Genomic DNA, 121,896 nt, shown 5'->3' with positions numbered 1-121,896 from the left:
AAGTTCCCTTCCTATTATGACATTTATGAATCCACATTAAGAGGAGAGCATAGTCACCCCAGGTCAAGCACTTCACATACAGTCCTATTTATACTAGTCCCACAAGATGTGCACCATTCCCCAATTTGCAGGTGAGGAATCTGAAGACACCTACTCAGTATGACTCAGATAACACATTATGGAACCAAAAAAATTCAGACTCAAACCCAGCTTTACTCGGTGGTTTCCAGGGAGCTATACTGCCTACTGTCTATGGGCAGATGGGGAGACTTTAACTCATCATTATTATACTGCTTCCCAATCTTTCAGTCCTGCATTCTACACTAAATCCCACTCTGTACCTCTATAGGGAACAGAAAGGAAGGACACCTGCACTTTTCCAGTCGTGGAGTGAATCTAGGGTTAGTCCTTAGTCCCAAAACAGCCCTGGGAGCCTCGGTGTCCATCGAAAGATGAATGGATAAAGAAGCTGTGGTCTATGTATACAATGGAATATTACTCAGCCATTAGAAACGACAAATACCCACTATTTGCTTCAACATGGAGGGACCTGGAGGGTATTATGCTGAGTGAAGTAAGTCAATCGGAAAAGGACAAACATTATATGGTCTCATTCATTTGGAGAATATAAAAATTAGTGAAAGGGAATAAAGGGAAAGGAGAGAAAATGAGTGAAAATATCAGTGAAGGTGACAAAACATGAGAGACACCTAACTCTGGGAAATGAACAAGGAGTAGGGGAAGGGGGGTTGGGGTGACTGGGTGATGGGCACTGGGGGGGGCACTTGGCGGGATGAGCACTGGGTGTTATGCTATATGTTGGCAAATTGAACTCCAATTAAAAAAAAAAAGAAAAAAGAAAAAAAATGGCCCTGGTAAAGATCTGGGGGAGGAAGTGTAGGCCAACTTCTGGAAAAAGGCTCTCTGTAGAAAGATCAATATACCTAGGGGAAACAGGCATCCTACTGCATTTGTTTCACTGTGGCCTTGAATCTTTGTAGTCATAGAGTTGGAGGGGCTGAACCCCAAACTACATTACCTCTCAGACATGAATCTCCTCTTCAACAATTTCTACTCACAGTAGAGCAGCTTCCACTTCAATATCCCCATCCCCAGCCTCTCATGCAGGGAGCTCTGGGATGCCCTGGCCTCCCTGCCCCACAGCTCACGCTCCTCCCCAGAAGCAGGGCCAGGAGAAGGATGAAGCCAGTAAAGTGCCTAGGGAGAAAAATTTAGAGACACTCTCTGGGTTCATCAAGGACAGCAAAAACTTGCCACGTCATATTTTGTGTCCTAGACACCCTGGGTACCAAGTCCCATGACTTCTCCCTCCTGTCCATCTTCACGTTGCTCAGACCCCAATCAGCATGTACCTAGGTCACACAAATAGCCTTCTCAAGATTCTCACTCTAGAGTCTCCAATCCATATACTACACAGACCTCAGAATGGTCTTTGCCAAACATTTGCTCAAAAATTTCGGATATCCGGGCAGCCCTGGTGGCTCAATGGTTTAGCTCCGCCTTCGGCCCGGGTGTGATCCTGGAGACCCGGAATCCAGTCCCAAGTCGGGTTCCCTGCATGGAGCCTGCTTCTCCTTCTGCCTGTGTCTCTGTCTCTGTCTCTCTCTCTCTCTCTCATGAATAAATAAATAAAACCTTAAAAAAAAAAAAGAAAAGAAAATTTCAGGTATCCATTATAGTTCAATTTTAAAAATACATTAAAAAAACAATTTCAGATAGTTCCTCAATCCAAGTCCTACCTTGATAAGGTGACAGTGACTATCCCAGTGTCTCATACCTTGACACTAGAGGGAAAAGGAAGCAGTAAGAAGAGTTCCAGCTTTAACATAAATAAAGATGCCTCTTCCTTTCAGAGAAAGCTCATGTCCTGAGCAAGCCCAGAGCTTCCACACAAATAATGCCTCATTGCAAAGAAGATAATGCCTTCATTTATCTCACAAACATTACTGAGTTTATACTCTGTAGCAGGCACTGTTTCAACACAGAGGAAACACTGGTGAACACTGGTAGGGATGGTCCCTACCTTTGTGGAGTTTACAGTCGAATGAGGACAGTTACAAAGAAGGAAAAGAGGGAAGGACAAATGGGGGGAAGATGTCAGGGAGGAAGGGAAGAAGGGAAAAGTTAGGAAGGAAGGAAGAAGAATGTGATACGTGTCCTGAAGAAAATAAAGGGGTGCACAAATACTGCAGATTGCAATGACAGCTCCACGGAATCAGGAATTAAGTGGTAGCTATCTAGAAAGAATAGTAGAGGTGCGCCTGGGTGGCTCAGTCGGTTAAGCTTCTGCCCTCAGCTCAGGTTATGATCCTAGGGGTCCTGGGATTGAGCCCCTGGGATTGGGCTCCCTGCTCAGTGGGGAGTCTGCTTCTCCCTCTGCCCCGCACCCCACTCATGCTCTTTCTCTTACTAGCTCTCTCTCACGCAAATAAATAGGTAAAATCTTAAAAGAAAGACAGAAAGAACAGTATTGAAAGCCTTTCTGAAAAGGGAATATTTGAGCTGCTATCTGAAAGTTGCCAGAGCCTGGGGAAATAAACTCCTGTTATCAGAACCCATTGCACCAAGACCTAAGCTATGAAAGGAATTTGGAACCTCCCCCTGAAGGGGGAGCAGGCCAGTGGGGCTGGCATTGGAGAGTAGTGGGACATGGAGCAATGCTGAGGAGATGGGCAGGAGACAATCACACAGGGCTGTTGGCCATGATGGGGGTTTGGATTTCACTCAAAAAAGAAAGGAAAGACATTAGAGAGTTTTAATCCACAGAATAAATTATAAGATCAGATGTACATTTTTAGAAATCACTATGACTCCTAGGAAAGCAAGTTTTGAACATCTTAAATGAACATGTTAAATACAATGTTTGTTCATCATCCAAGTGCCAATGTTGAGTAGGCATATAGGTCTTAGGTTCAAGAGAAGGGTCAGAGCTGGAGAGATATTTTTAGAGTCATGGGGTCTGTAAAGCTGGTTGCTAGGGCAGCTTTTTCTTCTCCATCCTTCTTGCCTCCTAAAAGTCCTTGGACACAGCATAGACTCTAGGCTCTGGTACAAAAGGGGTACCCATAGGCATGACTTGGAAAGGGGAGCAGAAGGACAAAATATGTCATCTATCATGATGGCAGGATTGTATATATTTTTTCTTTTGCATTTTCATATGATCTCTGCTGGGGCTGAGAATGTCCCCCTTCTCTTATCACCCTGGGCTAGCCTGGTGACTCTCGATAATCTCACTGGACATTGGGGAGAGGAATGCAAAGAAGTAACATATAAAAAAATATTCACAAGTGGGCAGTGAAACAGCTGAGAGATGCTGACACACATCCTGATCAAGCTGAGCTGGAAAAGCTCCTGATACACCTAGTCCAACCTTTCCTCCCGACCCCTGCTGACAAACAGGGAAGTTGTGTGTGTCTTGGAGAAATTAGGTAACATGATTAACCTAATGTAACTAAATTTTGACGCAACTCTCAAGCCACCATTCCAAGTGTGCAAAAAGTATTACATTGGGGGGTGCACCTGGGTGGCTCAGTCGGTTAACCATCTGACTTTGGCACAGGTCATGATCTCAGGGTCCCGGTACTGAGCCCCGCATCAGGCTCCACACTCAGCAAGGAATCTGCTTGTCCCTCTCCCACTCATGTTCTATCTCTTTCTCTCTCAAATAAATAAATAAAATCTTTTTTATTAAAGTATTACATTTTTTAACTTTTCCATGATTTAACATAATATTTATTTTAAGCACCCTTTCCAGGGACTTAATCTTGATATTCAGGTTATCCTCCATCAAATCAGGCTTCCCTCAATCTCTCCATCCCCAGTAGTATCTAAGTTGCCTCTGTGACTTCAGTCTTTGCCAGCATGTGCTAGCTCGTCCATCCCCCTGTGCTAACTTTAACTACAGACATACAAGGGGCCCTAGAATTAACTTTTTCCTGATCTCAGGGCTTCCCTACATCTGCTGGCTTTCAGCTTTGTCCACAATCCTCCTCAGCACATTAGAAAATCTGGCGACTCTGGGACCCCAGGAAACTCTGCAGGGAGGTTTCAAGTCCTCTCCACTCAGGCAAAGCACATATCCAGATCTGTTCTTCCACTGCCAGGCCAGACCGGGGCAGGAACTCCACAAGCCATGTCACCAAGAAGGAAGGCCTGAGTCCTGACTCTCCAATCCATCCAAATTGGAGCTGTGGTTTTCAGGAGGAGCAGGTCATAGGACCCTTCCCAGAACCCCACCAGCGTTCGTTACCTCCATCTCCCATCCTCTCCCCCACAGATGGGGCAATGTGGCAAAGTCTCAGAAATGTGTGTAAGGCGATGCGAGGAAATAGGGACAGACTGCCTCTACAGGAGACTGTGTTTTACCAAACTTTCACATCTTTCATCTGGAGCTCAGCTTTGGAAACTCAAAGATGAATTTATGCTCTATTTCTGCAATGACAATCTCCCTTGAGACCGATGCATTACATTTACCTGTGCCCAACTTGGCCACGATAAAATACAGAACATTGAGAGAAAGGCATCAGTAAAAAACTGGGCTGCAGAGCTCTGCAGTGACACCAACAGGCACATTTTATGACTACATTGTCAGAAGTTTATACATACAGAACATGAAAGACTCCTAACTCTGGGAAACGAACTAGGGGTGGTGGAAGGGGAGGTGGGCAGGGGGTGGGGGTGACTGAGTGACGGGCACTGAGGTGGGCATTTGACGGGATGAGCACTGGGTGTTATTCTATATGTTGGCAAGTTGAACACCAATAAAAGATAAATTTATAAAAAAAATCACAAAATAAAATAAAGTCCAATGCATCTCAACTCTGAATATATACCATTGAACTGTGCACTCTAAACGGTGAACTTTATGCTAGGTCAGTTATAGCTCAATACGTATATAAAAAGATGAAAAGGCTACAACAATGTGGGGATATTGTATAAAGTTATTTAGTTTCTTTTCTTTTTAAAAAATAAACATCAATTTGACTTTATAGGAAAATATCTAATGCATCCAAACACATAAAACATCAATTTTCTCAACCACACAAAACACCAAATCTCTATGTGCCTTGTTCCTACAAATTTCCAACACTCTTCCATTATTAAAATGTGGGAAGAGAGAAAATAATGTGTTCCATGAAAATCAGTTGGAGGGGCAGCCCAGGTGGCTCAGCAGTTTAGCGCCACCTTCAGCCCAGGGCCTGATCCTGGAGACCAGGGATGGAGTCCCATGTTGGGCTCCCTGCATGGAGCCTGCTTCTCCCTCTGCCTGTGTCTCTGCCTGTGTGTGTGTGTGTGTGTGTGTGTGTGTGTGATGAATAAATAAATAAATAAAAATCTTAAAAAAAAAAAAGAAAAGAAACAGCCTACGGAATGGAAGAAAAAATTTGCAAATCATGTATCTATAAGGGGTTAATATCTAGAACACATAAGAAACTTACACAAATCAGGGCAGCCCGGGTGGCTCAGCAGTTTAGTGTCGCCTTCAGTCCAGGGTGTGATCCTGGAGATCCGGGATCGAGTTCCACGTCAGGCTTCCTGCATGGAGCCTGCTTCTCCGTCTGCCTGTGTCTCTGCCTCTCTCTCTCTCTCCCTCTCTCTCTCTCTCATAAATAAATAAATAAATAAATAAATAAATAAATAAATAAATAAATAAAATCTTAAAAAAAAACTTACATAAATCAACAAGAATAACCTGATCAAAAATGGGCAAGGATAAGGATTTGAATAAACATTTCTCTGAAGAAGACATACAAATAGCCAACAAGCATATGAAAACAGATGGTCAACATCTCCAAGCAGAAATGTGAATCAAAACCGCCATGAGCTAGCTACCCTCTCCCCTCCATGAGGATGGCCACTATTTAAAGGGACAGAAGTGCAGGTGAGGATGTGAAGAAATTGGAACCCTGTACACCATGGGTGAGAATGAAAAATGGAAAACCAGTCAGGCAGTTGTGTTACAAAAAAGAAAAAAAAAAGCAGCAACTGTTCACAACTTTTTCGGGGAACTTCCCCAGGGTAATCTGAAACTGGCCTCCAAAAGCACAGAGGGCAGGGAAAGACCAAAGAAAAAAGGAGGCCACTCCAGACTGGTAGACAGCAGGTTTGTTTGTTTGTTTGTTTGTTTGTTTGTTTAGAGCACAAAAGGGGGTGTGGCACAGAGGGAGAGAGAGAGAAAATCTTAAGCAGGCTTCAAGCCCAGAGCTAAGCAAAAGGAAATTACATACAAGACTTGTCTCAGGTGGCAGCGAGATGAATGGATCCCCTCATCCCACTGTCCAATCTTCAAAGTTTCTATAGTGGCTTTAACTGGTTCAGTCACATATGCCTTACAAATGTTACCATCACATTACTATCTCAAGGCTATATCCTTGGAGCAGCTTCTGGAAGCAGGAAAGGCAAGTGGAGCCCATATTCCAAGGACAGGGGGAGGTATGGAGCTTCCCAGTGCCCAGGTCCAGCTCACAGGTCAATTGATGGCCACATCTGTCCAATGATCTTCCCCAACATCCTGGAAACACGCACCTGTGTCTGCTTGGGTAGCTCACACTCCCATTGAACTGCCATTTGCCATGGACAGAATATTTGTGTCCTCCTCAGATTCTTAAGTTGAAGTCTAACTCCCAGTGTGATGGTGTTAGGAGGTGGATCCTTTGAGAGGTAACTAGGTCATGAGGGTGTAGTCCTCAGGAAAGGGATTTGTGCCCTTGTAAGAAGAGGCAGGACACAGTTTGCTGCTCTTACACAACTGTCAGGGCTTTTACACAGAGATTGAATGGGAAGGAACAAGAAAGATCCTTCTATGTCTCATGGTGGTGATTACATAGGTGTATCCAGATATATAAAGTCTAAAAATTCAGTGAGCCATGCATAATACTTGTGCACATGCATATAGTACTATGTGTGTGATACCTCATAAACCTTCAAACAACACCAACGAGCATGTCATGGGATTTGACATAAAATAGGACAAGGAACAAGAAAGGCAAACCAAGCCAAGGACAGGACAAGTTGCAAATAGTAGAAAGTCAGATTCAAGGACCTCAGAGGCTTCAGTATTAATGAGACAGCAAATCATCCCAAATGATGAGAATGGCAAAAATCATACTGGTTGACTTTCAGGGTTAGGCCATAAAAAAACATGCATCCTTGTTTGTTCCCTGGAGAAATGTGGGATTTGGTGCTTACAGACCATTGGAAATCCTCATTGCCTTAGCTCCCAAGCTCACTGCTAGCACCTGGAGAATCAGGAATCTGCAAGATGCCTGGGAAGCACCACCAGTGATGACAGCTGCCTGTGGTTTACAAGTGGTTTACGGAGGGGAGCCTGGGGACCCCTGCAACCTTCATGCTCACCATCTGCTGATGCTCCGCATCTGCCTCTCTCCATTTCTAGAGGAGAAACCATGCCTCTCCTCATTCAGTTTCTAAATCTAATGCAAACACCTCCCCTGGGCAGAACCTAATCCAGAGCAATGCTGGCAAAGAGCTCTGGAAAATGGGATTCTGAGAAAGAGGAGAACAGAGAAAGGAATGGAGATAAAGCCTGATCACAAGAACACCAATATTGCTGCTTTTTAAATTGGTGTTTGTTTTTAAATTGGCATTTCTTCGATGGCTGAGGAGGTTGAATGTTTTCCCTAGACTTGCTTACTACATTTTTCGTTTTGCAGTAAACATTGAAGAAGCTGTAGTTTTAACAAAGTTTCATTTTTCTTTGGTGGGTGGGGAGAAAAACAAAAGCCAGGATAAGTAGAGATGTATTTTGGGACGCCTGGGTGGTTCAGTAGTTAAGCATCTGCCTTTGGCTCAGGGCCTGATCCTGAAGTCCCAGGATCAAGTCCCACATTGGGCTCCCTGCAAGGACCCTGCTTCTTCCTCTGCCTATATCTCTGCCTCGTGCTCTCTCTCTATGTCTCTCATGAATAAATAAATAAAACCTTTTTTAAAAAAAATTATAGATGTGTTTCATTCAAGCACCTGTTGAAAATACATTGGGCTAACTCCTCCAGCTAGTTACAATCACTGCCTGTGACCGCCCAGCACCCTGACCCTTGCTGAACCCTTATGGGGAGCCAATGCCCCTCCCCCTGCTGTGTGTGGGTCCATGTTACAGATAAGTGGGGACAGGACTAATTTTTTTAAGATTTACTTATTTATTTATTATAGACATAGAGAGGCAGAGACACAGGCAGAGGGAGAAGCAGGCTCCATGCCCAGAGCCCGATGCGGGATTTGATCCTGGGACTCCAGGATCGCACCCTGGGCGAAAGGCAGGCGCTAAACCGCTAAGCTACCCAGGGATCCCCCAGGACTAATATTTTTGAAGCACTTTCTTGTGCATTTCTCCCTCTCCCAGGAGTCAGGTTCCTTGCCGCATAGCTCTGTCCCTTACCAAAGCTAGAGCCTGAGATTTGTTGCCTGGGGAAGGGGGCCAGGAAGGCAACCAGCTAGAACAAAGATCATGTGTTCAGGAGAGGGCTGAGGTTAGGAAAGTCCCTGCAGAGGAAAAGAAGGGGAATGCCCCCCCCCTTAGGACTTTAGTGAAGGATGGTGAGAAAAAGAGGGAGAAGAACAGGCATTGAGACACCAGGGGCCCCAGCACCCCCATGCCCTGGGATCAGAACTCAGGGCAGGGGATGGAGTAATAGAAACCTCAGCTAAGTTTAGAGATTCCTAGAGCAGAAAGGACCATGGCCTGGCTTTCTAGGGTATCCAGGGGGCCACAGGGGCCATGTCCAACCTGGCTTCTGAGAAATAGATCAAAAAGAGTGCAGGACTTAAAATGTCCAAAAGTGGTAACCATAACCAAACCCCAAGGAAGGTGATATCTGGGAGCCCTATATAGGAGATTTTGAATCCCGTGAATTCTCCACCCTATGGATGCCCGTGGTAGGTAAATTACCAGAATGTTCACCATTCTTTTTTTTTTAAGATTTTTATTCATTTATTCATGAGAGACACACAGAGAGGCAGAGATATAGGCAGAGGGTAAAGCAGGCTCCCTGTGGGGAGCCCAATGAAGGACTCAATCCCAGGACCCTGGGATCACACTCTGAGCCAAAGGCAGACACTCAACCACTGAGCCACCCTGGTGCCCTGTCCACAATTCTCTACCCCTTCCCTACATCCACACCCTTGGCAATATGATTTTGCAGCTCCTTCTATCAAGAGGTGCGATCTGCCTTCCATCCCTTCTATCTGATCTGGTCTGTGATTTGCTTCAGCCAAAAGAATGTAGCAGGAGTGACACTTCTGTGATCTTGCAACTTCTGCTCTCTCCAAACACTGCCCCTCTCATGTGAACAAGTCAGACTAGCCTCCTGGAGAATGAGAGACCAGGTAAAAGAGAGCTGAGGGGGTCCAGGCAATAGTCAGCCAACCACAGCAGCAGTCACCTCGCCAGCCTGCTGCTAATTTCAAATGCAGCAGTGATCCTAGCCAAAACCAGCTGCAATGAGAACCATGGAGCTGAGCCCAGGCAAAATTGTCAACTCACAGAGTCACCAGTTAAATAAATGGTTATTGTTTTAGATCATTGCATTTTGGGGGTGGTCTGTTACACAGCGATAGCTAACCAATACACTACTTTATCTATTAAAATAAATAAAATTAATTTTAAGTAACTCTCTGGGGGTGAATGGGTGACGGGCACGGAGGGGGACACTTGACGGGATGAGCACTGGGTGTTATTCTGTATGTTGGTAAATTGAACACCAATAAAAATTAATTTATAAAAAAAAAAAAGAAAGAAAGAAAAATTTTAAGTAACTCTCGAGAAGAAAAGAAATAGTGGAAAAGCAAACCAGGCAGATGTGCAGGCGATTTAAAAGCTCCCCTGGGAGGATGACACGGAGGGGCTAAGGGGCTGATGGAATCTTCTAGGGCTGTGGTCAGTTCAAAGAGGCTCCAATATCTAGGTCTCCTAAAAAGCAGAACAAGCAGAAAGAGCAATGGGATTTAGAAGACAGGACCAGCCACACCTCAGGAGACCCTGTACAAAGTGCTCAGGGACCAGGCCAGACTGACCTCCCCATAGCAGACACCAGGCCCTGAGACAGAACTCAGACCCAAGGCCCACCACTCTGCCCGGAAAGAAACTTTAGCCTTCTCTACACCCAAGACCACCTGAAGTAGGAAGGAGGAAGGGAAGCATTGGAAGCGTGAGGGATTTTTTCTTTTCTTTTTTTTTTTTTTCAGAAAAAAAAATAACGGAGTTAAACTAACTCAGAGAATGATGGCAGCATATACAATGCTCACTCCACCTCATACGTGCAACCATATTTTTCTTCCTGTCTTACAGATCAGGAAACTGAGGCACAAAGTGCTCAAATGATAGTCATGATGGATAAAGCCACAATTTGAGCCCAGACACTGCTGCTGAAGAGACTAACAGAACTCTGAAGAGCCTGGGATTGCTTTAATTGGCAAATATAAGTAAGCTTTCCTTCCTGATAACCAGGATGATAGGGGCTCCCGAGGAAGTTACAGAAAGTTAAAATGCCACAAACACGATTTTTTATATGATCTGGGTGTGTTACATTTGGACCCCAGGAAATGAAGGTTTCAAGAGTTTCCTACAATTAAACATTTAGGAATGGGGTTGTGCCTTCCCCACACTGTCGAAAGGACACTTGCTTTATAATAATAAATCCTTCTTCTTCAGCAAATGCCACCTCTCCTCCTTCCTGCGTATCATGAATAACAATGGCTGGGATGTTCAGCATTTTCATTGCGCTGTACATGTGTGGGCCCTCACCCACACACATATCTTATAATCCTCACAACACCTTTCTGAGGAGGGGATTACTACTGTCCCCATTTTGCAGATGAAGAAACAAAGATTCAGAGGTGGGAAGTGAGTTTGAAAGGTCACACAGCCAGGGAGAGGCAGACGTCAATACTTGATCCCAAGTCTAGCTGACTTGGATGCAGGACAGGCACGCTCATCTTCTGTCCAGATGCCAGGGCCTATGGCAAGGGGTCATTGAGGTTTGGACAGAGTGATTACAGGAACCACTCACTGCCCAAACACAGAACCCGGAAACCCTGGGCAGCCCCGGTGGCCCAGAGGTTTAGTGCCGCCTTTAGCCCTGGGGTGTGATCCTGGAGACCCTGGATCAAGTCCCATGTCGAGGTCCCTGCTTGGAGCCTGCTTCTTCCTCTGCCTGTGTCTCTGCCTCTCTCTCTGTGTCTGTCATGTATAAATAAATAAAATCTTTTAAAAAATAAATCATTAAAAAAAAAAAGAACCCGGAAACCCTCTAAACTTCTCCTTCCTCTTGCACCAGCAGCCCTGTCTTAGTGTAGTAAAAACACTTCCCCAAGCAGCCTTGGCCACAAGAAGCAGAAACAACCTTGCCCACGGGTCCCATTTCAGGCTTTAACACCCACCAAATCGAAGAACGGTGGCCAACTTTGGGAATGCAGGAGAAACTTGTGCCCCTTGCCATGACCACCCCTACGCACCTGGCCCACTGTCTTCCCTGCTCTTGGCTGCTGATGCTGCTCCTGGTCTTCTTTGGTGAGTGGGATCTGGGACAGAACAGGAACCTGCCCTGGCTTGTCCCAGAGAGGGCCACCAGGGTCTCTGGCATGCCTAGAGGGGCTCGACCCCACCAAGAGGGAATGGGAATGGGGAGCTGAGAGATCTCCTGATCCCAGCAGAGTGCAGATCCAGTGTCCAAAAAAGGAGGACTTCTTGGGAGGCAGTACAGTGAAGTTAAGTTCCCAGGCTCTGGGCTCTCACTGAATGGGCTCTGGCTCCAACCCCCATGTGCCCATGTCACATGTCACGTCGCTGTCCTTTTCCACAAAGAGGGCTGCTAATGAGGTGCTGTGAATATTAAGTGTAAAAATGGGGAGGCTCAGGGCACCTGGGTGGCTCAGTCAGTTAAGCGTCTGCCTTTGGCTCAGATCATGATCTTTTTTTTTTATTTTTTTAATTTATTTATGATAGTCACAGAGAGAGAGAGAGAGAGAGAGAGAGAGAGAGAGAGGCAGAGACACAGGCAGAGGGAGAAACAGGCTCCATGCACCGGGAGCCCGACGCGGGATTCGATCCTGGATCTGTGGGATTCGATCCTGGGTCTCCAGGATCGCGCCCTGGGCTAAAGGCAGGCACTGAACCGCTGCGCCACCCAGGGATCCCTCAGATCATGATCTTAAGGTCCTGGGATGGAGCCTCAAATCGGGCTCCCTGCTCAGCAGGGAGTCTACTTCTCCCTCTCCCTCTGCCCCTCTCCTCAAGCTCATGCTCTCTCTATCTCTCCTGCTGTTTCTCAATAGATAAAATCTGTTTTTAAAAAAAAACACTTATTAAAAAAATAAATATAAATAAGAATGGTGATGCTCAGCCCAGGATCAGTGACATAATTTGCTGGGCCCAGTGCAAAATATAAACACAGGTTCAAAAAGTATTGAGAACTTTAAGACAGCAACAGCTGAGCATTAACACAAGCATGAGGCCCTGTGTGGCCACACAAACTGAACATCCATGAACCAGCATGGGCTCAGCCTGAGAAATCTGGGCTCAACCTCACCACGGATTGCTTCAAGAAACTTCTCTCTGAGTCTCAGTTTCCCTGCCTATAAAATGGGGCTAATCATGGGACCTACTTCATGACTTTATTTGAAGGATCCAATGAGATTATACCTCTAAGCACCTGGCACATATACAGATTTAGTAACTGTTGGCTGTTATTATCCTACCTGTGTCTTCTCTAAGTCAGGATCAGGCTGATTTAGCTCCTGAGTCCTGGGGCGCCTGGGTTCAGCTCAACCTCTGAACCCAAGTACCTCTGATCCAGCAGGCAGGATGCTGGGCTTTTAGCAGGCTCATTCCATCCCCCGTCCATCTGAGCCACTGTCCCAGCTCCTGTTGAGACCCAGATCCTGCTCATCTCACCTTGGGTCTTCCAGAATGGTCACCTCCCAGAGAGGCCCTGGTGGGCTCAGATCTGGGGCCAGACCTGGCTACTCCTTCATTCCCCGGCTGTGATTTGGGGCACCGCTTCACTTCTCTGAACTGGTTTCCCTGATTGTAAAATGTGAATTGTAATTCCTATTGCTTATTCCACGAATACTCTTGAGTATCCACTTAATTTTAGGCTAGAAAGTCACATGTATAAACTACCCAGGATCAAATATTTTTGAAAAATATGGGTTTTATACCAGGCTTCCAAAATGGAACCCCTCATCACAGACCAAGAAAGGCAGGGCAGAAAATAGGTGGGAAGGAACCCCAGGGCTGTGGGCAAGGGGCTGCTCCAGCCCTGAAGACAAGGTACCCAGGACATTTCCCAAAGTCCATGGGATGACATAGAGGGAGAACCAAGAAGGGGACAGCAGGAAGAGGTGAGTGGAGCAGGGCTTCCTTTCATTGGGGTATAGTTGACATACAACAAATGACACATTTAACATGTACACTTTCGTAAATTTTGTTGGGTATTAGATATACTTTACTCCTGTGTACTCATCACCAAAATCAGTATAATGAATATACCCAAGACCCACAAAACTTTCCTTGTGATTCATCCTTTCCACTTCTCCTCCTCTCCAGGCAACCAATTATCTGCTTTCTGTCATTATAGACTAGTTTGCATTTTCTAAAACTTTATACAAGATCATGCAGTATGTACTCCTTTTTTGTCAGATTTCTTTTCCTCAGCATAACTATTTTGACCTTCATTCATGTTGTTGCACATATTAATAGTTCATGCATGTCTTTTCATTTGTTTCCTCTGTATGGATAAGCCACAGCTTGTTTTTCCATTCAAACCAGACATTTGGCGAGCTTGCAATTTGGGACTGTCACAAATAAAGCATTTATAGATGCTCACATACAAGTTTTTATACGGACTTATGCTTTCATTTCTCTTGGGAAAATACTTAACAAAATGACTGGATCATATGATACCTATGTGTTGAACTTTTAAGACACCTCCAAACTGAAAGGGGAACCCTCCTGCACTGCTGGTGGGAATGTGAACTGGTGCAGCCACTCTGGAAAACTGTGTGGAGGTTCCTCAAAGAGTTAAAAATAGATCTGCCCTATGACCCAGCAATTGCACTGCTGGGGATTTATCCCAAAGATACAGATGCAGTGAAACGCCAGGACACCTGCACCACGATGTTTCTAGCAGCAATGTCCACAATAGCCAAGCTGTGGAAGGAGCCTCGGTGTCCTCGAAAGATGAATGGATAAAGAAGCTGTGGTCTATGTATACAATGGAATATTACTCAGCCATTAGAAACGACAAATACTTACCATTTGCTTCGACATGGATGGAACTGGAGGGTATTATGCTGAGTGAAATAAGTCAATTGGAGAAGAACAAACATTATATGGTCTCATTCATTTGGGGAATATAAAAAATAGTGAAAGGGATTAAAGGGGAAAGAAGAAAAAATGAGTGGGAAATAACAGAGAGGGAGACAGAACATGAGAGACTCCTAACTCTGGGAAACGAACTAGGGGTGGTAGAGGGGGAGGTGGGTGGGGGGTGGGGGTGACTGGGTGATGGGCACTGAGGTGGGCACTTGACGGGATGAGCACTGGGTGTTATTCTGTATGTTGGCAAATTGAACACCAATAAAAAATAAATTTATTAAAAAAAGACACTTCCAAACTGTTTTCCAAGAAGGTTGTATCATTTTGCATTCTCATCAGCAACGTATGAAGATATTTCTTCTATATGCTCGCCAACACCTGGTATGGTCAATCTTTTTAATTTTAGTCATTCCCACAGGTGTGTAGTAATAGCTCATTGTGGTTTTAATTTCACTTGCCTAATGTGTAATGATGCTGGACTTCTTTCAAGTGCATCCTTTTTGGTCAAGTGTCTCTTCAACTCTCATTTTTTTAAAGATTTATTTATTTCTCTTAGAAAGAGAGAGAGTGTGCACACACGTGGGCACATGAAGGTGGGGGGTGGGCAGAAAGAGAGGGAGGGCAAGAGAACCCCAAGCAGGCTCCACACCTAGTACAGAGTCCTTGTTTGGCCCCATCTCAAGACCTCAAGATCATGAGCCAAGCCAAAATCAGGAGTCAGACACCCAACCAACTGAGTCACCTGGGTGCCCCTTGACTCCCATTTATTTTTCAACTCCCATTTTTAAATTGTTTTTCTAATTATTGAGTTTTGAGAGTTTTTAATATATTCTGGTTACAAATCTTTTATCAGATATATACTTTGCAAAGATTTTCTCCAACAATGTAGATTGTCTTTTTTATTCTCTTACAAGTGTCTTTTGAACTGCAAAAATTCTTAGTTTTCATAAAATCCAATTTATTAATTTGTTCTTTTATGGATTGTGATTTTGGTGTTGTATCTAAATGTATGGCAGAATTCACTAGTGAGTCCCTCTGGGCTTGCAGTTTTCTTTGTGGGAAAGTTTTTAATACAGGTTAAATGTTTTAAATAGATAATAGGGCTACTTAGGTTATCTATTTTTTTCTTGATGGAGCTTTGATAACCATTTGTGTTTTTCAAGGAATTTGTCCCTTTGTCAGTATATATAGCCATGAACTTTCCATGGTATTCCCTTATTCCCATAGTTCTTTAATATCTGTAAAGTCTGTACTGCTGCCACCTCTCTCATTCCTGACTGGCCATCTCTCTCTCTCTCTCTCTCTCTCTCTCTCTCTCTCTCTCTCTTTCACCCTCTCTCTTTCACTATAGCTATAGGTTTATCAATTATAATGATCTTCTCAAAGATTTCATTCTTACTGATTTTTCTCTGTTGTTTTCCGTTTTTTTACTTTGTTGCTTTTCACTCAGATATTTGTGGTTTCCTTTCTTCTTCTTACTTTGGGTTTAATTTCCTCTTTTTTCCTTAATTCTTTTATTATTATTATTATTATTATTATTATTATTATTATATTTTTAGAAACAGAGAGCAGGAGCAGTGGGGAAGGGGCAGAGGGAAAGGAACAGAAAGAATCCCAAGCAGGCTCCACACTGAGCACAGAGACCAACACAGAGTTCATCCCCAGAACCTTGAGATCACAACCCAAGCCCAAATCGAGAGCTGGATGGATGCCCAACCAACTGAACCAACTAGGAGCCCCTCCTTGTTTCTTAAAGTAGTGACTAAGGCCATTCATTTAAGTCCTTTCTTCTTTCCTAATATAGTCATATAATGCTATAAATTTCCCTATACATCCCACAAATTTTATTATTGTTTTCTTTTTCATTTGGATCAAAATACTTTTTTTAAGATTTTATTTATTTATTCATGAGAGACACAGAGAGAAAGAGAGGCAGAGACACAGGCAGAGGGAGAAGCAGGCTCTATGCAGAGAGCCCAATGCGGGACTTGATCCTGGGACTCAATCCTAGGACTCCAGGATCATGCCTCAGGCTGAAGGCAGGCGCCAAACTGCTGAGCCACCCAGGGATCCCCAGATCAAAATACTTTCTAATTTCCCTTTTATTTTGTCTTTAACTCATGTGTTATTGGAAAGTGTGTTATTTAGCTTGTGAATTATCTCAGGGTTTCCTGGGCATCTGTCTGCTATTGATTCTAATTTAATTCCACTGTGGTCAAAGATTATGCTTGAATTATTTTAAACTTGTTGAGACTATTTTTATGACTCAGAATATGCTCTATCTTTGCAAATGTTCTTTGTGCATTTGAAAAGAACTGTATATCCTGCTATTTGGGGGCATAGTGTTCTATAAATATCAATTAGGCTAAGTTAGTTGATAGTGCTTTTCAAGTCTTCTGTATTCTTTCTGACTTTCTGCCTACATGTTCTATCAACTATGAAAAGAAGGATATTGAAATCTCAGAGCATAGCTGCGTATTTGTCTGTTTCCCCCTGACATTTTACTGGATTTTGCTTCATATACTTTGAAGTCCTATTATCTGTTGCACAAATGTTTGGGATTTGTGTATCTTCTTGATTAATTTGCTCCTTTATCATTATGAAGCAACATTCTTTACTCTTAGAGATATTCTTTGCTCTGAAATCTACTTTACCTGATACTAATATAGCCACTCCAGCTTTCCTTTGATTAGTGTTCATATGCTATAGCTTTTTCCATCATTTTCCTTTTAACATATGTGCACCTTTAATATTTAAAATGCATTTTTTATAGGCAACAGATAGTTAGGTCTTACTTTTTTATCCAATCCAACAATCTCTAACTTTTACATATGTATTTAGAACATTTACATTCAAAGTGACTTTTTATAGGATCAGATTTAGATATTATTACCTTCCTATTTGTCCAATTTGTTCTTTGTTCCCTTTTTACTCTTTTTCTGTCTTCTTTTGATTGTTGAATATTTTTATAATGCTATTTCATCTCTTTCATTGGCTTATAAGCTATAACTATTTTGTCATTTAGTGGTATAAAGTTTATAGTATACATCTGTAATTGATTGCCATCTACCTTTAAGTAACAGCATACCATTCAGCATACAGTATAGAAAACTTTTGAAAGTATCCTAGTGTTTCCCCCTTCCAGTCTTTATTTGGTTGCTGTCAGAGCTTCACTTAAACATGTGTTAAAGCCTCACAATGGAATATTGTTTGTTTTTATCATTTCAGGACCTTGCTTTTCAGATTTGCTAGATGAGACCAGAGCACTTCTTTCTGAGTAATCTCTTCTGTCCTTTCTACCCATTGCTCTGTCAATCATGAGGTTTTCCAGTTTGGCTGGTGAGGACAGGCACTATTCTCAGCCCTGTGCTGAGTGGAGGGCACCGCTCAGTGCACGTGTACGAGGTGCAAGGAAACTACTTGAGACCAGGGAACAGACCACCATAAAGGATTAGAGAGAATAGATCTAGATCTGACTTGCTCACATTATGGTATTTGAGGGTGGATGCTGCCAAACTGCTCAGAACTAAGGACACCAAGGACAAAAGCAATCCCTAGGACTGATCATGAGGTATCACTTAATCACAACTGTGAGGCAGTTCTTGTAGAGGCTAGCAGCACAAGCCTAGCAGGCAGAAGAGGAATTTAGAATTCCACATTCCCCCACCCCCACCCCAGAAAATGTCTGCCTCACATCCCTACTCCCCTACCTCACTTTCAACTGAGAAACATCATGATATCCTGCAAACCTGTATCTTGGAGTGAGACCAAGTCATTCACCAGGCCTGATGGTCACATACACCAGGGAACAGTCGGGGCACAAAGCTGACGACCTGTATTGATTAGAACCTTAAGTCACAGGCAGCCTGGGTGGCTCAGCGGTTTAGTGCTGCCTTCAGCCCAGGGCTTGTTCCTGGAGACCTGGGATGGAGTCCCATGTCAGGCTCCCTGCATGGAGCCTGCTTCTCCCTCTGCCTGTGTCTCTGCCTCTCTCTCTCTCATAAATACATTTTTAAAATCTTAAAAAAAAAAAAAAAGAAATTTAAGTCACCTGATCTGAGTCCAGATCCTCAGTCATACTGCTAATGGAATGCCTTGGTCCCTTCATGTTTCTTCCCCATTACGTTTCCTCATCTCAAAAATGGAGGTAATAACACCTGCCTCAGGGAGTTCTTGAGGGGAGCACCTGAGATGATGTTCATTACCCAGGTATGAAAGAACTTGCATGGGAGGCCTTGGTCCTCTTTCCCTGTGCCTGTTTTAAGGCCCAACTCAGCAGTTCAACCACCAAAATAGACTCACTTCCCTACACACCAACAAGCATTGCAGTTTTTTTTTAAAAAAATATTTTATTTATTTATTCATGAGAGACACAGAGAAAGAGAGAGGCAGAGACACAGGCAGAGGGAGAAGCAGGCTCCATGCAGGGATCCTGATGTGGGACTCGACCCCAGGACTCCAGGATCACGCCCTGGGCCTAAGGCAGGTGCTAAACCACTGAGCCACCCAGGGATCCCTCAAGCATTGCAGTTTGGCAAAGAATTCACACAAGACACCTGAAAATAATATAATGTTATATTCAACTCTACTTCAAATTAAAAAATGTTTTGAGGTGCCTGGGTGGCTCAGTCAGTTAAGCATCTGCCTTCAGCTCAGGTCATGATCCCAGAGTCCTGGGATCGAGCCCCATGTCTGGCTCCCTGTTCCACAGGGAGTCTATTTATCCCTTTCCTCTCTGCACATGGTCTCTCTAATGAGTACTTCTGTGTCTCTCTCTCAAATAGATAAATATTTTTTAAAAAAAATTTTAAAGTTATAGAACTGCATACAGGACATAAAATTTCTGGTATTTACTGTATGTAAATAATACCTCAATAAAGTAATTTTTTTTAAGAAAAGAATTCACGGGGGTGGGGCAAGGGGCATCTGGCCGACTCAGCTGGTAGAGCATGTGACTCTTGTTCTCAACGTTGTGAGTTCAAGTCCCATGTTAGGCACAGAAATTACTTTAAAATTTTTTAAGGGGATCCCTGGGTGGCACAGCGGTTTGGCGCCTGCCTTTGGCCCAGGGCGCGATCCTGGAGACCCGGGATCGAATCCCACATCAGGCTCCCAGTGCATGGAGCCTGCTTCTCCCTCTGCCTGTGTCTCTGCCTCTCTCTCTCTCTCTCTCTCTCTCTCTCTCTATCATAAATAAAAAAATAAATAAATAAAAATTTTTAAAATTCATTAATTTTAAAAAGAATCCACAGGAAACAAGGAGGATGTTTACACTAAACACCACCGTGCACACACTTTGTGTGATACATTTGTGAGCTGAGAGCTGAGAGCAGGGGCTCCAGAAACAGACTGTCACATTCTTATTGGATGAGGTATTAGTTTGGGTGGCCATAACAGACTGGTGGTTTAAATGTATTTTCTCATACTTCTGGAGACTGGAAGTCTAGGTGAAGGTATCAGCAGGGTTGGTTTCTTCTGAGGCTTCTCTTCTTATCTTACAGATGACCATCCTCTCCCTGTACCTCCATGTGGGCCTCCCTCTTTGTGTATCTGTGTCCTAATCTACTCTTCTTCTAAGGACACCAGTCATATTGGATTAGGGTCCACCCTCATCCTCTAATTTTAACTTAATTTCCTCTTTAACAACCCTATCTCCAAATGAAGCCACATTCAGAGGTACTGGGGGTTAGGACCCCAACATATGAATTTGGCCAGGGAGACACAATTCAGCCCATAAATAGTGATCCTGGGAAACTTACCTAATCATCTGGGTTGTCAGGGTCTTCTGTGAAGATAGGAATAATGCTGCCCACGTCACAGGAGCGTTGGCAAGAATAGATGTGGTAAGCCACACAGGACTTGGGACATGGTGAGCACTTAAGTGCCACTTATTATTTGTAAGTTCTCCATTCAATAGTTCTGTCCTGCCTCTTCAGCCAACCTCCCCATCTTTTGCACTTCCCTCTCCTAACATCCCTCCAGTGTTGTAATTGTTCTTGGCCAGCCAATGACTAGGTTGGGTTAAGCTCACCTTTTAAGGCTGCAGTTCCTTCCTGCTAAGCACAAATCCTTTCTTCCTCTGTTGTAGGAGCCTCTGAGCCAAGCTATGGGAGTAAATGGCAGGTGCTACAGCCTGAGGGCCGTATGCTGGTGGCAGAAGGTAACACACTCCTACTTCGGTGTACAGTGGATGGCTCCTGCACTGATGACATGATTAAATGGGTCAAGGTGAGCCATCAGGACCAGCAGGAGATTTATAACTTCAAACACGGCTTCTTTCCTGGAGTCATGCCATTGATCCAACGGACATCGGAGCCACTTAATTGTGACTATTCCATCTATATCTACAATGTCACCAGCAGGCATGCTGGAACCTACCACTGTGTGTGGTTTGGTAACAAGAATGAGAACTCAGAAAAGACACTGCAGGAGGGCACCTCAGTGTTTGTGAAGGGTGAGTATCAGGCTCTGCGGGTCTTAGCACCTGGCTCTGATCTGTGTCCCTGCATCAGCCGCCTTTAACCACAACCATGCCGTACACACAAATCCCAGTGGCACACAAAATAAGTGTGTCTCATCACACATGTACAGACAGCTGGAGTGGTTCTGCTCCACGTGCCTTGTTCCAGGGCCACGTCTCATTGCAGCTACGTAGGGTACATCTGTGTCGTGGAGATGGCAGGAGCAAAGAGAACAAGTCCCAAAGCCCCAGGCACATTTCTAGCTTCTAACCACGTAATGTCTACTAACAGCCCATTGGCTAAAGCATGTCACGTGGCTAAGCTCAAAGTGAGAGACCATGATGTGTGCCTTGCCACGGTGAGGCCACGGCAGGAGCAGGGATGTACCATACTACCAGAGGACTCAAGAGCTAGGGCTGATCCTTTCATTGACCTCACTCCCCATATAATAAGTCATGCTATCTGTAAGCCCGGCAGCGGTGACCTGGGCACTCAAATCCTGATCCTGCCATTCGAGAAAAGTGTGTTAAATTGATCACTTCAGCTCTACACAGTTCAAGTGCTTAACTTGTAGGATAGGTGACATAATTCCTACCTGGAGGGTCATTCAGGTGATGAAATAGAAGAACAGTCTACAGAACACCATGTAGATTGTTGACAGAATGTCTGTGTAAGGTGGCTGGGGGCAGAGGGAAGGGTTAATTTTTAACTTGATGCAAGCATGTCAAAAAGGTTTCTCAGACTCCTTCCAAGCTGTGACAGGTACCTTCTCTTGGTCCTACAGTCCTCTGGGTTTTCAAGCTCAGGAGGATTTTCTGGGCCAAATCTATATACCACAAGACTGAGAACTTTCCCAGCAGGACATCTGTATGTCTTGCTAACCTTCATTTTTCTCAATCTTAAACATCAGCACATAGTAGGTACTAGAAATTTCTTTACTGAATGAATCAACCTGAGAGTAATGGGGGAATGCAGAGGGAGTTACTGAGTAGAGAAATCAGGGAAAGGGGAGGGAGGGAAGATATGAGGGAGGTAATGAGCAGACAGTGGAGGAGGAAATGGAATACCACAAGGCCCCTCTCTTTGACTTCAGAAGCCGGGGACCCAGAGCCAGACCTCTGGATCATCCAGCCCCAGGAGTTGGTATTGGCAACCATCGGAGACAATGTATTCCTGAACTGCACAGTGCTTGGAGATGGTCCCCCAGGCGCCATCAGGTGGTTTCGGGGAACTGGTCTGAGCCGGGAGGCCATTTACAACTTTGAAGGCATCTCCCACCCTAACGTGACAGCAGTCCAGGCCTCCAGGACGGATTTTAGCATTCTGCTGCAAGGCGCCTCCACTGAACATGAGGGCACCTACTACTGTGTCAAGTTTCAGAGGAAATTCAACAGACAATACCTGTCTGGAATGGGCACCAGACTGAGAGTAAAAGGTGAGACAGGTGGTGAGGGGATGAGGGAAGGGGGAGGAGTTGGGGGTAAGAGGAACGTGGCCTACAACAAACTTTCCATCATGTCCCAAATAAGCCAGCTGTTCTCAGCCTCCAACCTTTACAAAAGTTGTTCCACTATCTGGAATTCTTTCTTTTTCTCTCTGAAGAACTCCTACTCATCATTCAAGGCCTACCACAAATAGCCCCTCCTCTGTGAAACCTTTTGTTTCTCCCAGGCAGAATTAATTTCTCCCCATTCTGGGCTCCACAAAACTTTGTATAGACCATTAATGATTTAACAGCATCTGTTAAGTGCCTGTCTATTGTCCTTGCACTGTATTAGGTGTGTGGATACTGCAATGAACCAGACATTGTCTCTACACCAGAGATGCTCCCACACGTCTAACTAGTCCCTCACAGTAGCAGGGTTTGACTTCTAGCCCCCATCCCAGATAGACTCATCTTGATGACTCCTGGTCCTAGCGCAGGGGCTCATGAGATGGCAGGACAGAAAGAAAAGGTAAATGTGTGACTATCTCTCTTCCTTGCAGCAAAGCCCCCTTCTCCCCAAGAGACAGAACTCACCAATGAACATGTCGCCAGGATATTTCCATCAGGTGAGTGTACCTACGTCCTGGGAAGGTAACCAGTCCCCAAGGCAAGGGTGGCCAAACATGACGTGGGCCATGGGAAGGGAGTAGTCCCTGACTCCAAGGGCCACCTGTCACCAAGAAAGTCCCCAAGACTTCATCTTGACTGCAGAACCAGGAACCCAGAGAACCATGTTGAAGCTCATTTAAAGAAGGGACTCTCTAACAGCCAGTGCTAACTATTCGGTAGGCAGTCTTGCCTGAGAAGTAGTGAGCTCCCTGAAGTCCAGTGCAAGGATACACCGTGAAACTGTACATCACGGTACTGGAGAACATGGCTTTGTAGCCAGGCATCCTGTACTGAGCCCCTTTCTAGCTGTGTGATTGTGGCAATTTGCCTTGCTCCTTGAGTTTGTATAGTCCTACTCTGCGAAACTAGTGGGGAGAAGCGATAAGAATCAGAGAGCCTACCACTCAAGGTGGCATGTAGATCTAATGAGATCACATGTGCCAAATGCCCAGAACTGTGCATATCACATCACATCACAAGGGCCCCTTGTGACTGAGGCGGGGCTGGGGGTGAGACTTAGGGTAGCGACCTCAGATGCTCCCTGTGGCTCAGCCCTGTTCCTGCCATTCTTGGGAGCTGTAACACCTGGTCCCATCACTTCTCTAACATATATGTCCCTGAGAAAATCATTTCCCCATTCTGAGTCTGCCTCCTCATCTGTACCAATTGCATTATTATCCTACCTTGCAAGATAAGTTTAAGGGTTATGTTAGGCAATTAGGAAGTGCTTAGCTCAAGGTCTGGGGCAGAGATGCTGAACAGCCAATAAATGAACACAGTTTTTTATTACTATCAGAGGTCAAGAATGCTGCCAAGATGACTAAACATACGGGTAGGATATTGGACAAAGCCTCTTTAGGCCCAGGATAGAGGGAGGGGTCTTTGGTCTCCTCTCTCAGTGTACAAAGAATGTGGCCCAGCAGCTGGGGCCAGACTTCCCTGTGGGGACACTGAGGTCTGGACTATTGGGGAATCACCCAGGGTCCTTCCTGAGTTCTCCCCTGCGTCCTCCAGACCTTCTGTCTGTGTTCACATCTCTGGTCCTGGGGCTGAAGGCAACAACCCTGGCTGCACTCCTGCTGGTCCTGGTTGCCTGCCAGAGGAGACCATGGCAAGAAGACGTCAAGACTCCAGGCCCAGCAAAATTGGGGCTACATTAGCTTGGGGCATGGGGCATGGAGCATGGGGAATGGGGCATGGGGCGTGGGTGAGGGGTCGGCCCCAGAGTGGGTCCTCTGAATCAGAGGGAGGCCAAGGCTCCCCAACCATTTCTCTGCCTCTGATCTCAACCTCCAGAGGCTCCCCAGGCCTCATACCAAACTCCGGGATCCACATACCTGGTTTCCACTCACCTGGTGAAGTCCCCCAGTGGGCACTGACTGAACTCCCTTCTGATGTGCTGTGCTCTCCCTTCACAGCCCCTGTAAGCCCTCCTCCTCCTCCAAGGCTTTGCCCAGCCCTCTTCTCAGGACCCTTGTTCCTGCCACAGCCCCTTCTGGAGTGTCTGCCCCCTTCTGCCCCCTCCACATTTTCTCATCCTTCAAGATTCAACTCAGAGTCCTTTCCAGAAGGTTTTCCTATGCATCTCTGAGCTTGCAGAGCCAGACTGGCCAGGCCCCTCCATTTACATCCTCCTCTCCCCATTTCCTGCCTTCTTTCCTTCCCTACTATGGGTGGCTTGGGTAGCTGTAATAGTTAAATTCAGGCTGGGCAACTTTAACAAAACTCTTAAATAACAGTGGCTTAACCCAGAAGAAAACTAATTTATCTTGTGATAACCAAGCATAAGCAGGCCAGGCAATAGAGGACTCCTTGATATTGAGACCCGAGATTCCTGGATCTTGCTACCAAGTCCATATGCCAGGCAGCAAGACTGGGGAAGAAGGCAGTGAAGAGAAGTAGGACCCTCTCCTTCAAGAGCATCGCTGGGAATTTGCCCACATCACCTCTGATTGGCTGGAATCTGGTCCCATAGTCACACCTAGTTGCAAGGAAGCCTGGGAAATGTAGTCTTTATTCTGGCAGCAGTGTGGCCAGCTGTAATTTTACACTAAAAGAATCAGAGGGCAAACATCAGCAGATAACCAGCAGTGTCTACTACTTCAGTGGCATAGAGGCAGCTGCCTCCTTGCTCTGTGTGACAGTTGAGTTCAATTCCCAGCTGAAACAGCACCTCTTTGTACCACCACCTCCACTAGGGCAGTATAATAGAGAGCATTAGTTCTGAAGAAGAGGAGGCTTCTCCCCCAGCATACATTTTGCAATGTCTAGAGACACTTTCAGTTGTCACAACTTGGGGGTTGTCCCAACTGGCTATCACCATCTAGTGAGTTGGGATCAGGGATGCTGCTAAACACCCTGTAATACACAGGGCAGCCCCCACAACAAAGAGTTGTCTGGTCCAAAGCATCGTAGTGCTGGGGCTGAGCAGCCCAATGTAGGGGAAAGTGTGACACACCTAGCTTGCAATTCCGAAGCCTCCATCCACTCCCTCTCAGTGTGCCTTTCCTGCCTCATCAGTCACTCCACCTCTTGGACCCTCACGGATAATAACGTGGACAACGATCATAATGTGGACTTTTCTGCATCGTATAAAAACTGATTCAATTCATATACTCAGGGCTTAATATGTGCTGTGTGCACCAAGTACCCTCGATACCTATGAACTCCCTTTTTGCTTTCCACGTGAACATTTACTAGCACCTACTCTGGGGGGGAAGTGCATTAGTCTGGCTGGTTTTCATTATAACAACAGAAAAACAGCTTGCAAAATATAAGCCAAAGGGGCCGTTAGTTTACTCTGAGAGTCGCATAAATCGTTGAATTACCAGACATCAGAATAATGGCCCCCTGCCAGAAGATATCCACATCCTAATCTCTGGAGCCTGTGACCATGACCTCACATGGCAAAGAAAAGGACTTTGCAGCTGGAATTAAGGATCTTGAGATGGGGAGTTTATCCTCGATTATCTGGGTGAGCCCTTAATGCAATTGAGAGCATCCTGATGAGGGAGAGACGGAGAGAGATTGAACACTGAGGAGGAGACAGCAATGTGACCACAGGGGCAAAGAGGGAAGTGATGTGGCCATAAGTTAAAGAATGCCAGGAGCACCCAGGAGGTGGAAGAAGCCAGGACAGCTCTCCCCAGAGCCTCCAGAGGGAGCAGAGGCCCACTGACACCTTGACTCTGCCCAGTGATACGGATTTCAGACTCCTGGCCTCAGAACGATGAGACAATAAATTTCTGTTGTTCTAAAGCACCAGGTTTGTGGTCATTTGTCACAGTAGCCATGGGAGATTAACAGCAGGGAAGTGTGGAACTGAGCCACTGGAAAAACTGCTCTGCCCCCGAAACCACCTGGACTTGCAGGGCCCTGCTTGATGCAGTCCCTGCAAACCAGCCCCCTCTCCAATCGCTTCTCCCACTACCACCCGCCCACCTGACACCAACCTGACACCCATCTGGGCCTCGGCCATGCCACCTTCTCTAACTCATCCAAGTCTCTCTCCTCCACGAGGGCTCCCAGGCTGCTCCGTCCACCATGACATCTCCATCCTTCTCATGCCTCATGTAGCTCACATGTTCTTCACCGCATTCATGACTGCCTGAAACAAAGGGGTGCGTATTTCCTTCATGATTGCCAGTTGTCTACCCTAGAACTTGAACTTACTGAGGGCAGGAGCCTAACTTCCCGTAGTCCTGCCATTCAGTCATAAAAGTGGCTGAAGGTGACAGGGAGCCAGGCACTAATTAGTGTACTGAGAAATAAAGAGAAAAGTCTGCTCTTTCAAGACATACCTACGACTGGGGGAAGACAGACAACGAGCAAGTAAATATAGATAAGTAACATGTCACATGATGGTGAATGCTAAAGGAATAATAGGGCTGAAGAAGGAGCCTGGGGGGGGGGGCATGCCAGAACAAGGTAGAGGAGATACATTTTATTTAAGGTGGTCAGAAGGGTCCTCACAGGTAAAGTGAGCAGAGACTTGAAGGGAGTGAGTAGAGAGTTGTCGATAACTGGAAGGGAGAGAGTAATAGGTGCAAGGAACAGCAAGGGCAAAGACTCTGAGGCAGGAGTGTGCTTGACACGGCACTGGAAGCGTAAGCACCAAGCAGATGCTTGGCACGTGTTAGACCCCTGTAACATCTGAGGGGGTGTAGAGGGTAGAGGTAAAGTCCACAGTCTTGGGAATCTACTCAGATTCAAATTCCAGTTCTCCTAATCATCTCTTGGGTGAGTTTGTTTCTCTCACAGTGTGTTGGTTTCCTTGGTTTCCATAAACTGGTAACAACATTAGCATCTCCCTTCTTCAGTATTTTTTTTCTAAAGATTGTATTTATTTATTCATAAGAGACACACAGAGAGGGAGAATCAGGCTCCATGCAGGGATCCTGATGTGGGACTCGATCCCGGGTCTCCAGGACCACACCCTGAGCCGAAGGCAGATGCCCAACCACTGAGCCACCCAAGCATCCCTCCATTCTTAGGTAGTTTTGAGGCTGAAATGCATTGGCGCATGTAAGGCATTAACTGTGCCAAGCCCAGTGGGTGTGCAAGCAGGAGCAGTCCCCAGAAGAGGTGGAGAGGGTGCTGGCAAATAAAACAAACCATGGGTAACTCAGGGCCCTTGGTGGGCACAGCAGGAAAACCTGCTATTGACAGCTTGAAAGAGTGGGGAAGGAACTGGTGTCAGAGCTGCCCAGTCCAGCCCCTCCCTTGCCTTGGGGTGTGGAGCCCTGTACCTGTAAGATGACCAGGAAACACAGAAGAGGGGGTGGGCCCCAGGCCACAGATCCTACTACAATTTCGTCCTGCTTGGGCCTCAGAATCCAGACCTTGGGAGGTCAGTGCCTGTAGTCCAGGCCTCCCTGAATCAGAGCATCTGTTTCTTCCCTCCTCTTCCGTTTTCTTCTTTCCTGCTCCTTTTCTTTCTCTCTTTCCATCCCCACCCATGGTTCTTGCCATCTCCTCCATCTTCCTGAGAAAACTCCTATCAAGCCTGCTGAGGCCTGGCCTCCATGGCAGCTCCTAATGAGAGAGATGGGCCTGTTCCCCATTGCTCTCCTCGGGCCTCCAGAGCCCCCGCACTTGCTCCTGCAGAGAAGGCAGAGACCCCAAGGACGAGGAGGGATAGGCAAGACCTTCCTGCATCCTGCCACCCTGAGGATGGCAGCCTTGAGCATTGTTCCCTGGAGCAGGGTGAGAGGGGGTGCCATGCCTGGCATGTTATTCCACACGTCATTCCCAACCTTGCTTTTTTGGCTCAACGTTCAAGATTGATCCATGTTGGCTACCTGGGGCTCTGATTCATGCATCTTCGCAGCTGTGTGATACTCCATTGTGTCAATACATCACATTTGTGATTCTGTTGATGGAGACCTGAGTTGTTCTGTTCTGTCATCATCGCACACAGAAACAATGCCATTGTGTCTCCTGATGTGTGCATGCCAGCACTGACCTGTGAACATCCACAAGTAGAGTTGGCAGGGGATCTAGGTTTCATGACTCTTCATCACCCCTAGGTTTGCCAAGTTGTGTTCCGTCTTTGAACACCACAAAGGAAGGTCCCTCCACCTCCATGTCCTCCCAGGACTTCACACAGCTGACAACCGTTTTTTATTAAAAAAAAAAAAAAACTTAGATCCTACCTGAACTTAGATCTTACCTCATTTGACATATAGAGTATTTTTTTGTACGGCTTTAAATATACACCAAATTTCCCAGGAGTGTAACTACTATGTCATCCGAGGAAAGACTGAACTTTGTGTTGTTTGCAACTTTATCAGGGCTTTCCTTTTTCTTATAATTTTGAAAAATTATGTCACCCACAGCAACACATTTACAATATTTTAATCATGCATAGCACAACCCTGTATGGGGTTGTTTGAGTGGCTCAGATCTTGATCTCAGGGTTTGTGAGTTTAAGTCCCATGTTGGGCTCCATGTTGGGCTTGGAGCCTACTTTAAAAAAAAAAAAAAAAAAACAAAAATGAACAAAAAAGCATCCATGTACATAGAGGTGAGCCCCTAACTGGCTCATTTTGTCTTGTATTATATTTACCCCTGAGAATTGAAATACAGATCATCTTATTCCTAATTATTTCTTTATTTCTCCAGTTAGGGCATGATGTTGATTTTTTTCAATGTGTGTAGGTCAATTTTATCATCTCTGAATTCCACGTAAGGTAGTAAAGGAGTGATAGAAAATGTTTTTTTTTTTTTTATGAAAAAGGGGTTGTGGGTCTGCGAAGGCTGTGAACACTGGACTGGCCCGACTCCCTTCCCACCTTGTTTAATTAAAAGCAGGCCCTCAAGCCCAGAGAGGGTAGAGACCTGCACTTGCCACCCAGCTTGTCTGGGAGAGCGCAGCCCACAACCATGATGGATACTGAGGGCAATGTTTTTGCAGCCACCTCACTTGGGGAAGGAACATTTATGGGTCTGAGGGCTCAGGCCATTTCTCCCCATTATAAAGGCATCTGTTTTATGGAAAAGGAATAGTTCTTTTTCTTGAAAGTGGATCATACCCCACAGTCAGCTCAACTCTCTCCAGGGGTCCAGGTACCCGCCCAGCATCCTTGTCCTCCTCAGATTCTGACCTTGAACTTCTCGTCTGGATGCTCAGATACTCCATTGATTCAGCAAAGGATCAGTAAGTGGCTGTTTAATACCAGTGACCGCAGGTCCCAGGAGGGAAAATGACAGCTAACATTTGTAGAGGGCTTGGTGAGTGTCAAGCATTACCCTGAGCAGTGGATCCTCACACATCCCCCCTGCAGTACTGTAAGGAGCGCCGTGCACGCATCAGCACACCGAGGCTTGGAAAGACCATACAAGCAGTACTACCTGGGCTTCAACCCCAGGCTGAGTCCAGAGTGAGTGCTGATAAGCCAAGTTGTGGCCCCTGGGGAAGCCTGACACTTCCTGTGGCGCCACAGGGCCTGCACAAGGATGCCTGATGGAGCCCAGGGATGGGGAAAGGGCTCCTTGGGGAGGGAATACCTACCTTCACTGGGGGGCGGGGGCGTGCCCTTAGAGCAGAAGCCTGAGGAAAGTGGGGGAACACCTTGCCACCAAGGAAAAAGGAGCCTCCCCTGCTGGCCGGGCTCTGACGCAGATGCACGCCTGCAAGGGAGCGAGCCTGGGGCTGGAGCAGAGGAATTCAGCGGGATGCCTAGGACACGAGACGGAGGAGCTGGCAGGTCTCGCACGGGTCCTGCGGGCCCTGAGATTCCGTCTGCTACGCGGTGTGAGACCGGAGGAAGGCGCGGGGCGGCACTTGGGAGCAGGGGAGGGAACCCGTCGTTCCAGGCCTGTTTTTTCCCCAGGACGTGGGCAAGGGCGCAGGAACTTTGCGTTGCTCCTCGCCTGGAAGAGCGCCAGGCCCTTTGACTGCCTTCAGTAGATATGTCAACAAGGACATGAACGAACGAATACGTAAATGAGTGAGATGAAGGAATGAGTCCACGCATAACCGCGAATCCGCTCGCCCCAGAGCCTCCGTCCCACAGGTGCGGGCAAGAGCCGCCCCGCCTCTCTTCCTCCGCGCGGCTTCCACCGCCGCCCTTGGGCTGCCTGTCCGCGTCGCGGCCGCCAGGGGGCGCGGAGCGGGGCGGGGGGGGGGGGCGGTTCCCGCACGGAGGGCTTTGCGTGAGGCACCGCATGGGGCGGGGCCTGCGGGCTGGCGCCGCTCGGCTGGGCCGGGTCGACCCGCGGGCGGAACGCGGCTGCGGGGCTGAGGCTGTGCGGCGGCGGCCGGAGCGGCTCGGGCGGCGCACAGGGCGAAGATGGCGGCGGAGCGGCAGGACGCGCTGAGGGAGTTCGTGGCGGTGACTGGGGCCGACGAGGACCGGGCCCGCTTCTTCCTGGAGTCGGCCGGCTGGGACCTGCAGGTAGCGGCGCGGGGCCGGCCGCGTTGGGCCGGGGGTGGGGGGTGGGGGCGGGGGGCGGGCGTCTGGCGCCTCCAGCCCGCGGCGGCCGAAGCGCACAGTCATCCCCCGGGCCGCGGCCCGCCCCAGGCCTCAGGGTCCTGAGGTGGCAGGCCACGCGTCGCCAGCTCGGCCGGGCGTGGGGAAACGCGGGGCGAGCCGCGGCCGGGCCCCGCTCTGCCGAGCGTCGCGCTCCCCTCCGCCCGGCCCGCCGGCGAGGTCGTGGAGCGGGAGCCTGGGGGCGTGGCGGCCGCGCCGAGGGGGCCGGGGGGCGGGAGCGACGGCCCGGGTGGCGCCGCGCCGGCCGCGGGGGTCGTCGGTCCGGTCTCCGCCGCTCTCGGGCCGCAGGGCGGGGGGGGGGGGGGACCCGGCCCGGGAGTTGGCCCACGCCCCCTCCGGCCTGGCTGCCGGGAGACGCTCCCCCGAGGGCGGGGGCGCCCGTTCGCCTCTCCTGGTTGAGTCCCCCGTAAGAGGGAGACGCGTGGGGGTTATCGTCGTCAAGTACTGGTTAGTGAGGACCTGGAGACGACCACACGGGGGAGGGCGTTTGTCAGGTCTGACTCCCCGCGTGCCTGGCTCAGAGCGGGCGCTCGCTAATTAATCGTAGAAAAAAAGAACTGCGTCAGGGGTCTCGGCCCGCCCTCCGTCTGAGGTAGATGACGGTGGTTAGTATTTCTTGAGCCAGGTGCCCTTCCGACTGCTTTACGTCTCTCTCTCTCTCTCTCTTTTTTTTTTTTTTTATTGGAGTTCAATTTGCCAACAAACAGAATAACACCCAGTGCTCATCCCGTCAAGGGCCTCCCTCAGCGCCCGTCACCCAGTCACCCCGTCCCCCGCCCACCTCCCCTTCCACCACCCCGTAATGTCCTAAAGCATTTCAGCGACTTCTAGGAAAAAGCAAAGACGTGTCTTAAACTATTTAATCTTTGCGTTTGGCAGCTGAGGCTTAGGGAGGTTAAGTGATTTGCTCAAGACGTCACTAGTTACACTTTGGAAGCGGAGAAGACAGAACTCAGTTCTGATTCCAGAGCCCAAGCTCTAAACCACCAAGTGCCAGGCACTCTACAGGTGACGATTTATTTAATCCCAGCAACACTGAGGCAAAGAGGACTAGGTCCTTCGTATAGGTGAGGAGTTGGAAGCCTAGAGGGCAAGTAGTGTGCCCCCGAGATCCTACAGCCAAGCCAGTAAGCAGTGAGGTTGAGATTTGCACTGGATCTGCAAACTCCACCATTTAAATCACTTCCCCAGAGCAAAAGAGTCAGGTGTAGCATCACGCTTTGTACACACGCACAGTGTAAAGCCCCCGTGTGGGGCAGAAATACAAAATACAGCTGCTGCCTGGGAAACCTAGAAGCTCACAATGTTGCCGTCGCCAGGTCATCAGTCCTAGTCTCCTGACACAACACGTAGGGCAACTGAGGCCCATGCATGTGAAGACTTGCCTGGCAGGGCCGGGAATTGAATGTAGGCCCGCCCTCAATCCCAGTTCAGTGCATGTTCTATGACAGCACGCTGCCTCCAGCCAACTGATTCTACCCCACAGGGGCACACTCTTCATGGGCTGATGACATCCCACAAGGGCTCACTGCCAGCCTGTAAGGCTGCTGATCTTGAGAACAGGATCCATATCTTTCTCATTTCTGTAGACCTCAGTGCTCTTTATTTCTCTGTTTAAAGTAAGGGATTAGGAAATACCTAACCATTGAGTCTGAAAGAAGCGATCAAACACAAAGGGCCAAAAGAATCCCATATACCTTGTGTGCGTAGAGAGCTAAGGCATGACTGTGCAGGAATATTAATACGTCCTCTCGTGCATCGTGCAGGGTTGGTGGGACAGGTGTCTCCATTGCATAGATGAGGAAACTGGGCATCAGTGAGAAAGTAAAAATAGCAACCTAGACCAGTCTCCCTGTTCCTGGCTCTACTCCTTATCAACTGCTTAACTTTGGGCAATATTCTTAACTTCTCAGTGTTTCTGTGTCACCTATAAAATGAGACAATAATAACACTAATCACATAGGGTTCTTTGAGGATTAAATGAATTAACATATGTAGAGTTATCCTCAGAACAACATGGCACATAAATAAATGCTCAATAAACTGCTTTTACTGGATCACATTTCCTGATAAAATGAGAGTGAGGAGTGTCTCTGTCCCAGCCTTCCTTTTTGCCTTCTATTCCCCTTAGTAGGTGAAATTTGTTTCAGATGATTATGAAGTGAAATAGTTGGACTGCTATGTTTTGATCTTACTTTCTCTGGTCCCCAGATACAGGCCACATTGTAAACATGGGCCATATCTTTGTGACTTTGCTTTTTTGCACTCAAAGGGATTATGTGTTAGATGAAGGCTTGTTTAAGAATCCCAAGTTACAGGGATCCCTGGGTGGTGCAGTGGTTTGGCGCCTGCCTTTGGCCCAGGGCACGATCCTGGAGACCCGGGATCGAATCCCACGTTGGGCTCCCGGTGCATGGAGCCTGCTTCTCCCTCTGCCTATGTCTCTGCCTCTCTCTCTCTCTCTGTGTGACTATCATAAATAAATAAAAATTAAAAAAAAAAAGAATCCCAAGTTACTACCTCTCTGTTTCAGATCGCCCTAGCGAGCTTTTATGAGGATGGAGGGGACGAAGACATTGTGACCATTTCGCAGGCAACCCCCAGTTCAGTGTCCAGAGGCACAGCCCCCAGGTAAGGGCCAACTTCTATTATTGCTACATGGGTGTGCTTCCAACAGTGATGAGGAGCAATTTCCTGACTTGAAGGAGGGTTCAGGCCTGGGGATACGGAACAGTGGGTTGGACTGAGAAAGTTAGATTAACTGATGGATACTAGTTCCTTACATGCCTTGCTCCTTTCCTGTAGAGGAGATGCACGACACCCTGGTGGAGACTTTTACCTGAGTGTGGTTTATGGTCCAGCCCTGGGGAGAAAGAGCCACAGAACCTACTTTTAAGATATTTGGGAGTCTTTTATTTATGAATGTGAGGAGTATTCTCCCTATCTCTGGACGTTTTTAAGTAGAAACCAAAGAACTTCCTTTCTGGGATGCTGTAGATGTAAAAGATTAGACTATATGATTTTAGAAAGGCTCTTTTGACATTTTAGGATGCCCATTACCCTATCAAGTCTTAGAGAAAAATAAACCTGTGTAACCCACTCTTTCCCAGGTTGATTAAGTGAAAAAGAGTTACCTTTATAATCCCATTTCTATTGCCTGTCCCAGCCACGTAACTCCTAAGTTCCCATGATGGATCAGTGCTAGGATCTGCTGAGTGAGACAGTTCTGGTCTTTTAGGAGACAGGCAGGGCGTCTTCCTACAAAGGTATCTGAACCACAACTCCCCTCTCTGCTCTTGCCTGATTTGTTTCTACTCTGTGGTATGTTTTTGCCATAAAAATTTGTTTGGTTTTTAAATCAACCCCAAAATACAGATAGAGTGTTTCTTTGCCAGTGGAGTGGTAAATTGTGTTTCTCTCTAAGGGCATCCAAGCTTTAAATTACATTTCCTCCCTCTAAAAACAAGGAACTCTAACCCCAGATTTTGTTCCTCCTTAGCTTCTTTCCCTATCTACCATGTCCAGAAAAAAAGTAGTAGGCAGATGATCTTTTAATTATTCACAGGGACTGACCTACGAGGTGTGGGTGATGGCTTACCTGGATGTTACTACCTGGAACATAGCCACTAGAGAGATGGCTGATTTCCTGGGTGCCTCTCTCCTCTGTAGCTTCAAAGTCTTATCAAGGCAGTGATTTATTGGAGCATAGGCCTATCGACCAGACTGCCTGCATTCAAATCCCAGATCTGCTACTTGGGAGCTTTGTGACCTTGGACGTTTTACTGAATGTCTCAGTCCCTTGGTTTTCCTCGCTTCTCACATGGGCATGATAGCAGTGCCTACTATATGGGAGATTAAATGAGTTTGTAATTTACAAAGCACGTTGAACATAGCACATGTTAGCCATTGTCCTTTTATTATTATTGTCAGCATCAGTTTTCATGATCTCTATTCTTTTCCTGTGTGTCCCCTGTCTCTTTCCACAACAAATACATAAACTAAAAAGTAGACCTACAAGTAAAAGAATCAAGGAAATAGAGTTTAATATTAAGACCAAGGAGAGAGAAAGACTGAACACATGTGCAGGCCTAAAGACCTTGCTTTGTTGCTTCAGTTAGGCCTCAGACATAGTACTCAGCTTGGGTGAAGCCAAGAAAAGGGGCGAGGGAATACACAGTCTGTAACGTCATTGTCCTTGTCCAGAAGGGAAGACACAGTCTGTAACATCGTTGTCCTGGTCCAGAAGGAAAACCCAGAGTGCCGTCTCAGGAGAAGCCACATTTGTACCAGCACCTCAGAAGAGTTGTGTGTGTGTGACCTGCCTCTGTCCTCACCCTGAGGGACCTGAGTGTTGTAGGACACTTAGCCAGCTTCCAGCTCACCCTGTCCTGCTGCTCTCGACTGTTGCTCTGGAGCAGCACGCCATTACTGAGGTCCTCCCTTGATTCTAGAATGGCAGTTCTTAATGTGGAGGATTCTGGAATGGATGTGAGAAGGCTTATAAATGTCCTGAAATTGCAGGCAGAATTTTGTATGTGTGTTGTATCTTTTCTGGTGAGAAAATCCATAGCTTTTATCAGATTTTCCAAGGTCTGTGAGACATAAAAAGGTTAACTATTGCTATAAGATAGTCTAAACTCCTCAGTAATAACAGTTGTCATTTATTGAGCACTTGCCGGGTGCCAGGCCCTGGTTAAGCCTTGACATGTATATCTCTTTAGTCCTCACTACAACCCTATGTATGGGTATAGTACCCATTTTACAGATGAAGATACTGAAGCTGGGCATCTTCCCAAGATGCATAGCTAATAAAACAGGGATTTAAAATGCAGATTTGTTTCTGCTTCTATCGTTCAGCTCTCAGCCATAATGATGTACTGCTCCCTTTGTGGACGTTCAGGGTCCTCCAGAGCTGGCCCTGAACCAGCGCATCCTAATCTTACCCCTTCTTCCTTGTTTCTTGAATCTTTATTCCAACCAAACTGTTTTCATTGGTATCTCAGTTTTGCCTCATATTTGGTTCTCTTGCTTTTGTTTGAGCCTCTCACCTAACTGGACACGCCTGCACTCTTGCCTGTCCACATCCCACGTGTCCTTCCAGGTTCAGCTACTCCCTACCTTCTCTGTTGAGTGCATCATCCCCAACCCATAGGCAGCATGCAATGGTATTGTTACTCAGAAATCTAGTCATCTGTAGTTCGTTCACTGCCTGACCCATATCCACGTACTGCTTGGTGACCTCTCCTGGGTTGTCTTGAACTCTTCTGATATTTAACTTCATTTTTTCTCCCTCAGTAGATTGTAAGTTCCTGGAAGTTGGAGGGCTGGGATTTCAGGAGCACCCACCATCTGTCTCTCCTTACCTATGTTGTTATGCCTCAGCAACTTTGGAAGTCGGTAGGGTGCTGGGTGTTAGATTGAGTAACTGATATCTGTTATTAGGGCAGATTCAAGCCCAAGTCTGTGTATATTCAGAGCTGCTTCTGCCACATACGGCCTCCCTGTCCAGCACCTCTGACCTCTCTACCTAGCACAGGGCAGAGCAAGAGGTAGTGGTGAATGTCTTCCTGTTTTTGTTTCTTCATCCAGCTAAACTCTTTTTTCCTAGAATGTCAGGGACTGCCATTTTCTGATTCTCTAAAACTGTACTATCCAGTGTAGGAGCCAATAGTTTCATGTGGGTGTTTAGTTAAAATTAAAACAAACATTCAGTTATTTATACAAAACACATTTCAAATGCTCAGTAGTCACATGTGACTATGACTTCCGTACCGGACAGCACAGGTATAATGTTTCTATCACTTATGAAAGAAACATGAATCTGACAAAGTACCTTATTGCACTTCAGGATGCCAGGGTACCTGGGAGATAGAGTTTTGATGCTGAAAAATGGAATTTCTGAGACATTTTACCACTTTGTGGAGGACAGAGTGTTCTAAAATCAGTGGTATCCCCTGGACATCCATGCCATAAGGTAACTCTGAGTGCTACTCTAGTGCAGCTCTCAGATCTAAGCATACATCAGAATTACTTAGCTCCTCAAATGCAGGGTGCTAGACACTCCTCTCAGAGTTTTTGACCCAGGAGCTCTAAGGCAGGCCTGGGGACTGGCATTTCTCACAGTCTCACAGATAGTGCTGATGCTTTCAGTCTAAGGACCAGCATTTTGAGAACCACTTCTTGTGACTAGCACTTGAAACGTGCTGGTACCATGCATCAGTGCCCTGACAGCTCACAGAAAGCCTGGGAGTTTGGTGCTGTGATGGACCCCATTGGCACGTGAGAATATGCAGACTCTGAGAACTTTATTAACATGCCCTAGATCCCTGTGTGGCTCATTTGGGATTAGAACCAGGTATATGGACGTCAGAGTCAGAGTCTGGATGTGAGAACTTTTGGAGAAAGAATTAAACCTGCAGCCAGAGCAAGTAGTATGCTCCAGCACGTGTACACATGTACACGTGGTATTTGAAGGTATTTAACAACAGAGAGAGGGTTTTTTTTTTCCCCCATGGATGCTAGGCTGGAGTATCTGTAGAAAACTCCTTTTGGGAAGATTAATGAGTGGAATTAGCTTTCAGGGCAGTAGTGCACATCTATCACTTGGATCCTTTTGAACCATGTCATATAGAGCATCCAGGAATGCCCAGGACGTTGCTCTCAGCTAACTCAAGCAAAGAATGCATTTGCTACATTAATTGGTCTTTGTTCTCTCCTTTCTAGTCTGTAGCACTTCAAAGCTTGTTCTGTCCTGTGATTGTCTCCTTGATACAGATCTTCAGCATTGAACTGAGGTCTCTCTCCCTAGAAAATAGTTCCTTGAAGTTTCTCGGTCTATCCTCACCAAACTTGTATTGCACATATTATGGACAACCTACTTTTTTCCCCCTAAGAAATACAGAAAATCTTTTTATAAAATGTGTCCCATGATTCCTATGTTCCTCGAGGACAGTCTAAACTAGAAAAATGACAGTGTAAAAGTGTCAGAGGAAGAAGGTGACCCTTCTCACACATTTTTAGTGTGCTCTGTCCGGCCCCCCCCACAGTTCTGCTTTTTTCCTGAACATCAATAAAAACTTTCTCTTGACTAACCTGCAGCATAAACAGAGGTGTACTTAGTCATGTGTTCATTTCCTTTTTACTTCTTGATAACTTGTCCTTCCTGGAATGTGTTACTCTGTATGTATGTATAGTACTTTCTGCAGTGCCCTGTGCTCCCTTACCCCCCTCCCACCTTTTATCCACCTGACTGATGGTCCACTTGTTCTTTGGCACACAGTCCAATGTTGCATTTTCCTGGAAAACCTTTCTTGATGTTCCCCCATCCCCACCCCATTAGGGAAAGACATTCTGTACCCACACGTCCCATGTACTTTCCTCTGCCACAGCCCCTACCAATAGTATTTAACAGATAGTTTCCTGGCCCAGGGGTCACAAGCCTATAAGCAACTGAAGAATAAGAACTGTGGGTGCCTGGGTGGCTCAGTCGGTTAAGCATCTGCCTTTGGCTCAGGTCTTTTTTTTTTTTTTTTTTAGTCTTTAGTTCATTTAGTATACTTTTTATGATAGGAAATTAGGATTTCATTCTTTTAAAAAAAAAAAAAAAAGACTTTATTTATTCATGAGAGAGACAGAGAGAGGCAGATACAGGCAGAGGGAGAAGCAGGCTCCATGCAGGGAGCCCGGTGTGGGACTCGATCCCAGGTCTCCAGGATCACACCCCAGGCTGCAGGCAGCACTAAACCACGGCGCCACCAGGGCTGCCCTGGCTCAGGTCTTGATCCTAGAGTCCTGGGATCGAGCCCACATTAGGATCCCTGCTCAGTAGGGAGTCTGCTTCTCCTCTGCCCTTCACCCTGCTCATGGCTTGCTCATTTGCTCACTCTCTCTCAAATAAATAAGTAAACTCTTAAAAAAAAGAAGAAGAAGAAGAACAATGTTTGATTATAGACCTAGTATCCAGTTCAGTGCCTAACACACAACCGTCCCTTGGTATTTAAAAATTAAATGATGAAGGTTGCCTGGCTGGCTCAGTGGGTGGAGCCTGGTACTCTTGATCTCAGGGTTGTGGGTTTGAGCCCCACGTTGGATGTGGAGATTATTTAAAAATAATAAAAATCTGTTAAAAATTAATAAAAATTAAATGGTGGAAAGAGCTATCCAATTTTTAGTTTTTAAAGTAGTACGTACCCCATACCATTCCCCTTTCTTCCCCCTAGAGGAGCTTAAATTGGACTCCATCTTATTTCACGGAAGCCCTTTCTAATTTACTTGCAGTCCTGAGTGGCCTCAAAGAAAAATGCCACATTATTTTGATAAATTTAAAAAAAGGCTAGCTTTCTTTCACATAGTTCCTCTTCTACTCCACCAAAAAAATCTAATCCCTGTATCCTCAACTCCTTAGCAACTGTTAATGGGGATTAATTTTGTTTAACTCTCCCTGAGATCATTTTGCTCCTTTCTGTGTCTCCAGTGATAATAGGGTGACATCCTTCAGAGACCTCATTCATGACCAAGACGAGGAGGAGGAGGAGGAAGAGGGCCAGAGGTGAGTCTTTGTTGAGGAGTGCACAATCCACAGGAAAGTTCATGATAATGTGTATAAATCATCTAGAAAAATAATTTGCCAGTTATCATTTGCCATTACTACCATGGGCTAGTCTGGGTGGTTTATATCCTAGAAACAGTCTTCTATTCCCTGTAGCTTAGAGGTTATCCCTTTCCCCTATTACTATTTTTTTTTTCTTTTGTGGTATTCTGGGTTTTTCTTTTTTTAATTAATAAAATAATAATAATATTTGTTGAGTATTAGGGGAAGGGAAACAAATTGAAAAGAAGGAGAAAACGTTATTTATAATACCGCAACCCAGTGGTCACCAGGTGTCAGTATTTTGGGTGTTTATCTTTCCAGTTTTTCTTTTTAATTAAAAAGGCAAAGTATCACATAATAAGCAGAATAAAAGGCATATCAGTGTGTATTCCCCCACATACATACATGCATACATACATACATGTACTGTTTTTAACTGTTAGAGAATGCTGTAATAAAAATAGTGTCCATTGTGGAAAATACAGAATATGTACTGAAAAAATACAACACTCCTGAACCTTTTGGTAACTAGAGTTAAAGTTTTGGCGTATTTCTATTCAGTCTTTGCTCTGTATAAAAATGTACTTTGGTATTATATTTTACATGGTGATGGTCAGATCATTTTGTTTCTTGTTTTTCTTGGAGTAATGCTATTTTTTCAGTACTTCTCTATGCCATTAAGATTCTTCATTAGTGTTTTCAGTAACTATAATAATAATTTATCATATGGGTTGTCCAATATTTAGGTTTTTGATGGTTTTTTACACTGTAAGTATCAGTGCTATGAACATCTCTGTATATTAATCTTTGGCTACATTTCAGATTATTTTCCTAGGGAAGTTTCTAGAAATCAAAGTGTAGGTTAGGGGAATGAATATTTTTAAGCACTTAATCATAGGCAAGGCTTTGAGATTGCATAATAAAGACCTTTCAGTCCACTGAACAGAACCTCATCTGCAGCCTCATTTCACAGGTTTTAGTTCCTCATGGGCCCTGCCTGGGTCGGTCAGATGTTCCTGAGGATCATCATAGTAGGCCTTATGGAAATATACTTATCTCATGGTCACTCTTTGGGAAGCGGGCTGAGAAATTACATGTGTTCTATTCTCTGTTTTCATCCATATAGTGACCTTTACACTGCCTCACAGCCTTCTTTTTAGATACATTCAAGGTTCAGAGTTTTACACTCCTTGAGTGAAAGGCAATGCCATCAAGTATGTGAATGCCCAACTCCTAAATGGCCGCTGCCTCCTTTTCCTGTCCTGTCACATACTCCAGGTGATGACCTTCCTTTATTTCACATCCTGATTACATCCTTGCCCCCTCAGCATTTCAGACGTGATGACATTGGTGCTGTCGTCCTTGTCAAGGCCTGTGACTTGCCTTGCAGTCAGTGGGAAATGTCAGGAAGTAGAAGGCTGAGACTAATTTTAGAGGTTCTCAACTCTTCTCCACTCGGAGACATGTTGTTGACCTGGCAGTGAATAGGAGTGACAAACAAGTGGCTAGCCAGGCTACACTCGTACTGGTTTTCAGAACCAAATTAAAAACTGCTAACTTAATCTCAAGCCACGGTTGGTCCATTGCAGAGCCACATGTAGGTATCTTGGGGCTTGGATTTGTCTTTCCCAACCTCCTTCAGTACCTTCTTTTCACTGCCCCAGTGGATACCACAAGAATAGCAAGGTGAGGTGAAGCTTGGGTGAGCTCTCGGTGCTGTTATCACACCACGTTACATGTGTGCATTACTCTGTGCTTGTTCTTTTGCATACATCCGCTGATTTGAACCTCATGGCCCTGACTTAAGGAGCAGGTAGGTAGGGCATGTGGTCCTTCCTTCTCATTTCACAGATAAGGAAAATGAGATTCAGGGCAATGTACTGGTTTTTCCAGGGTCACTCAGTGTCAGAGCCAGCACCGGAGCCTAGCTGCTTGTACTAACCATACCACTGCCGCTGTTAACCCAGAGCTGCTAGTGATAGCTGCTTCTGACTGTGACCGTAGTTGCTATCTCCTAGAAAGGTGCTGGCCACCGGATGGTTAATTCCCAGTTGGGACTCTTTCTGGAGCTGGCATGTTGTCATGCATGCCTGGAATGCCCTTCCCTGGTTTCTTTACCTGATAAACATATCCTCATCCTCAAGACTCAACCCAGAAGATATTCTAGGAAGCCTTGATTATCTTCCCACAACCCAGTGCTCCAGAGCACCCCTTACCTCCATTGCTGTTCATACTGCATTATGCCTGCCTGCCTACTTACTATTTCCCCAGCTAGACAATAAATTCCTTACAGATGGGCATTGCACCCTTTACCTCTGTGTGCCTAGCCCCAGCCCAGAGCCTGGCACATGTTCTATTCATGTTTTCCAAGTGCGTTTAGTGGTAGACATGTATTTTCTGCACAGGTTTTATGCCGGGGGCTCAGAGAGAAGTGGACAGCAGATTGTTGGCCCTCCCAGGAAGAAAAGTCCCAACGAGCTGGTGGATGATCTCTTTAAAGGTGCCAAAGAACATGGAGCTGTAGCTGTGGAGCGAGTGACCAAGAGCCCTGGAGAAACCAGTAAACCCAGAGTGAGCATGGGTAGTTATTGTCTGTGTCCACAGGACTCTGGTTCTGAGGGCAAGTGGGAGCCCTTTCTCACCCCAGTACTGAGTTTGTTTCGTTTTGTCTTTTATTGCTTAGTTACTCTTACCTACGGAAGAACAATGTAGATTCTCTCACTTTTTAACATGAAATAAAGATTTGAGGCAATTTTCAAACCTGTAGCCTGTGGGCTGGAACAGATCCTATACACACGTTTTTATTTGGCCTAAACCAACTTGATTTACTCAGTACTTTATTTTGTTTTAATTGAATTAGTAGCCACCTGTGTTACAGAAATTCTAGATTTCTGTTGTCTTTGGGAAAGTCAGAAAGTCTGTATCTTGCACCCAGATTTCTGCATGACCATGATTAGCTAGAGTTTAGTAGCAGCTTTTCCCTTTAGCCAAGCAGCACCTCCTCCCTCATTCCACTTTTCACCAATCCTGGCCACTTCATTCATCTACCATACTACCTGGCCCAATGGCTTGGAGTTCAGTACCAGAGAAAGTGCACCTAGTAGGTAACAAGCTTGAGGTATGTTATTGTGTCTGAGTAACTCACCACCATTGACCCTCTCAAGTGTTTTATGACCTTGTGTTTTATAGCCATTTGCAGGGGGTGGCTATCGCCTTGGGGCAGCACCAGAGGAAGAGTCTGCCTATGTGGCAGGAGAAAGGAGGCGGCATTCCGGCCAAGATGTGAGTGTGCATCTACGTTCCTTGGGAAATAGACTGTTCTGCCATTTTTCAGAAGAGATTGGTCACATGTTAGTGTGCACCAGCAGACCCTCAAAGGGAAGAGGCAGTGCCCTTACCGTGGTCTGGGAGTGGAGAGGATTACATGACTGGGCAGGGGCACTTGTGAGAAGGGGTGAGCAGAAGGGATGGACAAATGAAGGAATTTTCTGAGCATTCCACAAATTTTGGGCAGAGGGATCATGATTCTGGGGTTTTCTGGCAGTGTGGACATGGCTAAAGAACTTGGCCTTCAGTCTACCCAAGAGGCCTAAAACACAACTTTGAAAAAATTTTCCTTACTACTACTGCCCACTCCTTTTTTTTCTGTGCATAGGGTCCTCTACCCTAAGTGTCTCAGACTATATCAATAATTGTGAAGTTTGTGAACTTAGTATTATGCCATAAACAAATGTCTTGTCTTGTGACCATTGGTTTCTATAATGTGTTTGTTTTTAATCATTTGAGGTTTTATTCCAAAATATAGTCGACCAAGAAGAAAATAAAAACTGTACCCATCTGAGGCAGTAGCTACTAATATGTTGGTTTGTAGCCTAGACCCTTTTCTGTGAATATGTATGGAGAGTTAACGGATTGTAGATAGCATTTGTAATGACTGCAAAATAGTCCCATGAGTAATGTTGCCATGGCCGTTTAGTTGAGCATAAGCTACATGCCAAGCACACTGGAAACCCTTCAGATAAGCCACAGCTTTGACGTAGTCACTTGCTCAGAGCCACTTAGCTAGTGAGTGCAAAATCAAGATGTAGACCCAGGTCGGCTTAAATCAAAAGTCCGTGCTCTTAACCTGTTGCCATATCACCTTATTTTAGGTTAATATTTGGTGATTGATGGATTTCTTTGTGCATGCGTGTGTGGGGTGTGTATTATTTTGATAATGATACAGTAAAATAGTAAGAACTTGCTAATTTGCAGGTTCGCGTTGGAGTGCTTGCCAGTATCCTGACAATGTATGGACTGCTTACCTCCTATTGTCACAGGTTCATGTAGTGTTAAAGCTCTGGAAGAGTGGGTTCAGCCTGGACAATGGTGAACTCAGAAGCTACCAAGACCCATCCAATGCCCAGTTTCTGGAGTCTATCCGCAGAGGGTGAGCAGAGAAGCCCTCCTCTGGGTTCCATGTCAGTGAGTGGAATGGCAGGTGGAAAAGAAGCTGATCAGATTTTTATTATTTAAGAAGTGAGAAAAAAAAATTAAGATTATTTATTTTAGAGCAGGAGAGTGCGGGGTGGGGGGGGCAGAAGGACTCTCAAGCAGATTCTACACTGAGTGTGGAGCCTAATGTGGGGCTCGAGCCTGTGGCTCTTAGATCATAGCCCAAGCCAAAACCAAGATGCCTAACTGACTATGCCACCCAGGTGCCCCCCTTCCCATTTTTAAATTTTTTTTAAATTTTTTTGAGAGTGTGCACGAGCGTGTACATGTGAACATGGGAAGGGGGTGGGGGGAGAGAGAATCTCAAGCAATTTCCATGCTCCGCACAGATCCCAATCTGGGGCTCAGTCTCAGGACCCTAAGATCGTGACCTGAGTCGAAACTAAGAATTAGACACTTAACTGACAGACACCCAGGCAGGCAAAGAAGTAAAAAGCTTTAAGCAGTTTTAACACATTTGGAATACAGATTCACAGATCTAAAACCGTGTGTGTCTGTTTTTCCCTTCTGGGCCTTGGACAGAACCAAGTTACCAAATAAGATAAGAGGTCTCAACTGGGACTTTGAGCAAGTGAGAAACCAGTGGGAGGCAGACAGTAGCCACTAAAGTAGCTGCTCCCTGTGGAGGCCCAGCAATTTTCACATTTGGAACTGAGATATTTCTCCTCCCTTTACACCCTTTGTTGCCGGTTCCTGTGCTGCTCGTGTGGACCCCAGTATTGCCTTTTCTCCTGCAGGGAGGTGCCAGCGGAGCTGCGGAGGTTAGCTCACGGCGGGCAGGTGAATTTGGACATGGAAGACCATCGGGATGAGGATTTTGTGAAGCCCAAGGGAGCCTTCAAAGCCTTCACTGGCGAGGGTCAGAAATTGGGCAGGTAAGAATAGCACAGGCGGAAGCGGGACATGCTGGTTACTCTACCACACCCTGCAGACCCTATAGCTCACTCACTTTACATCCAGCTCTTCACCATTACAGGGTACTGCATGGTTCATTTTTATGGGAGGAAGAGAGTGGAGAACGTAGACCTTGGTGTTAAAAGAACTGAGCTTGAACTCTCTTCTTCACTTTCTAGCTGTACGACCTCAGACTTTATAGCCTCAGTTTGCTCAAATACAAAATAGGACTAATGAGAGTCCTTACCTCCCCAGTTATTGTGAGGAGCACAGAGCACTGCCCCACAGTGAGCAGTCAGTCAGTGTAAGCAGGAAGGGTAATATGTTGTTGCTTTGATTCAGTAATCTAGCATGTTCATGGCATGCTAGTAACCTCCTTCATGGCTTACAGCTGAAATAGACATGCATTTTCTCAGGTCACCTGGAATGAGGGTTTGCAGGGATGAAAAATTCTAGACTGGCCCACCCAGCCAGCCTTACAGCAGCATTGTTCAGGATCCAAGGAAGGTTAGGAACATTGTTGCCATGTGCAGGCTGCTGCTCCACCATCATAAAGGCTCTTATCTCTCCTTTGACCCTGCCTGACACTGTCAACTTCCTGTGACTTTTTCTGCCTTATGTCCTTTGCCACTGCCTCCATCTTGCATTCAAACCCCTGATAGGATCTGATTGGTCAAAGTCACTGTTGCCTTTGATAGGCAGAGTTCTCCCACCAGAGAACCCATACATACACAGGCTGCCTTCTCAGAGCTCTGTCAGTGGGTCACTTGGTCAGTATTCTTCAGAGAGAACTGTGCTTAAAAGAGGCATTCAGGAAATAATGACCCTCCCTGCTGGTACAATCATTATTTTACAGAGGAAAGCTGAGATTCTTGGGTTCTAAGAGTTACCCTTGGGTGCATGACTGGTATGTGCTGAAACCAAGATTGGAACCCAGGCCTTCTAACTGGCATTGCTTCCCACACCTGCACAGCAAGCATCCTCTCTGACCTATTTCTGGCAGTTTTTGAGCTTTGAGCGGGCCTTCTCCTAGAATCCCCTACCTCCCTATTGGCCATTCATGCTTTATTAGAAGCAAAGGTAATAACTCAGAACATTAGATACCAATAGATGATTTCCCAGGACTGAAATAGTAAGTCTACCATACTTTCACTTTGTCCACCCCATTGGGCCTATGGGATAGTCCAAGACAGCTGTCCTCAGAGTGGTCCTGTCTGTGGCTTCCCTGCCAGCTATGGTAAACTTGTAGAGCACTAGGTAATTTTTTTAATTATTAAAATAACACGTATTATCTTTTAGAAAATACAGATCAAGAATAAAAACTAAACCTAACACCCAGATATATCCAGTTAGTATCTTTCTAGTCCTAGTTTGTGTAAACAGTGTTGTTTTATCACTTGCTACTTTGCCTAATGAAAGATACTGGTATGGCTGTCATTCAATACCAATAAAATGCATTTCTGCTATTTTAGTTCTAATACATAACTTTTGATCTTGTGTATGTGCTATAGTTTAACCAGTCCATGCTGTGAACCATTTAGGCAGTTGCCAGTATTAAGAACAACACTGCAATGAATATCTCTAATTAAATTCTTATATACCCACTATTCTTGGGCCAAAAGTAAAATTGCTGGCTCAAAAGGGCTCTCATTTTTTAAAGATGATGTCATATTGTCCTCCAGAAAGGATGTATCTATTTTTACCTACCAGCAATTATAAGGAAGGGCTCAGAACTCAAAACACTGTACAGTTGGGCTTGTTTGGTTTCAAGATGCTTACTGGAAAGTCTCTGTTATTTATTTGTGCAAGACTCCACATCTCAAAAAATTAAAATGTTTTTAAGGAAGTCTGTTTTAACAAAATGGGAATAAATAATTTATTATGTGGAGGATGAATCCAACAAGTTGAGACAGATCTTTATAATCAGGTGTTTGGCAGAGCTTGATGTTGTCAGGTAAATAAATATTCTTTGCCAGTGCCACTTTCATTTTATTTCAGTTTGGCTTTCTAAGTGAGGGTTTAGCTTTTCAGTCTTAAACAGGACAACTTTTTTTTCCATAAATTTTGCAACATTTTCCATTGTCGTCTTGTCAATTAAAATGATCAAGAGCCAAAGGTTTAAGAAAATGTTCTCAAGTTTGCCTCAAAAATCAGTCAGCTCTGGGTTTTTTTCTCTAATGATCTGAATGAATAAATGGTTCTCAGTTCAAAAATTTGAGAAGATTCTTAGTTAAACTTGTTTTAGGTTTTACATTTGTTTGGACAGGAACTACTCTGAAGGTCCAGGAAAGACTGCATTTATTTAATTATGAGTAACAAACGCCAAGAGTGCTCTGAGGAGGGTATAGGGTTGCTGCTACCCAGATTGAATTTCAGCTGCTCACCATGCTTTCTGCAGTGGTCATATTTGTAAAGAGATGGCAAAGTGTCAGCACTTAATAATTGTGACAACAAAGCACCTCAGTGCCCATTAATTCCTGACTACAAAGGAAATGAACAATTGAGTAATTCAGGCTCTCGGTCTGGGTGAGGCTCTATTGCTCTGTGAGTCGTATGGTATTTACAGGGAGATAGTAAAGAAACTTCTGGATGTCTGATCTGACCGTTCCCATCCCTAAGTGAGGTGCCTTCACTGCCTCAGGTGGCCCAGCCGCTGAGAGGAATGGCACAAGTGTTAGGAGTTCTTAGGAAACACCAAACCCAAAGCTGAGTTCTATTACAAATGCATGTGGTTCTCGTACACAATTAGAGCAATTTGGACCTACTACACTTTGAGTGTTCTGCTACAAATAAGAACCATAAGATCTGGTATAGAGTTTCCTCCTCCTTAATCCTCACCCTCCTTGAGGGCAATGTAGGTTGGGCGTGCCCCTTAGATGACCTTCCAGTTATAGCCCATGGCTAGGCAGTAGCATCTCCAGCTGATTTGGGTCCAAAATACAAATATAAGTGGGACAGGACCTTAAGAAATGATAGAATCAGCTTTTAGAGTGTTTTTCTGCTATTAGCTAAGCACTGTAGTAAGCATTTCATATGTGTTACTATCTTTAATCCTGTTTCAGTCTCCAGTCTACAAATAAAGACTTTGAGCCTTGAAGAAGTCAGATCACACCCAGGGTCACACGCCTGGTCAGTCCAGAGATGGGTTCCTTCCAGTCTCTGTTCTTACCTGTCATGCTGCATTGCATCTGGGATTGTTATTACATAGCCACATAAGCATTTGTTTGTGTTTCTAGTATATGCTGGATGTGGTGCATTATTTTTAACTATTATCTCAACCAGAAATTTCATTTAATTCCCATTTAATTATCAGTGAGCAAACTGTGTGTTGGAACAGTGTTCTGTAAGTCCAGGTCTAGGTCTGCTTGATCCCAAGGCCTGGCAGGAGAGTGTGGCAGATGTTAACAGCACAGGACAAGAGCCAGGCAGCTTGGATTGTGTACTGGTTTCACATCAAACCAACACTGGGATCTTCAGTATGTTACCTAATCCCATTGTGCCTGTTTCCTCATCTATAAATTAGAAATAACGAATCTCTACCTCACACGCCATTGAGGATTAAATGAACTACTTTGTGTGAAATACTCAGCCAAAGGCCCAGCTGGGTGATTAGTGTATCGTAGACATATAGTGTTGTCTGTCCTGCCTCCCTAACTCACCTTAATTGTGGGATGTGCAAGAGAAACAGAAGCAACACAGCCAAGTCTGTGCATCAGGCTTTCCTGATCTTCAAATGATGAGCACCAACTCCATGCAAGAAGTTGTGCTGGGAAGAAGGCCAAAAAAATCAGTTGCCTCCGTATATGGAGGACTTCCTAATTGTCTGGTTTATGTCAGGCCTTCTGCACACGTTATCTCAGCTAATCCTCATGGCAGAACAGTTCCTTGTTACCCATGCAGATACTGGAGCCCAGCAGGTTGAGTAACTTGCACAAGGCCACATCTCTTGTATAATTCCATAGAACTGAGATTGGGTGGCTGGTCCTCTGCTGTTTTTCCAGCATCACACTTACTCTGTAATGGCTTCCATGTATGGACTCCCTGCCCTGAAAGGATAGGGATAGAATTCCCCTTTTACAGAAAAGGAAATGGAGAAGCCTGGATGTTGACTAACTTGCTGAGGGTCACCCAGCTCATGAGGGAGGGGTGTTTCAGATTCTCTGGGAGCAGGGGAGAAGTCTGAGAAAGCATTTTTGCTGTAAAGTAAACCACGGAATGTGAGGCTTGACTGGTAGGAACACAGAACATACAGGGAGAAAGCTTGTTATGTAAGTTTTTAAAAATTGAAAAACTGCTCTACGACATACACTTCTGTTTTCCCATCCATAAAATGGAGAACTGTACCCACAAGGACAGTTGTGGTGAGTCATGAGGCTGAGGCTATCAAAATCCCCAAGACAGTGCCTGCACAAACACCCATGTTTATGGGTGTTTCTATTCTGTTTCCCTGCCTCCTCCACCGTTGCCCAAACAGGTACCCTGGGCCCTCTTGAAATAGCTTCTCTCTCCTTGTAGGACTGACTAAAAATGTAAGAGTTCCCTTTCTGGCAGGCAATAGCTTCACGGAGTGCTTCTTTATCCTTAGAAGTGTTATATAAACAGTTGAGGGACAGGCCACCTACAGTCTAATTAGACAGTTGACCTAACACCCATAAAACTACTGAATAACAGTTCGTCTTAGGCATTTACAGGTGTAATGTTGAACTTTCCACTGTGTCTGAACATCTCTTGAAGTCTGTGGTGGTGTGATTTCCCTGTGTGCCCTGGCCCGCATTTGAGTCCCATGTGCTGGGAGGCTGATATATAGAAGCAGTTCCTCTCATAGCTGGTAACAGTGGCCAGAGTTCTCTCCTGAACTCTACTTGGTGGCTCTCTGAGCCCACACTCTCACATTCCCAGAACAGAATAAGTTCACTGTTCAGTCCTTTGCTAGCTATGTGTTCTGGGGCAGTGTTTGATATGATACAGTATATACAAGTGTCACCTGAAAAAAGGATGTGGTCAAATAAGTTTGCCTTAACTGTACAGTCTCTCAAGACATTTAATATGCAAGTGGCTTCTGGTGCTGCCAGTTTGTTAGGAGACATTTCCACAACTTCCCTGGGTTGTGGGGGTACTAGGGTCCCAGAAACACACTTGGGAAAGCACTTTCTGTTGGATTTGCTATGATTACCATTTTTAGCTTGTAAAGATGGGAGAAGTGTAGGAACTGATAAAATTAGAAGCTTGGGGGAAGCAAGCAAGCTGGCATCTCATGGCCTTCTCTCTGCATGGGTCTGGGCTAGGGTATCTGCTAAGAGAAATGTGGAAAGTGAGATGCATGGGTGTTTACAGGAGAGGAACAAAACCAACAGTTGTCGAGAATTGGGAGGTAGGTTTTTTTGGTTTTTTTTGGGGGGGGGTTAAGATTTTATTTATTTGAGGGGGAGCATGTACACAGCGGGAGGAAGAACAGCAGACTCCGCGATGAGCATGGAGCTGGACATGGGGCTCAGTCCCACAACCCTGAGATCGTGACCAGAGCAGAAATCAAGAGTCAGACATTCGACTGACTGTGCCACCCACATGTCCCGAGAATTGATAGTTCTGTGTACATTTTGTATATGTCAGTATCATATGTAATTCTCCCTTTTCTCCCTCACAAAAACTGAGGAAGGCACATAGCCTTCACTCTTGTTCAAGATCCTCATTACTACCCTTCTTGAAACTAAGGGAGCTAGTAACTTGCCCAGCACTACAGAGCTAGTGTGTGAATTTAGACCCCGGTCCATCTGATCTAAGATCTGAGCTCTAAACACTGCAACAGACCATGTTCTGCTCATACTATGTAAATATTTCCTGTGGTGCAGGGTACTTGGTTGGCCTGTGGGAAGTCTCTGCCCCCTTCTGATAGTTGACACAGGAGAATAAATGTGCACACTCCTGAGGTTGCACTAGGGAATGCAGGCCTGAAAATTCTGTGACGGAAGGAGTCTGAACTGGTCCCTACGTTCCAGCAGCCACCTGCCTGGCTGTGTCAGGCCTCTGCTGCAGAGTTGGACTGCCCTTCTCTGAGGTTAAAACTCATCCTGGTCTGGTCTGGCGGTAGCCTGCCATGCATCCTGCTTTCCTCCCTTTAAGCCTTTGTTGAGGTGAGGACAGCAGGGAAGGGGCTGAGTCACCTGCCCAGATTACTCAGGAGTGAGGAGGCTAGCAGCAGCTCGGGGCCTGAGTACAGTCTGCTGGGCCCCTAGATTCCACAAGGGCAGGGCTTGTCTCTGTCACTCTGTAGCAGCAGCAGCAGCAAGCCTAGGGCCGGGCACAGCAAGGGCTCAGGCTGACTCCGAGGCGGGATTGCCCTCCTGCAAGGGCCTTGTTTCTGTGTGCAGCTTGACATGCTCCTCTCTCCTCAGCACGGCCCCCCAGGTGTTGAATACCAGCTCTCCAGCCCAACAGGCAGAAAACGAAGCCAAAGCCAGCTCTTCTGTCTCAATCGACGAGTCACAGCCCACTACAAACATCCAAATACGGCTTGCCGACGGTGGGAGGCTGGTGCAGAAGTTTAACCACAGCCACAGGTGCCTTGCGCCGTCTGGCCTCACTTATTCTGGGAGGGCCCCCTAAACAGCAGGCACTCTGTGCTGGCCCCAAAGGAGGCAGTGGGAGGGGAAGGTCTACAAGTCTGAAGCCTTTGTTTCTAGTCCCGGCTCTTGCATTAAGTTTGCGGCCAGTGACTGTTCACTTCCCTTCCGTGGGTCTCATTCCTCACATGTAAAATTAGGGGCTTGGAATTATTAGTATCTTTTTTCACCCCCACAATATTTATTTACAGAAAATTTCATGGTAAAGCCCAGGTGTAGAAAAATAAACTCTGAACTGCTGTGGTTGATGGAGGGGAAGAGGGGACATAATGCCAACATCCCCTCCAACTGGCTTCCTCTATCCGCCTCCCGCCTTTGCCCCGGGGATCTCTAAAAACCACTGGGCTATGAAAGCGCCTTCTAGATCTGCCCCTTGAGAATTCTAGGATACCTGCTCTACTGTTTCAGATCATCTGGGCTAGATCAAAGCAAACTATGCCAACCTCGTTTTAAAGATAGGGAAATTGAGGCACAGAGATTGAAGAGATTAACGGGAAGAGTGTTACTTGGTTTTATAGGTATTTGGCAGTGCTTTTTTCTAGAATAACAGTATCTAAATTTCATCAGTCATAGGCCAACTAAACCAGAAGTCCGTATGGGACCCAGGGAATGGCTTGACAGTCCTTGAGTGCTGACAGAGTTTGCATGTGGGCTAAACTGAAACGCGTGTGAGTAGGATTACAGGAGAAGGATCGGCAGAGGAGCCTTTATGAGGGACCCCAATGTGGGCAGGAAGCACACGGCATGAGAACTTAGGAGGAGGAAGACAGAACAAGGGGAAGGGGGTGGTGTTAAATTATGACTTGGGATCACAGTAAGGTAGTGGAGTTGGTGTTTATCCCAAGGAAACAGGGAGCAGCTGTGAAGGTTTTTAGGCAAGGGAGTGACATGATCTGATGTGGTTCCAAATGAGTGTTTTGACTGCCTTGTGGAGAAGGATGCCCGGGGTTGTGGACAGCAAAGAAGGGTCCTGCTCACCCACCTCCCCACTCACCCTCGCTCCACCAGGATCAGCGATATCCGACTCTTCATCGTGGATGCCCGGCCGGCCATGGCTGCTACCAGCTTTGTCCTCATGACTACCTTCCCGAACAAAGAACTGGCTGACGAGAGCCAGACCCTGAAGGAAGCCAACCTGCTCAACGCCGTCATCGTGCAGCGGTTAACATAACCGCCCGCCTGGCCGGCAGCCTCATCTCCCTCCTGCGTCTCCCACGGCCAGCTGCCCCGCGGGGACCGCCTCTCCCACCCCTTCCCGCACACCCAGCAGTCCGGTGCCACGTCTCCTCCGTAGCTCTGGGTTCTTAGATCTCGGTTGGACATTGGTTTTCTCCTTAGTTGCATTTCCTGGGTTTTTGTGACGATCAATGGACTTTAAAGAAAAAAAATAAAAATAACCAAAAAAATTGAAGGAATATCACCAGCATGTTGTACAGAACCTCTTCCACTGAAGGCAGCTTTGATTGCTGGAGGATCACATTAATTTCCAGGGTGCGTGGGGAGGAGCCTGCCTTCCATCATCTCTGCTTAGAAATTGCTGTGACACACAGCTCCCATCCACTAGTGTCCACCTGCCATCCCTGAGATGACTAGTAGAGGGTTTCCCGCTTTGTTGGGAAGGGAGTCGGGCACTTAAAGAGGCTCTGTAGCCACTTGCTCCCCACAAGAACAAACCTCTCGCCTAGATAAAACTGGGCAACAATAGGCGTGCCTAAAGTGTGAGGTCAGATCTAGATGCACACGAGCCCTTTAGGTGAAAATAAATACTTCCCTGTGCTCCTTTCACCCAAACCCTGGGAAATCTGAGCTCCCTGGGCCTTGGCCAACTGGGATTCTAACTATGCCACCTACCCCAGCCCTTTCCTCCCTCATCTGGGCTACTCGCACCCCGGATCTCAGCTGTTCTGCCCTTGTCTGCCCTTGTCTTACTTACTCTACATGGAGAGATCTATACCTGGGAGATAGGGTGTCTTCTTGGGAAGCTGCTCCTGCCAACCCAAATGAGTGCAGAATAAGCATCTTGGCCTGGAAAAACAACCAGAATGTCACTGAGCTATCCACTGATGATGCAGGGCAAACCACATGGGAGAGAAGGGATGGGTTCCCGTGCTACCAGCCCCTTCTGTTAGTGTTTGCCAGAGACTCCTGAGTCCATTTTGAAGGTGAATGTAGCATCCATGACTCTGTCCAAGTGTTGTTCCCAGTACTCTGTTCTGCTGCCTTCCCACTGGCAGCAACTCAGGTAGTCTTTCCCCCTGGGAAAGAGCTCCCCCCAGAAGTGTACTTCCTGTGTAAGTTCAGCACAGGAGAATTACAGGGGTCTTGGATGAAAGTCTTTCCACTACCCTATCCACTGAGCCCAACACTGAATCACCACTGACTCAGAGTCTCCTGGTTTTGAATCATCATAATATGCCTCAGCCCTCTTCTCAGGCACTCCTTGCCACACACTTTCTCTTTCCTGCTTCACCCCTACGGCGAGACAAGAATACTACTTCTACCCAGAGCTAGGGAAGGGCTTGGGGTTTCACCTAGTACCCATCCCGAGTAAGGGATGTGGCTTGGTGTTTGTGATCCCAAACTGGTGGGGGCCTGCCAGGGGCAGCAGGATCCACGGCATGTCCGGCAGGCAGAGGTGACTGTGGAAACTAAACATGGGTCTGCAAAAACTTTGTGAATTGTTGTCACCTTGACTATTAAAAACCAGAATGAGGACGACAGAGTTTTGTACTTTCTAATGGATTGTTTTAAAGGAGTATGATAACAGTAGCTACTATAGTGCAAAATCTAAAGCCCAGGTCACAGCTGGTAAAGTGGCAAGGTGGTGTCGGTCAGCTTCCAAAGCTCGGATTCTTAACTGCCATGCCCTGTATCTGTATATACTCCAGCCCAGCCCCCAGCCTTGTATGCCTACACTCTGCTTATGTTATTTCTGCTTACATTAATTACTACATCCCCTAAGAGATCGTAAAAACACCACTTAGAACCTGCATCATTTAGTAGAGTTTGCAGAGGGCTCTTTGAATTTCCACCTAACCTGGAAAGTGGGTGGGGCAGCTGATCTAACTGTTGCAGCCACCACAGTTCAGACAGACTGGGTGTCTAGCCAGCCACCAAGCCAGAGATCACACTGGTCTGGATCCAGGCCAGGCAATGATGTTTTTAGCCCTAGCTTTCTGTTCTGGGTAGCTCAGGTGGAAAAGTCCATCACAGACATTTAAAAAAAAAAAAAAAAACCTTAAAACCACTGTTTCTGGGGCTTCTGAATTCAGGGCAGTTGTTCTCCACACAATTCCATTCGTGTTAGGGGAACATTTTGAATCATCCCCAAATTTGATTGGTTGATAGGGGAATCTCCTGGCATTGTATGGGCCAAAGATACATTGCAAAGCATAGGACTTGTCCTGATGGAACAATATTTAAAATTCATCACAGTAAAAACCACAAGTTAACTGTAATGATGATACCTCACCAGGTTCAGTTTAAACTGTTCACTGTGTAGCATGTGTATTTTTGTTTGGTCTTATAAACTATACGATACATCAGGTCCCTGGCCCCAACAATCTGTTCACAAACAGGCACCACACCCATCACTCCCTTTAAAGCTCTCAGGCTCATCCCCACCCTCCTTGCCCCTGGAAACCTCTCACTGAGGCCTGAAGAGCACCACAGGGCTGACCCTGCCCAGCACTTGATATCCCTTTGTCCTGCTTTATTTTTCTTATCTGACCTCCATCTGGTGCATTATTATCTATTCTATCTTTGCATTTGTTTCCTTCATCCCTCCACTAGATTATGAACTCGATGGAGGGGTTTTGTGTTCTTCACTCTTATACCCTGAGCACCCAGCACAGTGCCTGACTCATAGCAGATCCTCAACAAATAACTGGTTGGATGAACCTGAAAACAAGAGATAAGACCTCCCTAATCTAAGCTAAAGAGTGACCACTGTACTGCCCAGCATGCCCCATGGGGTTGGTACTTAGGGACCTACAGTCCCTCCCTTCTCCCCAAGCAGGTTCTCCTTCAGCCACAGGAGGGCATCGCTGTCCCAAAGGGCACCTGTTGCTCCAGCAAAGGCATTGAGAAGGTGAAGCTAGAAACTTGTGTATTAGGGAGGGGGAGCAGGGTGTGAAGGGAACGCCCCCTAACACTTTGCCTGCCCAGCCTGAGCTGAACTCAGAAGTTTATGATGGGCCAATTACCCTCTGAGCACCTGAGGCCTTCAATGTCCAAACCAGGTCTTTAGCTATGACTGATAATAATAGCAGCATCCATCATTTGAGCACTGTGTGCCAGGCCCTGTATCTACCTTACCTCTCGTAATCTGACAGCAACCCAAAGGTACTATGGTTAGCTCATTTTGTGGAGAAAGACACTGAGTCTTAGCATGGTAAAGGGACTAACCTGAAGTCCCCACACTGAGAAAAAGGCAGAAGCAAGATTTAAATCCCACATGCCTGGCCAACGCCACAGCCTTTGACCACCAAACTATTGCTGTGAAAAGGGTGGGTCCAAGGACAGAGGGGATGGATGACTGGGGCCAGGGGAAATCAGGGAGAGCTCAGAAGAGGGCATGCTTAAGCTGAATATGAAAGATGATCAAAGTTGGTTCTTTGACAAGTGTCAAGATTTCCCTTCCTTAAGAGACTAACCGAAAGGATGTGTGGAGGTATGGGGCAGGCCGATCTGGCTGACCTCTGGGCTCTGAGAGGGAGCCAATGCCAGGGACAGCATCTCGTCCCCTACTGAGGGACAGAAGTAAGTCTCCCATCAGACATGTTGGAGAGGGGAGCAAACTGATGAAACTAAGAATAGACCCAGAGGCCACACCCAAGCCCTTCCTCCTCAACTCCCCTCTCTCTGTGCTGCAGTTTTCTAATTTGTAAAGTGGTCTCTCCACAGAATGAAAGTAATCAACACACCTAATGCTCTTAGCCCAATGACCTGAATTGTCAGTAATACTGTTTCCCAAAGCTCAGAGTTCCTATGTCCCCAAATCAGCCAGTACTGTTGGTTTTGACAACCACATTTCAGCCTAGGGCAGACTTGGAACAACTCACCCCCCCACACACAGGTGATAGAGTTTATCAGAAGATTTCAGACTGATAAAGTGGCGGATTAGCTTGAGTGATCCTTGTACCCTCTCTCCCTGGGCCCAGAGTCTGTCCTTTCCTGCTTGATTTTCAGCCAAGAACCTGAAAGTCAAGGTCCCGATCAGCTGAGACCCAGACAGCTCTGACCAGGTGGCTTATCGATCCTCCATCCCAAGATGAGACAACTCCCATCCAGACAGACCAGACCGGTCCCAAAGTCCCCAGTGGTGGCCAGAATTTGAGAGAGACTGAACAGTCACAGCTTTCCAGCCAGATGATCTATAGTGGAGGCTGGGGGGGGGGGGAACCCCTGGAACAAGAGTTGTCACGAAGGCCATACAGTTATCTAAACCAAGTCCTTGAAGCCCCAAGGGCCCAGGGAGAAGTAACCAAGAGACAATATTCTCAGGGCCCTGCGCTGGACCTAGATTTTAATCTTACCCCACCTCTTACTGGATGTGTGTCCTTGGACCAGCTCCTCCCTCTCTGTGCCTTAATACCCTCATTTCTAAGGGAAGACTGATGATAACTTCCTCAGGTGGTTACTGTGAGAATTAAGTGAGGCTCACACGAGCTTCCAATGTTACTTGGTCAGGGCAAGAGGTAGACCAGTGAGCTTGCTAACAGCCCTCTGTTTTCACCAGAGACAGCAGAGATCTTGAGCACAAGAAAATATATTTCTGAAATCCAGGTCTCTCAAAGATTTAGAATATTATTAAAACAAATGAGAGAAATGCAGTCCATGGTATCCATCAGCCAGCAAGGGTTGGTGAGCACCTGCTTGGTGCCAGGCCCCAGGGTTCATGGTGAGCCACCAACTTCTTCCAGGGTCCCACCCCGCGTACAGTCTGCTGAGAAGGGTGGTAACTAGAGGAAAGCGAGGATGGTGGGGGAAGAGACGGGCCCGGGAAACTTCTCACAGGTGGATGTGGCCTGTCAGGGGGCCAAGGAGTCTTCTATCAACCAGGTGGTCAGAGAGTAGGTGGAGAATGTTCTGGGAGGAGAGACAGAAGGCACACCAGGCCAGTTAGCTCAAGAGAATGTGATGCATTCTAGGAGTGAGACACACATATGAATGAATAAATAGCTTTGGATCAGTCTTTGTAATATAAGATGTTTTCAAATGAATTTAAATGTCCATCCACCCAGATGGTTAAGTCAATTCTGGATACATTCACATAGTGGATACAATGCAGCCATTTGTAAAGAACGAGTTCTCCATGCATGAAAATGGATGTTCTCCAAGATACCTGATAAGTCATTTCCAGGAATAGGGCTCACCATGTGCCAGACACTGTTCTGAGCACTTGGCAAATAGTAACTCATGATCCTCACACCAGCCCCATTCGGGAGAAAGAAAAGAGAAACATGGAACGTAGGTTACTTGCTCCAAGTCACTCAGCCAGTAGGTGGAGGAGGCAGGATTTGAACTTGGGACCTGGAACTAGCATCTGTGCTGGACCATTCCCCACACACACACCCTGCCCCTTCAGAATGTGTAGTTTGGGGATGCCTGTGTGGCTCAGCGGTTTGGTGCCTGCCTTCGGCCCAGGGCGTGATCCTGGGGACCCGGGATGGATCCTGCATGGAGCCTGCTTCTGCCTATGTCTCTGCCTCTCTGTCTCTCATGAATGAATGAATGAATGAATGAATGAATGAATGAATACATACATACATACATACATACATACATAAAATTTAAAAAAGAATGTGTAGTTTGCTTCTGTAGGGGAGGCCAAACTTTACCACTAATCTTAGGCTTTCAGCTGGGACTCTAACAAAAATTAGATTAAAAAGAAAAAACTTGTATTAATTCATGTAGCACACACTACTCGGAAAAACCTAATGAAAAGTAACTCAAAATGGCAGCTTAGAATTCAGCCTAGATAGCATCTTCAACAAAAAAAATGATAAATTTGCAGAGAAATAACTGAACAAAAGGAAATAACTTAAGGCTTACGAGGGCAGCAGACTGTGGAAAGGTAAATATACAGGAGGGAAAATGGAGGAAGGTTTGTTTGCAAATTCCCGTGGTGTCATCTCTAGATTTATATCTGTCTCCAATAAAAGAATTAATATCCTGCCTTTAGGCAAAGAGGGAGCCTTTCCTGGGCTTGCTGCTTCTTAAGTGCTTTCAGCTCAAAATAATTTTTATGTCAAAGAGGCATATTTTGGGATGACATATTCTGGTTTCTTTCACTTCCATCCTTATAAAATAAAATGGTTATAAATATTCATTTGATTATCTCTATAGAGACCCTCCACCCTGGAAAGACACACCAAACAGTAATAGTGGGTGAAGGGAGATGGGACACCTGGGTGGCTAAGGGATGGTGTGGGAGGGGGACGTATTTTACACTGCCTTTTCTTTCTTTTCTTTTCTTTTCTTTTCTTTTCTTTTCTTTTCTTTTCTTTTTCTTTTTCTTTTTTTTTTTTTTGGTTTTTGCTTTAGAATTTTGTACCATGCACTTTCTATTTAAGAATTTATTTATTTGAAAGAGAGCACAGAGGGAGAGGGAGAAGCAGTCTTCCCACTGAGCAGGGAGCCCAGTGCAAGGTCCCTGAGATCATGACCTAGCAAAATGCAGACCCTTGACGGACTGAGCCACCCAGGTACCCCGTACCATGCACTTTTAATGCGTATTAAAGATCCTGCTGGCTGGGGGAAGAGGATGGACTAAAATGCTCTGTATGGGAGTGCAACTTGCTAGGACCACCTTGGAAAATGAATTTTCCTAGATGTAAACCCAAGAGAAATGAGTGCGTATGTCCAAAAAAGGCATTTCAATAGTCTCATACTGGAAAAAAAAAAAAAAAAAACGAAGTTCCTATGGATGGTAGGATATAAAAATCCATGTGTCTAGTTCTACAAGGGACTACCACACTGCAAGGCAAATGAACATGTGACAAATGCACAAATGTGCTGATGAATTTCGAGGATATGACGTTCATCCAAATAAACCAGACGCAAAAGAGCACATACCACATGGTTCCATTGATACAAAATGAATCTGTGGTGTCAGAAATCAGGATCAAGGGTACCCTCGGGAGAGGGTAAAGGAGCAAACGGAAGGGCTCAGTGGGACTTCTGTTTTTTTTTTTTTTTTTTTTATTTATGATAGTCACACACAGAGAGAGAGCGAGAGAGGCAGAGACACAGGCAGAGGGAGAAGCAGGCTCCATGCACCGGGAGCCCAACGTGGGATTCGATCCCAGGTCTCCAGGATCGCGCCCTGGGCCAAAGGCAGGCGCCAAACCACTGCGCCACCCAGGGATCCCCTCAGTGGGACTTCTTGAGGGCTGGTCATGTGCTGTTCCTTGAATTGGGTGATGGTTTCTCAAGCGTGTTCAGTCCTTGAGAATTCATTGAGATCACACTTTTGACTATGAATTATATGTATGTATGTCACTCGTGAATAAACAGCTTCAAGAATGAAAAAGCAGGGCGGCCTGGGTGGCTCGGCGGTTTAGCACTGCCTTCAGCCCATGGCGTGATCCTGGAGACTGGGGATCAAGTCCCATGTTGGGCTCCCTGCGTGGAGCCTGCTTCTCCCTCTTCCTATGTCTCTGCCTCCCTCTGTCTTTCATGAATGAATAAATAAAATCTTAAAAAGAAAAAATGAAAAAGCAGCTGGGAGGCATTTGCAACTGTCAAGGTGAGAGATAAGAGAGCTGGGGCTGGCCTGGAGTGCTGATGGTGGGGTGGAGAGAGAGGGCTAGGGAGAGGGGTAGAGAGGGAGCTTGAGAAGCCAGGAGGGTGCCCAACTTCTGGCCGGCTGCTATGGTGCGGCCAGAGAGATGCTGGTAGCAGGCACGGGCACGCAGGAGTATGAAGAGCTTGGTTTTTGTGGTGCCTGGGGGATGTGCAGGATGGATGTCATTCCAAGAAATGGTTGGCTGTGTCTGGGTTCAGAAGAAAGATCTAGAATCTTTGATTTTACAAAGTCCAACTTGGAGCCCCTTCCAGGGTGAATCCTACTCACTGGGAACCTATCTGGTTAGGAAAAACAGCCTTGTCCCCTCTGAGCTTTATCCCTGGAGCCCTTTGAGCTTGATGGAACCTGGCAGGTCTAGCTGGTTGGAGTCCGAAGGTAGACCATTCCTGCCATTCCCAGTGGCCGGGGCTCTGGGGCCAGGTGCTTAGGAAGGTCAGTGAAAGAGAAAGGGTGGAGCAGATGTTCCCCAAGGCCTGAGCCTGAGGGGGAGCTAGGTCAAGGGCTGAGTTAACAGTAACTCCATTAGCCACAGCCAGGTGGTCCCAGTGAAGGTCCCTGGGGCTGGTCTGTGCCACACTCAAGGTGGCAGACACGAGGAAACTAAAGTTTCACAAAGAAGTTTAATGTAGTCTTACCTATAGAGCCTCAAATATGCCCCCTTTGAGAGAGAGTGGGAGGATCCCGGAGCAAGGTGTCTGTTTCCCAGGGGCAAGAGATGGAATGTACCTGACCACGCGTCAGACTGCCCGCACACCTTCTCCTCCACCTTCTCTCGGTGTTCGACCACCTGCTCCCCTAGCGTCCAGCCCCCTCCACCTCCTGCCCCTCCAAACCCACCACTGCAGTCTCCCCCACCAACTCCAAAAGCATTGCTTCCTCGCCTCTCCCCTCCCCCGCCCCCTCTTCTCTCCATCTCCAGGACCTTCACCTCTGTTTCTTCCAAACTCAAACTGTCTGAAAATGCCCACACTGCGCGGGGCGGGGGGGGGGGGGGATATATTAACAGCTTTTTTTTATTATACCTGACTATTCGAAACATCTAAAACAACAAAAGTTACTGTCCTCCATGATTTACCATCACCACCCAAGATAATATTGTTTAATGCTGATTCTTCCTGACTTCTCTTCCATAATGACAGTTAATAATCATTGAGTGCTTACTTCTTGCCAAACACAATTCTGAGCACTTCGAATAAAAACAGAATTATAAATATAATTCTCAAAACAACCGAATGGGGCACCTGGGTGGCATAGTTAACCTGCTCCCTTGGGCTCAGGTCACAATTCCAGGATCCTGGGATCAAGCCTCATATGAGGCTCCTTGCTCAGCAGGGAGCCTGCTTCTCCTCCCTCTGCATGATGTTCCCCCCACCTCCGCCACCACTTGTGTTCTCTCTGTCAAAAAATAAAGAAAAAAATCTTAATTAAAAAAAAAAACGCTATCGAATGTATACCATTGTTTTCTCCATTTTACAGGTGAAGAAATGGAGGCACAGAGAGTAAGATGAGTCATCTGCTCCCTCATCTCCCACTTCTCCCTACACGGGGCTCCCTGCTATTCCTCAGGCCAGCCTGGTGTGCCCCACCTCCTGGTCTTTGCATGTGCTTTTCCATCTGCCTGGAACATTTCCAGATCTTTACATGGCCCAGCCACACACACACCTCACTCCTCCTACCACTCTCCGGCCATACACACATACACACACACACACACACACACCACACACACACACACACACACACACACACTATATGCAGGTCTCTGATCAAATGCCACTTCCTGGAAGGCTTTCCCTGACCCTCCACCCCTTCTACTAGCTTTCTTTTGCTTCATAACGATTTTTACCACCAGCCATATTCATTCATCCATTCAGCACATATCTAGCAAGGCCCTCAAGTGTGCCACATACCGTTCTGAGTACTGGGGCTGCAACAAGGAAAAGATAGATGCAAGCTCCACCCTGATGGAACTTATGCCCTCAGGGAAGCAGACATTATTCCACTGGCTCCTAACAGCTGGCCTATATATCCTGGCTCCATTTATGAGCCATGTGGCTCAATGCTTAACCTTTCTGAGCCTCGGTCCTCTCATCTGCAAAACTGGGCTAATCATAAAGCCCACCATGAGGGCTGTTGCAAAAATGAAACAAACTAGGGGTGCCCGGCTGGCTCAGTTGGTAGAGCATCCGACTCTTGATCTCAGGGTTGAGTTTGAGCCCCATGTTAGGGGTAGAGATTAAATTTTTTTAAATGAAATGAGCTAATATAATAACAACTGTTCAGTACTTATTGGCACTTATTATTATGGTTGTGATTATCATCATTAAGCTCCATAGGGAGGCAGAGGTGGTCAGTCTTTCCGCCCAGGACCCCATGGCCCCAAAGTTTCCCAGAGCAGCCAGAGAGATCAATGGGGGGCAGAGAAGGCATGAGAGAGGAAGCAGGCCTTGAACCAGGACTCAAAGAGGGGGTGGGATGTGGAGAAGTGGGAGTTGGGGAGAGAAGGCTCACCAGGCAGGACTCCCTGAACAGAGGGAAGCAGGTGGAGCTGAGTGCCCAGGCCTAAGTGTGCTTCTCTTCTTTTGTCCCCCTCGGAGAGCACACATGCTGGCTGGGCACCCTCTGCTGCCCCTCCTGTCTGGTGCAAGTTCTGGAGGTAAAGGAACAGCCCGGTAAGGAAGCAGGAGGTAGGTAAGGCAGCCGATGGGTTTAAGAGGGCAGGAGTGGTCTCATGCCCCAGGGACTGTAAGCATGAGACTGTGAGGACATCCAGACAAGAAATGTCACCAGAACACTTAGGTGAGGCTCAATTCTACCTTGAACTTGGCCAAACCCATGAAGGGTGACAGAGTGGAGACCAGGCAGGCCCTGGTGTGGATGGAGCAGCCCAGGTGTGACAGTTGTTTTTAATTTGCCTTTTTGCTCTGTCAAGATCACCCAGATCACCAACATCCCCACATTGCCAAGTCCAATGGCCGCTGCTCTGGCGCCTTGTCCTCCCAGCAACCTCCATATAGCAACCGGCCCGTTAAGGCTTCCAGAGACCCCGCTCTGACCCAGCTGCCCCTCCCAGCCTCTTTGGCAGGATCCTTGGTCAGTCAGTTGCTTGCTTGCTTGCTTGGTTTTGAGCACTTTCTTGCTTCCTAACACTACAAGATGCTCCAGCCTCATCTTGTAAATTTCCCATCCTGCCAGATCCTAGACTGGGTATTTCTTCAAAGAGCCCTGGTTCCTTTTATTGGAGAATGGTATTAGAAACCAAGATCTGGGATGCCTGGGTAGCTCAGTGGTTGAGTGCCTGCCTTTGGGCCAGGACGTGATCCTGGAGTCCCGGGATCAAGTCCCACATCAGGCTCCCTGCATAGAGCCTGCTTCTCCCTCTGCCTGTGTTTCTGCCTCTCTCTCTCATGAATAAATAAATAAAATCTTGAGTAATAAATAAAATCTTAAAAAAAAGAAACTAAGATCTGGGTGCTAAATGTGCTTCTTGCTCTTTGAATGTCTTTCTTTTAGGCCCTGACAGCCAACAGAGCAAAGAAATATATGTGTGTATACTAATCTGTAATATACACATACCCATAAATATTTCTGTATGTAACCATCTGTATCTATGTTAAATTTAACATAGTTCTTACTAACAGTTCTTTTTTTTTATAATATCTGTTTTGTTGCTGAGATTATTTTTTCCTTCGTTTCAAGGGAATTTGTAATTGATTGTCAAAGCATTTTTATGATGGCTGCTTTCAGATCTTCTCAGATAATTCTAGCATCAGATTCAGCTCAGTGCCAGAGTCTCTTGATTGTTTTTCTCATTCAAGTTGTGGTTTTCTTTTTTTTTTAAGATTTTATTTATTTATTCATGAGAGACAGAGAAAGAGAGAGACACAGGCAGAGGGAGAAGCAGGCTCCATGCAGGGAGCCCGACATGGGACTCGATCCTGGGACTCCAGGACCATGCCCTGGGCCGAAGGCAGGTGCTAAACCGCTGAGCCACCCAGGGATCCCCTGATTTTCTTGATTCTTATTTGGATGCGTGATTTTCAGTTGTATCTTGGTCATTTTTGTCTGTGATCTTTAGAAACTCCAGGTCCTACTTAAGCCCCTTATTTTAGCAGGCAAACATGGTGTTTAGGTTTAATGCAGGTCCCAGACCATTTTTGTGGGCTGTGGTTCCAATGACAGTTTAGTTTTTAGAGCCTTTGCTATATTATTTTGGTCACTTTGGTTTATCTGGTATCATTGGATCTTGTACTGGCCTCCACTCACACTACCAGGAGGGTAGAAGTGATTGCACCAGGCCTGGCTGCTCTGTGTCCCTTGGTAGGGAGGGAAGTGTCAGACCTACTGAGATTGCTTGTTCTGGCAGGGTCTATCCTGCCTTTCCACCTGTTCACAGCGCTCCCCACCCCCGCCCCCCCGTGTCTCCCTGAGGGGAATGTGAGTGCTTCTCCTGCATGCTTACTGTTAGCGGTATTGGACTCATCTGATATTGGCAGGGAGGCTCCCTTCAATCCAGGGCTGCCTACCTGAGCCAGATAGACTTAGGCACATTTCTGTGTTGTTTTGTTGTTGTTGTTAAAAGTTTTATTTATTTATTTATTCATGAGAGAGACACACACACACAGAGAGAGAGAGAGAGGCAGAGACATAGGCAAAGGGAGAAGCAGGCTCCCTGCCAGGGGCCTGATGCGGGACTCAATCCTAGCACCCTGGGATCACCTGAGCCGAAGGTAGACACTCAACCACTGAGCCATCCAGGTGCCCCACATTTCTGGTTTTATGTGGTACTGGTTTTCTAATGCTCTTTGTGGCAAATTACCACAGTCTTGATGGCTTAAAACAACAGAATTTATTCTCTCACTTCTGGGGGTCAGAAGTCCAAAAGCAGTATCACTTGGGCAAACCAAGGTGTTGACAGGACCACAACTCCTTCTGGGGGCTCTAAGGAGGAAACTATTCCCTGCCTCTTCCAGCTTCTGGTGTCGGCTATTTTTCCTTGGTTTGTGGCTACATCAATCTGGTCTTTAATGCCAGCACCTTCAAATTTCTCAGCTCTGGGGTCACATGACTTTCTTTGGGGGGCGGGGCAGGGGGAGGGAGGACGGGGGAGAGGTAGGAGGAGAGAGAGAGAGAAATCTGCTTTCCTCCTATATACATGCAATAGCATTTCGGGCCACCCTGATAGACTGGGATAATCTCCCCACCTCAAGATCCTTAACTTAATCCTATCTGTAAAGATCTTATATCCATGTAAAGTAACATTTATAGGTCCCAGAGATTAGGACCTGACTTCTTTGGGAGATTATTTTTCAGGCTGCCACATGTAGCCATAGACAACTTACCCCCATGTCACTATACCTCAGCTTTCTCTTCTATAAAAGGGGGTTAATAACAGTGATATTGGGATGAGGATTATATAAGCCACTGCATACAAAACACCTATCACTGCATTTCGCATTCTTGGGTCAGCCACCTGTTGTCTTGCTAGATGGGAAAAAAAGATTCCACCATGGGAGAAGGATGGGATCACAAAGGGTAGGAGGCAGGTCAGTAGGTCACTTCCCACTGAGGGCACAAATCCTGCAAAAGACAGTTAGCTAGGGTAAAGGGAAAGTCAAAAGCACTGGAGAGGTCGCACCTGAAGGTAAAGCCTCAGATCTCAGGTAAGGTTTACAGAGTTCCCTGAAGTTCCCCATACTTCCAGATCAGGCTGGGAAAGCTGCCAGAGTGGGGCACCTCTGTGCCAGAGGTGACACTCAAAAGAGTTAACAACTGGCAGGACAGTGCCAATCACAAGACTGGCCCTAGGTTGGAACAGGTTCCTGGGGGTCCCTGCTGTGCCCTGTTATCCACTCTTTAATTGCTAGATCACAGAGAGGTCTGAGAAGGCGGTGCCTGGGGGAAGAGAAGGGAGAAGAGCAGTAGGGGCCAGGGGGCACTGCTACCCTGCTACCCAATAACCGTTTTGGAGGTATTTTAGTTTGGGGTTGTTTTTTTTTTTGTATTTTAGTATTTTAATAATCATTGAGATCTTTGTGGCAGATTGCATGTCCCAGAAATGGCTATAACAAAATCTCCCATCCCACCTGGTCTACTTAATGATGTGACTTTTACCCTCCTCCCACGGAGAGAGAAGGTCTAAGTTTCCTTTCCGTTAATCTAGGGTGGGGGTGGGGCTAACTATGGAATAAGTAACGTGACGTGACTTCCAAGTTTAGGTCCCAAAATGTGATAGAGCTTCCACCTGGTTCTCTTGGGACACTATTGGAATCCAGGCATCCTGCTATAAGGAAGCCAAACAGCTTTCAGAGAGGTCACATTTAGGTATGAACTAAATGTATGTGTCCCCCTCATACACACATCCTAATTCATATCTTGAAGTCCTTACCTTCATTCAACGTGCTCCCAATTCCAAGAGGAGCTTCAGGCTTTACCTTCTCATATGCTATCTTGGGATGGGGGACGGAGGTAAGCAATAGCTTTGAGGTGTTGGCTCAAGATTTATCCCCACAGAGAGATTGTTTTAAGTGAAAAGAAAATGTGTTGTTGTTGTTGTTGTTTGTTTTTACTACTGCTTTTTATGAGGGCTTTCTGTACCAGGCACATTTGTCCTCACCCGAGCTAAAATATTTTTTTGAAAGTAATTTCAAGCTTATAAGAAACAAGCAAAAATTGTATGAAGACTTCCCATTAGTACCTTCACTCAGATTCCCCGACTGTTAACATTTTACACTTGCTTTATCCTTCTCCCTCTTTGTCTCTGTAATGAGATCTTTTTTTTTTAAAACAAGATTTCATTTATTTATTCATGAGAGACAGAGGAAGAGGGAGAAAGCAAGGCTCCATGCAGGGCACCTGATGCGGGACTCGATCCTGAGTCTCCAGGATCACGCCCTGGGCCAAAGGCAGTGCTAAACTGCTGAGCCACCTGGGCTGCCCTAATGAGATCTTTTTAAAAGCCAAAGGGACTGGGTCTGGCTCAGGTAAGATGGCCCTTATTTCTCCCAATGGATGCAGTCATAAAACCTGGACAGAATACATGGAGTAGCTATTTAAGAACTCTGAAAAATAAGCAGTAGCAGAACGATGGAGGGACAAGACCAGAATTTGAAGTACCACCACGCTAGCAATGAGCTTACCTTTTTTTTTTTTTAAGATTTTGTTTATCCATGAGAGACACAGAGAGAGGCAGAGACACAGGCAGAGGGAGAAGCAGGCTCCATTCAGGGAGCCTGATGCGGGACCCGATCCCAGGACCCCAGGGTCACACTCTGGGCTGAAGGCAGACACTTAACCGCTGAGCCACCCAGGCGCCCCAAGTTTACCATTTTCACCACAGTATTTCCCAGCCTGGACCCAATGCAGCTTACAACGTGGAAATGCTGCACATCAGGGTAGACAGAGAAAGCTCTAGAGTCCCACTAATTCTGATTAAGTTCAGAAAAGTTCTCCTAATGCTTAGAGTTGGGGAAATCTCCCAGATTTGTTTCTTTATTCCATTCACTTGCACATTGGCCCCCAAGGAATCCCATGGGGAAGGTAGTAGCAACAGCAGTGATGCTCCGCACCTGCAGGAGCCGAAAACATTGAGAGATGGGGACATTCCTCTCCATTCACAGGGGCTGAGAGAGGAGAGCATACTCCTGTTGCCTTTCCTTTCCTTCTGTTCGCTCACTGCTTGGTTCCTAACACGGGTGCAGTCATGGAAGGTGATGGACATACTAGAACAAATAAGTTTCCAGATTTCTGATTGGAGGACCAAAAAGAGAGCCCCAGCAAACCAAAAATTTACAGAGGCAATCACAGGGAGGGAAGAGCAACCTAAGTTGTTTATAAACTCCTGGGCCCATCCCCTGTTTTGTATATGTGAATTAAACACAAAAAGGTTCACGTAGACTTTGAGAATTTACTATAGGATTAACTACTGCCCAGGTTCTAGACAGACCACTAAGTGATGCACACATGGAACAGAATCAAATGGCAGGGGAGAGGCTTTGAAAATAGAAAGGACCTGGAAGTCCTAACCCACAGCCTGAGCCAATCTGATCAATTGCCTGCCTGCTAGAACAAAATATCAACATTCTCCATAGGATTTTTTTAAAAAGACTTTGTTGATTTATTCATGAGAGACACACAGAGAGAGGCAGAGACATAGGCAGAGGGAGAAGCAGGTTCCCCACAGGGAGCCTGATGTGGGACTCGATCCCAGGACCCCAGGATCATGCCCTGAACTGAAGGCAGACAGTCACTCAACCACTGAGCCACCGAGGTGCCCCTCTCCATAGGATTTTTTTTTAAGATTTATTTATTTTATTCAGAGAGAGAGAGAGAGAGAGAGAGAGAGAGAGAGACTGAGAGGCAGAGACACAGGTAGAGGGAGAAGCAGGCTCCATGCAGGGAGCCCGACACGGGACTCCATCCCAGGTCTCCAGGATCATACCCCAGGCTGCAGGTGGCGCCAAACCGCTGCGCCACCGAGGCTGCCCTCGATAGGATTTTTAAAGGACTCTGAGTATTATAGCACAATATTCAGAATATCCAAATACATGCCAAAATGACTTTACATATGAAGAAACATGAAAATCTCAACTCACATGGGAGAAGACAATCAACAATATCAATGCTGAGGTGATATAGATGTTGGAATTATCTGACAGTCTTTAAAGCAGCTAATATAAAAATGCTTCAGCGAATAGGGGCAAACCATCTCAAAAGAAATGGGTAGATAGAAATTTTAAGCAAATAACGTGAGAAGAACAAAATGAGAATTCTTAGAATTGAAAAAAAAACATAAATAAAAACTTAAAAACTCTTTGGAATGGGTGGCTAGCAGAATAGAGATGGTAGAGAAACAAGTCATTGATCTCAAAGATAGAAAAATAGAAATTATCCAATCTGAGGGTGCCTGGGTGGCTTAGTCAGTTAAGCTTTCTTGATTTCAGTTCAAGTCATGATCTCAGGGTTATGAGATTGAATCTTGCATTGGGATCCATGCTGGGTGTGGAGCCTGCTTAAAATTCTGTCTGGAACGCCAGTGGCTCAGGGGTTGAGCATCCACTTTCAGCTCAAGGTGTGATCCTGGGTCCAGGGATTGAGTCCCAAGTTGAAGTCCCTGCGAGGAGCCCACTTCTTCCTCTATGTCTCTGCCTTTCTCTGTGTGTCTCTCATGAATAAATAAATTTAAAAAAAGATTATTTTTCCCTCTGCCCACCCCCCCACTTGTGTGTGCATGCACATCCATGGGATGTTTGTTTGCTCTCTCTCTCAAAAGAAAAAAATTATCCAATCTGAACAACAGAGAGAAAGATTGTGAGGAACCTCAGGAATGGGTGAGACTATTCCAAATGAGCAAATGTTTGTGTAATCAGAATCTAGGAAGAACAGGGGAAATATGGTACAGAAAAAATATTTGAAAAAAATGGCTGAAAACTTCCATGAATGAAACACAAACAGGATAAACCCAAAGGGATCTAAGCCCCATTTTTCAGACCTTGGAGTCACAAGGAAGGAACCACTTCCCCTGTCATCTGAGATACTTATAACTTGAGACTAAAATGACATCCTGTGTCCTTTATAAACCATGAAAATAATACACACAAAGATTAAAAATAAATTCAATCAGTTCAGAATGATATTAAATGGAAATTCTAATCTCCTAGTCCCACCTCTTAGAGTCACTCATTATTTCCATTTTAAGTTCTTCTGGTTGCTAAAGTTGGACTTTAAAAGATTTGAACACTGGGGTGCCTGGGTGGGTCAGTTGGTCAAGCGTTGGACTCTTGATTTTGGCTCAAGTCATGATGTCAGGATCATGGGATGGAGACCTACTTTGGGCTCAGTGCTCAGCAGGGAGTCTACTTGAGATTCTCTCTCTTCTTCTGCCCCTCCTCTTCCTCTCTCTCTCTCTCCCTCTCAAATAAATAAATAAATAAATAAATAAATAAATAAATAAATAATCTTTTTTAAAAATTAAAAAATAAAAGATTTGAACACTTAACATCTTTATTAATGAATAACTAGACTTAAGCTAACCAGTTAAGTCTTATAAAAAAATAAATCATAATTCTGTAAAAAAGAAAAATTAACATAGAACCAAAATCACTGGGCAGTCCCGGTGGCGCAGCGGTTTAGTGCCGCCTGCAGCCTAGGGCATGATCCTGGAGACCCTGGATCGAGTCCCACGTCGGGCTCTCTGCATGGAGCCTGCTTCTCCCTCTGCCTGTGTCTCTGCCTCTCTCTCTGTGTCTCTATGAATAAATAAATAAATAATCTTTAAAAAAAGAAAAAGAACCAAAATCACTTTGAAATGCAACACCAAAAAAAATCCAATTAAAAATAGGCAGAGGACATGAATAGACATTTTTCCAAAAAAGACATCCAGATGGCCAACGAATGTGAAAATTTGCTCAACATCAGTAATCATCAGGGAAATGTAAATCAAAACCAGAATGAGCTATCTTACACCTGTCAGAATGACTAGAATAAAAAAGATAAGAAATAACAAATATTGACCAAAATATGGAGGAAAAGGAACTCTTTGCACTGTTGGTAGGAATGTAAATTGGTGCAGCCATTGTGGAAAACAGTGTGGAGGTTCCTCAAAAAATTAGAAATGCCATGCCATCCAGTAATTCCACTACTGGGTATCTTTTACCCAAATAAAACAAACAAAAAACACCCCCATTTAATTTGAAAATATATATGCATCCTTATGTTTATTGCAGCATTATTTGCAGTAGTCAAATATGGATGTAAGTGTCTATTAGTAGATGAATGGATAAAGAAGATGCAATATACATATACAGTGGAATATTACTTGGCCATTAAAAGGATATCATATCTTGCCATTTGCAACAACATGGACTGACCTACAGGGTATTATGCTGAGTGAAGTAAGTCAGACTGAGAAAGACAAATACCATATAAATTTACTTATAGGTGGAATCTACAAAAGAAATGAATTTTTTTTTTAAATGCAGAAACAGTCCCATACAGAGAACATAAGATTGTTACCAGAGGGGAGGGGGGCAGGAGGAGAAGCAAAATGGGTGAAGGGGAGTGGGAGATTCAGGCTTTCAGTTACGGAATGAATAGTTCCCAGGAATAAAAGGTACAGCATAGAGAGTATGTACTGTAATAGCATTGTATAGGACAGGTGGTAGCTACCCTGGCGGTGAGCGGACAGCATAATGTATAGACTTGTCCAATTACTATGTTGCACATCTGAAACTCATGTAACATTGTGTGTCAACTATAATTCAATAGAAAATAAAAAAGCCAAGTTGGAAAGGAGCTCTTCCTTTTAATTTTCTCTCTCTCTCTCTACCTCTGTCTCTTTTAAAAGTAGGCTCCACACCCAGCATTGGAGCCCAGCACTGGGGTTGAATGCACATCCTGAGATCAAGACCAGGGCTGAGATCTAGAGTCTAGACACTTAACCAAATGAGCCACCCAGGCACCCCTAATTTTGTCTCTTAATATCTATTCTTCCTTTCTTCTATAGGCACAGAACCCCTATTTTTAGTTGGGCATGGGGCACCCAGAATGAATGCTATATTTCCCAGCTTCCTGTGCAGCTCAATTTAGCTACATGACTAGGTAGTAGCCAGTGAGGTATGCAGGGAAGAGATGCATGCAACTTCTAGGTCCTGCACTTGCAGGGAAGGGGATATATCCTCACATTCCCCTTTTCCCTCTTTCCACTGGTTGGGATGCAAACATTCTGGAGAGCCAGCTTGGGTCATTAACAGGAGAGAGTGGGATTCTAGGAATGGAGAGGTACAAGTAGAAGGATCCGCCTGTGAAACTGAGGTGCCCTATCTGCCTCTGGACTGTTATAAGAGAGAGACAACAACTTCAGACTCATTTCAGCCACTGCTAATTTGGTTTCTGTTACAGCCCGTATCCGAAATAATGCAAAATTCCCAAAGCAGTCACAAACTGAGATTCTATGGAAGGGGACATAAATGATGGGAAGCATGTCAAAGAACTTTGAAGTCATGTTAAAATATCTCAGGAGCACATGCAGGAAGACCCAGAGAAGGATTATCCATACCTGCCTCCCACCTGTCCTGCTCGGCTGTGTCACAATGTTTCCCTGGGGCCAGAGTATTTCTGTGAGTTCTTCCTACACAGGCATCCACGCAGTGGGCCAACTCCTTAGGACCGTGGCTAAACCCAGCTACCTCAGGGAAGCACTCCACACACCCCAGGCCAAGGCATCTCTGTTGTATGCACCTCAGAGCATGACGTCATGTATTATGCACAGTACTCACAAATTTGAAAGTTCACATTTATCTCCGTGGGAATTTAATAGACTAAGTTCTGCGAGGTCGGGGACTGAATCTGTCTCCTTCCCTGTTGTATCCCCAGCACCTAGGACAGGGCATGGCATATGGTAGGCGCTCAATAAGAACCTAAGTGTGGAATGAATGAATGAATGAAAAAGAGAAAAGAAAGAAAAGAGAAGAAAAGAAAAGAAAGGAAAAGAAAAGAAAAGAAAAGAAAAGAAAAGAAAAGAAAAGAAAAGAAAAGAAAAGAAAAGAAAAGAAAAGAAAAGAAAAGAAAAGAGGGATCCCTGGGTGGCGCAGCGGTTTGGCGCCTGCCTTTGGCCCAGGGCGCGATCCTGGAGACCCGGGATCGAATCCCACGTCGGGCTCCCGGTGCATGGAGCCTGCTTCTCCCTCTGCCTGTGTCTCTGCCTCTCTCTCTCTCTCTCTGTGACTATCATAAATAAAACAAAGAAAGAAGAAAAGAAAAGAAAAGAAAAAAGAAAAGAGAAAACCAGACATGACCGGGCAGGCTCCATGCGGGGCAGTGTAAATAAATACCGACTCCTCTTCCAGGGAAAAATGCGGAGCTCAGAATCGTGAACCATTTCTTGACCGCTAAGTGAAGGTACCGACCAACGCGCAGACCTCCCCCCACCACCCTGGGGGAGGTGTGTGTCCTTCCAAGTATGAACCTGCTGAAGGTCACCCGGCCGGGAAGGGCTCCCACTTCCCAGGTGCAGAAACACGGGGAAAGAGGCGCCGGGCCGGCCGGGAGCCCGCGGCAGGGACGGCAGGGACGGCAGGGACGGCAGGGACGGCAGGGACGGCAGGGCGGCGGGACGGCGGGACCGCGGGACGGCGGGACGGCGGGACCGCCGCCTCCCGAGGCCTCGGGGCCGCCCGACTTCCGGTCCCCGGCCCGCCGCCCGGGCTGCGGGGACGTGCGCGCCGTGTGGAGCGCGCGCGCAGGGCGGGGCGTGCGGGGGCGCGCGCGCAGGGCGGGGCGTGCGGGGGCGCGCGCGTGCGCAGGCGAGGCGAGGCGAGGCGCCGAGGGCCGAAGCAGAGCCGGGGCCGCGCCGCCAGGTCCGCCGTCGGTTCACGCCGCCCGCCGCCCGCCGCCCGCCGCCCGCTCAGCGCCTCCCCCCGCCGCCGCCGCCGCCGCCGCCGCCGCCGCCGCCGCCATGGGAGTGCAGGTGGAGACCATCTCCCCCGGAGACGGTGAGTAGGCGCGCTCGGCGGGCCCGGAGTGCCCCCACCGCCGCGCGCATCCGCTCACCGCTCCCTCCCTCCCTCCCTCCGTCCGTCCGTCTGTCTGTCTGTCTCCTCAGGACGCACCTTCCCGAAGCGCGGTCAGACCTGCGTGGTGCACTACACGGGTGAGTCGGCGGGCTCGCGGGGGGCGGCGGGGCGGGCGGCCGCGGCGGCCTGGGGGCAAAGGCCCGGGGCGTGGCGGCGGCGGGGCCCGCGTGGCCCGGGGCGGAGGCCTGGGCGGTGACCTCGGGCATGCCGGACCCGGGACGGTCTGACCCGGCTCTTTCGCGCTTCCACAGCAGTCCTGTGCCCACTGCGCGGATGGGGAAACTGAGGCTGGGGTGGGGGGGCGAAGTCGCTGGCGCAAGGTCACAGGCTCGGAACGGGCAGCGCCCCGGCCGGCCGGGGACCGTCAGAAAGGGGTTTGTACGGTTTCTGTGTCCCGGGTGACATCCTGCCTCCCCTTCCGGCCCTCCCTGGGATGGAGATAAGAAGGGCGAGGTAATTTCCAGTCTGCCGAGCTGCCTCTGCCTGAAGTCGGGATTCGTCCCTCCGCCGCGGTTGGAGAAAACGTCCTGGTTCCTAAGGCACTGTTTGGGCTCAGCCTGGCCTTGGAGGAGCTACATCTGCACGGTCTTTTTTCCTCTTCTTACTTTTGAGCCACCTGCAAATCCAAGCCTCAGTAGCACGTACTGCCCAGGCTGATGGAACATGTAATTTAGCCCCCACGTCCCACCTCCAGTCCTCCTAGGAGTACAGACTTTCTCCTCCCCATTTTAAAGATAAGGAAACTGAGGCCCAGTTAGAGTTACACGTAGTAATGTAAGCCAAAGGAGATTGTGGACCTTCAGCCAGAATCAGTCTGCCATAACTCAGACTTCAGAGTGGATGCCTTGAGACCATCTTTTACTCCATGCCCTTACAAGGTCCTCCTGGGTTGTATTGGGGAGGGGGGTGGAGGCTGAGCAGGCGGAGACTCCGTGGCTCTGGGCTGGAGTGGGGGGCAGTGATTGGTGTAGCCACAGTTGATATGAATAACCTTCCCTCCCTCTCCCCCTTCCCCTTCCTCCCCCTTCCCACCCTTTCCTCTGTTCCTCCTCTCCCTTCCTCTGTTTCCTCTCCTTCCCTCTCTTTTCCTCTTTCTCCTCCTCCTCCTGAGTAGTAGGCTGTAGGCAGTTAGGTCCATGCTGCTCAGGGATAAGCTCTATCCTCTCCCAGATTATGGGGGGAGCCCTCTGCGAAGGGCGGTAACTTTCATAGGGAAGGAAGAGAAAGGCACTTCACATCTCCCTTCCCATGCTCTCTCACTTATTTGGCTGTTTTGTCTCTCTGACCTTTCTCCAGGGGCAGAAATGGGGGCAGCGGGTGGAGGGAGTTAAGAACTAGAACCTTTTAAAGGCTACCCAAGGAGGAAGTATTAAAACCCATCTTCAAGAGTAGGGAACTCTCTCTCGTGCCTATAAAATGAAACTGGAAGGTGCTTTTGACATTTTAAACGTCTGTCTTTGTAGGCTGCGGTCAGCACCTGAGCCTAGGCGCTGTAATGGAGGAAAGCTTGTCTGTTGGGTCGTTTTTGATCAGTGATGAAAAGAGTAAGCCTTGCCTTTCACAGTGCTAGAGTGAGTAGGCAGTTTATTCAGTTCCCACAGCCAGCTAGGGCAGATGCTGGCACTCAGGTGATGAGGTGACTTCTCCCACCCCCCCTATTATAAGTAGCCTTGTTAGGATGATTGGCTGTATCTGTCTCACTCCCAAGTCTGTGCCCCTCATCCTTGGTTTACCCATCTTCTGGTGCTGATAGCAGGATTGGATCGACGGCATGTAGGCAGAGCCATGTTTCACTGTGCCTTTTGGTGAAACGTCCCCCCACAGCATGTCTGGAGCCTTTCCTAAGAGAACAGATGGTCGTGGGACCCAGAACACCATCAGGGCTCCCAGTGCCTCTTCTCCCAGTCTGTGTTTTCCTTGAGGGTGGCACCCACCCACACGTTCCCAGAACAGCAGCAGGACCCTGGCGTGCACTAGGACAAGAGCTTTCTTTTTTATTTCATTTTTGATAAGCTCTACAAAGGCGCCTTAGTGAGAAGCCAGCTCTGCCTCTTGCTCACAGAATAGGCTGTTCTTGGGCAGGCGGCTTTGTTCCTGCGGGTCTTTGCCACCAGCCTCCCAGGAAGAACCTGTTTGAGACCTGTGGGGGCGTGAGAGGAATGGGTAGGCGCTTTGAGATTTCATCTATAGCAGTGAAAGCTTTCAAGCCTGTGGGAACAGAATTCATCTGGAAGGAACATGATGGGGGTGGGGGAGCACCCTCAGGACTTAAGGGTCTTCACAGGCATGAAGCCCCCCTGGGCCTCAAGAAGGAAGAAGAAATGCTCCTAATACCCCTGGTGTTCATCCCTGTTATTCTCTGCTTGGCTGCCTCAACATTCCCTTGTCAGATTTCTTTTTCTCTGCTTCTCCCAAGTGGTGACTGTTGGAAGTCCCCTGCGTGCCCTTCCACCCCTGGGCCCAGTTCCTCACATTGCTTGGCTGTGTGACTCCAGGGATTACAATTCCTGGGAGGGAGAATCTGATTGACCCAGGTTCGGGTCAGGCAAACACTCTTGATCCAGCCTGCTGTGGCCTGGTATCCACCGCTGCTGATTCGGGAGCAGGTCCAAAGAAATAGCCATGGAAGTAAGATAGCCAAAATCCCCTCGCAGCCGCCAGAGAGATCTGCATAGCGCAGACTGACTTTGACCGCATGGACATTTCAAGTGCTGCTGGTGGTTGCCAGTTATAGCCTCGAGGCCACTCTCAAGGCTCACTCTGGTGCCTTCTGTGGCCTCTAGCGGAGCACAGCATGTGCATGGCTTCAAAGAAAGGCCTGTGTCACCTCTCTGTGGTGCCAGAAGGGAAAATGAAAACTTTGCTGTCACCAGCCAAGCACCTCCTAGTAGCATGACAGGCATCGAGGTGGGGGAGGATGGAGGTGGCAGGATAACCTGCCAAGTATGTGCCTTGAGGATCAAGTGGATTCTCACAGCTCCTTCCTTGCCTTCGGTAGCTTCGTCATCTTTATTGTTGAACTTGTCCTGACACACAGCTAGGCTTATGTCGCTTTTACTCATATCAGCAGGCCACATGCCTGCCATTGTCAGAGCAACCTCAAGTGGATTGAAGGAATTCTTTTTTTATCCTCTTAAAAAGTAGTTAACATTTCATCCTTGGGATTGGGTTTAAGTTGTCAGTAGCCTGGCTTCTATATGAGAAAAACCATGGGTCCCTCAGCCCCATCTTGTCAGGTCCACTTGGCGGGCATCTGAGGTGGCCACTCTCCTGCAGCCCCTGTCTCCAACCCCTTGTTTTTCTTTAACCCCTATCTCCCCTCTCTTCTCTGCTTTATTCCATCCACCCTCCCTGCTGTTTCTGGTGTTCGGAGGAAGGCTTACCCCCAGTAGAGTCTCCACAGACTGGGCCTTCCCCTTGCCTCCACCCCATGGCGTCTTCGGTCAGACAGGCTGGCACTGTTCGGCCAGGGCTGCAACAGGACCCTTTTACTTCCTACAGCAGGTGTTTATGAAGCAGCATCAGCAGCAAGCCAGGCTCTAGGGACATGACTAGTGAACAACATAGGCAAAGACTTAATCTGGTGGGGCTTCCCTGGGGTGACGTGGCCAGTAGCTTGCAGGTGTGAATGTCAGGTGGCAAGAAGCGCTGTGGAGAGATGGAAGCATAGTGCAGGCATGGGGAGGGGTTATTGCTTTTGGTGAGGGTGGTTGGCAAAGGTCTCTGACAAAATGACCATTTTAATATTGACCCAGAGGAGGTTGGGAGTGAGCATTGTGGAAGAGTCTCAGGCAGACGGCCTGAAGCTGGGGCATGCTTGGTGTGTTTGGGGAATAGCAAGGAGACCAGTGTGGCTGGACTGGATGGTGTGAGGGGAAAGCTGTGGGAGAAGGAGGTGATGGTGGGGCCTTGTAGGTTGGTTTAAGAGTTTAAGAGCACTGGCATTCTGAATCCTCAGTGAGGTGGCAGCCATTAGAAGGTCAGGAGCTGACTTGGATTTATTTGTTTATTTATGCATTTATTTTAAAATTTTTATTTGACAGAGAGTGCACAAGCAGGGGGAGCAGCAGGCAGAGGGAGAAGCAGGCTCCCGGCTAAGCAAGGAGTCCGATGCAGGGCTCGATCCCAGGACACTCGGATTATGACTCAAGCCAAAGGGAGGCTGACACCTAACTGACTGAGCACCCCCCAGGTGCCCCTGACTTGGGTTTTAATGGGCCCACTTCCTTTGGGCTACTGACCTTTTATGGGCAGGGACAGAAACAGGGCTCTGGTTGTATCTTGGGTATGTAGTGTGCTGGCCTGGCCAGGAGAGAAGAGGTGGTGCCAGGTGGACAGTGAGCCCCACCAAGAGGGGTGTAGCATCCTTGAGTGGGTTTCACATCTTGCCTCTGCCCTGTAACTTATGAGAGCTTGGACAAATTGTCCCACTTGTATCAGCTTCTGTGTGCCATCTGTAAAATGGGAGTAACAACACCTGCTGGGGGCAGGTGCGTTCCTTGGGGTGGGGAGCAGTGACGGCCACATCTTAGTGCACATAAGGTCATTAAGGCTGCCTGTGTCCCAGGCACTGAGTGATGATGTATCCCTATCGGTCCTTCGGCCAGTCAGCACCACCTAGGATGCCTAGAGTGGGAGAAAGGTAGAGTCCCAGTGGTAACACTCAGCTCCTAGAGTGGCCCAAATTCACTCGCAGGACAGGGTTGGAGCTGAGACCTCATCCTCTGTTCCTTACACATAGGGAAGTAGGCACTGATAAGATAGATCTGAGTGAGGATTCATGTTCAAACAGGCCTACACCTTGCCTGCAGAATAGAACATATTGGCTAAGAAAGTTGCAGCTGATCTAAATGGGTGTACTCAGGGAGGCTGTTAGCATTTGTTTCCCTTTCCTTGTTTCCTGGTGGGCATGAGAGGGGCAGGATTGGGCTATACCAGTCTGGCTGTGCAAGTCAAAGTGCCAGTCTTTTTTAAATTGAAGTATAGCTGACCTATACTGTTTCACTGGTTTCAGGTGTGCAACACAGCTCTTAAACAAGTCTGCATCCCGCTGTATTGTTGTATTGCTCCCCGCCCCCCCGCCCCCAGCTGCCATCCCAGGGTGTCTTCGTTTCCTTAACATAATGCAATTTTAACATTTTGGAAATAGACCTTGCTGTGGAAGCCTTATTTTCTTTTCTCTGGAATTGTGATTACCAGCATACACAGTCAGGCCAGTGTCCCATTCTCTTTTCATGGATGAGAGCAGAAGGCTCGTGTGTCTTAAATGAACCGAACAATGAACATAACATGCTTGTATGTGTAACTGACTTGTGAAGTTTTCAGACATAGAGAAACATCCAAATAAATACCCCTGTGCCCACGACCTAGATTCTGTGATGGTTAACATCTTGTCACGATTGCCGTTTCTGTCTTCTTAGAGAAGACGCGCGTGTGTGTGTGTGTGTATAATCTATGGGTTGTTCACCGAGTCACTTCAGCTGCAGACATCATGACACTTCACCTTTAAATACTCGAGCATGTGGGCAGCCCGGGTGGCTCAGTGGTTTAGCGCTGCCTTCAGCCCAGGGCAGGATCCTGGAGACCAGGATCGAGTCCCATGTCAGGATCCCTGCATGGAGCCTGCTTCTCCCTCTACCTGTCTCTGCCTGCCCCCCCCCCCCTCTCTCTCTCTCTCTGTGTGTGTGTGTCTCATGAATAAATAAAATCTTTAAAAAAAATAAATACTCGAGTGTGCTCTAAAAATGAGAATATTCTCCTTATCCTCCTACTGGTCCCACTTAAGAAAATTTAAAATGATTTGATAGTACCTAAAGCCAAATTCATATTGAAACCACCCCAGTTGTAATTAAAGTGTTTATTTTTTTTAATAGCCAGTATTCTTTTAAGGTTTATTCATTGTAGTTGGATATTGTTTCTAGTATCAACCTAGAAGAATCCTTACTCAGGTTTTTTCATAATGACCCTGATTTTTCAGAGAGCAGGCTTGTTCCCTTACTGAATGCCCTACGTCTGTCCCTTATTGTCTCGTGGTGTTGTTGGACTTCTCCGACACCGGCCTGGTGCTGTCTTCCATCACTTCATATGGGGTGCTATATGCTTCATACCCAGCACACCACGGGGGAGCATCCCTTTTTGTGATGCTGAATTTCATCTTTTCTGTAAAGGTACATTTTCCCCTTTGCAGTAAGCAGGCGATATGTGGGGTTCTTGGGCATCGTACCTCTGTCTAATCCTCATCCACCTTTCACCTCTGGCATTGACACCATTGATAATTCTTGGGGAAGACACCATTTCATTGGCATTTACAAAGTGGCAGTTTTAAAATTCCTTTATACCTCCTACATTTATCAGCTGCTGTTCTATAAAATTTATAGAGTAAAGCTTAATTCTTTTCCTTTAATTGTCAAATTTTAAAGTAAAGAATTTGTTTTGTCATCTTCTCTGGTGGCAAATGACTGCCCCTCCCCCATCTACTTATTTATGGGTTTTTTGTTGTTGTTAATATACTGTGGAATCATAAATTTCCTCAGAGCTTAGAATCATTGATATTCATTATTCTTTTTGATATTTACATTATCCCAGATTTGGCTACTAGGAGCCCCTTTGGGCTGCCTCTGATACCTTTTTGATATGTTCCCCTTGTTTCTTAATCACCTCCTTAGTTCCCCTCCTCTGGTCCTGGCATCAGTCATCTCTCCCAAGAGCTCTGTATCCTTTCAGTGGGTCTCATTGATTTTTTTTTCCCCCATTAATAGCTTTATTGGATATAATTTATGTACCATAAGATTTACCCATTCATCCATAGGCTTTTGAACTTGAACATTTTTGGTGGTTAAAAACTGATTTTGTGGGGTGCCTGGCAGTAGAGCATGCAGCTCTTCATCTCGGGGTGGTGGTTTAAGCCCCATGTTAGGTGTGGAGCCTACTTAAACTGATTTTATGAAGTGCTCATGGGTTAATTGTTATCTGTAAGCTAGGAATTGCTTTTCTCTCTAAGAGTATTGTTACCTGCTATTTCTCATGAAAAAGGCCAGGGGTGTTTTGGATAACTTATTATCCAGTTCTCCCTTTGGTGTTCATGGTGATGTTTGTTTATTTTTATTTCTCTTTTTCCTCCTCTGTTCTTTTACCTACTGAAGAACTCAGCTGAGTCCTCATATTCCTTTCCCCAGCTCCCTTTAACTTCAGTCGGATACATTCTAGCAGTGGAGGGGGAGGGGGGGAAAGGAGAGAGGGGGAGAAATAATCCACTGCTGGGACTGCTGTCTCTGCTCTTGCTGCCTTTACTCGTCCCCTTCCAGGAGCTCAGACCGCCCTGGCCTACCTTCAGTTCCTCGGACACACTGAACCCATCCCACCCAGGGAGCTCTCTGGCTCTGTGTTTCTGTGCCACCACCCTGCTGCTGCTCCCCACCACAGGCAGGCCCTTATCAAGCACAGCTTCCATGGCAGCCGTCAGTGAGTCTCCCCTGACTGACCCTTGGCTGAATGGTTTTTCACACGAGCACACCACATGTGGCTGATTGTCCAGCAGTGGCACCCGTCTGTTTCCTTCTTGGTCTTCCTCATAGGCAGTCTGAGTACAGTGGCCTCCACTCTTTCCCCAGCAGACTGCAGGCCTTAAGAGACTAGACCCACACTGGTGGTGTTCTCCAGGGTCTCTCCCCATCAGCACCTGGCATGGAGTCACACAGGGACTGTTGGAATAGTGGTCATTTAGGATCTAGCTGGAATGGGGAAAGCCCATATTCTTGTTAGGTTTGGCATAGTATGTCTGTTTCCCTTAAGTTAGAATAAGAAGGAAAATACTTAGGTTTTGGACTTTGTCCCATCCCTGTGGGTTAATAAAATTGTGACTACTTCCTCTCACACCTGCTACATACAAAGCAGCACACCACGCCCTTCCCTCAGTCATTCAACAAATGTGTTAGGAGCTAGGAAAAGCCTCGGCCCTGCCCTTGAGATGCTTACCTTGAGGGAGTGCCTTCCCCTGTGCCTACTTTTACAGGAGAAGTGCCCTGAGCCGCCCATACCTGGGTGGAAGTGCCATATGGTCTTGGATGTGTATGGCTTCGGCTGGCAGGAGGGGAGAGCTTGCCAAGTGTGTGGAGGGGGAAAGGGAGCCTTTGGTTTTTCTACAAGTATTTACCCACCATCTCTTTTGTGCAAGGCACTATTCTAAGCACCAATAGTATAGGAATGAAAAAGACACATCATGGTGCCTGTCCTCATAGATCTTACACTGTAATAGGAAAGAAAATAACAGATATGACTGATAAGCAAAAATATATTGTACATTAGCTAGTCAGTGCAGAGGAGGGGACAGGAGAAGGTTGAGATTTTAGATAGACCCAGGAAAACTTCAGTGAGAAAGTAACATTTGAGACAAGACCTGAAGAAGGTTAGGGAGTGGTCCATGTGACTATGCAGTCAGAGCATCTTAGAGAACAGCAGGGATGGGGCAGCCCAGGTGGCTCAGTGGTTTAGCGCCACCTTCAACCCAGGGTGTGGTCCTGGGGGCCCCCGGATTGGGTCCCACATCGGGCTCCCTGCATGGAGCTTCTCCCTCTGCCTGTGTCTCTGCCCCCCCCTCTCTCTCTCTCTGTGTGTCTCTCATGAATAAATAAATAAAAATCTTTAAAAAAAAAAAGAGAGAACAGCAGGGATAAATGACCCAGGGTGATAGTATCCCTGGTGTCTATAGAGAACAGAAGGAAACCGTGTTCTTGGAGTGGAGAAGTGTGTGAGAGTAATCAGAGATGAAGTCAGTGGGATGCCATGTGGGGTGGCAGCTCTTCCAGGGCTTTGTAGACCATTTTTAGGACTTGGATTCTATTCTAAGTAAGATGGGGAGCTAAGGGAGGGCCTTGAGCAGAGGAGTAGTAGGGTCTGACTTGTATTTTAGAAGAATGTCCTTCTAGCTGCCATGTCAAGTTTAAACTGTAGGAGAAAGAGGGCAGAAGCAGGGATATGTGGTTGGGGGTTGGGGAGGAATGCTGTGATCATCTGGAGCCAAGCCCCAGAACTCATGCCTTTAATCCCATATACCCTACAGATTCCCGCCTCAGTGTTTTCTGGAAAACAGAAAAAAAGAAAAGCTAAAGATCATGCATATTTCTACCATTACCAAATAGCCACTGTTAAGTATTGTTTTCCTTCTATGCATCTCCACCTGCTCCACCCCAGCCCCATGACATATAATGTGGCAGTACTTTTATTTGTATTGTGATAAAGTGGGAAATGAAAGGCATGCCCACAAGGACATGAATTGTAGTTCATGTTCTGGGATCCTGTGCGTTCTTCCCATCATGGGGCCTTCTTGAAAATATACTTTTGGTCATAGAATTGAAAGAGATTTAGCAAAAGGTTAGGAGTATTTCCAGATAAAAAATGGGGTATGCCCTTACACTTGTTTTCTGTGATGGGGGAAGAAGAAGCTGGCTCCCTCTTTGGGTAGGCACTTGACCTTTTATCATACCACGTGCATGGGCTTCTCAGAACTCCCAATTCAGGAAGGTTGCCCAGGGAATGCAACCACAGAGGCCTGGAAATGGAGCAAAGACATAGGCTTTGAATTCATAACTCTTAGCTAGCTACTGCAGGGTGGAGAATCTCTTTTCACTCATTATGATGGGGCAAGTGGATAGTTGACTATAAAAGTGGCATGACTTCTCTAAACATTTTATTTCAAATCCAAGCATAAATCATTTACTAAAGGCCCATGTCTTTTAGGGTGGCTCTTCGAGTAGAGTTTCCCATCAAGGTTCTTGCGAAAATCTAGTTTGGGATTCTTCTAAAGTCAAAACAGTAAGGACTATTGTGAGGTCATATCAGTGCCACACCCTTCTAGTTTTTTTTTTTTTTTTTTTTTTTTTTAAGATTTATTTATTTGTTAGAGGGGTGCCTGGGTGGCTCAGTTGGTTAAGCATCTGCCTTCGGCTTAGGTTGTGGTCCTGGAATCTCCAGATCCGGCCCTGCATCAAGTTCCCTGCTCAGTGCGGAGCCTGCTTCTCCCTCTGCCCCTCCCCCTGTTAATGCTCGCTCGCTCGCTCTCTCTCTCTCTCTCTCTCTGTCTCTCAAATAAATAAATGAAATCTTTAAGAAGACTAAAGGTTTATTTATTTGAGAGAGAGAGAGAACATGCGTGCATGCAGGAGAGGAGGGGACACAGAGAAAATCCTCAAGTGGACTCCCTGCTGAGCAGGGAGCCTGACATGGGCTGGATTCCCCAGGCCCTAATATCATAACTTGAGCTGAAATCTAGTCAAACACAACTGACTGAGCCACCCAGGTGCCCCAAACCTTTCTAGAGTTTTAAGATTTCTTTCTTCAAACATACATTAGTCTTATTCACACACACACATTCACTAGGAGTATTTTTTGTGACTTGCCTTTGTTGAGTCTTTCCAGTCAGCTAGGACCACTCTTTTTCTGTTCACACTCATAGTTCATTTCTTTGCATACTGTTTATGTTTCCTGTCTTCAATAAGTGTAACTGACGTAAATGAGTTTGCGGGTAACATAGCTGACCGGCCCTTCCTAAGCATAAAGTGCACGTGGGGAAGAAGAATTGGAGGTGATTAGAGACTGGGGGCTGAAGGCTCCTTTGCTGTGCTGGAGCTGTGCAGGCTGTGGTGTGTAGGAGTCTTTGGCAAGGCAGTTAAGTAAAAGGCGGTTGAGGAAGCTTCTGTAGATAAGAAGATAGAGGAAGGGAAACAGCCATGCCTGAGTCAGTATGCCCATTTGCACCTAGGTCAGTACATCCATTTGGGAATGGTGGCTTCGAATGCAAATCTGCAGAAAAGTTAGTGATTTTCAGTTTGGTACCCCTCCTCCATTCAACCATTGTTCTTTTATACTTAAGAAAATACCTGTTGAGTCGAAAGCCAAAGTCCATTCTCCCTCTCCCATCTGTAAATGGCAAGAGCTTTATTTTGTTTGGCAAGTTTGGAGTGTGGGATATTCTGTTTTATTGTTATCGTTGTTGGACTTAGGTTTGGGCTTTTTGTCTTTAATTTTAAGATTCTCTGTAGTTTGGACCCTGTAAAATCCTGCCTTTGAAAACCACCTGCAAAGATACCATCAGCAACTGAAAACCACATTGTGAGTCATGAGCTTTAAGTGCCACAGGTGTGTAGCCCTCACTACAGATCCTTCTGCAGTCCTCCTCCCCACCCTGGAGAGGGTACAGGGGCTCTGCCTTCCGTGATGCATTTTTGCGTTATTAGTGAAATAATTACCCTGTGGTCCCCTTGAATCTCCAGACCCTGGGCTTGGGTCTTCACCACTGCTTCCATGACTTGCACTGAGTACCAGGAGCACGGTGCAAGGGCATTTGCTCAGCAGCCACTGGCCAGGTCTGCCTTTCCTGGTTCCTCCTGAGTGAGCACACCCTGAAACAGGCGAGCTCCAGGAAAGAGCAGCTGTGGGGGAGGTGAACTTGAGATTGTTCTCCACATCCTTTTTTTTTTTTTTTTTTTTTTTTTTAAGCTCTCCTGCTCCTTCTCTAAGGATTTGAGTCTGGTTCTTCCCCCAAAAGAACAGCTGAATCGTTTGGGAGGAAACTCAGATGAAGGTGACATCAACGCTTTCAACAGCCAAAGGCTGCTTTACTGGTCTCTCATGCAACCATAGCTTTTGCTCTTTTCATGGTCTTTGTGCTTTTAACCAGAGACTCCCAAATTTTTGCATTTTTTTTCCCTCCCTGATTAGTAATTTAAAGGTGCTGAAAGTAAAAGCTGTCATTCTGGGATTACCCCTCAGAGTCTTCCTCCCATACAGGAAAGAGATTCTAAATAAGATTCCTTATGCTTGTCCTGCTGGTTCTTAAAGATTGTGCAGGCAAAACCACTCTTAAAGTGGACACGAGTGCTGCTGGCCTGGAGGGTACCAGGGGTTGAGCCTACTGCAGCAGAGACGTAGGACTGAAGGCCAGGTTTGTGACCTCAAGCTGCCTTCAATCAGGAGAGACAATAATTCTTGAAATGGAGAATGCAGAGCTGTTCTGGGCAGCCTGTGGGTCATGAGGCATAGGTTTGTATGTAGTCAGAAATGTAAAGAGAGGCCCATGCTGGTGATGGGTTTTGCTAATAGTGGCCTCTGGAGCTTAGAGTGTCAGCTGTCATATCTGACTGTAACCTCAGTTGCCTTCTCTCATCAGAGCATGCTTTCTCTAGGAAATTATGGCACTAGCTTGGCAGGTGCTTTCATTGGTCAAGGGCTCCAGATCCTGGCACACAGATATCCAGAGTTAAAATGGGAGCAGTGGCTGAGACTTTACCAGCCACCTGCTTTACTTGCTTCCTCCCTTTACAGAGGAAGTACCTCGCTACTCGCTGCCAGGTTGGGTATAGGAGGTAAACATGTGTAGGATTTTAGTGAATCTTACTTTTTTCACTGAAAAAAAAAAAAAGTTTTGTAGAGGTATAATTGACATCCAGTAGACTGCTTGTGTTTAATGTGTATGATTTCATAAGTTTTGATTATGTCTTTGTTATTCTTCAAAACCTCCTCTTTCCATCCCTAGCAATCTCTGGCATGCTTTTCTATCAGTAGAGTTTTTATTTTCTAAAATTTAATATACATGGAATTGTACAGTGTATAGACCCATGTCTGGCTTCGTTTGCTTCAGCATAATTATTTTGAGATTTTTTTTTGTTCCGTGTTATCGATAGTTCATTCTTTTTTATTGCTGAATAGTTTCCTTTTATATGGATGTGCTTGTTTATCCACTCACCAGTTGGCAGAGGTTTGGGTTGTTCCAGTTTTTGGCTATTCCAAGTGAGTTTGCTATGGACATTTGTATATAAGTCTTTTTGTATGGCTGTCATTTATCCAGGATAAATGGAATGGCCCCGTCATATGGGAGGTGTATGTTTAACTTAGATGGCCAACCTGTTTTCCAAAGTGGTCGTTTCATTTCATATTCCCATGTGCAGTGTGTAAGAATTCCAGTTCCTCCACATCCTTACCACTGCATATGATCAGTCTTTTTAATTGTACTCATTCTAATCAGTAGTAGTCCTATCTCCCAGTCATTTTAATTTGCATTTTTATGGTGACTAATCATATTGAGCATCTTTTCATGTGCCTACTTGCCACCTGTATATTTTTTTCAGTAAAGTATCGATTCAAATCTTTGCCCTTTTTTAATTGAGCTGTTTGTTTTTTTACCATTGAGTTTTGAGAGTTCTTTATATATTCTGGACACAAGTTCTTTATTGGATCTATGATTTGTGAAGATTTTTCTCCTAGTCTGCCTTGAGTTTTCATTCACTTAAAAGTGCCTTTCAAAGTGCAGAAATTTTTAGTTTTGATGAAGTTCAGTTTACTCTTTTGTGCTTTTTGGCCTCCTATCTAAGAAATCTTTGTCTCACTCACAGTCATAGAGATTATTTCCCTATGTTGTCTTCTAGAAGTTTTATGGGTTTATGTTTACATTTAGGTCAATTACCCATTTTGGGTTGATGTTTGATCATGATGTGAAGTATAGGTTCAAGGTTTTACTTTTTACCTATGGGCATCCAGTTGTTCCAGCCCAATATAGTTTTCATATCTAGAAGTTTGGTTTGACTCTTACTGTCCTCTACTAATTCTAACATCTCTGTCAGTTTTGGAGTGGTTTCAATTGATTGATTAGTCTTCTCATGGCGGGTCGTGTTTTCCCTCTTGTTTGCATGCTTGGTAATTTTGGGTGCTGGACATTGTGAATTTTACCTTTTGGGCTGCTAGATATTTTTATTCCTGTAAATCTTCTTGGGCTTTGTACTGGGAAGCACTTAAGTTACTTGGAAACCATTTGGTCCTTTTGGGTATCTCTTTTATGATTTGTCAGTAGGTCTGGAGCAGTGCTAAGTTTGGAGCTGATGATTCCCAGCTACTGAGATGAGATCTTTGGGGTGTCCTACTCAGTGCCTCATAAACCAGGATTTTCTCCAGTCTGGCTAGTGGGACAGTCACTATTCCCAACTCTGTGTAAGCATTGGGCACTATTCCTTCTAAACCTTTTGGATGGTTCTTTTCCTGGCCTTAAGTAGTTTCCTCAAACTCGTGCTGATTAGTGTTCTGCTGAATATTCAAGAGGGACCCTCTGCAAAAATCTCTGAGGATTTTTTCACTCTACACTTCTCTCCTTCCTGGTTTGTGTCCTTTGGACTCCGAGCTGCCTTGAGCTCCATCCAGGTCCCTCTCCCTGGAAACGCCCAAGGGTGTAAGCTGGGCAGACATAGAGCTTGCCATTTTAGTTTCCCCTCAGGGATCACTCTCCTTCATTGCTGTGTCCAGTGTCTTAAAAACGTTTTAGCTATTGTCAGGGTTGTTTCTCTGTCTCTCGCTCTCTTTTTATGGTGGGGGTTTTTGTTTTGTGTTTTTGTGGTTTTTTTATTGTTGTTTTGTTTTGTTTTTGGTCACATAGAGTAAATCTGATCCCTATTCCTCCATGTTGGCTAAAGCTATTTTGATGTCACAGCTTCTGTCGTGTTCTGCATTCAGCACTGACCAGCCCGATTCCCACTCCAGAAAACACCATACGCATGTTAAGTTCTGCTTCTTAATGAACACTGCATCCTCCCCTGTGTCACCTTTTTCCCTGGCCTGCAACTTACAGCCATATATAAGTGGTCTTTTCCTCCCCACTAGGGAAGCCCTCCTTCTAGCCCATTCTTACTCCTATAGCCTGTGTCAGTTGTGTGAGATCTTGCTCAGCTCTGGGGATGTTGTTTACTTTTCTAACTTAGATTATAAGACAACTCCTCCTCAGGCCTAAGGAACCCCACCACTAGCAACACCACCACCCATCCTTCCCTAAGATTTTCTCCTGCAAGGAAGTAAGTGAGATGGACAGTTGGTGACAGTGGTCTGAAGTTCTGGAGCAAGGCTCATGTCTTCTTCTCAGGGGAAACAGCTCATCTGAAATAGGGGAAGAATAAGGATCCTTAGCAAGGAGTGAAATAAGTCAGAGGAAGACACTTATATGGCTTCATTCATATGTGAAACATAAGAAACAGGGCAGAGGATCATAGGGTAAGGGAGGAAAAACTGAATGGGAAGTCATCAAAGAGGGAGATAAACCATGAGAGATTTTTGGAAACAGGGTTGCTGGAGGAGAGGTGGATGGGGGGTAGGGCTAACTGGGTGATGGGCATTAAGGAGGGCACGTGATGCGATGAGCACTGGGTGTTATTTGCAACTGATGAATTATTGCATACTACATCTGAAACTAAGTTTGTATTATATGTTGGCCAAGTGAAAAAAGATTTTTTTTTTTTAAAGGATTTTCAGCAAGGCTCCTGTTTAAAGTCCCTTTACTTAGAAATCCTACTTCTTGGCTTCTGTGGTTTTTTGAAATAATAGGGAAAGGCTTTGCCCCTCAGTGTCTCAGAAAAACTGAGAGTTGGGGCTAGAAAAACATGCTCCCAGACCCACAGTCTGCACTGAAGAGCATCCACTTCTCCAGGTTAGCTTAGCAGCAGGTAGCACCTGATGCTCCTGGCCTGGAACAGTAGGCATCTCACCTTCAGGCAAAGTAGGATGGGTGTGTGTAGCATCTGGAGGTAGCTTGGCAACACATTTGATCAGGTATAAGAGGGAAGTGTAGGGAGTCTGCCTCAGGACCCTTTGGTCTTTCATTGCAGTCAGAATACAATCTTGCTCTGGTTGAGGCATGTTCAGATTTGGCTGAAAGAAAATTCTTTTGTAGGTATATTTCTATTTTAAACGGTGAGCTTCAACCCGTAGTGTATCACGAAATAAATTTAGGAGGTCACAGTCAGCATTCTTTTGAGAAATGAAAAGTACATCACATGCAGTAACTCTTACATGTAAATCATATTTCACTGATACGTGTGTGTGTGTGTCCTGGGTCCTGATGGATCATGCTGGTCTGCTGTCAGAGTCGATGACAGCCTTTGTCATGTGAGTTGTTGAACTCCAGTTCTTTATTACCCTCTCATGGCAGTACTACAGGGTGGGGTGGGGGGCTATTAAGTAAAGATCCATTAAAGAGTCACTTCATACCTATATTTAGGTTATTTTCAACTGCAAGTGATTGAAAACCTGACTTAAGGCAGAGCAGACTTAATCACCTCAGAACATAAAGCTTCAGGGAGGCAGTTTGGGGCTGGTTCAGAGCAATAGGACAACTACTCTCTGGTACTCTTGACCTTCTCATGGTTTCAAGGTGGCTGCCAGGGTACAGACATCACATCCTCACAGAACAGCATTCAACAGAAAGGGAGGGCAGGAGCTTTCTTCCTGAGTGTCTTTTTGACCATGAGGCAGGTCTTTCCTGCAGGGTTTCAGTAGACTCCACATTTGATCTGAGTGCCCAGACTGGCCCATGTGCCTACCCCACACTGACACTGGTATAGGAGAAAGGCCTAGATTGGTTCCATTGGTTCCATTTCATCTCCTGGGCCATGCTGTAGCTGCTCCTGGAAAGTTGCTCAGTTGGAGAGAGGAGTGGGAATATTTGGTTTGGATTTTCTAAGGGTCTGGAATGTGCCATGGCCTGGCTTCCAGATGCCCCTTGAGGCAGGTTTTTGTCTCCGTTTTGTCCAGCCACCCTTTGCAGGCAGGGCTCAGAGGTCAGGGACCACCCTGCCATTTTTAGCTGTTTCCCAGGGGTTTCCTTACCTAGTGACTTTTCTACCAAATCTGCTAAGGGAGCCCTGGGGCTCTATTCATCATCTCCCCCAGATGAGCACAGACCAGAAAGAGGCTGTTTCTGGTCTTTGGTCTCCTTCATAGCTCACATTCTCCATTGGGCCAAATACAGCCTTTTGATAGAGCCAGGCCCCACTACCCACTGGCTCCGACCTTGGGTGGGTTAACTAAACCTTGGAGTTGATTTCCTTATTTTCGCCATAAGCAGGCTCCAATGAGTGATAGAAAGGCTCTCTGCCCGGTCAAAGAAAGGGTTCTGAGAATCCAGACTGCTCATTGCCTGCTCTTACCCTTAATGCAGGGTTTAGGTTGGTCGGGTTCAGTGTATGCAATAGAGCTTGTAGGGGACAGACTAAAGTGAGAGTTGTGAAAGGTGGACACCTGTTTTTCTCCTAGGTGTTCATTTATAGGAAACTACTCAAGTCCTGCCATTTGTCATTTCTTTTATCAGGCCATGAATGTGTTCTGGTGAAGAGATGAGTGCCATGTACACCCCACCTTGCTAGTTCTGGGGTACCAGTTCCTGGCCTTCTATTGACTTGGCAGGGGTAGATCCCCACCCTCCTGTCTCCCTCTCAGTCTCAGCCCCCAGCTCCAGACTTCAGGCACTGTCAGCACCCACACTGCTCAGGACATCTGTGTGCCTTCCTGTTCTGTTAGGACAGCAGTTCCCGTCCCCACCACTGCCCATTTCCTATTTTGTCAAAGTTGAGCTAGTCCGGTGGCTTTGATAAAGCTCTCAATTGATCTCTGCTTCCCTATCCCACTTGTAAGTGTTGACATTGTTTTTTAAGTTGGGTTTATGTTAGAATTTCCCTCCTCCCCTAAAAACATCTGAACACAACAGAATTCTGTTTTGCTGGGTCTTCTGAGTGATACTTTAGAACCATCGTGGGCACCCACCCTTAGCCTCCAATGAAATCTGCTTTGTATGAGTTGTATGTCAACAATGGCTTACCTCTTCCAGTCTGGGATGGTGCTTTGAAAGTTCAGGACCTCAGTGAAGGCTGACTCTGACTTTCAGAGAAACCACCACAGATGATCCTGTTTGAACGAGGAGTGGTAGGTGTCTGTCTTGTGCACTCACCCTCCGGCATCTCCATGTCTAGAAGTCCCTCTTTTGGTAGAGGCTGCCAGTGTGGTTTGTCTGGCTTCTGGGGCACTGGAGTAGTTGAATGAACATTATTTTTGGATTTATAGTCTAGCTTGACTACTTTGGCAGGTTGCTTCACTTCCTTCTGCTTCTCTCACTTCCTTCCTCTGTGAAATGGGGACAGTGCTGGGGGAGGATTGAGTGAATTCATGTGTGGAAAGTCCCTGACTCCCAACTGGACGCACTGCCCTCAGTTCAGCTGGAGTTGTCTGGAGGCCACCAGGGAGAGGTTTTCAGTGTCTTTTCTGTTGCCATTTCTCTGATTCCCTGACACCAGCTGGCATCCTGCAGTTCAGTTTAGTTCTGATACTACCTGCGTTTCTGTAAAAGGGGATGGGTGAACTGAGGAAGGCCAGTTGCTTCTGAACCATATGTGACTGCCAGCCATTACATGTGCCTTAACAGGCCCATGATTATTCTTCATCTCAGAGTGTGCTGACAGTTCATGTCTAGAGCATGGACACTTAACCCATTCTCAGCCCAAGGTAGACAACTGCCTGCCTCTGGTGGTCAGCTCACTGCTTGGAGTTGGGAAGAACACACATAGCCCTGGGGTAGAGGGACTGTCCCAACTCGAGAGGCCCGCTGAAGACCCAGAAAATCCTCCCGGGACACCACACTCCTCCTCAGGCCTCGGGCAGCCCTGCCAGGCCTGATGCCCGGCATCCGGGACAGGCACTCCTCAGCTGGCTTCTTACACGCCTCATGTCATCACTCCTTGTTGCTCATGTTACAACTGCCCTTTTTCACAGGGATGCTTGAAGATGGAAAGAAATTTGATTCCTCCCGGGACAGAAACAAGCCCTTTAAGTTTATGCTAGGCAAGCAGGAGGTGATCCGAGGCTGGGAAGAAGGGGTTGCCCAGGTATGCTCTTGTTTGTTTTGTTTTGTTTCCTGGTGTCTGCCTTTGAAATGATGCTTATGGGTAGGACATTCATATGATTCCAAAATCAAAAAAGATGTGAGTAGAAAATTTTACTTGCATCCCACCCCATCTTGCCAGTCCCCTCACCCCCAGCAACTCATGGTATTAATGTTTTTTATAGAGTTTCCTTAAGCATTTATAAAAATACACTTTTTTTTTTTTTTTTTTTGCTGTAGACACACACAGTGTTCTGTACTTTGCCTTTTCATTTACTCTTTCACACTTTATATATCCAGAAATAAAAGAGGAGGAAACTATCTCTTCCCACATTCCCTTAGGTGGGTGTATTTTATCAGTACAATGACCTATTGATGGTCATTTCCAGTATTGTGGCTGTCATAAACAATGCTGCAGTGATGAATCTCGTGTGGACTTAATTTTACATTTGTGCAAGTGTTGCCACAGGCAGATTCTGAGAAGCAGGGGTGAGCGGTTCACGGGCTGTGTGCACAGTACGTTGATATACTGCCAAGTTGCCATCCGTAGGGATTACACTGAGCTGCCACCAGCGGGCTGTGAGGATGTCTGTCTCCTCCCAGTCCCACCAGCAGTGTGTTGTTAAACTTTTGGATTCAGGACAATACAATGAGTGAAAAAAGTTATCTTGGTGTGGTTTTAATTTGCATTTGTCTTATTATTGGCCGTGTTGTGTCAGACCCCTTCTGAGAGGTCATACTCATGGAGAGAGTCATTTTGTCTGTCTTGAGTCTGTTTCCTCAGCACTCCCTCCCCATTTGTGTAAATGGCTTTTGTTCTGCCGACACAATTCCCAATGGACAGCAGGATCCAGGGTGCCAAATTTCAGTTGGGTTCTAGCCTTCCATCAAGCCCAGCAGGTTTTTTCTCAGCATTAACTGGGTTCCAGCATCCTGAGACTCAAGGGGCTTTATAATCAGCCCTGTGTGGTGGGTAATTAATCAGTCTGTTTCCCTCTCACCGAAGAGAATTGAGATGTAACCAAAGTGGAAAGATGTCTGTCTTTCTCTTTTTCCAGAATACACATTGTTCTACTTCCTCTATAAACTATCACCAATTTATTTCCAAGTGAACTGCTTAACTTGCAGAAACTTTTAGGTCATCCCACTCCAAGTGTTTAGATTTCTGTTCCTGCAGGGTAGAGGGTTGGTAGTGCAAGAATGAGAGGATCTTTGTGGTTCACTTCCCTTTGGAAACCTCTGTCCACACTGCCTGCGTCTGGCTGGCTCTTGGTCTGTAGCCCATCCCCCAATGGCCATGCCAACCATTGTCCACACCACAGCCATCTTCTGTGGCCGTTCCGACACCGGAACAATAACTGTGTTGTGTTCTAAGAGCCATAGCTGCCACCAAGATAGTGTTATCAGCCTATTGTACATCCTAGGCTTGGCGAGGCCTGTTGGGGTGTTGGGGGAGATTGCCAGTCTCCCCAAGGACCCAGGGTACATGGGGGTCAATCACGGGCCTGTCACTTGTGAGAAGTCTGGGTGGTCTGGGACCTGCACAGAGCATCTTTGAAATTCCACAGGATATCTTTGAGTGAGTTAAAAGCACAGGAAGAAGTGGGGTTGTGCCCTTTTCCCTTTTTTTTTGATATTGTTGTTATTTTGCTCTTACGTGTACAAGTATGCGGTCCTGCCACAGGACTATTTGCAGCCTGTGTTTTCCCCTTCTCACCGTGTCTCGGCCATCTTTCTGCGTTAGTACATTTCCGTGTTAGCCACTGTATTCTTTCTAGTGGCTGACCATGGTGCAGATGTGCCTGTGAAACCTCTCTCCTCATAATGGGCATTTGAGTTGTTAGCAGAAGATGCTGGAAGTGGAATTGCTGGGGAAAAGGACATGACTATTTTGAATTTCATTAGATTAAACCATATGCTTTTAATTTTAACTGCCCTTACCACCCTGGCCCAGCATGTCCCGGTTTCCTAAAGGAGATGTGAGGAGCACAGTTTCTGAGTCACATTAGAGTCTGAGCGCAGCCTTCAGCCCCATCTCAGTTGCTGTCTCTTAGGCTGGGTCAGAGAGTCAGGAGCGTACACCGGGAAGCTGAGCAGAGTGCGCTGGGAAGATGGACATGCAGCAGAGAGCCTGCTCACTGTTCAGAAAATATATATTAAAAGTTATTTATGTATTTGATTGAGAAATGAAAAAGTACAAATGTATCTTAAAAAGTGAAAATTTTCCCTCCACCCTGGCCTCTGTACTCTGTTCTCCCCATGGAAAAATGCTGGTATTATTTGTGGCCTTCCAGAGGTATTTTCTGTTTATATAGGCAAGGTGAAAGTATGTAAGTATTTCCCTCTTTTTCACACAAATAGTAGCCTACTATACATGCTACTTTGTAAAATCATGTCCTTTTGAAAGTTTTTCTATATGAGTGTAAGTATAAAATATAGAAAGTATAGAAAAGTAGACTACCCCAAATATTACTTTCTATATATGTGTTTGATTTAAAGCAAAGTTTTGGTCAAAGTCCTCCTTTCTTAAGAGTGTAGATTCCACTTAACGTGTCCTTTGAGTGACAGACCCCTGAAGGACAAAGAGGTTATACTGACATGGTACTGGCTGCCCAGAGTTAGGTACATAAGAGCTGGGCAGAAAGGTTGTTTTTATCTGCCATTGAGCCCCTTAGAGCCAGATGCAGGGATTGTGCAGCCTGACTGCCAGCTTCTGTGTTCTGCGCTGGGAGGTGCCTGGCACCCAGGCAGTCACACAGTCACTGGCATGTCCTAGTCACATTATGTTGTCTCAGGGACACCCCAGTAACAGCCCTGCTTCTTATAGAAATAACTGGGGAGTGCGTCTGGTTGAGTCTTTCTTTTTTGTTCTTTTCACAGATGAGTGTGGGTCAGAGAGCCAAACTGACTATCTCCCCAGACTACGCCTATGGTGCTACTGGGCACCCAGGCATCATCCCACCAAATGCCACTCTCGTCTTTGACGTGGAGCTTCTGAAACTGGAATGACAGGAATGGCTTCCTCCCTGAGCTCCCCATTCTTGGGTAAGGAACTGAATGCCAAAGGCCTTTTCCTGCCTTTGTACCTCCCAGTGTTTGGTGGATAGAAGAACCAAAAATGCCACGGGTTCTTCCCCCCGACATTCTTGCTCTGTTGGGAAGCATTTCAGTTTCAGTTACTAAGTTATTAGTGTACACCTTGAAGCTGGTCACCCTGTGGAAAGGGATGATATATGCTCTCAAACAAACTCATTGGGTTGGGGCAGCTGATAGTAGCTGTTTAAACGAAGGATGTTTTTATATCTAACTTAAAAACTAAAACTGAATTGGGAGGCGGAAATGTGGCCAAATTTATAATGCCAAAATTTTAGTTCTTTAGAAAAGGAAGACTGTTGAGGACTGCTTACCCTGTCCTAGTGCATGCAGCCCCCTCACCATATACGGTGTGGCCACTGCCTATCAGGGAGTGTGAGAGGGACACTGTCACCTGGGCCAGCTGCTTTGGGGGCAAGCTCAGAACACTAGAGATCACAGGCCTGCCTCTTCTCATGGGTGGAAAGGTGAGGCCAGGGCATCCTCATGAAGCATAAAGGTGCTCTCAGTCCTCAGATCTGAGGGACTGATCCGCTTTCCCATGGACCATGTGAGAGAAATGAGGTCTAGAGAGAAAGACCTTACTGAGGGTCACTTCCAGGCAATGACAAAGTAGGACTGGAGCCTCTCTCTTGCTTCCCCTTCCTGGACTTGCTTTTCCTCCTTTTACTGTCATCTCTAGGAAATGACACTCTGTGTCCTAAGGGCTCACAACTTTGCATGTGGGTATCAGACTCATAAAACACATGAATGCTGCCACCTTCTCTCCACTCGGCCCCAGACCTCTCAGCTTTCCCTATCCTGGCCCTGGAACCAGGGGACCACAGCCAGGGGCTGGGTGAGAACGCTTCTGTTCAAAAGCTGTCACAAGTGGCTGCCAGTGGTCTAACCCTGTCCTGTGAGCTTTTTAAAATACAAGGTCTTTTCAAATTCTTAGCTATTTTCTCTCTGTGGTTTGAGCCCTACGTACCTGGTTCATACAGGCTTGAGCAGGTTTGAGGACCCTGGCTTCTCTACTTATCATTCTTACCAGAAGGAAACTCCTGACATTTTACAAAGCCTCTGTCTGCCCAAAGGTCTACACTTCATCCACACTCTCTTTACTGTCCTTTGAGAGCTGAACTCTTTGGACATAAAAGTACTTGAAGGGAGCCTTAGAATTAGCCTGACATGGGTACAGGCATCCTGTAAACCTGGTAGGCTGGAGGGAGGGGGAGGATGGGAGAGAGGGTACCAGTCACCCTGGCCTAAGCTTCTGCCTCACTGCCAAAGAACATCACAGAGTTTACATAGGTCTTGAAGGAAAGCCTAAGGGCAGACCTAGAAAGTTATAGATTTGAGTAAGTGAATAAAAGACCACAGACGCTTTCTAAATTTCTTCAACATGAGGGGCATACCAGTTTAGGGCTGCACACATGGAAGTCACTAGGAAGTCTATCCTAAGATTCTCCTGATGGCTAGTTCAAACCTCAGACGATTAACCACAATTACTGGGAGTGGGAGCCAAGCATGACAGTTTTTTAAAGCCCCCAGGTGATTCCTATATGCAGCCAAGCTGAGAGACCCTGTGATAATGAGGAACTGTACCATCACTGCTCTCCTCAGTAAGGTAGATGGAACCTTAGGTTAAAGAAAACAGTACCAGTTTAGGCAGGAAGAAGACTGCTCACCCGGGAATCCAGCCCGGGCTCAGTGGTCTCTCCCCAGCTGGAGCAGAAGCGGCTTGCTCTAGGTGAGACCTTGCAGCTCTTGAGGAAGGGACTAGGTGTGGCAGGCAGCCCCGTGTCTGTCCCCGCCGCGCAGATGGAGCCCTGTGTTGCTGGAACTGACAGATTTTCTGTCCCCCACAGATGTGCCATGGAGGGATGTGGCGCCTCCAGACGCGCACACGCGAGTCCGTATGGAGCTTTTCCTGATGTTCCACTACACTCTTTGTATAAACATCGACCCCGACTGAATGTGTTCTGTCACCCAGCTTTGCTCTTTCCCTTTCTCCTCGTGTGTGTGTTGATCTAAACTATATGCCATAAACCTCAAGTTACTCATTTGATTTCGTTTTCATTTTGGGGTGAAGGTTCAGTTTCAGTCTTTTGGATCTAGGTTTCCACTTAAGTATTAGTCAAGTATTAACAGCACAAGTCATGGGTTAACTTTAGAATAGGAATTGATGTTTGGGGGGGATTACAAGAATCTTTATTTTATTTTTTTTTGGATGAAATTTTTATCTATTATATATTAAACATTCTTGCTGCTGCGCTGCAAAGCCATAGCAGATTTGAGGCACTGTTGAGGGCCGAAGTAACTCTCCCAGTTGAGAGATGTCCTTGGGTTGAATTAAAGCCCTACCTGAAACTGAAGTGGGGAGGGGGAGAGCCTCTGCCTCCACTACCCCTCCCCTACTCCCCCCCCCCCCCAATAATAAACCCTCTGCCTTTTGGAAGCAGATTGTTTTCACTGCGATATTGGACACTACAGGTATCTGTCCCCAGGCCAGCAGGGACCTCTGAAGCCTTCTTCATGGCCTGGCTCTTTGTTTTGTTTTGTTTTTTTTCCATCCTGTGGTTTTTCTAACGGATATTCAGGACTTTTGTAATCTCATAGCTATTTGAGCTCCACTTTCCAAATTTTAAGAACTTTAATTGAAAGTTTAAATTGAAGGTGCTGTTTGTAGACACATAACACCCGATGAAAGCCCAGCCATCATGACAAACCCTTGAGTGTTGTCTTGAGAAAATGATGCTGGTCATCACAGCTTCAGCATCTCCTGGTTTTTGATGTTCGGCTCCCCGGCTGATCTCAAAGTTTCCTGGCTTTTCCTCCTCCCCCTCTCACCCCTTTGCTGTCCTGTGTAGTGATTTGGTGAGAGAAATTATTGCTGCCTACCCCCCCACCCCCACCTGCCCGCACTACGTATGAGTTTCGAGTTTTATTATTGCAATAAAAGTGCTTTATGCTGGCTTTTCTCAGCTCCGTGTGATGGTGGTGACTTTGATTACGTTCAGGTGCTTCCTCGGGCCATTTGGTGGAGTAGGGTCTGTGCCAGTGGGGACGTCCTGTAGGAGATTGTGTCTTAGCAAAAGAACTGGAGTAGGAACATCCTTCCCTGTTGGCCCCCCTGGGGGGTGGAGGCGGAGGTGGTAGGTTTACATCTTCACTGGGGGAGGAACTATCAGGAAGTGCACACACATACATACACACAAATACACACACCTGCCGCCCATCATCAAATGTTTTTTTCAATACGAGTTCTGGGTAAAGTGCTCTGCTGGGTTCTCCGTAGTTACCAAGAAGTGGGAGATGCAACCAGCCCTCAAGAAATGAGCCGCCACCCTGTTGGAGATGTGCTGCAGCAAATTGATGGAGGGTTATGAAGGGAAGATTGGGGTTTTATTTTATTTTTATTTTTTATTTATTTATTTATTTTTTATTTATGATAGTCACAGAGAGAGAGAGAGAGAGAGAGAGGCAGAGACACAGGCAGAGGGAGAAGCAGGCTCCATGCACCGGGAGCCTGATGTGGGATTTGATCCCGGGTCTCCAGGATCGCGCCCTGGGCCAAAGGCAGGCGCCAAACCTCTGCGCCACCCAGGGATCCCAAGATTGGGGTTTTAAATCAGTGTTCCTCAGTGACATTGGTGTAGAAATTATTTGTCATGTGTACAGACTAGTTGGTTACAGTAGCTTCTCTGGCCCCACCCTGTGTGTGCTGGTAATACTCCCCATCTCCCTTGTGATGGAGACCATCGGTAATACTTCCACGCCTTTTGAAACACCTCCCCAAATTGCCCTGGTCGAGGGCCTTCAATTTTAAGTAGAGAGCTTCTTTAAGAAGTTGCCTGATGGTTTTCCAAATCCATCCCTTTATTAATTTAAGTCACTGGAGCAATATTTGAGAGTCATAGCTTTTTTCCAAAATTCCCTTTAAAAATTGTCAAATAGGGCAGCCCTGGTGGCTCAGAGGTTTGGCGCCGCCTTCGGCCCAGGGTGTGATCCTGGAGTCTCGGGATCGGGTCCCGTGTCGGGCTCCCTGCATGGGGTCTGCTTCTCCCTCTGCCTGTGTCTCTACCTCTCTCTCTCTGTGTCTCTCATGAATAAATAAATAAAATCTTAAACAAAATTAATTAATTTAAAAAATAAAAATTGTCAACAAAAGATTTTAAAATGAACACCATTTATTACATATTTATCCATTCCTCTATCCATCCTTTCATATTATATTTCAGAATAAATGTCAGACATCAGTATAGTTCCCCCTAAATACATATTAGAATTTAGTATTTGTTTATACTTTTGTGCCCTACAGCACTGTCAAGATATAGACTATGGCTACCATCTCAGAAAATACGTTTATGCCCTTTCTCAGTCCTCACTTTACCCCCAGAGGCAACAGTTATTTTCCTACTATAGTATTGCCTATTACTTCTGAATTAAATTTAAATGAGATTCAGCACTCAGTGTGGTACCTTCACTCAGAAACACAGGGTTGCTGTTCTCACGGAACTTAAAGTTAGGCAGGACCTGTGACTGTGTTACAAGGTAAAAGAGACTTTGCAGATGTGATGATGTTACGGATCCTGAAGTGGAGAAATTATCATGGATTATGTGGGTGGGTCCAGTATAATCACGAGAGTCCTCAGGAATCCGAGAAAAGACATCTGAAGATGCCTTGCCTGCTGGCTTTGAGATCAGAAGAAGGGACTAGAAGCCAAGAACTCTGGTGGCCTTTAGAAGCTGGAAAACACAAGGTATCCTATCTTCCCTGGGGTCTCTAGAAGGGAACCAGCCTAGCTAACACTTTGGTTTTATAGTCTGATGAGACTTCACTTTGGACTTCTGACCTCCAGAACTAAGATGATAAATGTGAATATGTTGTGGTAGTTTGTTACAATAACAAGAGGAAAATAATATGGAGACTTTGTTTCTCTTAGTTTTATTTTAAAAAAAGGTATTTTTGAGAGGCGTCTGGGTGGCTCAGATGGCTAAGTGTCTGACTCTTGATTTCAGCTAGGTCATCCTGAGATCAAGCCCTACATTGGGCTCTGTGCTCACCATGGAGCCTGCTTAAGATTCTCCCTCTCCTTTTCCCCCTGCTCCTTCTCCGGCTTGTTCTCTCTCTCTGTACACTCAAATAACTCTCTTTAAAAAAAGATTTTTGGGATGCCTGGGTGGCTCAGCAGTTGAATGTCTGCCTTTGGCTGGGGTCGTGATCCTGGAGACCTGGGATCAAGTGCCACATCGGGCTCCCTGCGTGGAGCCTGCTTCTCCCTCTGCCTGTGTCTTTAAAAAAAAAAAAAATTAATCTCTCCCCCAACATAGGGATCAAACTCAGAACATGAGATCAAGAGTCACCTGCTCTACCTACTGAGCCAGCCAGGTGCCTTTAGTTTTAATATGTAATAGAACAGAAAATAAAAAGTAAGGATTAAAAAAAAAATCTCTAGGATCCTACCACCCTTAAAAAAAATCAGGCTTTAATTTTTTTCTCCTTCTCTTTTAATTCTTGACTTAGGTACTTAAAATTTTTAGTTCTAATTACAGTCTCATACAAATTTTGCCTTCTGCTTTTTTTTCCCACCTAATGTTTTATTAAGAGGATTTATCCATGTTGCTATATGATTTTTTAAAAAGATTTATTTGTTTTAGAACATGAGTGGGAGGTGTAGAGGGAGAGGGAGAGAAAATCTCCAGCAGACTCCTCACTGAGCACAGAGCCTGACATGGGGCTCGATCCCACACCCTGAGATCATGACCTGAGCCAAAATGAAGAGTCCCTATGCTTAACCAACTGCATTACCCAGGCGCCCCACTGTATGGTCTTTGTATCTATTTTGAAGAGGGATGTAGGATCAAAGCACTAAATTTATTTAACCACCTTGCTAAAAGATAATTTTTTTTTTAGAAAGTAAAATCAGGACTCAAATACAAAATAAACATGTTAAAGATTTTATTTAGCTTGGTTAATGAGAGAACTAGTAAGATGTCTTTTTTTTTTTTTTAAGATTTTATTTGTTTATTCATGAGAGACACAGACAGGGGGAGAAGCAGGCTACATGCAGGGAGCCTGACGTGGGACTCGATCCCAGGACTCCAGGATCAGGCCCTGGGCTGAAGGTAGGTGCCAAATTGCTGAGCCACCCAGGGATCCCCAGTAAGATGTCTTAATTGGTTCAAAGGAGAATCCAAAGAATAAAATATAATTAGCTTAGTGGGAATGCTGAAATGCACTTGCTTCATAGATACACAACTGGCAAAATTGGCCAAGAGCTACAGAGTAATAATCTTTTACATTTAGGACTTTATAAGGTACATTTTGCATGTATATGGACAAAAAGCACCTGCATTATCTGTTTCCCTCAGTTTACATCATGATAAGATAACCTGAAGAGTTTGTGCCTAGGTAAAAGACCCCATTAGCTGCGGATGGAGTGGTGTATGTGTAGGGGGACTTGTTTCAAAGTCTTTCACGGTGTTTCCTGATGCCCTGTTGTTGGATACTTCGGGTATTTCCAATTCTTTGCTTTTACTAAAACAAAAAGCCGATACATCTTAGAATGTGTTGATTTTTTTTTTCTTTCCTAAGTAGGTTGATTCTATAGGATAGCATACTAGAAGGGGGATTGTAGGGTCAAAAGATTTTGAGTTCCAATTCACCTTGCCAAATTGTATGAACCTATTTCCCATACACAGAAAACAAACCCCATGGCAGAAAGTATTACCTCCACGGGCTCTTAAAAAGCCCTTAATCTGGGACTCCTGGGTGGCTCAGTGGTTGAGCGTCTGCCTTTGGCTCAGGGTGTGATCCTGGAGACCTGGGATCGAGTCCCACAACGGGCTCCCTGCATGGAGCCTGCTTCTCCTCTCTCTCCCTGGGTCTCTGCCTTTCTCTGTGTCTCTCGTGAATAAATAAAATCTTAAAAAAAAAAAAAAAAAACCCTCAATCTTTCTTTTCCAGATGCCGCCTTACCACCCCACCACCCCATCCACTTTTCCCTAATGTTCACTGACAAGAATGATATCTGTGGAGCATTCATTGGTTTGAGCCAATTGAGGACTCTCCTTCCAGTACTGAGGAGGGGCTTAAACTCCCCTGAAGCCCAGAGTCCCTGAGCCCTGCAACAAACTGGGTCAGGATTCTGTTAATAAAGGAGCCAGGGGTATTCCTGGGCCCAGCTAGAACTGGTTGATGTTGCTACTGACTGTATTTTCATTGTTTTACTTCGTTGATATCTGAGAAGCATGGTGGTTATATTCACAGCCTTAGGATGCTGGAAAACTGATTCTGCTTCTGACCATCGCTAAGGCTTAAACACCCAATTATGCTGTTTCTGAGGTTTCCCACTCATTGAATGGACTTAGGGTGGGGACCATGGGTGGTGGGTCAAAGTGAGCCCATGAATTTTAGGATGACTTTCAGCTCTAAAATTGCAATTATTTTAAATTTGATAATCATGTGAGAGACTTTCTGCAGAAAAGCAGCCACCCCCCACCCCCAATAACCATGATGACAGTTTGACTATACATAAGCATCCTGTCGACCCCCACTTCTTTCAGGAAATGGCTGACCACAGAAAACCCTCCACCCTTTCCTCTTTTGAAACATCCCCAAACTGCTCACTTGCCCCCTTGCAGCCAACTGAGGATGATGGCCAAATGTATTGGAAGACCAGTGAGTCTCCCTCACTCCACTGATCCTACCCTTGTAAAACAGTTTTCAGTAAGACAGCATTTCCTTTTTACTCAATAAAATGTACTCCCCGACACATTTGAATCCCTGCTGAAACAAGGGTGATGGCAGAAGAATTCTCCTGCTGCAAGTTTATGAATAAGCAAGGTTTGTTAATATTTGTGTTGGGCCTAGCTTTATCTTTGATACATGGGATGTGTCTCTGTAATGATAATACCCTTAATGTGTGCCTGCTTCCTGGATATGTGGGTTCATTTTGATTGACAGTGTTGGACTACAGTAGTTTCTTAGGTGCCATAGTTTAGGGATTCTCATTCAGCCCTCTAATTAAATTCAGTGAATTAATGAGGGACAGCTGACACCAAAATGGATTAAAGTAAAAATGCCAAGGGCAGCACTCCCCTGGCTTCTACCCAGAGTGTGTCTGATGAGTTCCTCTGAGTTCCCTGAGTTCCATGCATGCATAGGGCAGATTGATGACAGACCCGTCAGAGACTGAGCTTGCAGCAGCTGCCCCACAGGACACACAGGAAAGCAGCTGTCAGCTTTATTAGGAAGGTAGAAATATTAGCCAGTGGGTGTGTAGAACTAGTACACTGTTGGATCTGTATGCTAATTACCACTGTAGTTCACATGTTTTAAAATTAATTCATACATTTCTGATGGCAGTATGTGCCAAAGATTTAGGGAAATCAATTTCAGTTAACCATAGAGTATATTTATGGTATGCCAGCCTGTGATGAATGCTTTTCTAGGTGTCAGAACCAAGAAAGGCACTGCTGGCAAGGACCTTAAATTCTAGTAGAGACCCAAAACGTGAATGAATAAATAATGTCAAGTATCCAAGTGAGGCTTGGAGGAAAACCATTCCAGGTGGATGGAACAGTAAATACAAAAGTTTAGGGTGGTGAGTTAGGGGTGCTGGGGAAGACAGTAAGGACCAATGTGAGGAGAACAGAAGTATGAAGGACAGGATTGAGCAGGAGCCAGGTAAGGCAGGGCATTAAATGGCAGGTATTGTGAGTATGATGATATTGGTGGATTAGCAGGGGAGTGATGTCTATTTGTTTTTAACAGATGTCTCTGGAGGGTGTCTCCAGGGTGGGCCCAGTCGTTTGGGTGTCTGACCCCTTTGTGGCTCAGGTCATGATCTCATGGGTCCTGGGATTGAGATGTGTCAGGCTCCATGCTCAGAGGGGAGTCTGTTTGGATTCTCTCTCTCTCTCTCTCTCTCTCTGGCCCTCCCCTTGTTCACACAATCTCTTACACGGGTGTGCTCTCTCTCTCTCTCAAATCTTTTTTTTTTTCTTTTGTAAAGATTTTATTTATTCATGAAAAACACAGAGAGAGAGGCAGAGACATAGGCAGAGGGAGAAGCAGGCTCCTCCCAAGGAGCCTGATGTGAGACTCAATCCCTGAGCCACCCAGGAGTCCCTCTCTCAAATAAATCTTTAAAAAAAAAAAAAAGTCTCTGGAAAATGGAAAATAGACTGAAGGAGATCTTGGTAACTAGTCTCCAAAGATGGCCCCCTCTGATTCCTCCACTCCCCTTGAGCCTGGGCTGGTCTTGTGGCTGCTTTGACCTGTAGAAGACAGCAGAAGGGATATTCTGGGACTTCCAAGCTTAGGCTTTAAGAGACTCCCTTCCTCTTAGAACACTAGCTCTTGGGTCCATGTTACAGGCCACACAGAGGAGAATTGAGACCCACAGCCCAGAATCCTGGCTGAAGACCCAGCCAACTGCCAGTACCAACTGCCAGCCAAGTTTGGTGAGTCCCTTGGATATTCTGCCCACAAATCCCCACAGGCTCAGCAACATCACATGAATAGAGGAACCACCTCCCTCAGCTCAAGAAAACCAAAGAATTGTGAGATTTAATAAATTGGTCTTGAAGTAATTTATTTCCTAGCAATGGATAGCTGAAACGAGGGCAAGGGTGGAAGCAGGACACCCAAACAAGCCAGGTGCTGGGGTCATTTAGGCCAGAGGTGATAGAAGCCTTGACCAGACTGGTAGAAGTGAGGAGAGTAAGTAGATTCAGGGTACACTTTATCGATGTAACCTTTAGGCTGGACTGTGAGGGAAAAAGTCAATAGAAAAGCAGCAGCTCCTTGCCTGGCTCTCCGAACTCCAGACCACTCCCTAGAAACAACTATTAAAACTAAGTTCTCACAATGATTGCTCTCTCGCACCAGTTGTTCATTCTGGTTTGGTGGTAGTGGTAGTGGTGAGGATTAAGAAAGAAAATAAGGGGCCCCTTGATAGGGGCTCCTGGGTAGCTTGGTTAAGCATCTGCCTTTGGCTCAGGTCGTGATCTCAGGGTTCTGGGATCCAGCCCCGCATTGGGCTCCCTGCTCAGTGGAGAACCTGCTTCTCTCTCTCCCTCTGCCACACCCATGGCTCATGCTCTCTCTCTCTCAAATAAATAATATTTTTTTAAAAGGGGGGAGGGGCGCTTGGATGGCTTAACTGACTAGTTAAGCATCAAACTCTTGATTTCAGCTCAAGTCATGATCTCAGGGTTGTGAGATCAAGTCCTGCATCAGGCTCCGAGCTCAGCGAGGAGTCTATGGAGATTCTCTGCCTCTCCCTCAGCCCCTCCCCACCTCTGCTGCTCAGTCAGTTGACCGTTGGACTTTTGATTTCAGCTTAGGTTTGACCTCAGGGTCCTGGGATCAAGCCCTGTGTCAAGGTCCACCCTCAGAGGGGAGTCTGCTTGAGGATTCTCTCCCTTTCCCATTGTGCCTCCCCCCTCCAATAAATAAATCTTTTAAAAAATCTCAACAACATAAAGACAAAGGAAATGATTAATAGATGTGACCATAAAAAAGCAAAACTATATCTTGAAAGATACCATGAACAAAAAACAAGCTATAATGAAGAGAAAATATTTGCAAAATATAAAAATTTCATATCTTAAATAATATATAAATATAATAAAAATATAAATATATAATATAGGTAATACATAAACAATTTGAAAGAAAATGAATCTAATAGGAGACACCATTAAACTACTGTAAGAATTTCACATTATATTGCTTTGTGTTGATGCCTCACTTTTAGATGTCTTCTCTTGTGGTCTCATCTTCCAGTAGATAGATGTGTCCCACCTTCACAATATGGTGATCTCAGTTCCATAATGGTCTCTGATCCAGAAGATGAGATAGTTCAAGGCTTCTTTAAAGCCTTGGCTGTGGAACTTACACAGTATCCCTTCTGCCATGTTCTGTTGGTTAAAAAAAGTCACATGGCCAGCTCAGACTCAAGGGGATGAAGAAATAGACTCCTCTCACTGGGAGAAACAGCAAAGTAACATCACAAAAGGATAGGGGAAAAGGGAGTTGTAATTCATTGGGGACTATTACTATAATACTCTACCACATGATGTCCAAAAATGTCTTTCTTCTACCCTCTCGACCAAGTGATAGTTTAGTTGAGAATATTATTGTAGATTGCTAATTATTTTCCCTAAGAATGAAGGTATTGCTGCATTGTCTTCTAGTTTCCAGTGTTGTTGAGAAGGGTGACACCATTTTGATTTGTTTCTTTATATGTGATTGCTTTTATCCTTCTGAAATCTTTTAGGGTCTTTTGTTTATCTGTGGTATGATAAAGTTTCATAATGTGGCCTGATGTGGGTCTTCTTTTTTTTTTTTTTTTTTTGTCTTTATCTCCTCCTGTTTTGCATTTACTGTGCTGAACTTTCATGTGGAAACGTGTTCTTTAGTTTGAAAGTTTCTCTCGTATTATTTGATAGCTAAATTTTCCACAAATACATTTTCTCATGAAACTAAAGAGTGGCATTGGGGTGCCTGGGTGGCTCAGTCAGTTAAGTGTCCAAATCTTGATTTTGGCTCAGGTCATGATTCCAGGGTTGTGAGAGTGAGCCCTGGTGAGCCCAGTGCAGAGCTTTGAGCCTGCTTAAGATTCTCCCTCTGCAACCCCTCTAACTCTGGGAAACGAACAAGGGGTAATGGAAGGGGACGTGGGCAGGGGTTTGGGGGCACTGGGTGATGGGCACTGAGGGGGGCACTTGACGGGATGAGCACTGGGTGTTATGCTATATGTTGGCAAATTGAACTCCAATAAAAAAATATGCAAAAAAAATTTTTTTAATTAAAAAAAACAAGATTCTCCCTCTCTCTCTGCCCACCCCTGCCCTGTGCTCACATGCTCTCTCTCTTTAAAAAAATTAAAAATAAAATAACAAAAGAATGTCATTATTTTATATTTTTTTGCCAATCTCTTTAATGCCTGGCTTAATAGAAGACAGCTGAATTCTCACATCTACTTCTGTATTCCATCTGTTGCAATATGTTGTTTTGGTTGCAGTATATGAAGAAATTCTGACTAGGCACATTTTAAAAGGAGCTTGTGTCTGAACAGATAGATAGTACAGAAACCAATATAACTAGAAACCTGGCAACCATCTATTTACCTTAGGACTTTGCTAAATGGGAAATATTATTTTTAAAAAGAGTATACCCAACTTTGCACTGGTAGAAAACAAAACTTGCTTTGTTTTCCTGTATAAAAACCACTTAGCACTTAATTTGTGAGTCTGAATGCAGAATTTGGTGAAGACAGCAGTCAGAGAAATCATGAATCCACTTTGTAAATGTAACTAGCCAGGAGAGAATACAAGGTCAGATCATCCCCTGGCTAGTGTGTCACTTGCCATCACAATGGAATCAGATCGAAAACAACAACAACAACAACAACAACAAAGGAATCAGATGCCTGGAATACCGAATTTCTTCTGCTAGGGATATGAGGGCATGGGTTAGAAGACAGAGAACCTGACAATGTGGATAAGTGTGTTTGGCGAGGTACCCAGTTCATCACAAGCCACTGGGAATTCAGCATGGAGGGATGGTGTTAGTTGTGCATCACTGTGATCTGGTAGTTATTTTTGCATAAAATGAAGAGCATATCCATACTCTTATTACTAATTCAGAGGACACAACACTATAAGACCAAAGTTATAAACCCCTAAAACTCCCTGCCAAGAGAGTGATTGTTTTCATATACTTTGGTCTGAGCCCATGATTAGTAAGCATATGACAGAGCAGATCAGTGCAGGTAAATCCAGAAGAAACCATCCTTTTTATTCTGAAATTGTATCCTACCCCTGCCTTGAAGGAAGTACTAACATTAAATGATGTAGCAAGCTTTTTCTCCCCTGAATCACAGGAGCTCTGAGAGCAGAAACATAGCAGCGGTGGCTGGGGGAGCTACTGGGGGGTCATTGGCTTTTGAAGTTTGCCAGGTAAGAGCAGAGGATGGCAACAACCCAGACGAAAGCACAGACAAAAAAATAATGGAATCCTACTAAGAAATGAAAAGGAATGAACTGCTGATACACCTAATGGTACATATGAATCTCAGATACACTGAACGAAAAAAAGGTAGGCCTTTTATCAAAGAATACATTCCGTTTGATTTTATCTGAAACTCTGGAAAAGACAAATCTAGTCCATCGTCACATAGATCAGTGCTTGTCAGGCCTGGGAGGAGGGGAATTGCTTGGGAAGAGGCACAAAGGAAACTTTTGGGGAGATGAGAATGTTCTCTATTTTGATTGTGCTTGCATGGGTATATATTGTGCTTGGAGAAAGACCACTAAAACTTTGTTGAAACTCATGGAAATGTGTATTATAAATGGATACATTTTAGTGCATGTAAATTATACCTCAAAAAGTTGATTTTGAAAAAATATACGGGGCTTCCGTTTCCAAACAAGATGAGTAAGTGGATTCTACCCTATTCCTTCTACTTACTACAACCAAAAACTTGACAAAATATGTAAAGCAACTATCAAACTGTTCTGATGGTGGGAAAAAGATAAACTGGCTAGACAACTTGGGTCTCAAGTGATAACCTAGCTGGGAGACCTCACGAGCTTTACTACTTACTAGATCCTATCCTGGACACCAGAGAAGGTCAAACCCAAAACCATCACCAAAGCACAAAGTCCCAACAAAAGCCCACCCTTCTGGGGTCAAAGGCTGGGAAGGACAGCAATGAAAGACTTTTTTTTAAATGTATTTATTCATGAGAAACCCAGAGAGAGAGGCAAAGATATAGGCAGGGGGAGAGGCAGGCTTCCTGCAGGGAGACCATTGTGGGACTAGATCCCAGGATCCCTGGATCACGTCCGGAGCCAAAGGCAGACACTCAACCACTTGAGCCACCCAGGTGCCCTGAAAGACCTTTTGACAATACTTGCTCTTTCTTGGGCAAACACCGTAAAATAAGCAACAGCCCTCCCTCTTCAGCAGGCTTTGGGGAGGCTGTGGTGTGGACCCTGTCCACCATCCCTCCTATGTACTACTATGTGAGTAGTCCTCTCCCCTCACTAGTGAGGACTGATGTGGAGCTCTTGTCAGCCAGCCCCATTCTGCACAAATGCAATCAGCGTGAATCCCTCTCTCTCTCCCATCCCCATGGAGTGTTGTGACAGCAGGGTAGAGCTCTGTTGCTATCCTTGCACTAAGCAAAGGTAACAGAGGCAGCAGCCACCCCGTCACAGCTAGGGTGTGGGGGGAGGGTAACAAAGAAGAGGGAGCTGCAGAAAGAGATTGTTTGAATTTGTGTATGAAGTCCAGGGCACACCTACAAGTGACCTATGTGTGAAACCCACCAGAATTAACATAGAAAGCTTTGAGAATTGAACTATGATGTGGAAGACTGTACTGTTTCAGATTGGCCTCTGGGTAGCACACCATAGGGCAGACTAAAATAGGACTGATTTGGGGACTCCTGGGTGGTTCAGGGGTTGAGCATCTGTCTTTGGCTCAGGTCGTGATCCCGGGGTCCTGGGATTGGGTACCACATCGGGCTCCCCACAGGGACCCTGCTTCTTCCTCTGCCTGTGTCTCTACCTCTCTCTCTGTATCTCTCATGAATAAATAATAAAATCTTTTTTAAAAATAGGACTTATTTAAAACTAAACTGACATTCAAACACAGGCCACAAAAGTGAGCCATGGTTTTCATTTTGAACTTGAACAAGTCAAATACATACTAAAATAGTTTTTAAAAGGAACCACTAACTCGTAATATAATACCCAAAAAGTCCAGGATAAAATAAAATATGCATCATACCAAAAGCCAGAAGAAGGCTGAACTGGAATGAGAAAGGGCAATCAACAGATGGCTAACATATGGTGCCTGGCTGGCTCAGTCAGTATAGTGAGTGACTCTTGATCTCTGGGCCGTGAATTTGAGCTCCATGTTGGGCAGAGCTTACCTTAATTCTAAAAAACAAAAAAACAAACAAATGCTAACATCAAGATGACATAGATGTTGGGATTATCTAACAAGGATTTTATTATTTATTTTTAAAAGATTTTATTTATTAGAGACCCATTAGAGTTGACAGAGACAGAGGAAAGCAGGACCTTGGAGAAAGACCACTAAAAATCCTACAACCTGAACAAAAAAACAACAAATGAACAGAACTTTAGGGGTCTGTGGGAAAATACCAAAATACATGTCTGTCACTGGAATCCCTTAAGAAGAAGAGAAGGAGTGCAGTGCAGAAAATATACTTAAATAACAGCAGAAAGCTTCCCAAATTTGGCAAAAGACATAAACCTAGATTAAAGAGGCTGCATGAACCCCAAACCAAGAACTCATAAAAATCCTAAAATAGTGTGCACCTAACAGCCAAATTCACAGACACAGAGAGTAGAATGGTGGTTTCTAAGGGTGAGGGATGAAGGAAACTGGAGATATTTGGTTAAATGTTACAAACTTTTAGAAGATAAATATGTTTTGAGGATCTAACATATAGCAAGGGTGACTATAGCTAACAATACTGTATTATGTACTTGGAAGTTGCTAGGAAAGTAGATCTATAATGTTCTCACCAGAAAAAAAGAGAAGTAGTAATCGTGCAAAATGATGGAGGTGTTAACTAACCCTATTGTGGCCATCACTTTGCAATATATGTCAAATCATCATGCTGTACACCTAACATTACACAATGTTATATGCTATATCTCAATAAAGCTGGAAAAAATAATGAAAAAATAAAAAATATCTAGGAACTGTGGGACATTTACAAAAGGTGTAGCATAGGTGGACTGTGGGCTGCCAAGGTTGGTGAAGGATCTCAAGATGGCTGGGTGAAAACTTGCTCTAAAAGCCATCGATTAGGTAGGTTGGGGGAAAATCATACCCCCAAACCAGAAGGCCATTGCTAACTCCTGAAATTGTAGAATGAGCCTCTTACCTACAGATTGGCTATGCTCCCTGAGAAACCACCTGCTATCAACTGGGCTAACTACAAGGCCAGTGTGATAAAGCCTGGCTTGGTAGATGACTTTGAGAAGAAGCTTCCTTTGCCAGAGGATAAATAAACTGTTCAGGTGGATACTGAAGAAAAAGAAGATGTGAAAAGTTGTGCTGAGTTTTTGTCTCTCTCTAGACCAGGATAGAGGAATATGAAAAAGAGCTAGAGAAGATGAACATAATTCCATTTGATCAGATGACCGCTGAGGAACTAATGAAGTCTTCCCAGAAACCAAATTAGACAAGAAATATCCCTATTGGCCTCATAAGCCAATCAAATATTTATAAACTTGAGTTGAGGAGAAAGCTCTGGCTCTCATGTTATAAACACTGGACATTAAAAATAATTATACAGTAAAAAAAAGTGCATACATAAAACAGGAAAACTAGAAGGAGAAGAGAGAGAAAGAAGTAGTGGTAATGGCTTAGAGTTTTCCAGAATTAATGATAGACACCAGACCACAAATCCAGGAAGCTCAGAAAATACCAAGCAGAAGAAACACCAAAAATCTACACCTAAGAGTATCCTGTTCAAATTGCAGGAAAATAGGGGTGCCTGGCTGACTCAGAAGAGCATGCAACTATTGATCCTTGGGCTCCATGTTGTATGTAGAGATTACTAAAAAAAAAAAAAAAAAAAAAAAAAAAAAAAAGTAAACTTAAAAAAGTCAAATTGCAGGAAAACAAAGACAAAGAAAAAATGTTTGAAAGAAGCCAAAGTGGAACAAAATGTACCTTACCTATCAAGGAACAAGGATGAGCATTACATTAGATTTCGCATTAGAAACCATGCAAGCAAGAAGAGAGTGGAGTGAAATATTTAAAGTGTTGAAAGAAACCAGCCTACAATTCTGTAATCAGCAAAATTATCATTCAAAAGTGTAGGAGAAATAGTCTTAGACAAAAACCAAAGGAAGTTGTGGCCAGTAGGCCTGCCTTCCAAAAAATATTAAAAGTTCTTCAGGGAGAAGTAAAATGATTATAGGTTATAAACTCAGGTCTATACAAATGAAAGATAAAGTCTTTGTGTTTGGGGCACCTGCCTGGCTCATTTGATAGAGCATGCCGCTCTTGACCTCAGGGTCCTGAGTTTTAAGCCTCATGTTGGGTATGGAGCCTAATTAAAAAAAAACATACAGGGCAGCCTGGGTGGCTCAGCAGTGTAGTGCCGCCTTCAGCTCAGGGCCTGATCCTGGAGACCCAGGATCGAGTCCCACGTCAGGCTCCCTGCATGGAGCCTGCTTCTCCTTCTGCCTGTGTCTCTGCCTCTCTCTCTCTCTCTCATAAATAAACAAAATCTTTAAAAAAAAAAGTAGACCACATTCTGGGCCATAAAACACACCTGAAAAGTTTTGAAAGAATAGAAATCATATGAAGTTTGCTCTTAGACCACAATGGAATTAAATTGGAAATGTATAACAGAGAGATAGCTGGAAAATCTAACATATTTGGAGATTAAACAACATACTTCTAAATAATGCATGAATCAAAGAAGTCTCAAGAAATATATAAATATTTTGAGTTAAATGAAAACACAAAATGTATGAAAAGCCATGCTTAGAGGGAAATTTATTGCATTAAATATGTATATCAGAAAAGATCTGAAATCAACAATCTAAGCTTCCACCTTAAAAAACTAGAGAAGGTGTCCATCGACTGATGAATGACTAAAAGAGATGTGATCAGAAAGAATGAATCTTGCCATTTGCAACAACATGGATGAAACCAGAGGGTATTATGCTAAGTGAAATAAGAATAAGTCAGAGAAAGATATGATTTCACTCATGTGGAATTTAAGAAACAAAACGTGAACATAGGGAAGAGAAGTAAAAATAAAATAGGATAAAAACAGAGTGGGAGGCAAACTGTAAGAGACTCAACTATAGAGAACAAACTGAGGGTTGCTAGATTGGAGGTGGGCAGGGGATGGGCTAAATGGGTGATGGATATTAAGGAGGCCACTTGTGATGAGCACTGGGTATTATATGTAAGTGATGAATCACTAAATTCTACTCCTGAGTTGAAAACAATACTACACTATTTGTTAACTAACTTGAATTTAAATAAAAAAATAAAATAGAGAAGGAAGAGCTATATAAGCAGAAGAAAAGAAGTAATAAAAAATTAAATCAGAAATCAAGGAAATTGGGGTGGCGGGTAGTTCAGTCAGTTAACTGTCTGCCTCTGGCTCAGGTCATGATCCCATGTCCTGGGTTGGAGCCCTGTGTAGTTTCCTGCTCTGCTGGGAACCTCCTTTCCCTCTGCTCCCCAATCCCCACTCATGCGCTTTCTCAAGTGTTTTCTGTCTCTCTCTCAAATCTTTCTTTTTTTTTGTAGTTTTTATTGGAGTTCGATTTGCCAACATATAGTATAACACCCAGTGCTCATCCTGTCAAGTGCCCACCTCAGTGCCTGTCACCCAGGCGCCCCATCCCCCCACCCACCTCCCTTTCCACCACCCCTTAATTGTTTCCCAGAGTTAGGAGCCTCTCATGTTCTGTCTCCCTCACTGATATTTCCCACTCATTTTCTCTCCTTTCCCCCTTTACATTTTTTTTTTTTTTTTAATGATAGTCACAGAGAGAGAGAGAGGCAGAGACATAGGCAGAGGGAGAAGCAGGCTCCATGCACCGGGAGCCCGACGTGGGATTCGATCCCGGGTCTCCAGGATTGTGCCCTGGGCCAAAGGCAGGCGCTAAACCACTGCGCCACCCAGGGATCCCTCTCCTTTCCCCCTTTATTCCCTTTCACTATTTTTTATATTCCCCAAATGAATGAGACCATATAATGTTTGTCCTTCTCCGATTGACTTATTTCACTCAGCATAATACCCTCCAGGTCCATCCATATCGAAGCAAATGGTGGGTAGTCGTCGTTTCTAATGGCTGAGGAATATTCCATTGTATACATAGACCACAGCTTCTTTATCCATTCATCTTTCGATGGACACCGAGGCTCCTTGCACATTGCTGCTATGAACATTGGGGTGCAGGTGTCCCGGCGTTTCACTGCATCTGAATCTTTGGGGTAAATCCCCAGCAGTGCAATTGCTGGGTCGTAGGGCAGGTCTATTTTTAACTCTTTGAGGAACCTCCACACAGTTTTCCAGAGTGGCTGCACCAGTTCACATTCCCACCAACAGTGCAGGAGGGTCCCCCTTTCTCCGCATCCTCTCCAACATTTGTTGTTTCCTGTCTTGTTAATTTTCCCCATTCTCACTGGTGTGAGGTGGTATCTCATTGTGGTTTTGATTTGTATTTCCCTGATGGCAGGTGATGCGGAGATTTTCTCATGTGCTTGTTGGCCATGTCTATGTCTTCCTCTGTGAAATTTCTGTTCATGTCTTTTGCCCATTTCATGATTGGATTGTTTGTTTCTTTGCTGTTGAGTTTATTAAGTTCTTTATAGATCTTGGATACTAGCCCTTTATCTGATAGGTCATTTGCAAATCTCTTCTCCCATTCTGTAGGTTATCTTTTAGTTTTGTCGACTGTTTCTTTTGCTGTGCAGAAGCTTTTTATCTTGATGAAGTCCCAATAATTCATTTTGCTTTTGTTTCCCTGGCCTTCATGAATGTATCTTGAAAGAAGTTGCTGTGGCCAAGTTCAAAAAGGGTGTTGCCTGTGTTCTCCTCTAGGATTTTGATGGATTCTTGTCTCATATTTAGATCTTTCAACCATTTTGAGTTTATCTTTGTATTTGGTGTAAGAGAATGGTCTACTTTCATTCTTCCACACGTGGCTGTCCAATTTTCCCAGCACCATTTATTGAAGAGACTGTCCTTTTTCTAGTGGATAGTCTTTCCTGCTTTGTCAAATATTACTTGCCCATAGAGTTGAGGGCCCTCTTCTGGGTTCTCTATTCTGTTGCATTGATCTATGTGTCTGTTTTTGTGCCAGTACCATACTGTCTTGATGATCACAGCTTTGTAGTACAACCTGAAATCCGGCATTGTGATGCCCCCAGCTCTGGTTTTCTTTTTCAATACGTCCCTGGCTATTCGGGGTCTTTTCTGATTCCACACAAATCTTAAGATTATTTGTTCCAACTCTCTGAAGGAAGTCCATGGCATTTTGATAGGGATTGCATTAAATGTGTGAATTGCCCTGGGTAGCATTGATATTTTCACAGCATTAATTCTTCCAATCCATGAGTATGGAATATTTTTCCATCTCTTTGTGTCTTCCTCAATTTCTTTCAGAAGAGTTCTGTAGTTTTTAGGGTATAGATCCTTTACCTCTTTGGTTAGGTTTATTCCTAGGTATCTTATGCTTTTGGTGCAATTGTAAATGGGATTGACTCCTTAATTCTCTTTTTTCAGTTTCATTGTTAGTGTATAAAAATGCAACTGATTTCTGGGCATTTATTTTGTATCCTGCCACACTCCCAAATTGCTGTATGAGTTCCAGCAACCTTGGGGAGGAGTCTTTTGGGTTTTCTATGTACAGTATCATGTTATCTGCAAAGAGGAAGAGTTTGACTTCTTCTTTGCCAATTTGAATGCCTTTTATTTCTTTTTGTTGTCTTATTGCTGAGGCTAGGACTTCTAGTACTATGTTGAATAGCAGTGGTGAGAGTGGACATCCCTGTCTTGTTCCTGATCTTAGGGGAAAGGCTCCCAGTGCTTCCCCATTGAGAATGATATTTGCTGTGGGCTTTTTGTAGATGGCTTTTAAGATGCTGAGGAATGTTCCCTCTATCCCTACACTCTGAAGAGTTTTGATCAGGAATGGATGCTCTTTTGTCAAATGCTTTCTCTGCATCTATTGAGAGGATCACTGGTTCTTGTTTTTTCTCTTGTTGATATGATCTATCATGTTGATTGTTTTATGAGTGTTGAACCAGCCTTGCATCCCGGGGATAAATCCCACTTGGTCATGGTGAATCATCTTCTTGATGTACCGTTGGATCTTGCTGGCTAGTATCTTGTTGAGACTTTTTGCATCTGTGTTCGTCAGGGATATTGGTCTGTAATTCTCCTTTTGGTGGGGTCTTGGGAATTAGGGTGTGCTGGCCTCATAAAACGAATTTGGAAGTATTCCATCCCTTTCTATCTTTCGGAACAGCTTTAGGAGAATAGGTATTATTTCTTCTTTAAACGTTTGATAGAATTCCCCTGGAAAGCCATCTGGCCCTGGACTTTTGTGTCTTGGGAGGTTTTTGATGACTGCTTCAATTTCCTCCTGGTTATTGGCCTGTTCAGGTTTTCTATTTCTTCCTGTTCCAGTTTTGGTAGTTTTTGGTTTTCCAGATATGCGCCCATCTCAAATAAATCTTTAAAAAAATAGAAATCAATGAAATTAAAAACAGGAGATCAGTAGAGATCAACAAAACTGAAACTGGTTCTTTGGGGGAAAAAATCATTAAAATTCATAAGCCTCCCAAGCTAACCAAGAAAAAAGAAAGAACAAATTACAAATATCAGACATGAAGGAGGAGTCGTTGAAAGGATAATAAATGAATATTATGAAGAGCTTTATGCCCATAAATTTGTTAATGTAGATGAAGTGGGCCAATTCCTTGAAAGACACAAACCACCTAAACTCATAAAAGGAGAAATAATTTTAATAGGCCAATATTTACTAAAGAAATAGAGAAAAACCAGATTAAAACATTTATAAGGAAGGAATATTACAGACCAATATCTTTCATGAATGTAGATGCAAAAATACTCAAAAAATATTAGCAAATCAAATCTAGCAATATATAAAAAAGACTTACACAACATGACCAAATAAGACTTATTCTAGGTATGGAAATCTGATTCGGTCATTCAACATGATCACATTAACAGGCTGAAGGAGAAAAATCATGATCTATCAGTAGATGCAGAAAAAGCGTTTGACAAAATCCAACACCCATTCATTATAAAAACTTTCAACTTATGGTTAATAGGGAACATTCTCAAACATTGATAGAGAATGTTTACCATAATCCTATGGTTAGCATCATATTTATTGGAGAGACACTGGATACTTTCCCCCTTAAGTTAAGAATATGTGAAGTTGTCCCCTCTCACCACTCCTATTCAACGTTGGTCTGAAGTCCTAGTTAATGCAGTAAGAAAAGAAAAGTATATATATATGCAGGGGGAGGGCATAAATAAAACTGTCTTTGTGCATGGTGGACATGGCTGTCTATGTATAAAATCCCAGAAATTTGACCAAAAAAATCCGGAAATATTAAGTGATTATAAGAAGGTCACAGGATATAAAGTTAGTATGTAAAGGTCAGTTGCTTTCCATTGCCAGCAATGAGTAGTTGGAAACACAATACCATTTACATTAGCAGCAAAAATAATGAAATGTGGAGGCATCTGTCCAACAAAATAGGTACAAGCTTTATATAAAGAAGATTATAAAACTCCAATGAAAGGAATCGAAGATATAAATAAATGTAGAAGAGAGTTCGTGTGCATGGATAGGCAGACTAAATATTTTTAAAATGTCAATTCTCCCTAATTCCATCTATAAATTCAACATAATCCCAATGAAAATCCAGTAAGCTTTTTTTTTCATATTGACGACCTAACTTAATATATGAAAAGGCAAAGGGCCCAGAATGGCCAACACAGTACTGAAGAAGAATGAAGTCTTCATTCTGTGAATCCAGACTCTGTGAATTCAGAGGATTCACACTACCTGACTTTAAGGCCTACTGTATAGATCTACAGTAATCAAGACAGTGTGGCATTGGTGAAAAAATACACAGATCGATCAGTGAAACAGAACAAAGCTCAGAAATAGACCCACACAAATGTAGTCAACTGATCTTTGACAAAAGAGTAAAGGCAATTCAATGGTGAAAGGATAATCTTTTCAACAAATGGTGCTAGAACAATTGGGCATCCATATACAAAAAAAGTGAAGCTAGATTCAGCCCTTACGCTTGTTACAAAACTAACTCAAAATGTATCTTAGAGTATAAAGTGCAAAACTACAGAATCTAACATAAGAGCAAATCTGAGTGACCTTGGGTTTGGCAGTGAATTTTTAAATTCAGCACTAAAAGCACAATCCATATGGGGCACCTGGGTGGTTCAGTTGGTTGACCGCCTGCCTTCAGCTCAGGTCATGATTCTAGGGTCCTGGAATCGAGCCCCACATTGGGCTTCTGCTCAGCAGGGAGCCTGCTTCTTCCTTTCCTTCTGCCTGCCACTCCCCTTGCTTGTGTACACTCTGTCAAATAAATAAATAAAATATTTTAAAAAATTCCATAGAAGAAAAAAATGATTCCATTGGACTTTGTTAAAAGTTAAAACTTCAGCTTTGTGGAAAAATGTTAGGAGATTGGAAAGATAAGCCACTTCTCCAGACTGAGGATATTTTCAAAACATATTTGATAAAGGACTGGTACCCAAAATATACAAAGAGTATTTAAAACTCAATAATAAGAAAAAAAAAACCTAATTCAAAAATGGGCAAAAGATCTGAACAGACACATCACCAAGGAAAATATACAGATTGCAAATACGTATATCAAAGATGCTCAATATGCCATTAGGGGATTGTGAATTAAAATGAGATATCACTTCATACCTTTACAATGGCTAATATCCACGAAACTGATAATACCAAATACTGGCAAAAACAAAAAGTGATAGAAATTCTCATTCATTGCTGACAGGGATGCAAAGCGGTACAGTCACCTTGGAAGACAATTTGGTAGTTCTTACCAAAGTAAATATATTCTTACTATGCAATCCAGCAGTTGTGCTCCAACATACCCAATTGCATTGAAAAGTTGTGTGTAGGGGCACCTGGGTGGCTTGGGTGGTTAAGTGTCCAACTTTTGATTTTGGCTCGGGTCATGATCTCAGGGTGGTGAGATCAAGCCCCATGTCAGGCTCTGCCCTCAGTGCAGAGTTTGCTTGGGATTTCCTCTCTTCCTCTCCTTCTGCCCCTCCCTCCACGTGTGTGCGTGCACATGCACATGCACTTTCTCTCAAATAATAAATAAATCTTAAGAAAAGTTAAATCTACATGAAAAACGTGTGAATGTTTATAGCAGCTTTATTCATAATATCTAAGAACCGGAAACAACCAAAATGTTCTTCATTGGTGAGTGGGTAAATAAACTATTTGTACCCAGACAATGGAGTATTATTCAGCCATAAAAAGAAATGAACTATCAAGCCACAAAAAGACATGGAGGGTCCTTCAATGCCAGGTGAGCTTGGAAAGACAACTTAGGTCACCAGAGGGCTGGAAATGGAGGTACTAAATAAAGCCTCAGAAACCAGAGAATTCGACCTTGGTAAACATTCCTTTTGAGAACCTGCCTACATTGTTATGTATGTTCTCTTGGACTTTGATGAAACCCAAGTATAAAAGACTTTGTGGCATAGCAAGAACTCAGCCTTTTTCTCTGCTCTGGAAGGAGCTACCTGGAAATAGCAACTGAGGCCCCACAGAGAACCCTAAGGACAGGAAGAAGCTGGGCCACCCTCAGCTGCATCTGCTCTTGCCCTGTGACCTCCTTGCTTCCACGAGATCTACCCTTGGCTAGATCAATGTGAAGTTAGGGTGTACGCCTGAGTGTGTGTTCTCTTCCAGGCAGTCTGGTGTTCCACAGCCGGTCAGAGAGCCATCAGATGAAAAGTGGGAGGGGAGCAGAGGTTCCAGGCAGGAAATGAGGCTGTTTTCTAACCAAGCTCTGCTGTAGCGTAGCCCACCATAAAGAAGATGGCTGACTGACAGTATGGAGAGATGTCATTTGGGGCCCCAGCCTGGAGCTGTGGGGCCTCTGCAACAGCGGGACGCTAGGAAGGCATTTCTTACAGGCTGGAAACGGGGTGGCCACAGGGCAACCACAATGTAGCTCCAATGGCAGGGGTCGCTGGGAGTTAGGGGCGGCCAGAACACAGGCATTCAGCTCCCTTCACATGAGGGGCTGCTACAGAGCATTCACGGCCTAAGAGAGGGTGTGACTTCCCTAAGACACACAGCATGTTATAATTGAGTTAGGCCTAGGACTCAGAAGCCATGGCTCCCTGTTCCCAGCTGCCTGCCTCCCTTCCTCATTCACCCCTTCCTGGGGATGCCCAGTGGTTAAATCATGTTCTGATCATCAAAACAACACATGAGATGAGCACAGTGGAGTACTGGCATGGGGGGAATGGGGGGGGCAGAGGTAGATCTGCCCAGTGCAGGCAATGAGGGAGCGTCATCTGCACAAAGTTGAAAAACACTAATGAAACCTCTAAAAGTGAGTCTGCTTTTTATTATCACTCTGCACTGGCAGCTCTCACTGAAGCTGGTGATGAAATTTCTCCTCCCAGTCAAAATATTTTGTTAGTCTACGTTCTAAACAATCACTGCTGTTACAGTAAGGTTGAATATGAGATTAGCACATTAGAAGACAACATGAACTATGATAAACACTGGGTTCGACACAGAGGGTAGTCCAGAAAACCCCATTGTACACTTGGCTCCCAACATACCCAGAATCAACCACAGGCATTGGCTTCAAGTTTAGTAATAGCTGGGAATGGTTCAACTCAACTTCAGCCGCTGGTGCTCCGTGCAGTGCTCCCCAGACCCTTGCATTTAAACAGCAGATGGAAGACAGGCAGTGCCAGCTCTGTGACTGCCAGAGGCCAAAGCCGAGCTCCAGGAGCCTCACACTGGCCTGGGCACATCACACACTCTGACCACCATGGGTTCACTCTTTTGCAAGTGTTTCTTAATCTGCTCTTTTTCCTTTTTACCAAAAAAAAAAAAAAAAGTGACTTAAAAGTATTAATTCATTACAATTTTCTTTTCCTATTTACAAAACTATAATTTTGTATGTGTTCAGTTTGTTACTTTTCATGGCCACAATTATATATATATGAAGTTCAATAAGAAACTTTCAGTATCTGCTTTTCTTTTCTGCCCATTATCCTTATTCATTTTATTTCAGATTATTAATAGTAGTTATGTTGCATAGGAGGTGAGGGGGGAAATGGCTGCTGCATGCAAATTCTGTGCCAGGTTGTACTCAGCCCTGATGTCCCCCGAAAGTTTGTGCTAACTCCATGAGATGGGCTTTGGTAGCCCATTGAACAGGTGAGGACTGTAAGGTTCAGGATTATGTAGTTAATAAATGGCAGAAGGAGGATTCAAATCCAAGGATGTCCTGATTCCAAAGTACATATTTGAAATGCCAGTGAATGTTGAGACCCTGCAAGGAGCAAGGCAGGGGAACATGGGCTGGGGGAAAGGGGTGGGCTGTGAAGCATGAGGATATGTGAGGAGTCCGGGAATGGGGAGTT

The 121,896-nt window shown here is 45.4% G+C and overlaps 3 protein-coding genes across 4 annotated transcripts; all 3 read left to right on the top strand.

Annotated features, from left to right (window-relative positions):
• The first annotated feature begins 11,379 nt into the window (after positions 1-11,379).
• SIRPB2 (signal regulatory protein beta 2) lies at positions 11,380-24,069 on the top strand. Its single transcript, XM_055303755.1, has 5 exons — positions 11,380-11,545; positions 20,442-20,807; positions 21,908-22,249; positions 22,801-22,866; positions 23,924-24,069. Exons 1-5 carry the CDS (start codon positions 11,446-11,448, stop codon positions 24,067-24,069), a joined length of 1,020 nt encoding a protein of 339 aa, XP_055159730.1. The 5' UTR covers positions 11,380-11,445.
• A 6,545-nt stretch (positions 24,070-30,614) lies between these two features.
• Positions 30,615-52,912, top strand: NSFL1C (NSFL1 cofactor). Its single transcript, XM_055302707.1, has 9 exons — positions 30,615-30,807; positions 33,437-33,534; positions 39,377-39,451; positions 41,899-42,064; positions 42,683-42,775; positions 43,813-43,922; positions 44,725-44,862; positions 51,274-51,438; positions 52,510-52,912. The coding sequence occupies exons 1-9, from the start codon at positions 30,703-30,705 to the stop codon at positions 52,670-52,672; spliced, it is 1,113 nt and encodes a 370-aa protein (XP_055158682.1). The 5' UTR covers positions 30,615-30,702; the 3' UTR covers positions 52,673-52,912.
• Positions 52,913-73,659: 20,747 nt separating this feature from the next.
• On the top strand, positions 73,660-98,614 carry FKBP1A (FKBP prolyl isomerase 1A). 2 transcript variants are annotated; one of them, XM_055301882.1, is made up of 5 exons: positions 73,660-73,803; positions 73,914-73,961; positions 92,455-92,567; positions 95,444-95,608; positions 97,507-98,614. In XM_055301882.1, the coding sequence occupies exons 1-4, from the start codon at positions 73,767-73,769 to the stop codon at positions 95,570-95,572; spliced, it is 327 nt and encodes a 108-aa protein (XP_055157857.1). In that variant the 5' UTR covers positions 73,660-73,766; the 3' UTR covers positions 95,573-95,608; positions 97,507-98,614. The 2 variants fall into 2 exon arrangements, with proteins under 2 accessions (XP_055157857.1, XP_055157850.1); XM_055301875.1 differs by lacking the exon at positions 73,914-73,961 and having other exon boundaries at positions 73,696-73,803.
• The last annotated feature ends 23,282 nt before the right edge of the window (positions 98,615-121,896 follow it).

This window comes from Nyctereutes procyonoides, unplaced genomic scaffold, assembly GCF_905146905.1.
Source record: "Nyctereutes procyonoides isolate TBG_1078 unplaced genomic scaffold, NYPRO_anot_genome, whole genome shotgun sequence".
Lineage (NCBI taxonomy): Eukaryota > Metazoa > Chordata > Mammalia > Carnivora > Canidae > Nyctereutes > Nyctereutes procyonoides.
Note: the sequence above shows the minus strand (reverse complement) of the source record. Positions and strands in the feature narration are given on the sequence as shown.

Coding starts and splice junctions, on each gene's coding strand:
- SIRPB2 (XM_055303755.1), top strand. CDS start 11,446: ATGCAGGAGAAACTTGTGCCCCTTGCCATGACCACCCCTACGCACCTG. Junction 11,546..20,441: donor GCTGCTCCTGGTCTTCTTTG/GTGAGTGGGATC, acceptor CCTCTGTTGTAG/GAGCCTCTGAGCCAAGCTAT. Junction 20,808..21,907: donor CACCTCAGTGTTTGTGAAGG/GTGAGTATCAGG, acceptor CTTTGACTTCAG/AAGCCGGGGACCCAGAGCCA.
- NSFL1C (XM_055302707.1), top strand. CDS start 30,703: ATGGCGGCGGAGCGGCAGGACGCGCTGAGGGAGTTCGTGGCGGTGACT. Junction 33,535..39,376: donor TCCAGAGGCACAGCCCCCAG/GTAAGGGCCAAC, acceptor CTGTGTCTCCAG/TGATAATAGGGTGACATCCT. Junction 43,923..44,724: donor CTGGAGTCTATCCGCAGAGG/GTGAGCAGAGAA, acceptor TTTCTCCTGCAG/GGAGGTGCCAGCGGAGCTGC.
- FKBP1A (XM_055301882.1), top strand. CDS start 73,767: ATGGGAGTGCAGGTGGAGACCATCTCCCCCGGAGACG. Junction 73,962..92,454: donor CTGCGTGGTGCACTACACGG/GTGAGTCGGCGG, acceptor CCTTTTTCACAG/GGATGCTTGAAGATGGAAAG. Junction 92,568..95,443: donor GGGAAGAAGGGGTTGCCCAG/GTATGCTCTTGT, acceptor TTCTTTTCACAG/ATGAGTGTGGGTCAGAGAGC.